At 40.6% G+C, this 143,057-nt stretch overlaps 4 protein-coding genes across 12 annotated transcripts; 3 read left to right on the top strand and 1 right to left on the bottom strand.

Annotated features, from left to right (window-relative positions):
* Window positions 1-11,339: 11,339 nt before the first annotated feature.
* Window positions 11,340-36,501, bottom strand: TRA2A (transformer 2 alpha homolog). 3 transcript variants are annotated; one of them, XM_072033546.1, is made up of 9 exons: window positions 36,239-36,497; window positions 27,480-27,792; window positions 27,065-27,198; window positions 25,230-25,401; window positions 21,409-21,597; window positions 13,871-13,986; window positions 13,236-13,343; window positions 12,459-12,526; window positions 11,340-12,290 (listed from the first exon to the last, which is right to left on the bottom strand). In XM_072033546.1, exons 4-9 carry the CDS (start codon window positions 25,260-25,262, stop codon window positions 12,280-12,282), a joined length of 525 nt encoding a protein of 174 aa, XP_071889647.1. In that variant the 5' UTR covers window positions 25,263-25,401; window positions 27,065-27,198; window positions 27,480-27,792; window positions 36,239-36,497; the 3' UTR covers window positions 11,340-12,279. The 3 variants fall into 3 exon arrangements, with proteins under 3 accessions (XP_071889647.1, XP_038031638.1, XP_027306736.1); XM_038175710.2 differs by lacking the exon at window positions 27,480-27,792 and having other exon boundaries at window positions 25,230-25,329; window positions 36,239-36,501; XM_027450935.3 differs by lacking the exon at window positions 27,480-27,792 and having other exon boundaries at window positions 36,239-36,498.
* Window positions 36,502-40,556: 4,055 nt separating this feature from the next.
* CCDC126 (coiled-coil domain containing 126) lies at window positions 40,557-54,046 on the top strand. 4 transcript variants are annotated; one of them, XM_072033547.1, is made up of 5 exons: window positions 40,630-40,664; window positions 41,421-41,482; window positions 50,375-50,504; window positions 51,158-51,558; window positions 52,491-54,046. In XM_072033547.1, the coding sequence occupies exons 4-5, from the start codon at window positions 51,321-51,323 to the stop codon at window positions 52,670-52,672; spliced, it is 420 nt and encodes a 139-aa protein (XP_071889648.1). In that variant the 5' UTR covers window positions 40,630-40,664; window positions 41,421-41,482; window positions 50,375-50,504; window positions 51,158-51,320; the 3' UTR covers window positions 52,673-54,046. The 4 variants fall into 4 exon arrangements, with proteins under 4 accessions (XP_027306739.2, XP_027306740.2, XP_071889648.1 ...); XM_027450938.3 differs by lacking the exon at window positions 41,421-41,482 and having other exon boundaries at window positions 40,557-40,664; XM_027450939.3 differs by lacking the exon at window positions 41,421-41,482 and having other exon boundaries at window positions 40,624-40,709.
* Window positions 54,047-60,074: 6,028 nt separating this feature from the next.
* FAM221A (family with sequence similarity 221 member A) lies at window positions 60,075-69,874 on the top strand. Of its 3 annotated transcripts, none has more exons than XM_013100528.5 (7): window positions 60,075-60,556; window positions 62,033-62,206; window positions 62,674-62,864; window positions 65,090-65,296; window positions 66,060-66,170; window positions 66,860-66,948; window positions 68,238-69,874. In XM_013100528.5, exons 1-7 carry the CDS (start codon window positions 60,426-60,428, stop codon window positions 68,298-68,300), a joined length of 966 nt encoding a protein of 321 aa, XP_012955982.4. In that variant the 5' UTR covers window positions 60,075-60,425; the 3' UTR covers window positions 68,301-69,874. The 3 variants fall into 3 exon arrangements, with proteins under 3 accessions (XP_012955982.4, XP_027306742.1, XP_071889646.1); XM_027450941.3 differs by lacking the exon at window positions 60,075-60,556 and adding an exon at window positions 60,612-60,854; XM_072033545.1 differs by lacking the exon at window positions 60,075-60,556 and adding an exon at window positions 61,458-61,609.
* A 1,506-nt stretch (window positions 69,875-71,380) lies between these two features.
* Window positions 71,381-107,204, top strand: STK31 (serine/threonine kinase 31). 2 transcript variants are annotated; one of them, XM_038175395.2, is made up of 24 exons: window positions 71,381-71,576; window positions 71,782-71,873; window positions 71,983-72,035; window positions 73,264-73,362; window positions 74,356-74,430; window positions 75,114-75,272; window positions 76,672-77,027; window positions 78,526-78,715; window positions 80,532-80,647; window positions 81,454-81,613; window positions 86,279-86,401; window positions 88,986-89,165; window positions 90,739-90,855; window positions 91,871-91,990; window positions 92,462-92,593; window positions 93,920-94,021; window positions 94,964-95,044; window positions 95,342-95,467; window positions 96,161-96,286; window positions 96,594-96,680; window positions 97,528-97,677; window positions 98,829-98,954; window positions 100,941-101,009; window positions 105,582-107,204. In XM_038175395.2, the coding sequence occupies exons 1-24, from the start codon at window positions 71,503-71,505 to the stop codon at window positions 105,840-105,842; spliced, it is 3,174 nt and encodes a 1,057-aa protein (XP_038031323.2). In that variant the 5' UTR covers window positions 71,381-71,502; the 3' UTR covers window positions 105,843-107,204. The 2 variants fall into 2 exon arrangements, with proteins under 2 accessions (XP_038031323.2, XP_038031324.2); XM_038175396.2 differs by having other exon boundaries at window positions 71,414-71,556.
* Window positions 107,205-143,057: the final 35,853 nt, after the last annotated feature.

Below are 143,057 nucleotides of genomic sequence, written 5' to 3'. Positions count from 1 at the left end.
ACGGAGCTTTGCTGGCCACTGCGTCTTGCCGGCATGCCAGGGGTGATGCTGCCTCTCCTCTGACACAACCGAAAGTGGAATCCACAGGGAAAGGTTCTTTAGGAATGGGGAATTTATCCTTCTTCTCTTCATCATATGTTTTTTTAAAATAGTAATAATAATAATAAAAAAATAAAAGTGCTCCAACGGTGCACCCATGGGGGCAAACCTACACTGTTACAGCGGGTGGTAGGTGCCTTCCAAGGTACCATCTTAACTCCAAAATGCACATTTTTTATATTCCAGTTTGACTTTGGAAGTCCCTCAGTAGGGGCTGGATAGGAATGAGTGCTAACAGTCAAAACCCTGGAGATTTAATGACCTTTACAAGCCCGCAGGGTGGGTCCCACAGACACATGGCCAAGCCCACCGATAGCGTGGGGGCAGCGGAGAAGCTTGCTGTGACGAACACCCCATCCCCACACAGCTGGGGTTACTAATAGAAAACTTTTGGGGGGGAGTTGGGTTAATCTACCTCCAGCTGAGTAAGAGGAGCATTTACTGCAATGACCCTACAAAAAAAAAAAAAAAAAAAAAAGACAAAAATAATAATAAAAAAAAATAATAATAATGGGGAAGCTTTTAAAAGGGTTAGGTGATGCTTCCCACTCCTTGGTTTTTGCCTTGGAGCGCAGCAGGTGCAGGTGACAATTGATGAAGGAGGCTGCTGGAGCATCACCAAGCCAAGGGGAAAGACACCTTTCTGTCTTGGTAAGGACAGGGAGGGAAGCAGCGCTACCCCAGCAGGTGCGTGGGGTTCAGGGGGTCCCTGACCCCTGGGGAAGGTGGCAGCAGCAGCTGGGGGGCAGAAGCTGGTGCCCAGGGCAGCCGGGTGGCTTCAGAGCTGCTGGGCACTTCGTGTCCTCCCCTCTGGGCTCCCTTCCCTCCAAAAAGCACTTTGTGTGGTTGCTCTGTGGGGCTTTCCTGCACTAGGATGGTCCCTGGGGTTCAGCCCTTCCCCAAAACTCCCCAGCTCCATCCCCCAGGGCCGGGGGGGGCTCGGGATGAGGCAGCCACCAGAGGTACACCCAGAGCCCTCTGGCCAGAGCTCCTCCACGGGAGCTGCAGAAGACCAGGAGTAAAAACAGCAGCCATCATCGGTTCAGTGCAGCAGCAGAAGGGAAGACACCAATATTTTCCTTTGTGTTGACCTCACGGAAGGCGCCCCAACCTCTCTGCAAACCACCCCAAAAGGCTTTAGCGTGTGCGTGCTTTACATTAGCAATGGGGTCTATACATATTTAAATAGGGACATCATTAAGCTTGTGCCTGTTCAGACATATGCCCCTAGCAGGGGTGCTGGCTTCTCTTGTTTTCTTTGGCTGTGGTCTCACACAGGAGATAGCAGAGCCAGAGAAAGAGTGTGCACATGTGTGGATCCCCCCCAAAAAGTGTGTTTTACATCCCCACGTCGGTAAAACACAACATCCTTCCCAAGCGCTATAGGTGAATCTGATCCTGGAGAAAATGAGAAACTGGGCAATGATTTTCAGAGCAGTTCCTTTTCCTCCAGCAAAAGCCAAAGGGAAAAGGGCAGCAGCCATTGAAACAGAGCAACTCACCCTGTGGGGGCTGTGCCCCCAGACGGGCTGCATTTGGCACACCCAGGTTTCTGCCACCCCCCAGATTTTTCTTTTTTTCCCTGAAATGCAGCTCTGCCCTCTCCGGTGTCTGCACAGCCAAGTTTTCAGAGCAGCAGCCTCCTCCCTGTCCAGCACCAGTGCCTGGTCCTGAACTTTGCTGCCTATTTGCCCAGAAGCACCATGACAGCCCCCTGACGATGACAATTTTCAGCCCCAGCCCCTGCTTTCCTCTGCCCAGCTCACAGGCGCTGCTTTTCTGTATCATCCACTTTTCCTTCCCACCCCACTTCCCTGTCCAGCTGCTGACCCTAAGCTCCCTGCCACTTGCCCTCCTCCAGCTCTAGCACCCTGTGCCCCTGCTCCCCACCTGCCTTCCTCCCCACTCCTCTTCATCAAGCTGTACCAAATGCCTTCAGCCCCCCACACCTGGCTTCTGCTTCACATCCACACCCATGGCCGCAGTTACATCTCCTGCTGTCCCAGCTGTGCCACGAACCAGGAGCTGAAGCCTTTTACCAGGGCTCCTACAAACCAGCCACGTCTCGGGGGCACCCCAGCTGCAGGCTTCCCCCTGCACTAGCTGGTGCCACGCTTGTCCTGACCAGCCCTAATATAACTGTGCTTTAGGCGATAAACCACGGGGAAGGGGCTCTCCTGGTGCAGGTCTCCTCGCCAGGGAGGGTTTTGGAGAGGGCAGAGAAGCCACCGGGGGTCTGCAGGAGGATGTGGTGGTGGGGACCCCTGGGCCAGGCTCGCCGCCGAGAAGCCGGCTGGGTGCTGGGGGAGAACAGCACGGAGCCTGGGCTGAGAGGAGGAAGTTAAAAGCAGACGAGATCTTTGTGGGTTTGCAGTAACTGGTGTCTGACAGGAAGAGCGAATTCATGCCGGCATAAAGGGAAGAAACAAGGAGGAGGGCAGCAGTGAAAAATCCATATTGTTCACTCAGAAACTTAACAGCCGCCTGACTCCAGAAGAAAAACAATGAGTTGGTTGCAAGGAGAAAAATCGGGCAGTTTCTGTAGCTCTCCCCAACTTAAGGTTGGTTCCTTATTTGCTGTTGTCAACACTTCGAGGTAGTGAGCATCACCCTATGTTCCCTGCAGATCTCTGCTCTTCTGAAACTTTACAGGTTCCATGGGTATTAATTCAAACCTTACCAGGTTGTGCTCTCAGAACAGCGTACAGAGGGACTCATCCCACAACAACTCTCTGCGAGGAGAAACCTCACTGCGGCAGGAGGCGAGAGGAGGTGGCAGTGGGACCGAGGGGCTCTGAGAGGGCTTGGCGGGATGGGTGGTGGGAATTGCTGTGATCAAGCAGAGAACTCCAGGAAAATCCACAGTCAGGTCACTGCTTGTGCAGGCACAGCACCTTCTGCACCTTCATCCTGCTCAGACCCACCTTCCTCCACAGGCAGGGCTCTCAGCAGGTTGTTTCCTGCTGTGCCCAGGGCTTTCCTCATACTGCTTCTCCAATAACTTCAAAGCTAACCCTGAGCTTCCCTCCTCTCCCTGATGCCTTCAGCCTTGCAGTGTTTTCCCCTCTCCCTGCTGGTCCAGCACCGTTCAGCGGGGCAGCAAGCCCCTACACCTCCTTCCTTCCTCTGCTGGTGGGGCATTGCTGTTTTACTGGTCACAGGAGCTGATGGATAACACTCGGCTTTTGCCACACACCCAGCAACCCCTGCCTTTCTAATCCCCCCCTTGTAAATGTCTCGTTTTCTCTCATCTTCGTCAAGGAGGACCTGGATTTGAGCACAAAGGCAGTGCCAATTTCGGCAGCGCTCCCTCTCGCTGTCTCCCCAACGAGGGAAGGAGATGAGAGCAGAGCTCTCATTAGCTCTGATCTGTTGCACCTGGCGAAATTTGGGAACTTCTCAGGCAGCTCTTCCCATTTCCCCTCACATTCCTCGTGATTAGTAGGAGATCTTCCATGGGTATCATCACCCAGAGAGCAGGCTGGCAGCGTCCCTCAGCGAGCGCCCGCGCTGATATTCCAGCGGCCAACTCATAAAATTATCGCTGTGGCCGGCGCTAGCTCATCTCCCTCACCCAGGGAGAAGGCTATGACCAAAGGACCCCGGAACGGAGCTGGAGGAGGTTTGGGGCCACTTCTTGCTGGGGGTGGCCACGCAGTGCACCCTGCACTGATGCATGCAGCATTAGCAGCACAGCGAGCGGGATGGGACGGGACGGGACGGGACGGGATGGAGGCACAGCTGCTGCAGCTCAGTCAGCCCCTCCTGACGTGCCCGCCGTGAAAGGCAGCGGGGCCGCGGGGCAGCGCTGGTGGAACTAATGAGCTAAAAGTGGAACACAGGAGGGGACGGCAGCAGGTGGCTTCGGCAGGCGGGAAAAACGAAGGTTTCCATTTCCACATGCCGCGGAGGACGGCGCTAGCTATGCGGGTAGGTATTTGAGTGGAAAGCCTCCCTGCCGCTTGCCGGGCTGGGGACGAGCAGGGGCTGCTCTCGGGCGCCGGGAGCCTCCCCGTGTCCCCCTCAGAGGCCCCGAGTGGGTGGCCAGTGACGCCTGGAGCTGCCCTGGCCCCGCCGGGGGAGCTGCTGGGACGAGAGCAGCCCTCTCGCTTTTTCCTGCTAAGCGCTGCGACCGGAGGCTGTCTCAGCGACAGCGGCAGCAGCTGGGAGTTGTGTTTCTCCTTCAAAGCCCACGGAAGGGAGTGGGTTTCACAAAGGGACACAAAGCCCTGCAGGGACACCGCGGGGGCCGCAGCGATCCTGCAGAGGGGTGTGCGGACGGTGCCGCGGCGTTACCTGGGGAAATCACCTGCGAGCGGCAAGCGCGGTTCCAGGCTTGTAAAAGCACACACGCAGAGCTCTGTGTGGAAACTTTCCTCCTCCCTCTCACTTCTGCTCCCAGAAACAACACAGAGGAAGTTTTTCACTTCTGTAAACACATGTGCCTTACAGAGGGGATATCTGAAATGCTCGGGGTTTTGGCAACTTTGCCTTGCTCCCCGTAACGCAGTGGCTGTGACCAGAGGAGCACCTCAGCGGGTGAGGGAAGAGCAGCAGTGGGCAGCCACCAGCCTGGCCCTGCTCAGGGTAGTGCAGAAGATTTGGATGGAGAAACAGAGAGTGGAGCTGTCTTGAAGGGTATATTCATCAGTTGGGATTGCTTTTTTAATGAGGGTTGTGCCTACCACACCTCGGAAGGGCCGTGTGTGTTTCTCAGGGCAGGGAAGGGGCAGGCAGAGGGGAGGGGAGCTCTGGGAAGGATTCCTGTGGGGCTGGGCCCACGTGCTGCCATGCCGGGCATCTCTGCACTTTATGGGGTCCCAACCCCTCTGGTTATGATGGCCAAACCCACCCAGTTGTGTTTAGGAGCCTGAATAAATAAATGCTGCACCCTGTTCTGCCACATGTCGCTCTGGTGGGGCAGGAGAAGCTGCAGGGGCCTCCCGGCAGAGCAGCAGGACGGGCTCCTGTCCTCGGCCTCCTCCTCTCCACCCTCCCTGCACCTCTGCCCCAGCAGGCTGCCGGGTTCTGCAGGGGTTTACAGAAACTGCACATATTGCAGCAGAAAGGGAGTCCCCGGGAACATGCCCTTAAAGGACGGGTATCGCCCGGCCAAGAAAAAGCCGTGGGGCAAGGCCCTGCCTGCCGCATGGAGCTCATTTACAACCCAGGCATGTCTTTCATAGGCCTGGCAATTTCCAGCTACCTGCCTCCATCAGTTAATTAAACTGATTAATGATATTCGTCGTCAGAGAAGACTTTGTCCAGGGCTGTGCCTTTGGATGAAGCCAGGGCCAGCTGCCTCCCTGCAGAGGAGGTCCCCAGTTTCTCTGGCCTCAGAGAGCTCAGCTGCTTGTGGTGAGACCAAAGATGCCTTAAAAATCAGAAGCTTAAGGACAGATTAACAGATAAACGTGGATTCTGCAATACTTTTTCTTTGTTAAAGCAGTGGTATGGGAGTGTTTTGGTGTGCACCTCCAACTGCTCTGCAACGTGCAGCAGGCAGGCACTGGAAAAGTGCTCAGTGAGGAGAAGGCGAGGGCTGGGAAATGGGGTTCAGCCTCTCCCCCTGACTGAAGCAAGCTGTGTTTTCCTTCATTGCCTGCATCCATGGAAGGAAGAAACCTGTTGGTGTTGTGGTTCCAGAGCCAGATCCTTGAAAGCACAGCCTGTCCTGTGACATCTGCTTGGGACCAAATGGGTCCTTTAGGACATCCCCATGAAGGTGCAGCCACTCCTGTGCCTTCTGAGTCTGTCAGGGCTGCTTTAGCCTCTATAAACTTGTTTGTAGATGTACATACTGTTTTTAAATTATGTTTTATGGATCCTCCCCCAAATTGCCCATTGTCTTCCAAATAAAAAACTGATGGAAGGAGGGTAATTATCCCCATCTTTATACCCAGAACACCAACATGAAACTCTCTGCCCACACTTACCCACCGAGGCTGAGGCAGGAACTGAACCCAGAGCTTCTACAATCCCAGCACACCAGGCGACTTTACCCCAGCAGAAACTTCCCCCTCCAGGGCATACTCTCAGCTGTATCAGCGTCTGGTCCAGTTGTCAGCTCCACTAAGGTTTTGTCTTTTTGTGTTTGAATACCTGTTTTTCTCGTCTCCTAAGACCCCTCAGCCGGCTTGTTGCATGGGCTTGTTCCAGCCTCAAGTTACACACACTGCATTTAACGCTGACTGAAAATCCAGATTTTGAAAGTTTTATGTTAAAACGGGAGATAATCCCTGCACTTTATGTTCTGCTCTGAGTGAGAGACCAGGGTTGGGTGCTTGTTTTTAGCGAAGCTTTGTGCTCACCCCCTTTTCCCTCGAGCATCAGCAGCTAATGCAGCAGGGCCAGCAGCCCCTGCCCTGCTCTGGCAGAAGAGTCTGTGTCAGCCATTTTAATTATTACTTACACTCATCTTAAACTTGTGAAGGACACAAGGCAGCTTGCCTCTATCTTAGCCAATAACTCTTTTCTACCTGCTCTAAAGAGCCCGCAGGCCTGCCGTGTCCACCCCTCTGTCCTGATGCAGTCCACCAGGAAGAGGTTCAGACATACAAGGTGGAAAGGCCTTGGTGGAAATGTGGATTATAACCTGTTTTCTCTGCTCTCCTTCTCTCTTTTCTGGCCAACAAGCAAGCATTCAGTGCATTGTGCTTGTGCAGCAGAGGTAGAAGAAAAAGACAGTGAGAGCAGGGGTGCAGAGCAGCTACCTTGGACCTGGCTGCTAATGGGAAGCTCCATTACCTGTTCGTTACCTGTAATTAACCTTCCGCTAAGGTGAATGCCTCGCTCAAAGGAAGAAAAACTGTTAGAGGTGTTCATGCCCTCTAGAATTACATACATAGTTCAGTAGAACTGAAGATGTACTTGATGGACAGTTATAGTCTTGGGGTGTTTATTTTCGTCTGTTTTTAAGAGACCAGCTTCTGAACGTTTACTACACTATGCTGTTAAAACCACAACCTGAAAACCCAACCTGGCAGTTCCTCACAGAAGAGAGGATCCTCAGCCAGGAGGAATTCAACTGTAGAGTGACCATGGGATTTCACAGCTGGGATTTTTCAGTGCAATACAAATCAGCTTTTTGTTCTCAAGATTTTAGGCTGTGAAAGTTACCAAGCAGGAGAGAGTGGCTGCCGAAAAAATTCTCCATTCTGCTGCCATTCTGCTACAGTCTGCTTTGTGCCAACATATTCCAGCAGCGCATGTGCGATAGCCATCAAACCAGTTGAATTTTCCCTGATGAAGGCATTTTGTGTATTTGTTGTGAGATTAGATGCTGCACAATATTCATAAAGATCCGCCTTGCCAGTGTAGTGGAATCGCATATCTCCAACCATGCTTCAGTGAGCAACAGGCAGTGGCTTTTTTTTTTCCTGTGTGAATTGCTGCTGTGAGAGCTGGGTGTTTATTTCCACTGAGCCTATGAAAGAGAGCTGAGCTTTTGCAAATTATTAAAGCCTAAGAGCATATAAGGTGTAAATATCAGTAATATTTAACTGTCCTTCAGGTCCTTTTTATCTCTGTGAATTTATAAGGTTTCACCATGAAAGAGAGATGGCTGGCTTACAGTTATTAAAGTACAGTAAATAAGCATCTTTTTCATCACCGTGGATCTACAGACCAAACCAGCAAGAGTGGCTCATCATCATCATGCTGTGAACATGAACAAAAGAGGAGCAATGCAACAGATGGGGCCAAACAGCCCATGTGATACTGGCAATAGTACATCCCATGTATAGTACATCCCATCCCATGTAAGGAACCAGGTTTGCAAGAGAAAAGTTCAGCCTGGAAGTTCTGACAGATCGTAAACTACTGAATTTGAGATGTGTAGAGTGTGAATCCTGGCCCTATGGCAGTGGTCAAAGGAAGATGAGATGGCAATCTCGGATTGGATGTGAGTAACAGTTGTAATCAATGTTGATCCTTGATGACCCCAAGTCTTCTCTATTTTTTTATCCCTAATTTATCAGGCAGCTTTGGTAGGAAAACTACAAAAAAGGGGGGAAGGGAGGAATAATTAGGAAATAATTCCTTAACCTTTAAACTATTCTTACACAGGAAGCACTGCTAGCCTTTTTTTCACATGGGAAAACATATCTCCACTGTAGCCACCCATTTTTTCCAAGAAATGATTTTAATAAAGGTTTACATATTTTAGTTAATTACCTTCTTTAATGTTTAGACAAACACCTTTTCAAAATTTGAATATGAAAAGATAGCTGCTATTAGACATCAAAGATGTAGCCCCTCGTTAATACTAGAAGGGTTAAGAAATCAGGCTGTGTAAGGCGATCGTTCACCTCTCATCAGGAGATTCTACAATGGACCTGCTTAAGTGGCTTACAGCCTCTTCTAGGATACTAGAAATATGCAATTTTAAAAAAATGAACGTTTAACATCTTTTATCACATCTCATATCTAAAGCAGAGAAGGATTAGTCTTATCCGTTACAGTTTAATAAGTTTGACCCAAATTGAGGAAGCGTGATGATGGTCTTTTCTGCGCTGCCTAGACGTACTGCTGATCTAACTGCAGGGAAATTGCACTTTCCACCTAAACTTCATCTAAGTGCTGTATTTACAGCTCTGTATGAGACAGAGAAAAGCACCCCTCTGCTGAAACTGGCCGTCCCTTCCTGGCTGTAGGCAGAGGCAGTGCCACCTGAAACACTCCATGGAGAAGTACAACATACGCAGCCTGAGAAATGCCTAGCTACCGCAGATGGCGTGGCTTGAAAATTTTGCACTCTCCATCACACTTCTGTTTAGAAGACAAGGAGGTTGACTACGGGCACAAGGGATGTCTGTTCCAATTGGTTGCCCAACACCACCACCGAAGTTATTTTCAGAGGAAGCAGAACTATCCCAGACTGCTCCTTTCTCTAGCCCTGAGAGTTCACGTTAGCTGTGAGGGACTGCAGCATCTAAACAGAGCGGGCAGCTTGGTAAGAGCTGGAGCCTCCTCAAAAGGAACATAACGCACTGCTGTACTTTGCTCGTTTGGATTCTGTCTGTCCCTACCTATCAAAAATAAATTACAAATAAGAAAAAGATGGTGTAAGTATACATAACTCTTCTTTCTTTGTGAAGCCATGCCGAAGGTGCTTGTTTCTGTTTGTTTGTTTGTTTTTCCAAAAAGCATTACTCAGCTGACTAGGTCACAGCTCTTTCCTCTCAACGCAGTCAAATGCTTCAGTAAGTACTGCAGGACAGAATGCTTGATGTCACCACAGACTTGAAGGGTAGTTATATAGGACAAACGACATAAAACGATAGCCTTAATAAACGTATTTCACCTTCTGCTTATGCACATCATCTTAAGTACACAGACACGGACTCAGAAGTTATTTTGACTGAACGTGTAAATCAGTATTTCTCTAACTGTTCTTATCAGTTGCGAATTTTCCATTACATACAGTCTTGGGCTAGCCTGCATAGCAGCTATAGCAGCTGTCGTGCGTATTATCTTGCATTCTATATGCTAAGCCTAGAATTAAGGCTAGAGAAAAAACAAGACGAACTGTTGAGCTTTTTCCTGAAGTCAGTATTTAAATATTCTCTGCAATTCAACTGCAAACTTAGTATTATGGTGTAGTAGCACAAAGTAAGCTTTTCTCTGTTTTGTTACTTAAGGTTGACTTAATTTTACTTTGTTGCAAAACTTTTGTATCTGATTAAGAGTCGTAGCACTAAATACAAATGACTAGAGGAAGTACTTACCTGTTTAATTAGCTGTGATTAGAGACACAGTATGTACAAACTACCCAGGCTGTTTTCTTTCATGAACACAAATATCAACATAAACATATCAAAAGCATGAAAGTATCAACAGCTTATATGAATGATGTTCCTAAACACATTTAAAACCAACTTGAAAGAACTACTCCCATCCTCTGGGAAAATGCAGGCTGTCCAAGCTACAGAAACCTGCTAACACAGATCCCTGCTCAGTTCCAAGAAGCATTACATAAAGGAGGAAACAGCTACAAATTGTCCTTCCAATTTCAGAACCCATAGTTTTCCACCTGTCCTTCAGATGATCTGTATCACATCAGCCAACACGTACCACAAAATAAAATGCTGTTTCCACTTACAGCTTTGTATAGACAAACAGATTCGTTAGGTTAAGTCTAACTGTTGGAAAAAGCCATCTTCAAACTTAAGTTTTCAGATGCTCCTGTATCTGGCTTGAGCTTCCAGCCAGCAGAACTGACGGACTGCTGCCCAGCTAGTTGAACATCTCAACCCTTTGGTCAGAGACCAGAAACACTGTAACCTGGCACGCTGCAGCCAGCTCTGTCTCTCCATCCCCCAATTATCACAAAAACCCTGAGCTTGAACGTGCCTCCCCCAACCAGCCCTGCGGCCATCTCCCTGTGCATTTGCTTCATGTTGCCTCACTATTTCTGCACAGTACTCCCTGTCTCCCTGTTATTTTGAAATTAAAGAAATACATTTTCTCTTTGGCAATTTGGTTTACTGAGGACGATTTTCTTAGCTTTTATGAAACTACCTGGTTCATCAATAAATACCTGTAAACCAGAGCCCATGGGTTATTTGTTGAACCTCAGTGTTTCAGATTGTTTTCATTTTACTACGAGCATTCAATCACAAATAATGGATAAAATGTAGACGAGTAATATGAGCAAGAATCAGTAAGACAGAACTTGTTTTGTCACCAGTTTCTCCTGGCATGTTGTATCAAACCTTTAGAAGAGTTGGGTACGTGTTTGTTTCTTGTAATTACTTCTGAATAGTTCCCAGCATTGGCATTCAGAAATAGTTAACAAAATTGTTTCATATGCTTACTCTGTTAAAATTATGACGAACACTTTTGGTGGCATTCCTTGACAGTCAGGATGAAATTATTTTTGCTGTGAGAGCTTGGTAGTCTTATTCCTTTTGCTGTGCCAACATCAACATTCAACCAGCCACATGGTGAGTTATTTCTGAGGGCAAATCTTGCCAGAAATCTAAACAAAGTCAACAGTGTTTCTTCTCCTTAAACCATCTCACCATGACTCCAGCAAGTGCCAAAGATAGTCCAAGAAAAATCTGGACTACCCACTCTGCTTAGCCATCTCATATAACTGCATGCCAATTCCCAGGGAAGACAAAGCTCCTAAGGAAACAGATAAATGCTGACTTTATTACTCATACAGCAATATCATGTCCTGCTTAACCTGTATTCCAAGGTGACATGAGATGTAGGACAGAAAACAAGAAGACGCATTTCAGTGGAATTAACTTTTATTGAGGGGGGAAAAAAAAAGGTTTACATGTAGTCACAGGTCTTTCCATCCATACTTTCGAACTCCAAAAAGGACTGGAAACAAAACTTGCTTAAATCATTATTGCAATACCAAAAAGTTTTTGTTGTTGTTGTTTAAATGAACAGCAAATTATATAACTAATTGCTATGTTCAATAAATATTTTTCTCCTGCACTGACTGGGGGGAAATATTCAACCAAGTACAATAAAAAAAAAATATGTTTTTTACTGTAGATGTTATCCACTGTGTAGCAATCCAAAAACTTATTTATAAAATACAGTCTTAATTTTCAGTGTACAAGGATCTATTTTCCTGGTCAGCCAAATACCAAATTTTGCTCTAGCTCAAATATTCTACACTCAAAGCAACTACCTGACAAAAAAGAAATCCTCTGGTTCATGACTATCTAAATAAATTTGTCATTACAGGAAAGGCTCAAAGTCGTTATTTGTTTATCAAAGTAATAGGTAAACATTTTAACAGAAAGATTAACGAGTTACTTGGAAATGCAGGTTTATGTTAAAGTATCTGAGTGTATTACATATGACATGCAAGCTTTAAAAATATCATTGCTGTCTTGTAATTAGCTAGGAGTCCAATTGGTTTAAAAACAAAATAGGAATGACTTCCAAAATGTATCAACACTTTGGGTTTTCTATTTCATTTTGCTCAAGATGTTTTACTACACAAAAACTACAACAATTACAATATTTAAGAGTATTACAATAAGAAGGGATGGAAAACAGGAATACTTCAACTGAAGATATGTATACTCTAAATGAACCAAAGTTTTGTAAAATAGCTGGATGGAGAACAAGGGAGGGAGGGAAGCAGTAGGGAAGCTAAGATCTGAACCTTGTATTTAAAAATCATGTCCTCAACTGTAACTCCTCTCATCTTCAATAGCGCCCTGGAAAAAAAAAAAACAGACATCATTACTGTGAACAAACAGTACACATGAACACAAACACTGGAAGTGCCCAGGTTTTTTGTTTTCAGAACTCCCACTGATCGATTATTAGACTAGTAACAAGCCTTATGCTGGCCTGATTCTATTTTTTCCTGTGTATTTACTTACTTGGACTATAGGAACGGGATCTTGATCGTGATCGGTACCGGCTATAGTAAGGCGATGGTGATCGTCTCCTTTAAGGAAAATTAAAAAAGAAAACAAACATCATCATAATGAAAGAAGCCTCATTCACATTTCTTCTACAGAACAAAACCATTTCCTTAGCACTGACAGATTTGGCCAGCATGAAAGAGTTCAGCTTTATTTGGCTGTGGCTTATAGCTGTTTAACAAATGCTTTCACATTTCTCTATCTGATGGGTTTAAAACTATGTGGGTATTTCTACAGAACATTTAATAAACTCTCACTAGCCCTGCAAACACCTAAGTGCTTTTACAGATGCCTACAATTCTTGTTGTACAACATTCTCTGAAACTAGATAACTTTCAAAACAGTCAGATAGCTATGAAATGTCAAGCATTAAAAACCCCCATCTACAAATAACCTCTTCTTTAACAGCACTGTTTGTCAGCTGTTCCTGATTCTATATCCAGTATGGAAAAAGTCCTCTTCCTGTCTGTCCACTACGTTTGCAGAATATATGCTCTACCTTCTCCAGGTAGCAAAATTAACCTCTCACTTAATTATTTAGTATGTAGCTGAATTACCGAGGCACTGAAGATGACAACTAATCTTACCCAAACTATCGTAACAAGACTCTCGAACAAAGCAAGCACATATATCGAATCTTGGTACAAAGAGTCACTTTTTTTTTTGCCACTTAACTTCTCAATTTCCCCCCAAACCCACTTTTCCTACAGAGATAAAATTAAAGTTATGCACCTGTATCTGTAGTCATATTCTTCGTATCTGTCATAACCTCTGTCATACCCTCTATCATAGTAAGAGTCACGGCGACGACCTGCTCCGCCACCACCACCTCCTCCACTGCTATTAGGGAAAAAAAGAGCAGGAAGTACTTCAGATTCTACTCTTCATCAAATTAAATAATTCAGAAACTTTTTCCAGTGTTCTTGTAAATGAGACACTTAAGATGAAGCAATTAATCTAATGATTAAACGTTCAAAGAAAAACATTTAAAATAACACAACAAAACAGATAAAATCAACATCAAGGTTTTCAGGCTAATTCACATCAAAATCAAAGGCAAATGGACAGCCTAATATTTAAGTAAGCTAAAGGTGCCTTAACTGGTTGTGCTGGATGTTTTTTTTTTTAATAACATATTCAATCTTTTAAATAAATAAAAATACAGGAAACTACAGTAGGACTTAATAGTATATTAAGCATATACTGAATCACAGTAACACAATTATATTAATACCTTTGTGAGAAGATACAATTGGCGTAACTCTAAAATTAAAAAAAGAAGTCTGCAGTTCAGTTTTTCAACCAGACTTCAATCGTTCAGTTGAAATTAATTTAATCCCACTGAAGGAAATGAGCAAACTCCTTACTGTGTTGGCCTGCCCATGTAGATGCCTGGAGTGGGTGTATGTGCTCTCTTGGTGATTGAGTAATCCACCCGAATCCTCCTGCCATCCAGCTCCATACCGTTTGCATGCTCCATTGCCTGCAGGAAAGAGAAGGGACGGTGGACGTGAAACCTACAACCCACTAAGGAAAACTGTGTGCAAAACACACTATTTTCTGTTAGAGAAACAAGCCCCGACCTTGTTTTATTTAGCCTGGTTACTAGTGCCCCACTGTGGCGAATGGCTGGTCTCTGTCCCCCGGCCCGTCCGCCAGCAGTGCTACAGGGCTGCACTGGGGCGCGGGAGCAGCGTGCCACGCAATCCCTTTCTAAGAAAGCACAGGGCTACCCACTAACACAGTCAATTTCTTTGTAGGGGACTTCGCCTACCAGCCCATCAGAAAGGTAAACAAAGTCCAAGCAGCTTTTCCTGAAAACTGCATCTTTCCTAGCGCCGTCCCTGACCCAGAGGGGATGGGCGGATTCAAAAGCTGTGCAAAACAGTGGCTTCCTGTAGGGTGCATATGGCCGGATTACTGCTAGTCGGCTGCCATTTCATGCTCTCCCAGCCTCCTGCCATCTCCCTTACAAGGACCTACTCCAGCAGAGCTTAGTAAAATGGCGGGTTCAGCCTACATGGATACCTAATTACAACCTTCCTCCCCACTCACTCTCACAATAGCAGCCAGCTAAAGCGATACGCAGGAGGGTCTGCGCTTGAGAAGCCTCTGCCTTCAGACCCGCTCGCAGCTCGTGCACACGCTCGCTGGGTGTTCTAGCCCCTGCTTCTTTGCTCTTTCAATCAATACAGTGGTCTTTCTCAAACTCTTAATCAGTAAAGTAGTTTTTCAGAGGACCACAGCGTACTTTTGAGATTTACATTCAGGTGATAGCAATTAAAAAATAAAAGAATAACCACATTTTACAATTAATGCTGGACTTCATAGTTATTAAAATTTTCAAAGCCAAATTTTTTTTGATCCTTCCTCACCACTACTCTTGGATCTCCTAAATACTACTTTACAACCCAGTTCATCCAACACATGGTATTTTTTTTTTTTTGTGATAAATATACTGTTTTAATCTCAAGTTAAACAACAGCAAAAAGACAAATCTTGAGTTTAACCGTGAGGCACAATGCACAAGCCTCAAATCATGGTAGAGAAGAGCATTTTCTTTTTTTTTTTTAATTTTTAAAAATGAAATTAGCAACTGTTTAGAAATGTAACCTTTTTTTTTTTTTTGTGGTTCTATAAAAAAGATTCTACTGAATGAACACAAGCTATAGAGGAGAACACAAAAACCTGACACCCACAAGATCAAACTGTCTCCAAACTGGAAGTGACTGAGTTATCACTATCATATTTATCTGCACTTAGTTTGTGCTTTAATAATTCTGTTTATATCTATGCTATATCGCCACCTAGTGAGCTCTGCTCCCACACAGCAATCTAACAACTAGAGTTGGCTAACTGCAAGGCTGAGCCCAAGAGCATGTCAAGTTTCTCAACATATCCTGAAATATGTTTTGTGAATTAAACATGACCATTAGCTTTAGTTTCCTAGCTTTGAAATGTCTTTAAAGATCTTGCTCCACAAGGATGAAAGAACTAAAAATAAATCTGTGCATTCATGTTATGAGCGTATATGCACATATCAATAAAACTGAATGCTGCTCAAAAGCTGGCTGAAAAATCAGCATCTTGATGAAAAGCATTTTTCTGGAAAAGTGGCGACACGCAATGAGTCTTGGAAGGAAAGGAACTTTCCGCTTCATGGCACTTTTATGTCTGATCAACAACTTGCAGCCAAAAACTTAGCTGATAACCAGCCACCTGAACTCCAGAACACCTGGCACCTGTTTTGTTTAGTTAAAAGAACCAGAACCTCTTTTAAGAGGAAGGAGGAAGAGTTCTTCAGTGCAGGGAGCAGTACAGAGAAAAGCAGGATACCAGCAGGGTAGCTGATGAATTAATTGAGACTTGATAGTTTGTCTTGGAAATACCAGGAAATGCCTTGTATTTCAGCGGATAAAGTGAAAACATAAAGTAAACCACCATAAATACAGAAATAATTTTGGTGGTATCACTCACATTCAGTCCTTTGCAAATGGAAAATTCTTAACTCTTTGAAACAAAGTACTTCAGAGGACTTCATTAACTAATGATTGCTTTGGTATGAAAAAAAGTCTATTTTAAAACATACTTCAGACAAGTGATACCACAGTATTTATGTTGTACAAAGACTGTCAAAACATATTCATGACCCTACTTACTTTTAAGATTTTTCCTTCAATTAAGAACACCTTATATTCAAATTTAAGATTTTACTTTTTTTTTTTTTTTTTTTTTTTTTTTTTTAAGAGTAGCATGTTGCATTCAAAACAAATTTCAGTTTGCTTCTCCTGCTACTTTGGGCATACATGAACACTAAGAATATTCAAATTTCAAAGGTAAAAGAAGTTGCATACTTGCTTTAACAACGAAGAAAACATTTTCCAACACTATCTCAAAGATAGAAATATATTTTCCAGATCAAACAAAACACGTTTAAGGAAAAAATCAAATTACACTGGGGTTGAAAAGACAAGTAATACCTTCTTATGAGCCTTTAACTGTCAGTTTATTTTTATTTCAACCTGGATTTTCTTCCAAATATCTGAGCATTCTCAAAAGACTGGCACGGCTTTTGCAAGATGACAGTAAGCAAGCAAGCAACCAGGATTCCCATAAACGTACACTATTAGTTTGGGTTGCAAACTCTGAAGAAAAACTGACTTTGTAGGCCAGCATATACATCTCTATGTTGGCAGTCAGAAGACACAGAATAAGACTTGTGTACAAAACGTATAATAATCTTAGATTACAGTTCTACACCTAGAATAGTCATTGCATATATGATATTCTAAAGGTATTAGAATTTAGGTATAGTAGATTGATTATACTTAAAGAGTCAAACAAGCAATTTATGGTGGGACTCATTTTTAAAAATATTTTCAGGGTAAGAGACTTTTTTCTTCCCCCTTTTTTTTTCCCAGCCTGTGTCTTTCCCTAGTTATAATTAAGGCCACCAATAAAAAGATCATTTCCCTTGTGGACACAACATGGGATGAACAGACAATCGATTAATTTCCCACCCCCCCCCAGTACACTGGTATCAGTAGTTTAGCCCTGAATTTTATGAGGATGTCTGAAAGGATGTTCTGGGGAAAAAAAGAAAAAAAAAAAGTGATGGGAAGAAGAAACAAATGAGGAAACCCAGCTTTCTATACTTACTGCAGCATGCCGAGTTGAATTCAAGTGTCTATTTCACCTCTGAGCAAGAGTTGTTTACATTCTCTGCTTTGAGGTTGCTTTTTATTTAAATATAATAATAGCAAATATTTTTTTTTTCTTTCTGGGCTCAAACATCTATTGATTATTTAGATTCTTTTTAAAGCATACCTTGAAGAGTTGTATATAGTCAAGAAATACAGGATTTTAGAGAACCAGAATGAGTAACTGGGTATGTTTCTGTACGAGCAATTTCATGGTATTTCATGGTCTCCAGAAATCTGAAACTTGTAATTCAAAATATCTAAAACCTTCTCATGTTCTTTTCTGGTACATCAAGGGTTCTTTTGATACTACAAACACCACTTAAACATTTCTTCAATAAGCTTTAGGAGAAGCTTTAGTCAGTAACAGTGCTTCTAAAACTGGTCTGCTTGCACCACAGATTAAATGTCTTGCAAATTAAAATGAAAAACAAGACCAAAGCACCTGTAATCATTCTAGTCTTTGGCAACTGAGTTAACAGCTCAGTCTGTCTGCATAAAGTTTGCCTTGATTGCTAAAAAAACTACTTCAGAAAATTGTTCCGAAAGATGGTCAAAACTGTAAATAGCATGTAAGTCGCATTAGGAACTAAGAATTCCCTACTGCCAACAGCTGTTGTAGTTAATGCTTCTCAGATGAGTTCTCGCTACAGACACACAATACTTTCACAGTAGCCTCAGCTTTAACAGCTAAGGGTTGATAGTATGAATTACTGAGAAGTTGGATAGTTGCATATGAAATCCCTGCCTGCCACACTAAGAATCACCTCCCTAGAACACCCAATGCTTTTTACTCACGATTCTCTTACTGCTAACCCTGAGATAATCATTCTGCCTCCCAACTTTTTTTTTTTTTTTAATCCTGCTACATGGGTCTGTATTTTTTCTGTAAACCCTGGAAGAAATGCTAATAATAATGTAATGAGCAGGTGAACATCCTTTAATACTTAGCTAAACTATTTCAAAATGGACACCTCAGTGCCAGTGTTGCAAATGCTGAGAACTATAAAAGAAAATATCTTCAGAAACAGGTCTGCAACAGAAATGTATGGATCTCGTTCTCCACATAAGGGTACTGTGCTCCTCACACGGAGTTCTGAAGACTTAGAGTAGCAATACAATGTAAGACAAGCCATTGCAACAGACAAGGCCAAAAAGGAGTACCAAATACTAATCTTCTAACTTTATGTAAACAAAGATGTAGCTTCATAAAAAAAATCAGAACACATATCAACCTTTTAACCAGCTCAGTAACTGACACAATTTGTAAGAATGGTTACTCATGATGACAAAGCTTCCCAACAAGATCTGCGCTGCAACACAATCCACACTGGGCTGGGACTGACCTACCTTAAACCAAGTACAAAAGCTTAAACACGCTCACAACCCACTTCGTGTCACTGAGTATCAACAGTGTTTGAGAGTGCATCAGCCAAGATGCTTCCCAGTGTACCCCTCTTGGAAGAACAACAGTAAAGATGCTTTGAAATCGTTGTTGTCCATTCCCCTGTACTCCCCAGGAACAGGGTTCTACATCTATTTAGTCCATCTATGACTGCTGAACTGAACTGCAGCCTTTTAAAGCATCTCATGTAATGAGTTTCACATTCCCATTATTCAGAGGCTTTTTTTTGTTTGTTTGTTTTTCTATTAAGACAAAATGTATTTACTTGGAACAAAAGTAGCACAAGTAACATTGCTATTACCCATACCGAACTTTTCAGATTTGATCCATCTTCCACAAGGGATTAGTTTATGTCCTTCAGTCCTCCTACAGGGCCTGCCACAGATTTTCACACCTATAGCTAGATTCTCTTTTCCTGCTTATTGCTACTTCAAATCTGTATTCAGAGCCCGTGAAATCAAGTCAAATAAAGTCTTCTTTTTCCCCCGCAATGGGCTGGTGTGGGAAGAGGGAGGAGTGTAAAACCTCTCAACACTTGGAATTTATATAACTGAAATAATTTAGCAAAGAGGACAGGAGAAAAATTTGTTTACATTCCCAATGACTTCAGTTCCCACTTACAGTGCTCATCTTTACTTCTGTATTTCTGATGCTGCATGTAATATCCTTTTTTTTTTCCCCCTTTGCATTCCAGTTTTGTAGTTTCTGCCAAAGCAGCTTCATACTAAACGAATTGCTTTATGGTATTTACACGGAACATTTTAAGAAATGCATGGTGTCATGCATGACCACTGCCAATGACAACTAGAAAAAAAGTGTACTTCTAAAGACATATAAAGTTTTAAAACAGACAAGACTAGTATATGAATGTGCCAAGATACTGTGCAGGTATTTTAGATACTAACTGTGCTACAGAATGGTCACAGTTTCAAAATCCCACCTGTGAGAGAAATCAAGTCGTGTTTTTGCAGTGGAAAATTCTACCAACCTTGTATATTCAAAAGTGATTGTGCAGGCCTACAGTGGGAAGTATGTTAAGCAGATAAGGGCAAGGTCCCACTGTCCCAAAATAAGCAGAATAGCTAAGAAAAACAAGATGAGCAGTGCGAAATCAGTAAAAACAACAACAACAAAAAAAATCACAGGCCCTCTAGTCATGAGAGAAGTAGAAAAAAAAAAGGAGAAATTAATGGTTGGTCAAATAAAATTGTATATACCTGGTATAGCAATAAGTGTTGAGTAGTTTGTGGACCTGTAGTACTCAACCAATGAGGAAACGGAAGGAATTAAGCATTGGGTAATAGGGAATAAAAGGTTATGATATGCTTTTGCTGGATGCTCCTGCTTGCAGGATGCTCTCCGTTGCAAAATAAAAATAGTACTTCACTGAGATCCTCATGTGAGCCCGTGTTATTGGCTGCAGGCTGTTTCTCACACACCCCAGTGCAAAGAAATACTAGGCTAAAAGGTCAGAACCAGAAAGGCCAGGAAATGTGAACCCTACCCATCCTAACTCCTCTCTCAACCCATCAAAGCAACAGTGGGAAAATTAAGTGAAGCTGAAGGAAGTTTCCTGTTCTTAACTCCTCTTCTAGCCTGCAACAACCACACACATGCAACTTCCATTCTCATTATAAACCAGTTCTCTGTACAACACTTCACCATCTTTTACAGCTGCTTGCCATATCACAATTGCTTGTAGAATCGTACCAGAAATCAGTCAAAGCTCAAAACTGAGTCTAGTTCAACCAAGCCATCCATGAAACATTTTGTATTAAATTATCATCACCTAGCATCAGCAATTTTCATTTTTAAGTTACTGATACTAGGCCCACAGCTGTCACCCTCCCTTCCTGCAGTGCTAGGTGAGAAGAGTCAGACCCAACCGTTATGAATATACTTATCTAACGTAAACAGAATCAAACGGCAAATCTGAAACATCTGCCCATGACTACTCATCCATAAACATGATGCTTGAAGTCTGTAACTCATTTTGCAAATAAGGAAGAAGGAGAATTCACAATGAAAGCTTACATGCTAAGTTAGTATTTGTACTTTACTTGTCTTAAAGAATGTCTGACTCAAATAGTTCTTTAAAGAACGGATACATCTACAACAACTTTTAACAACAATTTTGCATCTACAAATTTTATCAGATTTAGTAAAGCTCACAGTATCCATATGCAGGTTAAAATATTTATTACTGCAGTGAATCTTAATACTGTTCAGATCTTAATACTGTTCAGATTCTTTGATTCTTTCCTTACACATCAGTCACACTACTGACCACTTAGTCCAGCTGCTAACAGCTATTTGTGTAACTAGCCAAGTCACTAACTGAGGCTTAATTGAGGACAGAACACATACTCCCTCAAATGCATGGTGACATACTTTAAAAGAAAACAGTAAAGAGAACCTTCAGAATTCTGATAGAGAGAATTAGTTTGAAGAGTTAACTTTGAAAAATTTGGAAAAATCCTAGATGTCTATGTCTGCCTGAAGATTTATTTTCATTTTGGAGTAACAGATTAACAAATCAAAGTACTATGTTCCTTAGTAATTCAATACAGACAGCCCAGGCTCAAAATTTGCCCAAACATCCGAACATTGAACTAATGTGTTTGATCTGTCTAAAAGTGCCACATGATTTGAACAAGTATTTTAAATGAATCTCACTCAGAACTTTCTAGCGAATATGCACACAAAAATGTTTTTTTTTTTTTTTTTTTTTTTACAAAGATATTTGTAAAGACAACACACAAAGAGCACACCTGTTTAAAGTAGTAAAGCATGAATTTACCTCTTTAGAATCATCAATCCTCTCAAAATAAACAAAAGCAAATCCTCTTGATCGTCCAGTCCGCTGATCATAAACCACATTGACACCAGTCAAAGGTCCGTAACGGGAGAAGACTTCACGCAAATCTCTCTCAGTGGTATACAAACTGAGACCAAACACTCCGAGACATGTATTAGGATCTGGATTGGCCTGGTAAGACAAGCATTCAACTCCAATTAAGTTAATAAAATACAAGTTATACATTCTTACATTGAAATTTCTCAATTATTTTTAAATTAAAAAAAAAAATAAGCATAGTTTATTACAAATCTTAATATTTCAAGCATTAACATTTCAATCTTAAAGTATAGCTCATTTTCTGGTTTTTATTTTATATATTAAAAAAAAGTAAACTTCCATGTTGGTGAAAAATTCCGACTGTACACTTGAGAGAAATGAAGCACTATGGTTACAGAAGAGATACAGGTAACGAGAACCTGTTTTATTAGTATTTCTCACTCAAATCATCAACAAGCTGAAGGCAGGATGTCCAAGTGTGTGCTGAAAACTGGTCAGCCAGCCTCAACTCCTATCCTCAGCCATTCCGCAAGGTCACCACCAACGGTTCTGAATACTGCAGGCTGCCTTCAGTTTCATACACTAAAAGCATCTGAGATCCTAAGCATGGACAGCTGAACTTGCCTTCTACCAAAGGTGTGTTCTTCCCAACCCCTCCTCCCTCCAACATTTCCTATTCAACAATAATGAAAGTTAATATTTAAATTTGAAAGTTTCTTTCTGTTCAATAAGCTGGATCAAAACCAGCAGCTTCTCTCAACTACATACTGAAGGCTGGTTCCATGAAACTGTAACCCAAACGTGCGCTCACTTTTCTAGAGCAAGACTCTCAATTCTTTAAAGTAACGTGGAAAATGGAAATACTCATACACTTTACTTCAACTAAAGGAAGTCAAATAAGAAATCATACAATTGTTCAAGATACTGCAATTCATTTTCCTATCAGGCTCAAAATTTCTCTATATGCCCCAGAATTCATACAATGCCAATTTCATTTTAAGAATTACCTTGATCAAAGTAAGTTGTTGTTGTTTTAGTTTTGTTGTGATTTTTTTTTCCTAGCTAAGTTCCTGGCACCTGTTATACTAGACTCAGGAATTTAAAATTGGAGCAACAGGCATTTTTTCTGCTGAAATAGTAACTACAAGTCAACACAGATGAAATTTATATTTCAGCTTCAGGTTTTCAAAGCACAGTGCTGTACTGTACTGATGCACAGTAATTTATGTCTCAGAGCCTGCCTTTCATCCTGACTTGAAGAATGAACAAATTGAGATCTCCTGTCATGTTCTCTTATGAACCCCTCTGTAGTCCTGGATACCAAGGTGACAATTTTTAGATGACAATTTAAAGTATAGTCTTGGATTTCAAAGCTTACTTCCATAAGGAAAAGGAAAATTCTACTTCCAAATACATAGTCATGAAACAAACTAAGACTAAAAGCTGAGTAAAAGTATTCCATGGTCTCTAGCTGAAACTCTACACCTTTAAACAAATTAAGTAACTACACTAAGCCAAGTAACAGGCACGGAAGATTAGAACATGCACGTTAGTTACCGGGACTTAAACTTCAACATGCAGATTTTCAGACAGAGAGCCATGAGAATCAGAATGCAAAATATAAACCAAGAAAAACATTTCTGTGTGCAGTTGGCTTAAGTTTACCCTACTGCGTTCTCCATCTGCAGAAAAATGTTTAGAACTTCAACTCTTGTTTTCTGGAGAACCATAACATTAGATAGTGACTGTGACCAAGTTAAGCACATCTTTTTTACTACACAAGAAAAAAAGTATTTGGATAGTATTTTTCCACGTAGGAAGTAGCGACTTAATAAGCACTTCTTTTCACAAGAATGTTTAAAAACATTACAGCTTTGTTTACTTGCTTCTGCCTGAGCAGGTTCAGTGAAAGCATCAGTTTCTCATCTGCAACCTACCCTAGCTCCAGTTAAAAAATTACAGCTTGCTGATACAACAAATTCCCCTATCTTCTACCAACACACGGAAGAGATGAAGTACACGATTCACCCGTGCTCTCATACTATCTTTCCTTATTTTTATAACGGTATGTTTCAAATTGTGTTGTTCTTTTTTTTTTCCTCATAACTTTTTTTCAGGAGTTTTCATTGTGAAAATATGATGCCCAAAAATACCTGTGTATTTGTTTCTCTGCATTTGCCAAATTTCAAACATCAGTTTTAAGTAATGAACCCTATTATCTATGCTAAGGCAAGCTAAGTACAGAGAACCACTCTGTGCGCTCTAAGCAACAAGTGACCACTGGAAAGATTGTTCAGTGTCAGCCATCACCACTGGAAAGATTTTGACTGTGCAGAATTAAAAGACAGCTTTAATACTAAATTTTTTTTTGTACTGCCTCCCATTGGCACAGTATGCCAAGGTCAGCAGAAGTGGCAAAACTGCTACCAATTTTCCTAGTGTCCTTAGACCTTGCAGCTTAGAGAATTCTAATCTGGTTTATTTTTGTTTTGACACTATTAGAACTACTCCTTAGAATGAACATGGAATTCACTCTGTGAAGGACTTTCTCATGTTTCACAGAGTCATTTCCAAGGCAAAAAAGACTTCACAGCAAAATATTCTAATACTTCCTAAAGTAGTAAAGTGGATTCATTTGTCTTTCACCAGGAAATCTGCTAAGCCTTTTGAAGTTGTTATTCCTGCCAACTTTTTAAGACATTAGATTCGTATTTACAACAGTATGACTACACACTGGCAACAATCCACAAATAGCTTAAGTACAAATGTTGCTTCACAACAGCTTAAGCTGCTGTACATTAGCACTGCTGTAGTCTTGCCTTCTTCCACATAATCATCTTCTCTCTCACATTAGTATTAATTGGTTGTGGTAAGCTGCTTCACTAAGGTAAGCATGTAAAAAAAACTATATTCTTTTTGACAGGATTAATAATAAATAAAGAAAAACTAAAAAAGATGAATACTAAAAAGATCATTCATGGTCCTCACCAAGGAAGAGGCAGGCCCGTGTGTAGCAGATTCACTTAGATCAGCATCAAGTGATGCAAAACCAGAATCTAAGACACTGAACCAGGAAGGACACGACACTGGGGGAAATTTCTCTGAATGACACAGAAGTAGTATCTTATGTCTTTGTTGGTTTACCTACACTTTCTATCCCTGTCTGTACAGAAACTAAGTTATTTCATTTGAATTCTGAGAAGACTATCGATCCTTTTCATAGCTCTCTGTTTTTCTAGTTTAAGATTTGCAAATGAGTTCATTTCTTCAAGTTAAACCAAAATCATTACTTGGAAATAAAAAAATCACAAGCAATCTTCAACATAACACACTATATGTTATAAAGAGCCTTTTTTTTTCCCCTTACTCCTATAGTTGTCTTGGAATTATTTTCACTTTTTTTTTTTGTTTAAAGGCATGCACAGTTGCCTTTTTTTGTGAAGTGTACGTATGCTTGGAACAGAATAAAAATAGAAAAAGTCTAACTTCTAGAGCAGAGGGAAACAGATGCAACCTATCTACCCATACTCACCTGGGACAGTACGACTTACGGTAAAATTCTACGACTACTCTGCCAATGGCTGGCACAAGACATTAGCGCCTAGTTGTTAAGGAAAGACTTTGTCCCCCCAACCCAAAAACAATTCCTGTACAATTCCCAATAACAAGACAGCAAGTCAAATTCAGCCTGCAGTTATCTTAGACTACACTGATGTAAGCAGGGACTGTTCTGTTGATACTCAGCCTTGGGGAACATGACATACTCTGCTGCCTGTGTGCCTTCTCCTGTTGGACATTGGAGAGTGACTACGGCTCCTTCGACGGCGGTATTCTGGCGTGTACGATCTGCTTCGAGAACGTCTCCTATGGGAATGAGAATGGGAATGGGATCTGGAGCGAGTGTAACGTCTGTGCGAATGTCTTCTGGACCTGGATCTTCAACAAAGAGAAAGCTTTTAGTTAGGTCATATGCACCCAATGTGAAATGTAATGAAATGAAATGTAAGCCTTACATTTCCCAGAGAAAAATTTTAAATTCATTTTTCAGAGGCTCACTACAATAAAAACAGTTAAGTTTCTTCTACTTTGTGCATCTTAAGATTGCAGATCTTAAATAACTTGCTCAGTAGCACAAGTTTCAATGTGGTCAGAGTGCTTCTGGCATCAAACACAGGTTATATTCACAACAGTCTTCAGACAGTTCAGAGCTTAGACTTTTATTAGCTTGGCTCCACATGTAACACTTGTATATTGATACAGACACCAAGTATACCACACTGTAAAATACTGTCTTAGCTGATAAACTGAAAGATCTAGCAGTACAACAGTGCTAGGGCATCTACAGATGAAGTTTGAAAAATCAGTTGAGACCAAAAAAGCTGTTTGACTCCTCAAGCATTTCTCTGCAGATATCCAGTCAATGATGAACACAGTTTTGAACTTGCATAATTCTATCAAAGCTGCATGATTTCATACAGTTGTTGTATCCTAATAACAGGCAGATATCTGGCTACACACTGCAAGAGAAGAAGCAGTAACATCGGGCTGAACTTTGCAATTTCAGAGCACAGTAACTCTTCTAGACTTCCCTGGTAAAGTAAACAGATAGAGAAGACACTGATCTCTCCCAGGAACTGGTAAAGAAGAAAAATGTAGTGCTGTGCGAATCCCCCTCCCTCTCCAGGGGCACAAATGTTTTGTTTTCTGGTTTTTTGCTCCACCGATAAAAGGATTCAGTAGCTCTACCAGTTTCAACAGTATGAAGGTGCACAGCAAGATAGAAGAAGAGAAGTGGCATGAGCTGGGTATTTTATGACATACTTAGAGGAAAAAAAGGTAGACATTCCTCCTGTACACCAAGTTCTCTCAGAACTGAGAACTGTAAAACTTTGCCTGTGCAGACACAAGCAGGGAGAGAAAGGCATACGCAGCTTCCAAAAACAAGCTTAAATACTAAAGCTGCCATAAATTAAGAAGCTATCCATGCCCAACTTTAATCACATTTTTTTCAGATTTTTTTTTTTAAAGAAAAAAAAAAAAAGATTCTGGTGCAGGACTGTTAAGAACTGGCCCAAGTAGTGTCTTCCAACATTTCCAACAGCTATGGAGCTTACTCTTTTATCCAACCCAGACTACTTTTGCTGTAGTTCTCCCTTCAGTTTTCCTTCTTTCCTAAAGGAGGGGTCTACACAAGAAAGAGTTCCCCTGAAAAAGGTTCTGGGGGAAGGGGACATAAGCTTTTACAGAACTGAGCTGTACTCTCTTCTCTCTCTTCTGGAGTAGTTTGATCTTCTCATTTTAGTAATGATTTCTACTCCACTACTTCTATTATATTACCTCTCTATAAATCCACACACACTATTACTTACGGAATCCTCCCCCAGCTTTGTTCAACTATACGTCCACCAACACACAAATTAACAGCCTTCTTAATACATTTCCAAAAGGTTTATAATTTTTATAACAAATTAACAGCCATCTTAATACATTTCCAAAAGGTTTATAATTTTTATAAGGGGAAAAAAATCTCAGCATTGTAACAAAAGAACAGGCATAAGCACTAATAGTGAGTATCAATTCAAACTATTTCCAGACATACCTCGATTTTGATCTCGACCTAGAGTGCGATTCAGAATGTTTGGAAGCTCTCGATGGACTGCGAGATCCTGACCTGCTCTCCGATTTTACACGAGCAGGACTCCCAGCTGGAGATTTTGACTGGGAGCGAGACTCCTAACGAAAAAGATAGTATTACAAATGGTATTGGTTGTACAAATGCCTAACTCCTAACATTTAAAGTACAGTAATTCTATTATATTGATTGCTCCTGAAAAAACAAATGGTTAGGCAATACCCTCCAGAACAAATTTTCATTTTGCTAGCCCACTGTTAATATTGTATGCTTTCCTCAAATAGATCCCTGCTTGAACCAGATCACCAATTCTCTATTAACTAAGTAATCATGCAAATTCATCTACAACTTGATCATACAGACACTGGAACATAAACCATACATTTACTTAACCTAGGACCCATTCATTCTTCCAGATTCTTTTAATTCTACTTCACTCTTGCTTTCTACTTCTCTTCATTCTTCATTGAGTTTTTCATTTTTCATACTTCGTGTATTCTTCCCCAATTCAAACAATTCATTAAAGCCTTAAAAAAAACATTCAAGTGCTTCTATCTGACCAATCTTCTGTTCAATTTTTTCCCCCATTCAATTTTAATTTTCTGATCTTTAATACTTTTCATTAGCCTTCTTTTATCTTGATTTATCTTCCACATTCTTGGAAAAAACTCTTCAATTTCTTCACGAACATTAACCTTAATGGAAAAAGAACATTTAGTATATTTAAGCACGTGGGGATTATAAAACTCTGCTGGAGTTCAGATGTTATCTACCAAATTGAAAAGCCAGCAGGTAAAGTGCAAGAAACTACTTTATAAAACAACCTTTTTTAAAAAAAGCTTTAAAACTGTATAAGTGTCTACGGTCTAACAATGAGCTTACTGAGTTCTCAGTGTTTTACTGTATTTTCAAAGCTACCCTCCTCCCCTTTCAGATTTTTATTCTCTGTACGATACATAGATGAACTAAAAAGCTAATTAGCACAAATATATATTAAAAATATTGATATCGATAACTGATTTTCCCCCTAGCAACAACTATGTACTTCGCAGTATTAAATATCCCAAATTCCACTCCTACACATTATTACTAAGACACTCAGTTCAACAGCACGGCCAAAGACTTCCAGTCAAAATCTATCTATGCACATACTTACTCGCATAATACATGCACATAGATATATGCAAGACAAATTTTTCTTCCTACTTTCTCTTCCTCATTGTTATCCTGTTTTCCTTGCACACAACTTAATCCACAAAAAACAAGACGTATAATACTGCAGTTCAAAGCAATCCAATAACAGACAGGAGGTTTTTTTTTGTTTTCTTGTATGATAATGCACACAAGAGAAAAACTAGGAAAACAAGCAAACAAAGAGCAGGTTAGGATTTCCTCACATTTTAGTGTACAGCATTCCTAGGGAGCTCAGCTATATAAAAACAAAAAAAGCTGTGGAAATGTGTGCTATATACCTCTATAATGTCACAAAAAAACGTGCAAAACTTGTAATGGAAAAATCGCACAGCAAGTTCCCCTCCCACAAGCGTTACATTTCATTTTCATTTTCATCATTTATTCTCCTGCCTGTCCTTAAAATACTTTCCCCAACTTATCTATTTTTTCCATGTAAGTCCAGATTTGCATTTTCTTTTGTAGTTGAATTCTTCAGCATTCTGAAGTCCTTTCCAAAGGACTCCTTCCTCATATTCAAAGACAATAAATCGACCAAAAATGAAACATGGGAGACCCCTTATTTCTTACAGCAGTATTACAGCTATGCTGCCTTTCCCCCTTTACCTCAATGAAAAGGACACAGGATACGTGGAGGGCATCACCTTCTAATTTGACAGGCACACTAAACTGATCAATGAAGGCCAAATTCAAAGCTGGGCTGTGACGTGGACCCCAGTAGGTCTACGTTACAGGTTATCCTATTGAGCCAGCTATCTGCTGGTCTAGCTACAAGACTGTCGCAGAAAGAGAAGGAAGAACGGGCACTTAAGTAATACCAGATTTTATTCTGTGTTCTTACTGTTTTATTTGAAATTCACTGTTCATTATTTAAAAAACAAAACAAACAAAAAAAAACTTTTAGAGCCACTAACATGCTTTTTCATTACCTCTCCTCTAATTTTGTACTCTTTATTGTTTGATAGCTCTCTTTAATCCTTACATTTATACTTCATATCCTGCAATACTTCCCAGTTTCTCCTGGAGTTATTTCCACTCCCCTCCTCAGTGAAAGTGACCAATAATATAGAAAAGCACTTCATGTGACACCCTTCAGATTTAGAATAGATCCTTCAATGAAAAGACAAAGAATTCACTCTCCTCAGTCACTCTTTAATGAGGATACTGTACTGTCCATTCTCTTTTTACATTTGAGAGATCACTTCTTAAACAATAAGGTTGGAAAAAAAAAAAGAAAGAAAAAACAAGAACAAAAAAAAACAGATACCACACAATCTAGAAGTGTTGGGAGGTTCCAAAAATATTAAGAAGCCAGTTAACTCCCATACAATGACAAAATTAGCTTAGCATCCTTATCTATTCAACTGAAGCATCTTCTGATGCTGCCCCCAGTTTTCTAAGAGTATCAGTTCTGACAAGGGCTCTGTATGAAGTTGCCAAAAGCAAGCAGTGCAGCATTTCATGGAGGTGAAGTCCTTTTCCAAGCTGGTTGCTCCAGCCCTTTAAGGGCTGCACTCACAAACACATAACTTTAGAAGCAGAGGGACAGAGGTGACAGCAGGAGTTCTTACACATTTCAAACTTCCTCAAACCAAGTACCTGTAGATGTAAACTGCAGCTGAAGAGAGATTACCTGTTAGCAGTTGCATACCGTGTCTGTCACTGGCAGGCAATTACATCTCATCTTCTGATGCAACATAGATCACCTAGTTATATCTCCTACAGTGCTTCAAAAGGAGACACTAAGGGAATCGCAATAACCTGGAAGAGTTTAAGGACTTAAGGAGGACACTGGAAAAGTACCTAATAAGATTTACATCAGCAAGACTACAGGTAGGGATTAAGAGATTCAGAGCTTCAAGGTGTCACAGAGAGCAATTTTAAAGAATTTTCCTCCTCTATTTCCTGATGAGAAAATAATTAGCAAGATTTGCCTTAGTCTATGTCACAGACAGACCCCACTGTTCTTCATAACCAATTTATACATCCATTCTGCAATATCAACAAGAACATTATAGTCAACGTGTGTCATCTGTACGTCATTTTTAACAACAGCAAATAGACACCTCTATCATCCAAAGCATTCAAATCCTTAAGTCCTGTACTAGTCTTCAAGTAATTAGATACCCTGATCTTAGCTCCATGTTTACTCCAGAAATTAATTAAACTACTATTTAAGAAAGAATGAACTACAATTTCTCTCTGTATCCCCAATATTTACTTATCTTTCTGTTCTAAAGATCCTCAGTCACTTGAGGGCCACAGATCAGACTGCATTTTGTTAAAGTCAGCTCCTCACCCCACAACAGCCTCACACTTGACAGTGCACACCTTCATGTCTTCTGCTTTGTTACGCAACTCTCAAGGCACCGCTCTCACCCTTACAACCTCACAGGCAGGCAGACGCTCACTGGGACCATTTCAAACCATCTACATTTGCTCTCAGTACAGTCTGTCGTAAAGAGACAGCCAGCGAGCTACCTAATAGTCTTCAGATCAATCTTCCCATTCAAAAGACATATATTTGTCAATAACACTTTTCCCATGGTAAAAATGGAAAAAAATCTTCACTGTGCTTCCTCAGAGCAAGATACGGTGACTTCCTCAAGCACATACTGGGAAATGGGATTAACGATTCACTAGGAAGTCAAACTTGGAGGCAAACAAATTATTGTAGGTGAACACAACCTAAAGACTGCTGCTTCAGCTACTGATCCTCTGGTTAAGAACCACAGAGCTAGAAGCATTTATAGAGAGCACTGAAGAATATTTTCCATCATTCCTACCTTGTTTATTCCAGAAAGAACAACACTGAAAAAAGTAATATGGACAGGATGCCCCTTCCTACCACCACCTCATGCTCACATAGACCTAGGCACTGAATAACTGATCAACAGCTTTAGCTAAGCGAGATGTTAGTCATGTCACTGCATTTCACCCATATCGGTACAACTGTTTCAACCATAAGCGATGCAAGTTACAGCTGCCATTTATCTTCCTCATATCCTTCAAGAGAAATGCTACTTTCCAAAACAGTTACTTTAAAAAAAAAAAAATCACATTCCAAACAGTTCTATGTAGAGCAGAATTGCAAAAGTCTTTAGGAAGTATTTTTAGATTTCCACCCATCATCAGAGGGCACGATAAAGACAGCAAGAAAAGACAAAAATAGTTTTTACATGACTCTTCTGTCCTCGTTTTTGTCACGTTTTACCATGCCTCAGGCCTCACCGTTTCAGAGCATATCATAAAGGGTTTGCTACAAAGCTATCGAAATTTAAAGAGAGATTAAGTAAAAAGAGACAATTAGGCTTACACTAGGCTTCCTATAGCAAAGCATGGGAAGTGAAATGGGAAGAAAAAAAAACAACATGTAATCACCAAGAAATTTCAGTTGGCCTCCACCCTAAGACGTACCACCTGCATGGGGGGGCAGAACAGGACAGCAAGTATTAGAGCAACACCGTTAAGGTAGCAGAAGATAGCTTAAGGCTTTACAAAAATCTTGCCAAAAAAAAAATCCTGCCCTAACTCCAAAAATAAACAAAGTCCAACTTCATAAGGGAACAGAAAAGTGAAAGCAGTCAAAAAAGAAACTGAAATTTGGTAGCAGCCTACATTTGCTGGATTAAGCTGTCAATTTAGCAGCATCTCTTCCTGAGATGAGACCAGATTACTTTTTAACCACTGCTTTGACAGGAACTCACCAACTTTCCTCTGAACTCATCAGAAAAGTTACACTTTTGCTTAACACTGTGATCTGTCACTCCATACTAAAAATAATACTAATCTCTTAATTAGCTATTTTTCCATAAATAATTTAATACATATGTAAACCTACATTTCTTTTCATACAGAAACTTATATGCATATTTAACTATTTTAAAAATGCATCAGCAAGATTTATACATTGTTAAAAATGACACTGCTCCAATAAATATAAATAAATAAAAAGAAGTAGCTTCAGCAATAAACCTTTTGAGATACATAAGTTTATCTTTTCACTGAGGCTTGAATATATACACCTGTCCACGGAAGGGTGCTGTGGTCACTCTTTTGCCCAGGTAACAATCTAAAATTTATTAAGTTTATTAAACAAAACAAGCAAACAAAAAAAAAATCAACTTCTGTAAAAAGTTTCCTTTCCCATGTTTGCCATTAGAAACCACAGCACGATCACAGCCTACCCAAGCTAATGCAGAACTGCAGAGCATTAGCAGCCTGTCACGCCTGTACTTGAAGAGGTAGGAAAGCAGCGTGCCTTCCTTGCCCCTGAGCTGGCAGGTTGCTGATACAGGTGTCTGAACCAAAGAAATCATCTCAAGGTTGATCAGGTTTAGGTAGCGTTGGAACATATATAAATTTAAGTATTTTCTTCATGAAGCTTGCATGCAAAAAAAAACCACAAGACACGTTCAGAGTTTAGCTGACCCAAAAGCCACCTGCATGCACACAAACTACACATCCTTCCTTCAACAAAATGGCTCGCACATGAAATGATCTAGGGTTCAAGTGCTTTATTAGACTGAAATCACTGAGATTCTGGCGAGAGTAGGAAGAGGCCTCTCATTACAGCCACAGGAGATGATCAATCTGGAGTTCTAAGATGGAGTTCTGCCTTCACTCTGATATAAAGTTTTGTCTATTTAGACAAAGAACCCATTAATATTTGTAGACAACTAGTAAACTTTTAAGATTGCAGAAGTCAAACGCTATCAGAAGCTCAAAAAAAATTGATCAAAACTGCAAGCGGAGTTTCCGTTCGCGTCTGTTCAGACTGCAACTTTTCCATTGCTCTAGGGAAGCTTTTAATGAAGCTGCATCACAGAACGTGCACCAGATGAACAATCTGTTGTTACAAATAACTGGGCAAATATGAAAGGAACTGAGATCTAAATCCTTACAAAGCTATCATCTATCAACAATAAGAGATAAAAAGTCTCATCTGTCTAACCTGCTCAAAATGAACACTTAAAGGTGATAAAATCCTGTACCTTCTGCAAAACTCACATCATTGGACAGAAACATGACTTAAAATCTGTTTCCTTCTTCAAGTCCATAAACTTACACCTAGTACACCCATTGTATTTCTAATTATTCTGTCAATTTCTTTCCCCCAACCATACTTGGGGGCAGGATTTCTTCTCTTCCACCAGCCACATCCTTAATACAGAACTTGCTGAAGCAAAATTGATGTAAAAACAAAGCAAACGTTAATTAGTCTGAACATATCTGATTAACATTTGCTTTGGAAAAAAAATGATCAGTAAAGAAGTGAGTGAGATCGAGAATAATAGTTTAAATCCCTGCAATTTTAACCAACACTTCATAAATGCAAGTTTTCGAGTAGTACAGATTATGCAACCTCACTGCAAAGTTATTTCCAAGATTATCCTCAATTTCCTCTTCACATGAAGTGACAGCATGATTTTAAAACTGCAAATTGGAGGCAAGATGCATGGACATCTTAACACTGCTAAAACACACTTTACAGAATAATTCCTGACATCATTTATTTTTGTTAAAACTATTTTTTTTTCTTTACAAGTAAAAAGAAGAACAGGGAAAGATTTTCTAACTAATCTTCCATGTAAAGATTTATTTTTTTATAATTTTTTGGTTACTGCTGACTCAATATGCACCTTCATCCTATCAGACTTTATTGCTATTCCACTACTTTGAGGAACTTTACTGGAAGTGTTTTTGGGGATGATATGCATCTGTATGGACAGAAAGGGACTTAGACTAAACTTACCCCCCCCCCCTTTGAACATCACACTTGTTAGTAGCTAAGCCGAATGCTAAGGAAGGTGGGGAGGACTAAAAGTTAGGTACTCGGAAATCTCTTTTGTGTCAATTTGGAGGAAAGCAGGTTCTCCACCCTCTCCCTGGTCTCTTTGTGGTTCCTTCTCCCACTGAACTCTTCTGCCATACTCTCTCCATCCCATGTGCCTGCACATAACTGAGGCACTAGGACATTCAGCTTGGCACAGGTCTGTCCGTTTGGGAACAGGAGATTGAAACACTGAATACCCCCAACACTTACATGCTTATTTTATGAAATATATATATATTAGGCTGCAATATTTTATAATTTCAAATATTTCAACAGCATCATTGTCAACAAAAAGATGTATTAGTGAAAGAAAAAAAGAACCGCTTAGGAATGTTCCTAATTACAACTTTTTTGTTGTTGTTTTTAAGTGAATCCTGTTCTGTTCAGTTATGTTTAAAAAAAGAGCATTAAGCAAGAGAGTGCCACTTGCTAGACTGATTCAGAAATTCCAGTATTACGGAAAGAACACAAGTTTTCCAAGTGAAAACTCAATGGGGTCAGCAGTTCTGTCCAACAGGTAAATTTTCCACCTCAAAAAAAAAAAAAAAAAAAAGCATAAGCCAACTGAGAAGTAACAGTCAGAGAAATGGCTATGCAGGACCTCTCATACTTCAAATACTGTCAAAACATTAATTTTATTTCTACATTTGGCAGAAGAAGGTATGCAGAAATACTGAAACTAAACAGCTGTATCATTTTTTTTAACACTAACATTAGATCCATCACAGAAGCTAATATAAACATTCTCTGGAGGAATCTAATGTAAATAGTTATAAGAAAATAATAAAAAAGCATAAATTTTGCTATAAACTGGGAGGCTGAAGTAACAAATTTAAAAAAAAATGAACAACGAAGATTACTTATGCTCAACCTTCTCTGAGTTGGCTGGTTTTCCTTTCAGAGACTAGTTCATTTATCTGAAACGAGCATAGGTAGACAGCCGCCTTTGTCCAGCAACTAACACAAGAACAGATTTTGTTTACCTCACCTGAGGAACCAGCAGCAGTCACTGCGCAGCCAGGTACAACACAGTCAGCCTGGGGACTGGGTTTTTTTTTTTGGTTTTCTTTATGTTTTCTTTTTTAAAGACTAGTGTTACAAAAAGGCTACAGCATTTCTGTAAGAATTATTATTGGAATGTGACTCTGGTCCTTTAAAAATTCATTGCTCGGTTCTCCAGGCAACAACCTTATGTAACCGTATTACTGAAAAGCTGCTACCGCTGGTTCGTCAGAAAAAGTCACCAAAAGGATGCTCAGGTGTTCTTCTAAAGCAACTCTCTAGGAGAGAACATAAAAAAATATATATCTCTGAAAAATTAACAAAAAAAAAGTAAATGGTGATGGAGAGAGAACAACGCACGTTTAATTTCTGTTTCAAGCAGCTCCTAATTCCTGCCTGCCCTGCTCATCACTAGGGGAAAACACACACAAAAAAAAAAAAAAAAGAAAAAAGAAAAAACACAAAGAAAACGGAAGGGACCAGTCGGAGGCCTAGAGAAAAACCGCAGCCATGGGAGGGCAGAGAGAGAAGGAACAGGCCTGACAGGGATCCCAAACCGCAGCGGCTCCTGGAGAGAAAGTCTTCGGCTCCTGGCGCTCGCTGCGTGCCGGGGGTTTAACAGCGGGGGCTGCACCTCCCTCCCCTCCCCTCCCTGGGGCCTTGCGAGGCTCGGGGCACAGCGGGCAGCAGGAGCGCTCACAAAAGGGCCCGATCCCTCCTCGGGGAGCAGGAGCGTGAAGGGGGCCGGGGCTGGGCCCTGCTGCCGGGGGTTGGGGGGGCAGGATGGAGGCACCCCCCCCCCCCACCCCAGGAAGGGGGATGGCGGCGTGAGGGGGAAGGAAGACTGGGGGGGGGGGGGCAGCGGGCTCAGCCCCCAGCCGGGCCGGTTCCCTCGGGTCGTTAAAAGCAAATAAAATAATAATAAAAATAAATAAATAAATAAAGGGGTGTTGGGGGGGACACAGGGCGAGGAGGGGGACGTGAGCGGCTCACGGCTCGGCCAAGCCTCGGGCTCCCGGAGGAGCCATTTTAGGAGCCCCCCCCGCCCCTCATCCCCATCCCCCGTCAGGGCGCCCCCTCACAGCACGGCCCCGCCAGGGCCGGCCACTCACCCTCCCCTCGAAGTTGTTCTCCTCCACGTCGCTCATGTCGGCAGGGTCCCGGCCACGGGGTTGGGCTGGGCTGGGCGAGGTTAGGCTAGGCTGGGTTAAGGATTAAGGATTAGGGCGAACGGGGACGCTCAGTGCCGAGCAGCGACCGCAGCCGCCGCCACTGCCACCACCTCCCTCCCGCCGCGGCCGCCCCGCGCCGAGTCCCGCCGCAGCGCAAAATGGCGCCGCCGCCGCTCCGGCTGCGCCCGGCACGGCGCGGGGGGGCGGGGCGCGGCCTGCCTGCCACAAAGGAGGCGCCGAGCGCGGCCTCGCTGTGAGGGGAGGTGGTGGCGGCTCCGTGTGGGACGGGGGACGCCTCATCCTCCTCCCCGTGAGGTGAAGGCAGCGCCTTCGCGGCTCCTCGTTTCATCTCATTTCCACAAAGATGCCGCCCCGTGCCCACACACCGACGGGGGGCATCTGGAGGCGCTCGGTTCCCCTGTAACTGCCCAGGCTTCTGTCCCCAGCCCAACTTGGCTTCTCATCTTCTGTTACCATCACACGCCCGCTCCTTTCTGGCAAATTCCACTGAGAAGAGTTTTAAACCTTGATTTAGCCCCCCCCTCACCAGTGTTGTTTTGGTATGACAAATGGCTGCTTCGCGCATAGGGCTGGAAGATGGCTTTCAATGTAAGACTGTGGAAATAAAGCCATGAGATCCATCTTGAGTGCTTCTAAGAAAGACAGGCCTACACATTCACTAGTAGTCTTGAGGATTTTCTTTTAAACAGAACATTACTGAAAAGCCTTTCCTTTCACATCACCTTGTTCCTCCCTGTCCCATGTGGTTTGGGCATCTCTTCCTCCAGCACACACAAATAATGCAGCTAACCCCTTGCAGGCACCAGAAGCTCAGCAGCAAGGCCAAACAGTTCCTTAGGTGAGAAAATTGCCAAAGTTGACCAAATAGTGAGGCTTGCTTTGCCTCTGCTAAGAGCTGCCTGGTTGTGGTTGTGCTGTCATGTCCACATTGGCTGACGATGGACATCTTCAGCTCACCATTGCCATAGCCAAGGGCTGACCAGTGCTCATAAAAATGAGTATTCCCAAAGAGGAGTGGGGAGCTCAGAGGGTGATCAGCAGGCAAGGGATGTTTCCCTTGAAACCAAATGCCTTTGCTCTGTGAAGCACACTCCTGGGGCTTCAAATGGGAGCGCCATCCGCTCCACCTGCTTCTCCCTCCTCAGCCCATGACAGGATTTCCAGTGGTGTCTGTAGTAGCACAGCCACACCAGCAAATTCACAGTGGAGAGGCCAAAATATTGCTGCTCATCCATACACAGCTCAGTGCAGAGGTTCCAACAAAGCCCTGACATTATATACGTCTATATGAAAATGGTTTTCACGGACCCATAAATTAAGTTAGTTATTCCTTGTGTCTGTTGTAAATGAAAGGCTGGAACGGTACGTGCTAGCCCTTCCTCATCTTGCCTGGTAAATCAGAAGCAAATATTTAAAAATTAAATTATGCCATAATGGTAAAAAGAAGGCAGTATTTCAGGAAGATCTTCCTCTAGGTTTTGTGAAATGTTTCATTTTGGCTGAAAGCTTCTTGCAGGTCATTTATTTCAAAAGTTTTAGTCAGCTCCTTAGCCAGTTCTTGTTTAATTGCAATTAAATTTTCCTTCCTAAAAGTCTAGACTATGTTTTAGCCTCAGCTGATGTCCTACTTTCCAAAAGACATTCTCAATCCATATCTTTTTATTTATTTATTTATTTTACCAGCTCTACACCATTCAGCTCCAGTAGATAGCTTTTCTCATCTCCCCTTCAAGTGTAACTTATTAATAAATATTTATCCTACTGCAAGATCACACACTGTTCTGGCATAATCTGATGCTTATCCGAGCTGATGCTGCCTATAACCTAACTACAGGAACAAAAGGGAAAGGACGCATACTTAAATCCTAGCACAAAAATGCTTACTAGTCTTCTGCCACCAGGTGGGTCACTGAAAGAAAACGCAACCAAGGGTCTATTGAAAATAAGTAACAGTCACACTTGAAAAATGAGCTGGAGCAGGAGGAAAGGGCAGAACATAGGACAGGAAGACACTTTTTCTAACATGTACATGTCTAAGTCCTAGCCCTTGTATCTGCATCTTCTAAGCACTATTAGTATACCCATTCATGTTCCAGCAGCAAATTATTCTAAAATGTTCTGGCACTTAAACCTAACATAAAGATGGCAGAAACTGATAGAAAGACCTGTTTGTAAAAAGTCCAATCAAGTTTACATTTTAAATTGAAAACTACAAGCTCTCTTTACTATGTTTTCCATAACGACTCTGTCTACATTGTTCCCTACAATAACTTTACCACAGTTTCCCAGAGTATAAAACCAATAATTTTATGAAATTACTTATATTTTCAGGTTCAACTTTCATAGTCTGTAAGGTGGTAAAGATAAGGAGAAAGAGTATATTGTGAAATGCACATTCATGAAAGATGACCAAATACATGAGGCCTTCAGGCAGTAAGAATTAAGGATGTTATAAAGTCAAGAGTTCCTGTCAACAGAGAATACGTTTATAATGGAGATAGATATCTTAATACAATTCTGTGACCTCCACCAGCAAATCTTTCTGTGATTACACCATGGACAGATTTCCCTTTCTCCCCCTAGTAAACTCTAAATATCATATAATTTATTTGCAAAGATATTACAGCTGTTCACTGCATGTCTGTGAAAATAAAGGATTAATCACTGAGCAAATAGTGCAGTAATAAATGGCAGTAAATAGCTGCAGTACATTTGTCATGTGAAGTCCATTTCAGACCATCTGTTTTTGATCTTTTCTTGATATTAGAAGAGGATATCTTAATGAGAAAATACAGAAACTGATGAGATGATTTGGCTTTAGGAAATAATTCTAGCAACACATTTATTGGTGCTGCACAATATATAGCCAATCTGTTCACTGAAAAGCTTACTTATCAAATATTTCAATTTCTAATTTTTGCCTCTCCTCCCTCAGTGTTGTATAATGTTAGCAAAAGACTTTCCATGGGATGGATTGTATAGTTAAAAATATATCATTCCTTTAATGCAGCTTCTTATTAATTCTCTGTGGAAATATAGCCTCCATCCAATTCAACAATTGCATAATTTTCTCATATTGAAATGAGCTCTCGGGTGAATGCCAATATTTCCGTACCAATATATGTCCTGAAAAACTCCAAAATAAGGCACTGTAGACTAGGCAACATAACATTAGAAGTCACAGAAGCAAATATTTTGATATGCACCTGATCCACTGGCTGCCGTGATACTACCTGCCAGCAGTTTCTTCTCTTTTCTTTGGTCCAGGCCACAAACCTCTCTGATATATTAATATCCATTTTGCTAATGTAGGAGATGATTTAAATGTCGTTTTTTTTTTCTTTGCATCTAATCCATGCTGAAAACAAACAAAAAAGAGTTGAAAAATACAGAGGAGGAAGGTAGCTTCTGACAAGCACTGGAAAGGAGAGAAAGGAAGAAATGTGCACCCATAGGGAGATGGAGTGGAGCGGCGGTGTGACCAGCAAACTAAGAACACTACTTTTTGTGTATGTTACACGTGATGGCACTAATGCAGACAGAACCACGTTGCAAGCAAAACCTTCAAATACTTGCACCACTTTATTGGTAACTGGTATGTCAGCTTGTCTAGCATCTTCACCAACCTCCACTGGTAAACTGATACCAACTTCTCACATACCACATTGTAGGAAGAGCATAACGTAACTCGCTAGCACAGTTCTGTGCCCACAGTTGATTTATGTGAATATTATGGTGGAGATTTAAGTACTGTCAAGCCGTCAACAGCTCCTGCAGCTGATTACAGGAACTGGACTGCAGGTAACAGCCGACCATCCGTGTATCTAACCAGAGGGACCAGGCTCACTTGAGACTACTGACAACATTAACGTACACCATTAGAGGGCAGAAGTGGCACCTTTCCCTTTTTTTATAGGCTCTGTAACCTCCGGGGGTAATTTTTACTTGTAGATGTCAACGGGAATTTATAGTCGCAGCCACATAAATACACAATGGGCTTCCCACTTGGGGTCTTATAATAAATGTTTTCGGGAATAACTACGAGACTTCAGAGAAGGGCTTGGGCTGGAAGGGGCCCTTAAGACCATCCAGTCCCAGCCCCAACCGCAGAGGCGCCCCGGCCCCCGCAGCGCCCCCTCCACCCCCCTGGTCCTGGCACGAAGCCCCCCGCCCCAACATGGCGGCGTGGTGCAGGGGCACAGCCCCCTCCCTGCGCATGCGCCGCCCTGGGGCGGGGCAGCACGGGGGCTGCGGGGCAGTGAGGGGGGGTGAGGGGAGGCGGGGCCGTGCGCCGTGACGCAACGCGTCGCTGGGCGGGCGGAAGCGGCGCGAGCGGCTCCGTCAGGTGGGCGCGGGGGGGAGCAGAGGGAGCGCGCGCGGCGGCCGTTAGGTGACCGTTGGGCGGCCGTTGGGCTGAGGGGGGTCCTGTCGCCGCCACAGTGAGGCGGCGGGGCCCTGTGCTCGGGGAAAGGGGCGCGGGGAGGCCTCGTCCCGCTCGCTCTGGGGAGGTGGGAGGCCGGGGGGCTGCAGCCGGGCTGCGGCGGGCAGCGGAGCCCCGGCTGTCACCGCGCCTCGGCCCCCTCGCTTCGTCCGTGGTTCGTGCAGGTGCCTCGGGGCGGGGGGCTCTGCTGGCAGCTGGCTGAGCGCTGCCGTCCGCTGGGCAGCCCCGCTGCACGGTGCCCTTGGGTGGGGAAGGAGCAGCGAAAGAAAAAGGGGGTTTCTCGGGTGTTGTGCACCGGTAAATGCACGCACGTGATTAAATTCTTCTCTAAAGACCACTTTGTTTTACGAAGATGATTTTTAAGCTCTTAATCGTCTTGACTGTGGTACCGTAGAGGTTTGTAACCTTTAATGTATTCTTATGTAGCAGCATACAACATTCAGCAAGGTAGAAATGTGTCGTTCCCGTTGCTTGGGTAGATGTAACTACTGATGCTAATTTCTGACAACGACTATTGAATCTTATTTTTTTATTTTCCAAGTGATCTGTTTTGAAATACCAAAGGAGGAATTGAAACATGTCGACCTAATATAACTTAAACAAATCTAGAACTCACTCAGGACTTCCAAAAATATTTTGTGGTTTCCTTCCTCTTTCCAGTGGCTCTTTTGTCATAACCTGTGACTGCAGTGACGCTGCAAGATTTATGTCTTTCTTGTATGGTAAGGACCTAACTTTCAAAGAGGATAAGTGTACTTACAATGATGTGATAGAACACGGAAGAAAAATAGCTTGCTTAATCCATATTCAAGCAAAACCGGATTCATTAGGAATGGTAGTTTTTTATTTCTATAAACATTTGTAATGCATTAGCACATCTCTTACTTCTGTAGTCTCATTAATCATTTATTATTAATAAGCTTTCTTTTCAGTTTCCTAACCCCCTGTGCTAGTATCCCATAAATTCTCTTTTATGTATCTTGTCATCTGAAAGATACTGACAGCTTGAGCGCAGTGTATTTTCTGGGTTTGTGTGCCACAAAGCAATGCAGAGAGGAATTCCTGTTGTTTCTTGTGATGTGATGCAGAGTTTCTTCAGTGCAGTCTAGAGCAGGGTAACAAATGTTTGGGATTTTGATACCCAACGTGGGTAGATTATGGAGAGGGGGGCAGTTTTTCACTTCAAAAAATGAGCTTTGTAGGAGTTGTGACTTATTTTTTTCACAGAGCCTTCAGGATATGGATACATTGAATGTGAGCACACATGTGATTTGTTCTAACTAATTGGGATGTAGTGTTATTTTGGTGCAGGTGTCATGAATTGCTGTTTCATGAGAATATCAAAGACAAAATGCAGATAACTATGCAGTAAGCAGCATATTGCTTTAGTGTTACAAGTGGAGAGATTGCAGTTTCTGGTCACATGAAAATTTATTGCTACCTTTGTTCTCATTTTGAGGGCTGGAAATACCCATGTGTATAAAGCTTAAATTATTGTGGCCTCTTTTTGTTATTTTGTGTGTTATATGTGCTTAATAATTCATTTCAGGTACTTGAGAGCTCCAGAGGTTTGAGGAATTATGATGTAATACATTCGGTCTAGTAAATAGGTCTTGTTTCTAAAGCTTTCACAGGTAAAAATAAAACTATTTCTTCTAGATTTTTTTTGGTCTTCTTTTAGAGGCCTCTTGTGGCTTTTAGCTTTTTGCAGGAGGCATTGGTATTGCTAATCCCATGTTGTTCAGCTTGAGGATTGGGTGGCACTTAACAGCTACAAGTAAAATATTTCCTGTGGAGTTCGTGACCGCTTTTCTGAGAATAGTTAAGGGCACTAGTTTTTGCATCTTGCCCACACTGTGAGTAGGATAAATGCATGCTGTCAGCTTAAATTGTCATCTGTGTAGACAACATTATCTACAGACTAGTCAGTGTCAAAAATACCCATTAAGTTGTTTCCAGTAGCTGTCAAAAATCTGCTGTGGAACTCAGTCATTCAGATGAATGTGTTTTGTCCTGGTACATGTTTATTGCTAAAACGTACTTTATATGGTATCGGTTATTTGAAAAGCTCTTTCAACTGTGACTGAAATCTTGCACAGTTAGGTGGGCTGCGTTTCCTCAACTGAGCATTATTAACAGTCTCCTAACTTTTCTTGCATGACTGTCAGATTTACAGAAATTATTTCTTTTACCATTTGCCTATGTCATTTACAAGATGACTTTTGAACTAAATGGGTAGTTCCTCTGTTTAAAAGAGGGTCTAGCCTAATACTAGACTCGAGAACTTCAAACTTAATCCACTAAAATCATTTTTTTGTGTGGTGATAACAAAGAAAAAAGAGGCTACCTTGATATAAATACCCAAGTAATGTTTCTGGGCGTCTTCTCCTTCATTTGAACAATGACATGTTTTGCCATGCCCACTGCTCTGGTACTGTGGTTATCTACTGCCTGTCACAACTGTTAACGATGCTAAGATAAAACGACAGGCCAATCTAGAAATAATAAAAAGAAGGAAATAAACTGTTTAACTTTATCGCTTCCTGCATTTTTATTTTTCTGAAGTCTTCAAATGGATCAGCCTCCTTGGAGGGAGCATCAGTCTGAGGCAGTCTATATTGGAGCTCTGCCACTGAAACATGCTTTTGGTGGATGAGTCTTGCACATGCCCATACTCAGAGTCCTGCAGGTTTTTAGAAATAAAACCAGGCAAGTTAAATTTTTCTACCCTTTCCCAGTGGTATAAGCGCTCTTGTGTTGCTTTTCTACAGGAATAGCGTTAGTGTGGATGCTGTGTGCACGTATAACCAGATCTACAGCGGCAGTCTTTCCGCCATTGCAGCAATCACTTTGCTGCAATGCAAAGTGATTAAGAACCAGCTAGCACTTTGCTAGCTGGTTCTTAATCTCTCCAAACCCTCTTGTTTTAGGTCTTTTTAAAATGTTCAGTGAAAATCCCTTTCCTCTCCGAAGCCTACACTAATGGCTTTGCAAGTATGGCTCCTTGTAAAACTAGCTAAAATTAGCAGAATGTTACTGTTTCAGAAGGAAATTTTGGAATGCCAGAGGCTTTGAAAAAGTGTTGCAAATGCGGATTTGTCATATCCCAGTGTTAATTGCTATGAAAAAATTGTGTCAATGCTATGGGGAGATAAGAAGCCAAGGAGGTAGCTCGTGCCTTGCCATAACTGAGCAGGGCTCCTACCAGAATGGCCTAAACATCAGTGATAAAGCATAGGGAAAAGTGTCCCAGATGGATTGAAGCTGAGATTTTTTTATTTTTGATGTGAAGATACGGAGTTGTAGGAATGTTTCAAAATCCAGATGGACCTAGGGGGGAGAAAGGGAAGATCAGCAAGTATAGTATACTGTTCCCATTGATACTCGCTTGCTTTAACTTTCTTCACAACACTTGGCAAGTCATTTCCCCACTCAAAGTCTTGGCTGACTGCCTGCAGGCGAGGAACAATGAATTTCTGTTGGTGGATTTTAGAAGCATTCACTGACAGTAGCAAGCAGAACAAAGTGGGGGGAGGGAGGGGGGGGGGAGGAAAGCATGCCAGGATACTTTAAGAAACCAAAAGTAAAAGCAATCATTGGAATTAATACTCTTTTCTATTGACTGATCTATGATGTGGTCTGAAAAGACCTGCAAGCCTTAGCCGCACACAAACATAGCATTTCGAGGGGTTCTATGGGGTCAGCATGACTGAGATTTTTGACTGTCTCTTTTCCTTCCTTACTGGTGATGTTTTTCTGTTGACCAGAGTTTACACCACCAATAATAGGAATACTTAATGTGCTGAGAGTTGGTCTCATCATAAAAACTGCTCAAATATGGCTTAGTTTGTCTAGGGACACATTTTGCTGTTAATTGTTTGCTGCTTGGTAGTATATTGAGCTCTCCCATAGAGCTGTGCAGCTGTCGGTGTGAACCTGGGAGCCAAGGGGCAGTGGTGGTCTGCAAAAGTCACTGGTGCAACTGGTCCAGTATAGGAATGTGGTTTTACTCTGTTTTTCAAGAGCTTATATCCTCTTTTTAAAATATGAGGAATGTGATTTTTTTTTTCTTGGGCACCAGCTTTAAATGTGAATGGTGCATGCAGGATGATATGTTAAGGGAGCTTTTGGTGCGTGTAGGAAGGCACTCTTAAAGGGAGGGAATTAGAAGATGTCCTTTCAAGTAGGATGGGATAATAGAAAACTACATGAATTAAATAACAGATGGGGAAATAGTGTTTTTTTTTTTTTTCTTCTGTATCTTGCCAGGAGTCATGGTCCTGTGTAACTGAATATACTTAATATCTTTGGGCACCTGTTTGTCAGCTGCGCTCTGTGCAGATTTTTCTCCTACTGCCAAGCAGCCAGCCAGCGAAGACTGCAAATGACCAGAATGCAAACATCATTTTTGGTCTTCCTGTTCTGGGAAAGATTCAGCATGTAGCTCCTGGCCTTCTGCATGCTTACTTCGTTGTCCCTATCTGCACAGATCAGCATGATGTCTGTCAGTTGAGGGACTGCGATTCTGGAAGTTTTCTGTTGGAAAATTGGCCAAACAAAAGATTTTGGAGGTCACAGAAGTAAATGGAAGGGGTGGACTGCAAATACACGTGTAAAACAAAACAAATAAGATATTGCCGATAGGGCTGTGGAAATGTTTCCAGGTGTTCTGTAATACCCTGTGATTTTGCTTTCCTGGGAGGTACATTGGCTGTTGCAACACGAGTATTGTCACGTCTGTTTACAGCTCATTGTCTGTTAATATAATATCCCCGCTAAGCTGAGAAACATGCTGCCATAGAGCTAAGGAAATGTGTACTACAGATAATTTTAATATGCTGATTTTAAAATCCCTTATGTTTCATAAGCTTATGACACTTTACGGATACTGTAGTAAATCCCAATTTTGTCCTGTACAATTATTTTATAGTAGTTATTAGTGACAGCTTTTATTTGTACTGCCCTAGTTTTTGTCTGCTGTCTGTTCTTTTTCAGTGTTTTTCCCCCTTCATATGTCTGTAGCTGGATACACTGTCCTATGGCTGTATTTGGCATTTCTTTTTTTATCTCTGTCTTGGTAAATCACTCTCTGTGTTTATACAGTTAAGAATGATAATTAGTCACAAAGCCAGACTTGCTTTTGAATTCACTCAGTCGTGTTGGTGTTGGTCATAATTTGGCAGTGAGACACCAATAAGTATTATGGTAGTAATACGTGGAGTAAAAATCCCATTTACTGAGGTTACTTTCTTAATATATTAGTTTGTTACAGACCTACCTCTATAGGTCTCTATGGTATCACTGAGGAACTGCTGCTTCAGCGTTTGGCATGCTGTCATCCAAAATACATAACCAAGAGGGGACTTTATTGGACTAATAATAATTAATAATAGTTAATAATAATATTTTCAGGGTGTTTTTCTTAGCTTCATCCTTAAACTGTTTTGAATCCTGGAATGGAATGGGTTCTTCAGTTTTCTCTATTTTTCCCCTGTAGTTGACACTTTGTTCACATTTTTGCTAAAGTTGATTTTTAATAGCTACCACAAATACCTGGTTGCTTGCTGCTTTATTTTGCTCTTACAAATAGTCATCTTTATCTGTCCTGTACGTTTTTCAAAGCTAGGAGGTACACACCACCTCTGCAGCACAACTTTGAATTTGCTGTCCTGATGCCATGAACTATTTCTAGCAGTTTAGGAAGGGTGAAATCTCTTGGACAGACTAGAAAATTGATCATGAATTTGTACTCGTCTTTTGTTAGCTGGCTGACTAGCAGAACTGACAGCGCTGTTAAGGTGCGCTGTGACCTTTGACGGATTGAGTATGCCTTGTTTTCATGATACCCTTACATTGTTCCAGAGGATGCATGAGGCATTCTTTTGCCTTACAAACTGTCGTGCTTTCGGTGAAGTATATGAATGTAATCTCTGGGTTTTGCTAGGAATAAGAAAACCTGATTCTAAGGAAAGCTTTGCAGCACAATTCAGCTAGCGTGTTTTTATGTATGGCTTGGTTTCCATGGAGTAGAGTCAGTATTCAAACCTAGGTCTGATGCTATTAACAGTAGCACCAGAGAGACTGGAACTTTGCTTTATTACAGAACATAAAATGGATTTTCTGTTGCTTTTTCTTTGGTACTTGTTACTTTTGTTTCATATACTTATGATGCAATTTATATATGACTTCAGCGTTGGAACGCAGCTGAGAGGACAGATGTGATTTTATTTTGGAGAGGCTGAGTTCCTTTGCTCGTTGCTTTCATTGCCAGATGTGTCACTGTTTGTTGTGGTATCCCTGGACAGTGTCAAATCCACATTGGCAGGCTCTGGCAATACATTTCTTACACGACAAGCAGTGGCAACAATAAACAAAAGCAAACTCTTTCAGTGTCTGTGAAAGACAAACCTAGCCTCATATCCTCTGTTCTGGAAATTGCCTTTAGTTCCAAGTTCTAATGTTGCCCCTGTCTTGGGTTTATAATTTTCAGAATAATTTAGGCGTGCGTGTTGGATTCAGAGAACTTTGTTTAATCACCACTTGAATCACTCACCTTGCCTGCTTATTTAAAGGGTTATCTGAAAGATGCTCACCTCTTCATGGATTCTGGAATTGCCATTTTGCCTGCACAGTTGCCTATTTCTTGTTTGTTTTGTCCTTTTTCCTCAGATTTTCAGGTTTTGTCTTGTCTGTACTCCACTATCTTCATGGTCTTTTTCCTTTTGTCTTAGATTTGGGATAATAGGAACTGTAACAATCTGTAGCTCTCATGCATCTTTTTTTTTTGTTGTTGCTCTTTGCAATTACTTCCTTGGCCATAAAAGCACTTCGGGTGAGGCTGGGAGATTGGTAAGCCTGGATTTCCACATGGACTAAGTCAGTGTGGAGAAGGAAGTCTCTCTCTTTTTTTCTTTATTTCCCTGATCCGCAGGTAGTAGGTGAGGAGGGAAGAAAAGATCACAAAACTGTTAGTTCCTTCTTACAAGTGTACTTTTATCTCATGCTGCATTGCCTCTGCATTATTGAAAACCAAGGTCCATTCTGAAGACAAATTTTGTTTAAACCGTAACGTTCGTGTACAGAAATACTGACCCTTTAGGGCAACAAGAAGTAAAAGATTATTCCCGTCCATCCGTCTTATTTATTGTGCTGTTTTCCTCCTAGTGTGTATACCTGCTACTCTGCTGCCCTTTTTTTCCTGCTAGAAAATACTTGGGTGTAAGCTCGCATTTCTTTCTTTTTTTTTTTTTTTTTTTTCCTCTCAGCACTGTGTAATCCTGAAAAGATGTGTAGCAGCATTTGTTTTTCCCTTTCTTAAATACGGTCTCAGAGGCACAAACAACATTGCTTACTGGCTTGGCTCTGGCCAGCAACAGGGCCCTTACCTAACATGGGGCAGCTTCTAGATTCTTCTCACAGAAGTCACCTGTATGGTGACCCCCTGCTACCAAAACCTTGTCACGTAAACCCACTACAAGAGTATGATGTGAGTCACTGGAAGTGCATGCTTCAGGAAGAAAGAGGAGACCAGATCTTGAGAACTTTGAAATTACACTGCCAATCATTTAAGGAGGGATGGCCCCTTAAAATGCCTTTGCAGGATAGGAAAAGTGCCATCTGCAAATCGTTACCTTCATTTTGGTACGCCTTACTCCCCATTTCTTTGAGCAGAGTGAATATTTGGGTGTTACGCTGTTTGCCCAGCAGGTGAAGTCCTTGATTTCCGTTAGTTTCAGTGGTCAGCATGTGTGCTGTGAATCAAATTTATGTGGCAGTGACCCAGTCTGTAGTCCCTGCTGTTCCTTGGTGGGAGTTCATTCAATCTGTTCAGCTTGGCTACAACTCTTGTCCTGGCTTGTGGTCTTATTTACAGCGTGATAGCAGCGTTATTGCTACTCCAGAGCTCTACAGTGATACTGTCTACTAAAGTGGTTTGGGATGAGAACTGAGTGGAGTTCTGTGGAGAGACGAATTTCATTTAAATTCGGCAAGAACTATGTGTTATCTTCAAACAAGCATACGTGTGTGTGTGTGTGTATGTGTATATATACAGATATATATATATATTTATAGTAGGCTTTTGGGAAGGGTGGTTGAAACTTCTGGTCTTCTTTCTTTGAGAGCTATTGTTTGTTCTTTTGTGCTATCACATGAATACCTTACACCAGTACCTCATGTGTATTTGATACTGTCCATTATGTATCTAATGATGTAGGTGCAGTTGATACTTTAAAGTGTGAGTCCAGAGCCATGGATTTGGCAAAGAGCTAGGGAAAATAAATTTCGGTTAGTTTGTGTTTAGGGAAGCTCTGTTTCAGAAAATCTTTAATCATACAATTCCAAATATTTGTGCTGATACCACAGATTTTATTTTTTTTTATGGTTGTCTCTATTTTATATACTTAAGAAAAAATTATCTGAAAAAGCAGATTTGGGGGTGATTAGCGTGCTCTTTGAACAAAGTATATGCCACTGAATTTACAGTTGTATGTCAAATTATTACACGTAGGCTATCTGCCTGTGTGCACGGTCATATCCTACAGTTAAGGAGAAGGAACCAATTCCTCATTCGCTGACTTGTGTTTGCCTCTTGTATTAGTGCACCCTACATTAAAAGTAAGATTTTGTGTACTGGTGATTCCTGTCGGCGTTTTAGACACAACACCTTTCACTTTACAGCAACTTTGTTGTCCAAGTCCTGCTACTGCCCCTCGTTTGGGTTTAGAATCTCCAGAATAACTTAGATCTGCATGTTGATAGAGTATCTGAAGCATGAAGGTTAAGAGGAAGCAAGAAGCACAGCTCTGAGCGCTGCTGCTGTTGACATTAGAATTTACAGTAGTCTGTGGTGTGTCCGTATAAGGCCAGTTCAAGTGGTCAGCAGAGACGATGAAAAATACCATGGAGATTAAGTTTAGATGAGTGCTTAGCAGGATGAAAAATAATGGTGTCAGTATTTTGAACTAACGTTGCATTTTAAAAACAGCGGCCTAAGTATCATTGTAGAAAGTCCAGTCATGAACTCCATTATACATGTAACTGCAGTCTAAAAACTACTCGTGTCAGACTATACGTGGGAGAAAATGGAGAGTAACGTGGAAAAGTACTGTTACGTCGAACAAGTGGTTTTATCCAAACTATGTGAAATAATAGAAATCTCCTCTCAAAAAAAGTATTGAGTAGTTGAAGAACTTTCAGGGGTATCTGAAAAAAGAGAAATAGAAGATATGACCATTTAAAGGGACTTTCAGAATATATTCATTTGAAGGGAAAAACTGAGTACGAAGGACACATGTAAATGTGTTTATGCATGTGATGAATCGGGTTTTCACTGTCTTATAGTGAGATATTTTGGTGAGGTTCTTACTAAGTTGTTCTTTTCTAAAGTAAATTGTCAAAATGAATGTTAGGGCATTTACATATGTGCATTTATAATAAAAAGGGAACTGGATTCTGTGTTTTTTTCTGAACAGTTGCTTCAAAACAAAAAATGTATTTTGGTTTCAAAAACACGTGGCTTGAAGAGATCAACTTCAGCTGGTACATGTGAAAATTAAGGGTGTTTTTTAGTCCTGCATTTCATCTTGTTTGAGTAATTTTGTCTTCCATTACAGAGCTCCCTGAAGATGTCTGGCTTGTATTACTTCAAACTGTCTGGACCTTTACTGTTAAACTGCTGAAGCTTTGCTACCATTTGTTCTTCTGAAGCCTTTGGCTATCCATGTGTCAGAATTGGCTGCTATGGTAAGACTTTTTTTTATAGTAGTAGCAAAGTGCTAGAAGTGGGTGCAGTGTGCATCTTCGTTTTGGTCTTATTTCTTTGTTTATTGTTAAGACACCAAAAAGGACAAAGAATGAATACTGTACAAAACCAGAAGAGGATGACACCCAACTTTGAACTAACAAAACAGCTAAGAGACCTTGCTTTTTGTTTTATCGGTTTATACGTGCCCAATGGTTCTACATGAAGAACAAGAATCAAGTGAATGATTTCACAAACTTTTATTTTTATTTTCTTGGTATAGATGTGTCTGTATTGTTTATCAAGATGTTGAGTATAAATGGAAAATACTTGTAAAACACTTTCCTATATAAGTCTCTTCTAGATACTGCTTTTGGGTTTAATCATTTGAAGTATGACACTTAAAGTAGTTCAGATGATTTGTAAAAAGACAGTTCTGATTTTTGGAGAACAAAAGTATTTTTGTTTTTTTAAAAAAAAAAGAAAAACCTTGTTACAACAGGTGAGATAGAAAGATGACTGTACCTCTAAGCAAATACACATCTACAACTCTTCTTTAGGTTATGCAATAATATTACATTTGTAAAAAATTCTGTCCTTGATCTCAACAACTGTAACAATTTTCAATAACCAAGTGATATTTTACATGTTTCAGGAATCAAGACCAACTAAACTGAGAAGATGTGTTCAAGATGATCCGGCTAGAAGACTTTTCACTTTGTAGATATCCTGGTTTTGTTCTAATATGTAATACAATTTGACTAAGTCAAGTTCAGTTACTTTTCTTGAAGTTAAGACACCCGTGGCCTTCATCAGAGATGTTTCTATCATTTTCAAGAAAAAATATGTCCCAGAAACTGAGTATGTTTTTACTGGTTTTTGGAATCATTTGGGGTTTAATGTTGCTACGCTACACTTTTCAGTATCCAAGACGTCAAAGTAGTGCTGAGTTGCGTGGTCAGATATTAGACCTAAGTAAAAGATACGTCAAAGCACTGGCAGAAGAAAATAAAAATTTAATGAACGGCGGCAGTGGAGCCTCTATGGCAGGTTATGGTAAGAGGAAAAAACATTCTATTTGTTCTAGTATTTTTTTAAATGAAAACTGTAAAGCTTTACTTCTTCTTAAAGCAATATGTAATAATCTTTCAGAGGAAAACAACTCTGTATTGATTGATTCAACTTTAGTTTATTAAACAAAGTTGAAATTTAAGATGCAGTACACCCAGTAAGTTTAAATATTTTTTTTTTCCAAATATGAGAGAAGATAGTGGTGTGAACATGGACAGCAGTATACTTAGATTTTTTAGAAAATTCTGTTACTGATACTGTTTTCTGTGTTCCAGAAAATAGTTTTACAACACTCGAGATCCTTTTGTCATTGTTCGTAAGCATGTGGGTTGTTTTTTATTTTCATTTCTTATGTTTTTTCAATTTAGGTTTAACATATAGAAGTTTTAAACTAGGAAAAAAAGTACTCTTTTCTTTCCTGCTTTGTAGATTGTGCAGAAAATAATATGATACTTTCCACAACAATTTTTCTGTGGAATAGATCTGTTATTTAGAGGAAAGTGATTAAGAACTATCCTTTTATGTTGGAAAGTATCTATCTATATTTTATTGCTGTCCAAGGCTAAAAGGTGTCATAGCTGGGTGTTGTCTGGATGAAACCTGAAATACTGCCTTGAAATACTCACTATACTTCTCTAGCTAGAGGTTGTGTTCTTATGCTCTAATGTTTACTTGGCTGGGTTCACAGTTTACTATAATGGTGGTATCTTTCTTTCTTAAAATATCAAGGAAATGGTATTTAAATAAAAATAAACTAGGAGTCACTTAATTTCCCTTTCTTCCTGGTCTGTATGCTTTCCCAGAATTAATAGTAGCAAAGATGGCAGGCCTTAAGATGTGAATATGTTGAAATTGAAGTTATTTTCCATACACAAGCTAATAATAGACCAAAATTTTCTTTTTCTCGCTATCTTCAGCTGATCTTAAGAGAACAATTGCTGTTCTTCTGGATGACATCTTGCAACGCCTTGTGAAATTGGAAAACAAAGTTGATTACATCATTGTGAATGGCTCAGCTACAAATACCACTAATGGAACTAACAATCAAGCACCAGTAAATTCAATTAAACGTGCAAAAGCAGCAGGCAACATTAGATAGCAAAGCGGGTCACTTTGTCTTGCTACATTTATGATAGGTCATAATTAAGACAAGCTTTTTATCTCTGGCTTGGGCAAAGTAGTAGCTGCCTCTAAAAGAAGCGTACACTATTCTGTTATAGAATGCGCTGGATATATGTAGGCCTAACTTATGTGCATAAGGTTCTCAAAGCACTATTTCATTGCCTTTGAGCAGTGCTTCTAAAGTGATCTTTGTTGTCTTTAGAATATTTTGATATCATGATTTGATGTCGTATGCCATTGGATAATAACAATAAATGGAAAGGAATGGGGAACTTGTAGGTAGGGTTATAAATGTATTTATTTAAGTATAAATATAGCATATCTTTTGGATAGGTGAGCAGCGTTGTAGCTTATTCATTTCTGTGATCTGCTTTAAACAGAGGTAACTGAGGAAAACATTGTTAAACAGATGCTAGAAAATGTGTATACTTACAGTATTTTGTTACTCATTTACTGAAAAATTATTAAAACGATGATAGCATTGGGGGGTAATGTTTTAGAATTGTGACCCAAAGAATGTCTTTATTTGCACTATCAGTCAGAATAGCTAGAGAATTTACTGTATATTTAAGAAAATCCAGTATAATAGGAAAACATTATAGGTAGTAACACTGTCCAGGTATGTACTTATGCCGGAATTAGGGCAGTTAGATTATCAAAAGCAAAGCATAATCTGAGATACCTTATATGATGATTTCTTAAAAGATATTTAAGTGTATGTATTTTGTAACTGCAGATGAAACTATTTAAGTGACGGAAATAAGTTTGAGATATGTGAATACTGTTTATTTTTATTCACTACTGTTTCTTTTTAACTTCTTAGTACCTTGCAGTTTGTGATGAGAATAGCACACCATCTCCCTGAAATGCTTTCTTGATCAGGAGGGAGAGTGATGAAGGGAGGCAAGGCATCTCTGCGTTTAACAGAGATCTATGTACTAAGGGTGTCTTATCATGGAATATTTCAGAGCTAAGGTAATATTTGCCTTATGTTGAAGTTAGCCTTACAGCAAAGTGAATTGCAGTGTGGATGCACTGCATTTCAAAATGTTACTGAAGTCATATTAAAGAGAAAGTGCCACTGAGCCTGTTTTTTAAAACATAGTGAATGTTTTGTGGGGAGGGAGGGTATGTTCAGGGACTTTAGCCAAAAGTGTGCTCGTTGTATTTTTTCCTGTTATGTGTGTGTGTTTGTTTTTTTCCAAAGCTATGTGGGTTTTCTTTTCTTTTTTCCCTGCTGGTATTCTGGATTCGCTTAGAACAGTAGTATCCAGATGATTTTTTCTTCTTGTCACACTGTGCGTAAACTTGTACTTCCTTGCAGAAAGAGAACAATAAATTTTTAATTGTATTTGTAAAGGCTCCAGTTCTCTCTTTTAACGATCTTGTGATTCCTACTACATGAGGTCTAGGTGTTTCAGGATTGGAAAATTATACATCTCTGAGGTTTAGGAGTAGTGTATCCTCTTTCACTTTAAAACCATTAAGAGTATCACAACATTTGTTGGTTGTGTTGCCAAACATTGATTTATTTATTTTTCAAGGAAGATCTCAGTAGTATTTCTCCATTATGTGTTTTTTTTTTTTTTTTTTTTTTATGATGCAACTATATTTCACATTATGAATGACACCACAAATTTTCCCGAAGTGACCTGCTTCAAATTTTATGAAACATGGAATCTCCTCAAGGTTGGTTGGTTCTTGGTCTGGGTTAAATTTTTTATTTTTTATTTTTTTGGAGGGTAGGGGGACCCATAGCCTTCCTTATAAACAACTTATTGGGTGGTAGTATTGGGGGGAATGTCTGGATTTTCTGCTTTTGTTCTTTAAATCCTTTGGCATATGATGAGACTTGAATTTCCCCATCTGTAATTTGCATTGTGAGTGTTTGCCACCTGATTTCACTAAGTGGTTGTTAGTACTTCTGTGACTTTGAATGTTTGTTTAATATAGGCAGCAAAAGTGTTCAAGATCCACTTCTCAAAGTTCTAATGAAGAAAAACTGAAAGAAAAGATTATATTGATTGTTACCTAAGCAGCTAGAAGCACCATGAGTTTCAACAGAGTCAAGTTCCACAGCCAAATAACTGGCAGGTTAAATTGTCTTGATTTTCTAGTTTTTTTCTGTTTGTTGCTTTCCTAGTCTAACAAAACTATTTCTGGATCTCAGTATATTAACATTAATGTAATTAAGCCGTCTGAGCATTGTCTTAAAATTTTGCATAAAGAAAAGCAGTGGAGTCATCCCACGCATTGGGTTGGACGGATAGATAATAGATACTCCAGTGAGACCACTCATAACAATCTGCTCCTCCACTGTTAGGATCACAGAGGTTTGCTGATCTGTTTTTAACTAAATAATTTTCAAAGAAAAAGTACAGAAATGTAGCACAAGGATGTAGAGGTCCTTCTAGTCAGTGTGGTGAAAACATCAGTATCCTTGGCGTCCAGTAATACACTTAACACGTTGTACAGTTGTCTGTTTCTACAAGTAACTGCTCAACACTTGTTTTTCATTAATACAGTCATTTAAAGGGTCTGGCTAGATAGAACTAAATTCTACTCAAAAATATTTGCTATTGCAGAGGTTTCCAAACAGCATTATCAGTCTATTGTTGTGGGCAAGGTGCCTAAGTGACCAAAGTGCCTCCTGTGCAGATATGTATTCTGGGAGTAACCACTACAGTTGCGGTCTTTTTCCACAGGAATGCAGAAGCAGAGTAAGTTTGGGAGCCTCTATAAGAAGATGATTTGGAAAAATTATTACATAACTTTGACATTCCAGTTTATTATGTTTTCTTAAATCTCTTTAGAAACTACTTCCTCCAAATACTCGAATGGAATGAACTAAATTTCTAAACCACTCTTAATTGGTGTGGTACTTTCTAAAGGTGATGTGGAGTGTCAATCAACATCTATAACAATTAAATATGACCACCCTACCCAGGACTTGTGTCCTTTCATTGGTCTGTGCTTCATAAAACAACACAGGCTGCTATTGGTGGAGTTTAGCTAATATATTTGATAGTATATATACTTTTTTAAGAGGCAGGAGTTAAATGGGAGACTTCTTTTGATGTCAGCTAAAAAGGTGAATCAGACTTCTGTAGCGTGTCTCATACACAACAGACTGTCACTGAATTGGTATTTCACTAAATCTCAGCTTGTCTGGGCTGACGTACATGTGCATTTCTATCCGTTTAAAAATATGAAGGTTATTAAACTGTGGCCCAATTTAAAGTGAAAGAAAACTTCATATGACATACATATATGTAATCACACCACCTAAATGCCAGTGGCATTGTATGCTGCAGAATAATTAGTAAATGATATGATTTACTAGCAAGTTCCCAAGTATGTTTCTTAGTACCTCCAGTAAAAACCTATCATTATTAATGGACCCTTGACTTGCAGTTGAGCTTACACTTTCCCTGTGGCTCTCAGTAGATGTCCAATCACATTCCGTTTTTCTGACAGCAAAACCAAAGAGAAATGGTGACATTTTTAAATGCTTGTGAAGCAGGGTGAATAAAACACATTATTTTTTTTAAATTATAGCATATTATATGGTTGTGGTTAGAAGCTTACAGTGAATATTGCCTGCATTTGTTTTTAAGTATATCAGAATATTGATAAATGTGAATGTTACTTATGTCACTCATTTTCAGAACAGTTAATTAGAGATAGTCAATGAGCAAATCTATAGAAATAGAATAAGTACTAATTCAAAATGATGACTCACCTAAAACATTAAAACGGTTATATCTAACTCATTTATCCTTGCATTAATAAAGCAGCTAACTTCTATTTACACAGGTATTCTACTGAATTTTAAAGCACTTGTCAAACTTGTAAGAATTTTTAAAGATTTAATGGGTCACACATTTTATTGTTAACAGAGGGTGTTGAGGGAGACTGTCAACACCCCATGCAGCATTAAGCTGTTGCCTTCGATGTGTAGGTGGCACCTTAGGTCTCACAGAGCTGTCCTGTAAGTGAGCGTCCATATGTTCAACCCACTTTGATATGTTCAGAGATCTTGGGCCAGCAGCATCCGTATGCTCCATCACAGACATAGGAGGTAAAACTTGCCATCTGGATTTCTGTTCTGTTCACTTACCTTGTAAACAGCGAGTGCCACAGTGGCGAAAAGCCTTCTTCCCCCTCACCCTGCTGTTCAAAATTATTCAGTGGTTTACCATGGATTATCGTTTGACTCAGGCTTTAATGAACTTTATTTCAAATGTCCACCAACAGTTTCTTAGAATAGATGGGAGACAGGCTAGGGTTTTCTGAATCAAATATGTATTCTGATATGCTACGACAGTGAAGCAGCAGGTGCTTGAAATGCCTGTGTCATAATTAAGAAATGGGTCGTTTTGCTGAAGTCCTTCACTTTTTATGTCTGTTCCCAAATAAGTCTATGAGCACAAATTTGGATCCAAGCAGATGCTGGGGTACTAATGAGCTGAACAGAGGTTCTTTAAAACAGAGATCACTTGCTGTGACCAAACCCAATAATAAACGCTTTTTAAGGTATAAGACAGGTAATTCATAGGACAGGTGACCCACAAAAAAACTTTATTTCTTACTCTCAACAGCTTCATACTGACTGCTCACAGATAATCTGATACTGAAATACGACACAGCTGAACATTTGTTTCCCTCACCTTCTGCTTTACTCAGAAACACAGCTCTGTTCTTCAAAGCCAAACTATTTAAAGCACAGTTTTTAACAAAGATTGCTTGGATGAGGTATGTCAACCCATGACAGAGGAGCTCCACCGATTCTGTGTGAACCAGGTTTGTCAGGGGGCACTTCCCATTGTACTGGTGGTGCTGGAATCCCTGGCACCAGTGAAACGTGCATACAGATGAAGTATTCCAAAGATCTTCAGTTTTACTGCAGCTCCTGTACAGTACTGTGTTCCTCATTACATTCTAGTTTTCTTTTTGCAGAGCTGCTCATCCTGCTTTTCAACTGCTCTTTCCACCACCTGTTTCAAAACTTTGGTCACTGGAGGAACTTTCTTTTCCTTGGAGAAACAATCCTGACATCTTTGTGTGGGTTTATTTTCCTCAGCTAGCTTCCCCGATAAGGTATTGACTGCAGTGATGACTTGCTCCCACTCTCTCTTCTGCATTTAAGAAGGACCTGCTCTGAGTTCAGAGCAGGGACAAAACATCCACGCTGTATGTCAGTGCTAGCTGTTCCACTGAAGTTTCCTATATGTGTGGCATAGCCACAGGACAAATGGCCAAACCATATGCTCTGTCACCTTATTTAGATACTGCTGGAAACCTGACAGTCTCCCTGTTGTTTCATCTCTCTCTGGGGAAAGCATTGGCAAAACACTGCCTTGGTCCATGTGACATCTCTCTTCACCTTCTGTTTTGTTGCTGGTGGCTTGCCCAGTGCAAAACAATCTGGAGATTTCATTGAATGGCTGTACATTTTTCAACAGGCACGTATCATTTTACTGTATTAAAAAAGCTTACCCTCTCGGGTCTTATTCTGACAGCCTGAGTAAGAGCTCATAGCTTATGCTAATGTACAATTAAGCTCAATTAAGTATACATTTTCTGCTCTCATATTCAGATGCTATGTTTAAAGCATGGTGATCGACATATTTTTATCAAGAGGAAGCAGTTGGTTTACAGATAGTGCGGTAAGTATCAGAAATAGCAGCCTGTGGTCTACGCACAGCAGCCTTTAAGCACGTTGGAGGAATGGTGGCATAAGTGGTTGTTTGTGGTACATCAAGAGCAAGTGGGAATTGCAGGTTGCCCACCTAAGACCATCTTTGGTTTTGATAGTTTTCCTAAGTTGGCCTCCTTTTGTCTTGGACTATGAACAAAATTTTATAAAGGACAAGCTTCCAAAGAACATCAGTGAGTTAAAGGTAAGATTTATGATTTCAAGAGGCAGCTTTCATGTTCTGCATTAAATAAATCTTTGAAGACTTTTTGTGTAAATGGAAATAGTACATTTATTTATTTATAACAACAGCTCTGGATTCTGTCACAAAGATAGGGACTGTCTCTGCTCCGAAGAATTTTATAGCTGAGTTCCTTGATGACTCTGTTGCAACAGAGTCCTGTTCTTTGCAACCTCTCTAGATTCCTTCATTCACAAGAATGAAATTTCCTAGGTATAAGTTCACCTGCTGAGATTCTAGAATCAAAATGTATAAAAACATGTGAAGGGTTTGTAGGTTGTGTTGAGAAATCCAGGGCAGGAGGTTTCTTTGTTAAATGTGGTGTTTTTACCCTGTTGGGCAGCTGAACTCTACCACAACTGCGTTTTCCATCAAATGGAAAAGAAGAAAAACGGTGGACAAGCCTCAAGGGTTGAGATAAGGCGGCCCAGATCTCCTGCTGCTGCATGGGTTCCTCTCCACGGGCTGCAGCTCCGGCCCAGGGCCTGCTCCTGCGGGGGCTCTCCATGGGCCGCAGCCTCCTCCAGGCCACATCCACCTGCTCCACCAGGGGCTCCTCCACCCATGGGGGGGCTGCAGCGTGGAGATCTGCTCCATGTGGGACCCATGGGCTGCAGGGGGACAGCCAGCTCCACCAGGGGCCTCTCTATTAAATATTTTAGAATGGATTTGTTTACAAAATTACCTCCTTTTACTCAAACTATAAATTAAAAAACTTGGAATAGTGGAAAAGCACGGAGAAATGGTCACACATGTTAAAACCATATTTTCAGAAATCTCCTTTCAGTAATCATTACACAAAGTCTGTAACTTCTTTGGTGTATAATTTTTGTCTAATAAACTGAAGACAAGAATTTTAAGTCAGGAAGAGAATTTAACATTTGAGATGGTACATATTTTTTTTTGCTAGCGTCTTTACCATCCATCCACTCATAAGGCTGTAAAAGCAAAGAACCCTTCTTACACAGTAGGACATTGAATGTCAAAGCGAAACCTGAAGAAAGATTTGTTTGTCCTTGAGCTTCTCTATTTAAAGCCAATTTTTCCCATTGTATCAGTCAATCAAATAAAATACCTCCTCTTCATAAACTTTGCAAAACCAAACAGATATTCCACAGCAAGGCTCGTCACCTGGCAATATTCAACTTGGCTGTAGCTAATCATTGCAGTTAGAATCCACACCCTGTACTTCTACCCCTCATAACCTGAGTAATGCTATTGACTTTTATTATATTGTTTGAATATGGACTGAAAGACAAGTCATGCATGGATTTGTTAGCATTTCTTTCACACCACACAGTACGTTTCCAGGATCTTCTATTTGTTCACAGTGCATAACACCAGAATCAGAAGCCGACAGGGATGTATTTTGGCTGGAGCATGCAACTGGTTAAAATTGGTAACTCATGGTTGGTTAGTTTAGCTTGAGTGGGAATAGAAAGGTTAAATAACACTGACTGCTACTGGAGCCTGACCAACACCCACAAATTTCTCTGTTCCTCATGGGACTGATGTGATAGCAGTGGATTCTCCCCTGCTAGGAAGATGATGGCTGATGGTAGTAGGAGAGACTTGATGTTCATTTACAGGAAAAATGTGTAACTAAAATTGGAAATCCACACTATTACTAGAGTCAAACAATTGCTGGTGATCACGTTATTATGGTTAATATTACTGTTGTTAAAAATTTGTGCCTCTGAGCCAACGTGTATAAACTGACATATACCGCCTTGCACTGCGGGGAGAAGCAGTGATCATGGAAACCATCTTGTGTGGCAGCACTGGCGGGTTATGTGGGCCCCAGGCAACCAACATCCCTCAGTGCAGATGTGTCTGCAAGCAAGCGGAGATCACCAGGACGATGCTTCCCGACATCAGCGGGGATTTTGGTGCCAGCAGGGCAGCCACAGGGCGGTTGTGAGGTACGTGTGAGGGGACCCAAGGCGGGTTCCCTTCACTGGGGGTCCTGTGCTCGCCATCTTGAGCCTCGCCAAGGCTCTGTCACCGCCACCAACGACAACACCGGCGCTGAGGGGGCCGCAGGTGCCTCGGCCAGCAGGGCTGCGGGTGTCAGGCGCCCGCTGGTTCGTGCTGGGTGGCTGCGGGGGGCGGGAGAGCGGCGGAGCGCGCCCCGCCCGCGGGCGGCCCAACGGCGGCCCCGGCCATGGAGCGGCTGCGGGCGGAGGCGGCGGCGCTGGACGAGTACGCGGAGTACCGCAGGTGGGCGGCCGGGGGGAGCCGCGGCAGAGCCCGGCTGCTGAGGAGAGGGGGCCGGGTAGGCTCTGGCGGCCTCGCCGGCTGGAACTGGGCAGGGCAGTAATAACTCCGTGTCTCGCCGTGGTGTGGAGCGGGGCCAGGGGTGAGCTGCCGGCTGCCCGACCCGTGCCGGGGCTGCAGCGAGCCCTGAGGCTCCCCAGGGGCTGTGCTAACCCAACCGCCTGGGCACGCCTCCTGACGGCTTCAGCAGCAATAAACACAAACTCGTTACGCTGAAACGCGGCTGTTTAGCTGGAGAAAGCGTGCAATAAAGCATCGGAGCGGTGTTTCTTAGCTACGCAGCTACACGCCGAGTCAGGCAGGTGCCCACTTCCCTGACACGCAGGTGAGAGCGGTGTGCTGACACATCGCCCTGCTGTGCTGCCGTGATGTGCAAATCCTCACAGCACGGCCAAAGGATCGCTTGTTTCATACGCTCGAGTGCACCCAGCACATGGTAACTGAAATATTTACAGACATCAGTAAACTATGCTGCAGCGTAGCTAGGTGTTGCAGTCAAGTATAGTTTGCATTTTACAGGTTTTCCTTGTCTTCAGTAGTCTACGGAAATGCAGGGTTTGGATGTTGGTCCAGAGTCCCAGCTATTCGGGGACTGAATTGGGAAGCAGTGGTCATGCAAACAAATGGGCTTGGCAGAGGTGTGGGTGCAGCTCCAATTCCTTTGCAGAAACTCACGTGGTTTTCTTGCAAGCTAGAAGGTAGCTTAGGTGTATTGTTTGCTTCCTTGGTGCTGGCGTTTCCCAAATTACAGTTAAACATTCTTGCTCAGGCTCAGTGAAGATTAGATAATTAATACAAGTCTGCAATACAGACCTGGGTGTAGATGGGTGAAGGGGCTTGCCAGAGACCACTCAAGAAGTTGCTCAAGCAGAGCAGGCTGATTACACAACCCTTGGTGCTGACTGCTTTTTCTGCAGGATAAAAAGCAGCTTCATAGTTTCATAGTTTATTATTTTTTCCATGTATTTTCCTTCTTTTGTTATATTACTAGAATAGTACTATGAAAGACACGATTTTTTGCATTTACGTTAAAAGTACTATTATGTATTATTTGAAAAAAAAAACACTTGAGAAACCTCTTTTTATTTCCTCTTTTTTTTCTTTTTTTAACATGCTTACAGAATTGTAGGTGATGATGATGGAGGAAAAATCTTTACTCCTGAGGAATATGAGGAGTACAAAAGAAAAGTGTTACCCATTCGGTTACAAAACAGGTTGTATGTGAGCTGGAGATCACCAACTGGCATGGACTGTAAGCTTGTTGGACCAGAGACACTGTGCTTTTGTACTCACCGGTAAGCTTCTTGTCTTTTTCTGCACTGATGTGTTTTTCTTAAATTAGGGAAATATAAAAATATTCCAGATTCAATGAAGTACAGCATAGACAAGTTATTTTAAGGTATAAAGGTTCAGAAAATCAGGTTTTAGGTAATAAGATTTTTTAAAAAAATCTAAATCTAAATAACCTTTTTCTGAAATCAGAACAATTTTGTAGTCTTCAATAAATTAATCTTTAAGGCATGAATTATTGTAGATCAGCTTGGTTCTGATAGTGTTATCAAAATGAAACATAAGGATCTGTAATCTTCATACAATGGATGTAAAAGCATCTGATATTCTGTATCTAAATAAAAATTAGTAAGTAGCAGTAATTAAGATAATTACAGATACTTCATCCCAGAACTTGTAAGCTAAGCCCTTCAGTTAGTTTTGTGATAAATACTAACAAGGTTATACAAGTTACTACTTTTGCCTGTTTTAGGTATAAACAACACAAAACGGACTACGAAGTGATTCCCAAGGACCGTCCTATTTGTGTGCCGTGTCGAGTGAGCCGCTGTCAGTGCCAGTCCTATCACTACGTTCCTCTAAACGGCACACAGCCCATCCGCTGTAGATGCAAACACTTTGCTGATCAGCACAGTGCAGCACCTGGATTTTCATGTAATTCTTGTAAGTTACACATCTTTACTGGTAAACTTAACCAGGAGCTGTATTCTCCCCAGAGTACTAGGTCTGCCCTCCGCTGTTAACTGATGCACGTTCCGATTTTTGCAGAAGGATGGGAGATAGGAAGGGTCTTTTCCTGCACAACCTTTTGCACAGGAAGATCTAGAACATCCTTAGTTCTCCAATTTCTGTGAGGGACTGTAAACTTCCTCAATGATTAGGTTAAATACATGGGGAGTCTAACCACCTAAAATCAGGCAGTATGAAAACATCCCATTTGCATTGTGTCCCTTCCACTGCTGCATGCATCTGACTTTTTTGCCTGAATTTGGTAGTTCGAAAGAGAGAAATGCTCATCTCTATTCCTCTTATTGCCTGGTTGAATGTAACATTAGGGTATTTTTTTCTCAACTCAGTAGGAAGTAGGGCACTGTTCCTAAATAGTACTATTGCTAACAGTCTAAGAAAGCAGTTCCCAAAAATGGTGATTGTGGGTCCAGAAATGCAAATGGCAATGAAATTTTAAGCAAAATGTTTGGTAGGCAGTAAGAGGGAGCTTTTTGCTTCACTTGATCGAGAGGCAGCAGTAATTATTAACCACTGAGATTAAATAATTCATAAAGATGTTTTTCTGTGAAACTTCAAATTATGCAAGCTGAAGATTTTTTGTTATAATTCTATAATATTAGTACATTTCTCTCATGAAGTCTGTTTAATGGGCACTGTAAAATAATAATAATCAGCTTTTGCTGGATGAGATGAGAATCATATCCCACAGAATAAACATAAAATATTTATATGACAGCCTTTCAAGAATTTTCTCTAAGTAATGCGTAAGGCTTAAATGCACCATTGGATGATTCAAACGGAACCCTCAGAACAAAACGTTTTTAATGATCATTTACATTATGCACTTTTTGTGGTGTTCCTCAAAAACACCAGGCACTTCTGAGAGCTTCAAAGATTATGCAAAGAAATGCCAAGACTTGCTTCAGTTTTGGACTTGTGTTGTTTTATTGTACTGGCACTAGTCTAGCCCAGTTGTCTAAATGTAATGTGGTAAATAAATTAGAGATGTAATATCAGTAACATTGAAAAAACACTGCTGTTGCACTTTATCTTATCTACTGTGTTCTGTATCAGAGTAAGAACTCAATTGCTAAGGAATGCCCCAAATGAAGTAAACAAACCTTTAACAATTTTAAGAATGTGATTCTTAAGCATATTATACAGGTCTTTCTAAAAAAAAACAAAAAACAAACCTTCCTTGGTGCTCTGCAAAATGAGCTGTAACTGGGGTTGGTTAGAGGCACGTTGTAAATAGATTTGTAATGTAGACCAATATGAACAATGAAACACTTGCAACTCTGCAATTTCTTTTTCCCATCACTGCTCCAGCAGGGCTTTAGTAACGTTTAGTCTTAGCCATAGTTGGGGCAGATCTATTTCTGTACCATGTCTTTCTGAATGTCACTTGCCATTTGTATAACCATTGCAGTTTTATCTAATGGCTATGTAAAACTTTAAAAACAAACAAACAAACAGAGAGAGACAGTCTAATGGTACTCCTGTGTAGCACCTCCTTTGCTGTTACCATAGGTTCTGTTTCATACTGGGATAATTTTGCTAATCTTAAAATTCGTTTAAATTTGATGATTTTTATCATACATTATGATGAGAAGTTTTCTGGCCATGCAGCATTGACACCTGCTGTGCCCAGTTGGAGATAATGCCACCAAAATGCTGGCAGCTTGTCTTTTCTACCCAGTGACAGATTTTTTTTGTTTTTATTTTTCATCAGAGGAGGGAAAGAGAAGGGTGTTACTAATGGCAGTGGACACAGGTTGCAACATAAAAAGTCCAAATAAATATTAGGAAAGAAAAGTTCACTGCAAGGGTAGCCCAGCACTGGCCCATGCTGCCCAGAGAGGCTGTGAAATCTCCATCGCAATTGGAGATTCTCAAAGCTTGACTGGATGAGACCCTGAGACTGCATGACCCTGTGATCTAATCCCCACATTCACGCCTTCTGTTTTATAATGCGTTTTTGTACTGGGATGAAATGAGGCTGTGAAAGGCTTCAGCAAAGAAAGCTGATTACTTTGCCCCAGATCTTGTACAAGCCTCCAGTTTTTGACAATATCAGTTTTGGGAAATACTGTTTTGTCTGCTATGAGGTACAAATTCCATTATCGTCTCACTCATAACATTTATTATTTGTTAATTAGGTTCCAAGTGTTCTGGATTTCACAGTTGCTTTACCTGTGGATGTGGTCAGCCAACATATGCACATGAAACCGTTGTGGAAACTAAACAGGAGCGTTTAGCCCAAGGAAAGCCTGTGGGGCAGGACGTTCCTTACGCTGCTATGGGAGGACTGACTGGTTTTAGCTCACTAGCAGAGGGCTACATGAGGCTTGATGACAGCGGAATAGGTAAGTGCAGCTGACCTGAGATGAAATTTGATTTCTACAACTAGGTATTTTTGAAAAGTAGGCATTCAACATAGACTTTCAGAGTCTGAAGGTGAACTGGATCAATAAGAGTAAGACTTAAAGACAGATTTTTTTTTCTTTTCCAGCAGACCACTGTGACCATCCTGTCCAGTTTCCTGTAGTGAATTATAAAAAATAAAAAAAAATAATAAAAAAATCCATAATTTTGGTGTTCAGCACAGTAGCTTCTCATTGAACTGGAGCATATCTTTTAGAAAGAACTCCGTAACTACTGTTTTCTCTTAATATTTTAATTTTTATTTACATTAATCCTTTAGCCTAATACTGCCGAAGTCTTCCTCAATAAAGTCATAGATTAATAGCTGTTCAGGACAAAAACAAAATAAAAAAAGGACCCTGAAATCTCTCCTGCTCTAAGTTTTTGTGTCATGTAGTAATGAACTCATTTTATCCTGACTGTTTTATTTATTATTTCCTTACACACACCATTTCTTTCTCAAGTTCTGATCTGCTTTCATGGGTTTGAAGTTTAGAAACTATAGCATAGCAGTAGAAAGTAAAGAACCAAAGTTTTTAATTTCTTTTGAAGCAATTTTCTGTAGCATTTTTCTTAACTCATGTTTATTTGGTCTGCACAGAGTGTTCATAGGAATCTGTACCTTTGTTTTGACACCATCATGTATATTTTCAATGCACCTTGCAAAGTGATTTTTTTTTTTTCATTCAACTCATTATTTAACAGGGGCTCCTTCTGCTGAACTTCTAGAATCCCCTGTAACCAGCATGGATCATCCATTTCTAAAAGCATTTGAGGGACCTTCTAGTTCTGCTCAAACCATCTCACAGATAGCAGGTGATAAATTAGTAGGATAATACTTCTTTCACCATAAGTATATCATATAAAATTATTTGGTTCTATTAATGACTTTTAATATGTTTAGGGATAAAAATTAAAGGTAAATATTAAAATGAGTGTTGAAGCCTAATTTAAAGATAGTATAATTCTCCTGTCCTAGAAGTGCTTAGAATAACTATGTTTTTACTGCTTGTTATTTTGGTCACGATGTGCTTTTTAAGTAAAATATATATGTATTTAGTATTTTGTGTCTTCCCTATTAATGGTGTCACTTATTTGTTGGATACATTTTTTGTTTGTTTGTTTGTTTTAATTTTGATTCCTACTAGAAGCTCATATCTGAGTAGTACAGATTCAGTTCAATCCTGAGAAACTGCCTTCTGCTAGAAAGTCTTATGCATGGAATTAGGGATCGGTTATGCTTACTTTATGTCTCTTATTTAGTGTAAATATTAAGCAATTAATATCACTGTTGAACTCCTTCAAGTCTGCTTATCACAGCTGCAGTTCTTAGAGTAAAGGGGATGGATGCTCTTTAGTTGCAGTTGCCACGGTTTGTTACTTGTCTATAAAGGTGTTTTACTACATTACTACATCGATTCTGACTTCTCATTTTTAAATGTTTTCCAAAGTGTTTTCCAAATGTTAAAAATAGCTATTGGAATATAGGGCTTTTTCCACTTCAGGTTGTTCTACTGCTACAATGCAAGTTTCTCATGAAGGGCGTTCAGAAGAAGATGACATGGCTTATTTTGAAAAACGTTACCAGGAACGGGCAAGTTACCACATTTACTGCTTAATTTAAATATATTTTCACAAAAAGATGGGCAACAAAGATGAACATATGATTTAAGTGGCATATAAATGCATTATATCATCTGTTCTCATCCTGAGAAAAACAAGCGCATTAAATGGAGATTTGAAATACAGTTATGTGCTATTTATTGTAGGTTTTTAGACGTCAGTTACTTTCTGGGATGGTATTTACCTTAACTGGGCATATTTTTATTTCCTTAACTCTCTGTTACGTAAAAACAAAGTATTTTACTGTGTGAGAAAAACAAACAACAAAACAGACTCACTGTAAGTCCCATGTAACATTTAGGGATGTGTGTTTACTATGTCACTTAAAAACTTTCTCATGCTTTTTTCCTTACTGTAGGAATGTCTGGGTAGTTGTGCTAAATCGGGTGTAGATGACCTGAATCACCCCCTCAGAGGTGCCTCTTCCAATGCACCGACTGTATTTTAACTTCAAATGCCCTGCACTTTTACCTAGATGCTTAAATACCTATTTGTTCCCTACATTAGCTTCTTAGCTCCACCATCTTAGCTGGAAGCACGTTTTTACTGTTTATGAATTCGTTTGTAAAGAGATGTTGCAGAACTAACTATCTAACTCTTAAAAGCTTAATTACTGTTACTCTTGCTCCTTGCAAAAAGGTGTGTTTGTTAATGAGAAAGCTGTGCTAATTTGTGAAATTTTAAATAATTTGATTTATTTTGGAAATCATCTCAGAATGTGGTAAATTGTTGTAAATATAGAAAAAAAGGTATCATTTCATAGGAGAAAACGTTACTGTTAAATCTAAATTACTAGAATTTTTCTCCCCCTAGGATTTTGGACACTGAGACATTGAGATAAAGGTTTAGCATCTAGCTCAGCTTCAAACTTTCTTTGTGATTTTGTGCATGCTGGTTGGTCTTACTGTGTCTGTTACACATCTAGAATAAAACACCTTTAACTTTCATTGAGATAAAGATTAAACCATGAACATTTGTGAGGCACTTTGGCCTTGAGGGATACATAAATACCTTCACTGCCATTATCAGAGATAAAGGCAGCCTTGGTATGAAGAGGGGAGTAGCTGCAGGGCTATAGAAGTGCTCCTTTGTCACATGATGCAAAAGTGAGCAGTTCTGGGTTGGGCTAATAATAATCTGTAGCTCTCTCTATCTCATAAATTACTCTGGTAAATTTTTGACTGACTGTAGAGGTTTAATATCGCATTGTTAGTCTACCTGCAAATTAACTTGAACCACTGTTGTCTTTCTTTGTTACAGCTGAAAAAGGAGAAGGCTGCTAAACAAACAGAAAAAAGTCCAGTGAGATCAAAGAAGCCATGAGATTAATGAAGAAATACTGATTAGGTGCAACAGTGTCAATTACTGTATTGAAGAGTATTTTTCTCTGCACCTGCTTTTACTTCATTTCTTTATTTGGCTTTGTTCTATTGCTGAAATTGATTTTTAATTAACTTCTAATAAAATTGGCACTTTGATTAAAGAGTTTCTAGTCTCTGGAATTGTTATGTAGATACTCCTTTGAAAATGGAAAATCATATTTCCAGGTTTACTGAACTGTTATTTAAGTACTGAGAGCATAAGAACGTTTTAAAGTATTACATTGTAATAGGGTAAAGAAAATATATGTCCATTCTTAGACTTTTATGACGCCATTTATTTATAGAATCCTTATATCTTTTTTTCATGGATTTTTAATGGTTGGGTTTGTTCTGTTAATATTGGCATTTTAATCTTAATATATTTTTTTTTCCATTTCTGTTGGTTTAATTTCTTTTGCATAAAATTCAAACGTACCTTTTGTCTGTCACACTTCTCTAGGCTCTGTTCTTGCCAATGTATAAGTAGTTGTTACACATGAAATTCTGTATGTCTGTGAAACTATTGTCACACGTACTTACTAGGTACTTTAAAGGGTTTTGCTGCCTGCTTTATCCCAGATTTCTATAGTGATTCTGTACCATTCTGGTGATTCTGTTTGTCTGATACTATTGTAACAGTGACTTCATTACAATGAACTTTTGAAAACATTACATGGAAATTTACATGCTATTTACTGCACATAAGCAAACAGTTATACATTATTTGATATAAACTTCCTTAGCCAACAGATTTTCTTTCATCATGTCTGATCCAATACAGAGTCCCTCAAGATGGGAGACGTCCTTTTATTTTCTTTGTACACGTTCACAGCTCTGGCAGCAAATATTGTATTAAAGGTTGTGGGCATTTGTGTGAAAATGTAAAATTTGGCAACTTTGTGTGATGTTTTAAATCTGTGAAGCAGCATAGAACAGAGTGAGTGCCTGGCTGAGCCTGGCTTGGAATTAGGAGGCAAAAACAGTGCCTGAGTCCATTTTGCTAGGCTCCCTTGAAAACAGGAAAGTGTAAGTCAGTTTGTCCTTAAAAGTACTTGAAGATGTCTCTTGAAGACTTTCTAGGTGGTATGTGTGTACTGAGACTTTATAGCATGGGTTGGGAGAAACTTTAAAAGGTTTGATTCCTGTCAGAGAACTGATGCCACTGTGATGCCTCTGTGTGCCTTATTGGCAGAGGAAATGAGGTGAGTTGAATGCATTTAGGTAACTTGCTTTTTTTGTTCAAATAGCAGCTGTGGGAAAGAAGGCAGGCTCTTCTTTCACGTGGCTGATGGGAGTGTGAAGGGAATAAGGATTGCCCAAATTCAATCAGGAGCAGCAGTCATTTACCTTCACTTAACTCTGAACTATGCAGCCATTCACTACCAGTGATGCCAATCAGAGAGATTGGTCTGTAATCTTAATTTAGATAAACAATACATCGAAGTGTATACTGAATGTTTAAAAAAAGTACCTTTACTGTTAAATTCAACACGGTTACATACTGCTTTATCTTAATAAATAAAAATACTAATTTGAGCTCCCTCTTCTGGTTTTAATAAGCAATTGTTTCTGTAGATGTATTTAGTCTCAAGCAAATGGGAATTTCACGGTAGAATTACAAGAAACCGAAAAACGGAGATTAAAATTTATAAAAAAAAAAAAAAAAAGTAAATATAGAAAAAATATTTTGATTTCAGTCCTCCAAGAGATTATTGCAAAGTAAACAGAGGACGTTTATTCCAATAATTTCATACTTATCCCCTATTTATTTCCACTTTTAGGAAATAACTTGTACTTTTATTAACTTTTAAAATTAAAAATACTTGCCAGTTTTAAATGCTTGCTTTCCCCAAATCCAGTCACACTAAACTATACTTCAGTCACCATGAACTGTTTTTTATTAAAGTTAATCTTTTAAAACCTTACTCAGTGCTTAAACATATTTAATGTTTCCATCTAAATGACACTACAAAATTACTACATTTATTTCATAATAACTCTTTGTAGCTGGAAAACGATTGAGAAAATATCATCTGCAATAAATATTGCTTAGGTGTTCGGATCACTTTTTACCCATATTGATGACTTCTAAGTAAAAAAAAAAATATGGTTTGTTTTTAGAAGGCTTACTTTTGACTTCTTGGTACTACTTGTGTAGAACTTTTTGCAGGATTTGTATTACTTATACATGAAAAAATCAGTAGAATATATTTTAAAACATTGTTGGCTGTGAAAACTGGAGACAGAAGTCATGTCCTGAGTGTAATTTGCAGACTTAACCAGAACTTCTCTTATTTAAAGTAACCAAACAAAAATTATCCTGAAAAATATCATTTTGAAGGATTGAAATTGTAACCTCCAATTCCACTGAAAAATCTCTCCGTACTTCTATTAAAACAATATTTATATATATATTTATATATACATTTTGGTAAAAGAGACCAGATGCCAAAGTGTTTGCCATTGCCATTGATCATTATATAAAAAGTTGTTTAACATGTAGTTGTTGGTGATCTGTTTTCTTGAGAGCAGCCATGAACTTTGAACATAACATCCTGGGATGGCTAAATTATCAGTTCATCTGTACAATTTGTGGGCAATATCTGCTGTTCAGCCAGACACATTAACCATTCCTGACTCTAATCAAGAAATGTGGCACGAGAAAAATGTTTTTGGGGTTTTGTCACAGAGTGCTCTAAAATATTAAAGGGTAATTGCATGGGTCTTAGGCAACATTTATGCACTTTCCATGTTTTAAATAGTTGGCTTTCAGAGGAATTATTTGCCATTATAACATTCAAGAGTAGAGACCACATATTCATCTTCTGAAAAGACTTAGGCGTAAGATGGCTATTCGTAGAAGTAAACACTGATCAGTGATCCCAGGGAAGGAGCTCCACCTGATGCTGCGCTCCCGATACTAGTTATAAAATGTGTGTCTTTCTCAGGTCTGGGAGGAAGGGCAGCGCGTAAATTGACAGCCAATTAACAGCACCAGCACAGAACCGCTTTGTCAAGCTGCCACACCTCTGATCAGCCCGGCCACCACAGCCCTTTAGGGCCCCCAAACGCCCCCGGGGGTGGACGAGGCACCCGGGCACCGCCCTACGCCCCCTCAGCGGGCCGGGGCCGCCATTTCACGGCCCGGGGCTGGCGGCGGGCGCATGCGCGGTGGCGGCGGAGGCACGTGTGGCCTCGGCAGGGCCCGGCCACCTCGGGTAGCGCCGGGCTGGGGGAGGTGGGGCTCTGCTCTGTGGCGCTTCCTCGCGGATTAAAAACCGCGTTTTTAGCAAAGAAAAGGGGCTCTGACGCGTTGGTGGCGCTGGTGGGGAGTTGGGGCAAGTGGTGGGAGAGCAGGAAGGGGTGGGGGGCGTGGTGGGGAGCGCTGGAGCAGGGTTTGGGGTTGCTGTGGGGTGCGGAGTCTCATTTTTGACCTGTGAAAGGCTCCGGGGCAGGGTCTGCGAGGAGCATCCCAAGGGGTGTGGTGGTGTCTCAGGACCTGCTGTCATGGATGGAGATGCAGAGTGCAGCAAAGGTAATGCGAGGTTTCTTTTAAAAACAAACAAACAAAAAACACCAACAGCATAATCTTACATTCAGGAGTAACTTAAATCTTCCTTACCGTGTCTTTTTTCTCCCTCAAGTTGAAGATGTTGTGGGCTGCCACGTTGAAGATGCCATAACGTTTTGGGCACAGGTGAATTTCAAGAGCTGCTTGGTTTTAATCAAGTGCTTCATCTTACTTGTCCCCTATGGCGAGTTTCTGTGGAAGTGAGAACTGGTAGTGTTTGTCTTAAAAAAAAAACATTAATTTAGATCTCAGAATCCAAGTACTGTACTACTTTAAACTGAATTTGGCTACTTCATCTTTCCTAAAGCATGAAAGGGAATTGCTTATCCATCCATTTGAGTTGTAGCTGGATTTTCACATGTACTTTGGGGTAGTGTGTGGGGGAAGAGTAGTTTTCATTAATTGATGTGGCAGAGAGAAGGGGAAATCTAGAAGGAGCCCCTAGGGTTGTCTTTTCTGTTTGGTCTGCTGGCTGTAGAGCTGTAACTGGTGTATGTTTTGTGGCGCTGCCTAGCTTGGAGCCAGTCACAGGAGGTGCTGCTGTTTACCTTATTGATAATACGGATTAGGGCAGAGAGACCAAGCTTTGCTTGCTCTGCCTATGTAACACCTCCTTTTTTATTAAAAAAAAAAAAGTTGATTTTTTAAATTGAAATATAATAATGATGGTTCATTTTCCTTTGGGTTCATACCCTAGGATTCTGAGACTCAGTTATGGTGTCTTATTTAGCATTGTAAGGTGTGAAAGTTAAGAGTGGGCTTTTGAGGACAACAGAATATTTACTTGCATTAATGCTTTGTTTCCTGCTCTGAGCTCTGGATTCTTTGCTTTGAATTGCAAGTAGGATGACATCTAATAAATGTCATGTTACTGGAACTGACAGTCTTACAGTGAGTAGTTCAGATAACAAGTTGTAATGGGAAAGAATCTGTTGCTTTTTAGCTGAACCAAGCCCAAGTTTTGCAAATCAGGAAAATGAGGGGTATGCCAAAGCTGATGTCTTCTAGTATTATGAAGGAAAAGAACACCAAACACATACTAAAATTTGCGAGGCAGGATTGATAAATAAGATCTGCATACTTCCTGCGAATCAGGTCATTAAACTGTTAAAAATGTTCCTGTGAACTATTTCTCTGGGTATGTTACCTGCCTCTCATTCATTTATTTTTGGAAGAAAATGAGAGCAGGCTTGCAAATTCAACTAAAATCACGAAGATCGAAAGCTTAAGGTGGGGCGTTACTTGTCTCAACAGCAGTGCAACTGTTTTGATTTAATTTTTGGCTGTTGTAAGCCATCAAGCAGCTATTAAAAGTGACAGTTAATAACTCAAGCCCTCTCTCCACACTTCTTAGGGTATCAGTAGATGTAATGACCTCTTGAAATTAAGTTGTGCGCTGGCAGAAGCTTGTCCTCGGGCTAATGCAATTTTTGGCAAGCCTGATTTTAGCAAGGTACGTAGGCTGAGTGTGTGCAGAGTTTGTTTTCTGCCTGAATGTAAAAGCTTTAATTTTGTGCAGCTATTTTCTCTGGTATTTTCTTAATCTTTAATTATGTTGTGGGTCATATTCTCTCAAATATTTAAGAACTGCTGGCTTTCCTAAAGAAAATGCTTGGTTTGTATGAGCAAGTCTTATTTCTTTCTGCTCTCCAGACTTCAATTAAATTATGGACACATATATAATTAAATATAACATTTCTTGTAGTATTTTGTGAGTGGTTTTATATAAAATGTTGAATTCTTGTGTTATCTAGTGTATGTTACGGGTTATCTTTAACTAGAGAGCACTACTTTTTCAGATACATGATTTGTTGTTCCATCTCAGAATTGTGGGAGATCCTATGAAAACCTGTAGTATTTAGCAGGCTAAGCAAAGTGCTCTTAAGAAGACCTCATATAACTGCTACTAAATATGTTAAGCCTGCAAAGAGTGGTAGTAACTTCCGTATTTGTGTGAACTTCTGATGGCCTACTGCAAAATACGGTTTAAATAAAAGACTTTATCTTTGAACTGTTTGTGTGCAGGTAGATGACCTGCATTCCTCTTGAAAAGGAAGAAAACGCATCAACAGTAAACTCAGCACATTTGTGGGGTTCCTGACATGTTCCTTTGTTTGGCTTACTAAGCTGGCAATGCCAGTAAAATTTTGTAGCTATACATTTGTAGAAAAATGCATACATGAACATGCTGTGCAAAATATTGATATTTTTCAAGTTATAAGGTATTCTTCACATTATTGTTTGTGGAGTAGAGGAGTATATTTTTGAAGCAGCTAGCATATGCTGTTGTGAGAGATAGGTTACCATGCATTACTTTGTTTTCATGCTGCTGTTCGGGGAATTTTAGAAGTGTGAAAACGAGATTTGTAATGTATTATGAATATCATCTTGAGGTATGCTTATGTTTTCAGAATGCAATTCCTGATCTTTTTTTCCTAATTTTCAGATTTATGGTGGGTGTTTTTCTGAAGACAGATGTTGGTACAGATGTATGGTACAGCAAGTGATCAACAATGAAAAGGCAGGAAATATATTTTTACTGTTGTTACTTGTTTATCAGCTCTCCATGCAGGAGGATGGAAATAAATGCAACTCATCCCTCTTTGTTTTAACCTTGCTGTCTGAGTAAATTTTAAAAACAGTGAATATGCACGTATGACGCAGATTAAAGTGACCTGTGGTTTTGGAAGTTGCTGATAGGAGTACTGAAAAAAACTGATATAGTTGCAAAGTGCCATTTGTATGTCTTGAAAAAGATTCACAAGTGATAGTTAATTTTGTTAAGCAATGCTCTTTAATTTCAGACTTCTGAGATGTGAAAATAGCAGTCTTTGTGTGACATGTTAGCACTGATGCAAATGCACTGAAAGGGTTGCTCATCAGTTTCAGGTGACTGACACAGACGGCTAATAGTTCCTATTTAAAATGATAATTCCTGAACACGCTGGTTGGTTTGCAAACATTAGATTGCCTGAAAGATTTTGTTTTTAGGCAGATGCCAAGTTGTGTGTTCTTTCTGACTTCGTTCCCTTTCTCTGAAGGGTATGCTAGGCTTAGTATAGAGGGTTCTGGTCTCTGCCTCAAATGTAGTACTTGCATTGTGCACGTTTGTTAAGATGCTTACATTTTAGCTTTCACCACACGTTTCTGTAGGAGGTTCATGTTGTAGCCTCTGCTTATTTACATTTTATATTGTTGTTGCAGTGTCAGGTATTATACATTGACTATGGAAATTCAGAGGTTCTTAATAGATCAGAAATAGTTGAAATCCCAGCAAACTTACAATGTCCGAGCGTTGCCAAGAAGTACAGGCTGTGGGGACTGCGGATACCAGCTGACCAGAACTTAAACACATTTGACCAGGTGAGTGACAGATTTTGAAGCATTGAGACGATGTGCCTTGTAATAGATGATGCCAGATACCAGCATGCTGTCACCAGGAGGAGTTCTTGAAGAGATGGGGGTTTAACCATGATAACAGGGCATGCTGTGAAGCGCTGCCTGATCTCTTGCCCTGATCGTATTCCAAAAACAAAAAGCGTTTTGTTAAAAATCAGTTCAGAATGTGCTGGGAGGTGACCTTAGAATATGCTTCTACAGTTTTGCAGGCTCAGGAGCTGATGCCAACAGAACTGATAAAAGCTCAACACCCTTGGTCTAGTTTTACTAGTGATGGTCTCCTTTTCCTGGTCACCACTCATTTTCCAGTGTTGAAGTTACGCTTCTTCAGGCTTGTTGCTGGTACTGCCCACGCTTCACCAGCTGGTGACTTGAGAGCAGCAGTTGCCAGAAGAGCTGGACCGGCTGGCCTGCTTGCCTTGTCATATCCCCGTGCCATTCAGAGGACATCCCAAGTCCCAGTGTGTATCGTTTCCTCCCCTGTGGTGCCGTTGGCTTTGCTTAACATGCTTACGACAGGTGGAAATCTGTTATTGCTTCCCTGTTTTTCACCAGTTCTTGTTACCTGAGATAAAGCTTTCTTTGCTAGCTCAGTGTTGTTTGAAATTATACCCCTTTCCTGCCTCCAGCCTCTTCCCTTCTTAATTTTAAGCAAAACCAGCAGGTGTTCAGAAGTAGTTGAGCAGAAGGGAAAAACCCTCTTGGTAAAAAGCTAACTTTCTGCCAGATGCTGTTTGAAGGTCTTGAGTGTATTCCCCAGTCTTTCAAAGCTGCTGTGCTTTGTTATTACTGATGAAAATGACAGCTTCAATTCTGGCATTTCCTGATCTCTGAATGAGTGGTTTCAGTAAGGTAGATTTCAAGAAGGTAGGTGCACATAGTAATTTACTTGTTGCTTTCTTCTCTTCCAGCCTCTGGACCGTGTATTGAAAGGCTGTTAAACAATGTAATTCAAATATCTTTCCACATTATTTTTATGCTGCTGTTCAATAGTTGGTCTTGTATCCTTTAAAAGACTTGAATAACCCTATGTTGCCAGCTTCCTTTGAGAGTTGGTGGGTCTTTGGACTCGTCACCTATAAATGACGCTGAATTCTTTGGAGTTGAGTGTTGAGGGAGTTTTGCTGTTGATGTCCAGTCTGACATTGGCAGAAATTAGATCAGAGGCAGTCGTTGTAGGGATGCACCATTGTTTCAGAATAAACGTGTTAAGCATAGGAAGCTTTATTTTGTTCTGCTCTTTGGGCTTTGGTCTTTAACATGCCTCTTTTTTTTTTTTTCTTTCATAGAAGAAATATTGTTGATTTCAACTACAAGTATTTAGAATGATGTGTACACAACATCAACATACTCTATTTTACAGGGGAAGAAGTTCTTGGGCAGCCTAGTTTTCGAAAAAGAAATAAAAGTACGAGAGAAGGTCAAGCAGAAGGATGGTATCATCATTGTACAGGCAGAATGTGAGAAAATAGACATTGGAGAAGAAGTGGCCAAGGCAGGGTTTGCTGAAAGATGCAGATCTCCAGGAAATGCTGAAGATGAGGAACGGAGAGAAGTCGATGCTATGCAAAACCAACATCAGAAGATAAAAGTCCCAGTTCCCCTGTGGGTGAACAGGCCTGGTCGTGCGCAGAGCAGCCGTCCAAGTGGGCTCTTTGACCCGGTGTCTGCCAGCACAAGGAGTGAGAATGCTGCTGGGAACCGTATGGTTGTCACAAAGTAAGGCCGTGGGGTTTGTGTGAGTGTCCTGATGAGCTTTATTGCTGGATGTGTGTAGATGTGAAGACGGAGGGGAAAATGAGCATCTAACGTGCAAGGTTCATTTTCTGTCACTCCAGCATCCACTAATAGTGGTACTGAGTGGAAGGGAAGTACACGCGAGTCTGTGTGGTGGCTGTAATTAGGGCATCAGTCCATAGAAAAGCTGTTTGTGTTGCGTGTTGGATAGCTTGTTCTTCCTTATTTGTTTTCCAGGGAGATTTCTCTAGTATATCTTAACATGGGATTTTGAGAAAGAAGGAAGGGGTAGCAGCTATTAAACAGAGAAGGAGATGCAGTGAACCTCAGTTGGAAGTGAAGGTTGCAAGATATCAGGCCTCAGTTACAGGCAGTGATGTTTGTTTATGCATCTGTGTAATTTCCATGCGCTTGTCCTTGAGACTCCTGGTAGCTATTCCCTGTTTACTTACTCATATTAAAAACTCATTTTACATAAATGTGTAACGTAAAAGTACATTCACCTAGCAGGACAAACATATTTTGGTTATTTATTTGTGTAGGAATGTAACTGTGTGTGCTTATGAGAAATAAAGCCAGCAATTGCAGTCCGAAGTAAGCGTTAGGGGATAGTGATGTCTCTGCAACTTGTAATTACGTTGACAAGAGGTAGTGGTAAGTTGGCAGTTCAGTTGTCGGAAATCTTTTAAAATAAACTTGTCCTACAGTTGCTAGGATTGTCATGGCAACAGGCTGCTGAGGAAGACGTTTGTGGGTGGAAAAGATGGTGCTTGGCATTCAGAGAGGTGCGATGATGTAAGAAGTAATGTTCTTCCAAAAAACCACCCCACAGCATTCCCCCTCCAGCCACCTCCCCCTAAAAAAAAAAAAAAAAAAAGGGGGTTATGTTCTATAATCTGAGCTTCTCAGACATTTTAATGAAGCTCCCGAGGGCATGCCCTTCCACATACTAGCATAGTATTCCAATTTGTGTTACAATTACATGACTTAGGCAAGTCTGTGCCATTAACAAATATAAAACGAGGTGCTCTTCCAAAAAGTCCGAGTCCATTGTAAAATGCCTCATTATGAATGCTTGGATACTCTAATCTGGCCTGAGCTAGGTGTTCTCCAAATCCTTTTATTAAAAAGAGGCAAAAGTAGGGAGAAGACTTGAATTATGATGGACACTGGCTTTTCTGGGTCTGCAGTGTGGTACCATAAGACGTTTTTTGGATGGGAAAGAGATCTGATTTAGTGATATGAAAATGTAAGAAGTATTGTCTTCAAATGATGTGTGCATGGTGTTAGTTCTTAACAGTCTCTAGTCTTAGAATAAGTGGAGAATTGGTAAAGAATTAAAGAGTAACTGTGTAGATGCTTTTGTAGTCTTTTTGTGGTGTTCTGTAGTTACTGAAACTACTGTAGCATGAAAGAATGCACATCATGGTGGGTTATTTTTAATTTCTCTTATTTTTAATTTCTCTTAATTTCTTTAAAGGGAAAAAATGCTAGCTTCAGCCCCAGCGCTCAACAGAAGTTTGGCACAAGTAAGACCAGATCAGAAGCTGGCTGAAGAGATTGCAAAGCTTCAAGTGGATAAAGAAGCTCTCAGAAAGGAGAATGTAAATCTCTTGAGGAGGCAGAAGGAACTAGAGCTGAAAGTTGAGCTGCTGAAAGGTGAACTTCAGGTATGTGGAATTGCAAAGAAGGCGCTTCTTTCCTGGTTGCAGATGTGGTTTCTTCATACTGCTTTGTGGAATCCAACAGGACTGACTGGTTGACCAGAGGCTTAGCTCCTGCTGGTGCAGGGAGATGCTGGCGATGTGTTACCACCTGTGTGGCAGTCCAGGCTACCCTGCCTTGGTGTGTGAACCAGCTTGCTGCTGAACTTGCTGCTTTGGATCTGGGTGTTCAATTTGAGCTTGGGGTTTTGCACTTTGTGATGAAAAACATGCTTTGTTTATAATGTTGTCCACACCTTTTTTCATCACTTAAAGGCTAAAACAACTTTCTGGATGTTGGGCTGAAAATTCCAAAGCATCACAGAATCATTGCAGCTGTTGAATTTTAGGACTGGATAAAAATGTTTGTTTCCTTCGTTGCTGCTGAATAGAAAAGATGCAGATACCACATAATTATGTTTCTTCCAGGGGAAGTTCCTGCTTAATACTATGTGAGAAGCCCAGTACTTAGTTACCAGGAGGCTTAAAAATTCTGCGTGTGATAAAAGGCAGTAGAGAGAAGAGATTGTGTGAAAAGATGTTGCTCTTGTTTGAGTTGAGAAAAATCTCCAAATTCTTAACCTGTACAGATAAGAGAGGAGAATCTGCCATTTCACCAATATATTTGACAACCCCAAACCTGAGATTGCTCATAGCTCTTTCCTATTTTTTCTTGGGGTAATAAAACTACTCAAAATCAGCTTTGCTACTCAGTTACCTCTGCCTAGAATACCCGTGTTTCTCCATACACTGCCTGACCTATTACAGTGCAGATTCATCAACTAAAGTTCCTGTGCTTGTGTATTCCTCTTAACACTAAATTTACAAACAACAGAATATGGGTCTGCAGCGAAGAAAAGTTACTTGAATTCAATGGATTCTTAAAAGCATTTACTTTATATATCCTGATTATTTTTTTAAAGTTGCTTCCTACACAGTTTAGTTACTTTTTGGTGCTGACTGCAGGTGAGCTGATTTGAAATGAAAAGTTGTGTATGTTCTGACAATCTTTGGTCCCTGATAAAAACACTGAAGTAGGCAATAATGTGTTTTAGAAGAGATAGTCGCTACTTTGAGGGGTACTTCAAAAATGCCCTACTGTCATGAGACTTCAAATGCTCATCAGTAAATACAAAACTATTTAAATCTTTCTGTGTGGGGGTGGTCATGTGTTTTTTTTTGTCTTTATTTTTAAAGATTATTTCATTACTTAAAATGGGGTTTATAAGAGCTTTTTGGTAGTATGAGAGCAAGCACTTTTAACTTCAGGCAGTCCTTTGGGGAATACAGCCTAGTGGGGTTTTTCTTGCTTTTACCTTTTTGTTCTGAGAAAATTCTTTATAGGAAGGTCACAGTGGTTGTACATACAGCAACAGTTATTTCTGCACTGTTTTGAGGTGTGATTATGACAGTAAGGAGTTGAATGTGGTCCTGAACTTGACTTCCCTAAACTTGTCTTGCTGAAAAATACCTCTGCGTTCAAAACAATTCCTTACTGTCTGAAAAGTTGCTAGCAAATGGGGAGCAATTGAAGAAATACACTTAAACACATCACTACTAAAACAAAAGGAAGAAAATGAACCATCAGCCTGTAAGAAGCTATTCAAAAAAAATAAAGTCTGACTCGTTTGTGTCTTTCTAGTGATTTTGTTAGTGTTTCAAAAATGTCTGTGTCTTTGTTTTTAAACTTTTTTTTTGAAGTCTAAATTATTGTCTGCATATTAGTAACCTCAGCTGACTCTCTTTTTCTGAAACATTGCTCCAAAATCAATGAATGATTCAGGGGGAGAAGGAAGCATCCAGGCGAACTGCTGAACATTTTGAGGAAACCTTCCGTAATTACATTGGAACAAAAATGAGAAATTTGGCTGCTAATGTGAAAGTATTGAAAGAAATTAGGTATGTATTTGTTTCTAAAATAGTACATTTTGTCACTGCCCTGTTTATCTCTTGAAAGCATAATTTTAGTTTCCCAGGTACATTTTTTTTAAAAAAAAAAAAAGCCATGTTTTATACAGAGCTTGGGAAAAACCCTTTCCCGACACCAAGGCTGAAACCTAAGATTTTTGTCACATTGAGATTTGTGTTGCCTGCTTCTGACTGCTCATCAGATAACTTAGTTAACTTCTCTTTCTTTGCCATGGCTGGTAGATCTTTCTATTCTGTCTTAAAGGAAAATGCTCATTAGTAAATGCAGCTAATTGTTAAAAGTACCTGGGCAGTCACAAGTCCCTTTAGGTTTCTGTCCTGCTGATAGAGGTGTCTCACTGGGTAGCCAAAATTGCCCGTCAAGCTGCAAAAGAAGGGACAAAACTTTTAAGAAGGTTTAAGAAGTCCTTTAAGAAGGACTATATGTAATATACATTGGTTTATATGTTTGTGACAGATGAATGAAGAAATTACTAGGGGAAGAAATGAGACAGAAGAGAAATTAAGAGCAAGAGAGAATTTCCATATACAGTCACGTTAATACTGAGATATAATGAATATGTTCTTGATACTTCCTCCTTCCTCAGAAAGGGATTTAACAGCTGAGTGAGTCAACTTGCTGCTACTGCCTTGTGGAAGAAACTAGGTTAACATGGCAGGTGCTATCTCAAGATCCTTATGTTGAAGAGGTCTAAATAGTATTGATTTTTAAAATGCTTGAGTTCTGGGGAAAGAGTATTCTCTGGGTATGATACTGTTTCTTCCTTACTATTTAGGCATGCAAAAAAGAATGCTGGTTTCGGGGAGCAGCTTTCACAAGCCATAAAAGTGGTTACAGAAGGATGTCTCACTGTTCCGTGTTCCCTGGAAAAACTGCAGAAGCTTTGGACAGAGTATGACTTGGCTCAAGAGATGATTCAGTTCTGCCAAAACGTGGTAGGTTGGAATTATTTTTTTGTCACAAGCACAGTAGTTTAATAGCTGTTTACAGAGTGTTTTAGTCTTGTAAGTGTAGCTTGGTATGAGCACAGAATGGAAACCTCTGCCAGGTAACATCAGAGCTTTGCTACCTTTGTCATAGCTGCTATGTTTATCGAATGTTATTTTTCTGTTAAATGCAGACTTTTTGGCACTCATGATTTTTATAAGGACATCAGAGCATGGTGGCTAAAGGGTTTATTTTCTGTAATAGTTAAAGAAGCACTTTAGCTGTGCAGCTGGTGTGTATCCTTAAAACCTTTCGTAAAGCAGCGTGCCACTACACTAGTATATGCTTCCCTCCCATGGAGATGTGCAGGGAGAGCAGTATGCAAACGGCAGTTGTATTGGCTTGCACAGGGGAAAGATGCCATCTAGCGTAGCTTTGCAGCAGCAGCAGTCACCACAAGCCTGCCTGGGTACGTAAAAATAGCTGTGATGATTTAAAAAAAAAAAAAAAAAAAAAGCTTATGTACTGTGTCTTGTCATGTAAGGAGGTGCTGCTTTTGAGAACAGGAGGGTCGCCTGCATTGTGGTAAGGCAGGGAGGGGAAGGTAGCTGTGCAGAGGGAAGATGACAGCAAATACCTACAAGTATTTTCACCTATAACCTAAATCCTTTTAAACATCTCTGCTTAAGAGGAATTGCTACATTGCGCTGAATTTAATAGCTTATGAAATAGACTAAAAAATAATAAGCCACGTGGAGATCTGAAATAAGTTCTGTTTTTGTTGTTTTTGCAGGGAAATGTATTAAAAACATGGGTAGCATGACATGTTCAGTTGCTGTAGGTGAAAACTGGTTATTTTATTTACTAAAACCTAAGATATAAAACATGACAATGTTAAGCTGTTAATACACACGTGACATTTTGGCCTTGCCTTGTATAGCCCAGTCATGTATAGAAGAATAACCATTTTTTTCCTTATTTCTTCTTTGAGTTGACAGCCCTGGCAAATAGTGTTCTTCTATGAGAAACATGAAAAGAGATCTAATTCTTGAAGAGTGCTTGAGGTTTTTCTGATGGACGAATTTGTTGGAGCACGTTAGACTATCTTGATACCGCCATCCCTTTTAGTTGTGAGTGGTGGCTAACAGTGAAGTTATGTCTGTAGGATGCATGATAGTGTGTTACAGTGTTAAAATAGTTGAAATACTATGGAAAGGCAGCACTATGCTTTTCCACGTGTTTCTTCAGCCATGCATTTGTGTTGGTGAGGTGTGACCTCATATGGCCTGATTTTGTTAAGAAATGAACCCCTTCCTCCACTTCTGACATTGTTCTTGCTTGCCTAAACTAAAGCGTAAATGAATGGCAGCGCAAAATCTTACCTCTTTTAAAGAGCATGCCATGGTTTTTGAAAATTCATGCTGTCTGAAGAGGGAAAGTTGTGACACTACCATGACAACTACTTTAAATTGGGAAATGTAGAGAAGACAGGAATTCTACTAAGTGTCAGGTATCCCCCAGAGTGCCCAAGAACCGTAAAGTATTTGCAAATGGGAAAGTGTGCTTAAGTGCAGATCTCCCTGAAGAGTTAATTTATTTTTTAAAGATGGATTGGTAGTAGCTGGAAGCAGGATGTTTCAAGGGTCTTGCAGAACTTGTCTCAGGTATTCTGAAGGTTTTGGGAGGTAAAGTGTGCATAACATGAGCTTTGGTGGCATCCTGCTAAAGCTAGGGTAATGAGTCTGAAATAAAAGAGTATCTTGTGCTACCAATGTTGTGCTGTTTTTATCATACACTCTAGGAGGTGTTTTTTTTTCCCCATGAGAATCATTTCTAGTTTAACATCTATTTTATGTGCTGTAACGTGCTAGAGTCTTCGTTGCAGTATTTTCAAATACAAGAAATGTCCAAGATGCACATGGTAAAACGGTGTGCTTGCTATTCTGCTTGTCATCCCTTCTTAAATTATGTTGGCTAGAGGTAGGATAACATATTTTTGATTATGATATCAACGTATTTGGTTGTGCTAACTTTGTTTCCTGCTTAGTTGAAATGAGATACCCTGTGTACAGGAAGCCCAGTGAACCCAAACAGATAGGTGAAATAGCTGCCTATTAAACTATAACAGTCTGTTTTAACTCTGTTTAATCTGTCAATTTATCTGTCAAAATTGACTTTGCAAAGTTAAATCTTGCTCTTCAGTGCATAAGCATTGTGCTGTTCCTTAAACCTCCCTCTCTCCTTATCCCAAGTCTCATTTGTTTGTAAGCTCTTAAGAGTAAATGTTGTGCTTTAGGAGAAATGTAATACATCTTAAACGATACTGCAGGGGAGTAAACCCAACAGAATTTGAATGTAGAGAAAATGGCATTTCAATATTCATTTTCTGGGGTTTCATAGTTTGTTAGTGCTGTTTTAACTTGATTACTACTCACGTTTGTTTTTTTTTTAATCATTGAAATGTGTAGTAGTGGTATTCTTGTGTTTTATTCTTTTTTTATATTTTTATTCATTTCTTTAATGAAGAATTTTTTTGAATTAATTTAATTAATTTCATGTCTGGATGCTACCCCCAACTGAAGATGGGTGATTGAATGGTTCCTTCCTGAATAAGGTGTTTATGTAATGAATGGATGCCTTGGAAACATAAAAAAGATAATCAGTGAGCTGAGGTGGTCCTTGCGCATGGTTTGTGTAAAAATAACGAAGGTAGTTCTTCTGGAGAGAAAATACTTTAAAATGTTTCCAAAAATAATCATAGAATTTGATGTTAATTCTGTGCTCAGTGTAGGAAGGATACGTACTCAAATGGGAGGGGTATTGGTGCTGATCACTTAACCAGCTCTCTTACAAAATTTTACTGGCAGGATGGCAGCTTTACAGATGAAGAAACACAAATGATTAAAGTTGCCCTGATTGCAATGTAGGCAGATAACTCAGTGTGTTGGTGTGTATATATGTAACACAAATACTGTATATTCAGAATTGCAAGAATTGCAGTATTTTATGGAGTGTTGCTTAATTTATGGTTTAGAACTAGAAGCTGATTCAAGATTTGCTTTATTGAAGACTGTAGTATACATATAATAATATATTTATTATTTAGTTGTTACATTAAAAAGAAAATGTTGGGGAGCAATTAATGAGGTTGCTGATGCCAGAGCTAGTTTTAACTATTTCATATACTGCAAAGTAGTAATTTGCACTAAAGAAAGCCAAAAACAGAGGTCAAAAGAAGAAATAGGCTCAAAAAGCATGTAAGACAGTATCTGTGGAAGGGGGTGTATCTTTATCTTGAGGTCATTAAAGCAAGAAAGCATTGATGAGGTGACTGCACTATGCATATCCTCCTTTTACAGTCTTTTGTAAAAACCCCATTGCTGGAGCTCTCTGAAACGAAATGGAAAGGTAGATGGGCATTTGGCATGACTGGGTCTGGTGGTTGGGTGGTGGTGGTTTGTTGTTGCTCGTTTGTTGAGGGGTATGAGACTGATTGAGACACGAGTAAAGTTTCCAGGTGTAGTTTGAGAAATCTTCATCCTTCTAAAGGAGTTTTAATTCTGTCTACCATTGCCGTGAGCTTAAGTCTTTGCAAAATACTTTTATAAATATAAAATGCTTTTAAAATACTTACTGCTTTCTGAAGTTATCTAGCAGGTGTTCCCTGAGGCATCAACTGTTGTGTGTACCCACTTAAATGGCAGGCTGAGGAAGGAGACTTTTCCTGTGGCTTTTGAATTGTGTCCTGGCTTCATGGAGTGTCATTCTCTCCTTTGTAGACTGTTGAATTTACTTGGTGTTGGACTAGTATTACCTGGAATTTGGTTGGTTGGTTAAGTCTTTTACTGCACTTAAGTCTTCATTGCTATAGTTTTTGAAGCAATATTTTGCAGAAATTTGTCTTGGAAAGTGTTCTTTTTGGCAGGCGTCCTTATATGTTTTTTTATGCAGTGTGTTAAATATTCTTTCTCAAGCTGGCTCATGTTTTACATACGTAAAATAGCAAGAAGTCTGTAAAAACTGTGTGCTTTTGGTTACCAGAGATGTCCAGAAAACGCAGAAGTACCTATTTAATAATTATTGTTGTTCTGCCTTTTTAATCTTTGCTTTTCTTTCTTTTTTTTTTTTTTTTTTTTAACTGCAGAAGCAATGCTTTGTGTTTAACTTATATGGTAGAACTTAATTCACTGATTTTTGTTATTTAGTCTGTTACTGTCTGGCTGAATAATATCTGCTCAATTGCTAGTCTGGGTTTTGTGTTTTAAAACGGTGTATGCTGCAACCTGAGTTTTTATTCATAGCTGTTCACTGTCTTTCTCTAATGTCTATCTTTCATTTACCAACCATTGGATCTAATTCAGTTGTCTGTTACTGACAAAAATGTTTCTAGTCTCTTCTTTGGATACTTACAAACTCTTGATTTAGTCATCTTCTAAGCTTTCATGGGATAAAATAAATTCAAAAACTGAACCTGTTTGTGTATATTTACTTATGTTACAGATGCATTATATTTATATTATATATTTTGTTAGAGTAGATGTCAAAATTATTTTTTTCATTCATTCTCATCAGTTGTGTATTACATATGTTTTGCAGGGTTACCACTTTTTTCTGTCACTCTGTGTAGGGGGAATTTGGGTGTGAGTTGCTCATTCTCTTTTCCTTCTGCATAGGATGAAAGAGATGAATTGATTATCAAGAGAAATGAGGTGCAACAGAAGCTGTATTCTGCAGTTAATGAATTTATTTCAGAAGTGGATCAGCTGTTCCTCTCTGAGCGCTCAAGAATGTTGCAGGTAGGGCAGGAGCTTTTTACTGATTCCAAAACACTGGGAACCTTTGGAGATGTTTCTTAAATGTTAAAGGCTTTGTAGTTAGGGACCTCAACAGCAGGAGATGAAGCTTTAGGTTACGCTTCTGAGGTAAGTTGTACATCTGACACCTGTCGTTCTCAGTATTATTTGTGATCGTGGTCTTTGGGATGTTTTGTTTCTGAAGCAAATTATCTTGGGTTTGAGCAAGAGTTTTCTCTTACTGTACTGTATTTGGTGACTAACAAATTCACAAGGAACAGAAAACTTCGAAGGCGAGCACTAGAGAGAACCTACAATTAACAAGTCAATGCCTTTCATGGTTGGATTATATGCTATCCTAGATCTTTCAGTTAAGTTGGCTGTGTAGTTTGGGCTAGTATGGCAAAGTGCAGAGTGGTTAAAGCATTTTTGTCCATGAGGCTTGCTAAGCAGTACAGAATGTCACGTCAATACTGGGAGTCTTCTTATCTCTCCCTCTCTTCTCTCCTCCTCCCCTTTTCTCTACAAGTGAACCCAACAACAGAAAGAGGGGGAGTAAATGAGGAGATAGGCTCTGTAGATGCAGTAGGAACTCTTCAAAATGAGTCTTACCAACGGTAGGATTATCAAACCGGTGTTTCTGGGCTTTTTTGTTAGAAATACATTGTTTTCTTCTTTTAAACTTCAGAAATACTGCTTGCTTTTATTTTGATTGTGCAAGCGCTTTTGGAGAGGGAAAAAGGTTAGCAATGGTTTCAACAGCTTGTCTGTACAAATTCTGGAGGCTTACTCTCCTACGCCTGTACAAGATTGGGTTCCTATGAAAAACACCCCAGTTACAGGCAGCATGCAGAGTTGTGTAAGGTTGGAGCAGTATTAATAGAAGTAAAGTGTGGAATTATTTTTAAACACCATTCAAATATGTTTTGATGCATTTATTTTTGGTGCTAGTCTGATATGCAGATGAGCATCTAATTAGAGTTTAGATGAGTAGCATTTCATGGCTTTCTGTCACTGGAGACCCTGCGTAGATCCTGCTTCTCCAAACAGGAAAACTGGTTTGTGTTTAGTGTGTGTTTAAAGGTTATGCTGTGCTAATCCACTAGGTGGTAGACATTAAACATTGTCTGGATAGTTGTACTGCAGTGAAATTGTAATATAATACATATTTTTTAAATACTTGAAGGAGTACTGAAATGTGTCTGTGTGTGTTAAATGAGCTTTGTGCTTTAGCTTAAAGGTCTTCCCCTGTATTGGAAGCTAGATGATCAGAACAGCTTTCCCAAACAAAACGGAAATAACCTCTTTGACAAAAATCAGTGAGAACCTCGGTTGCTGTGTTTCAGAGCTGAAGAGGTCACACTTGCACTGTCCTGGAGAAAAGAGTATTTTTCAGTGCATCTGAGAACAACAGGAGCTTGGGAACTAACGCCTGCCTCACTGAGGTTGTGCACTGCAAACGCAGCCCATCACACATTTCTTCTGACTTAGGTTTTATGCTTTCCAGTAAGAGCCATTACTGGCCTGAACTACAGACAAACTCCGAAAGCTTCAGTCCCAGCTGAGTCCAACTGACTGGGGCTGAAACAAGCAGTTGGGTTTAGCTGCCTGCTTTCCAACTTGTAATATTATGTTGGTTAAGAGGAAGGTTGAGGGTACGGATATGTATGTAAGTTATTCCAAAACAGGCTGGGGTGTGAGCTGAACAGTTGTCAGCTGTCCCATGTTAGCTGCCTGCGAGCATGTGTTTCCTCTGCTGCACAGTAAGCCTACTGTAGCTTGTTCCTCCTATTTCGAGTTGTCACACTTAGCAGGCTGGTTTGTGTACTTGTGGACCATGGAGCAGTCTTTGTATGGTAACTTGTTATCTTACTGATAAAGGTACTAATGCTTTAGGGAAGTATGTTTATGTGGAAGATAAATGGGAGGAAATGGGACTATTTTCCTTGAGGACAGTATGATGGAATACTTGCAGGTGCTCTTCTGGTGTGACTAATTTTTGTAAATCTGGAGGACATGGCATATTATTTAAAAAAAAAAAAGTTGGTCCAGTCAAATCCCTTTTTGTAGGAAGAATTTTGCCTCTTGAGCTATAGCAAGTTGTATGCAAGCATATTGCAGCTCAAATATTTTTGAGCATGAGACTGCATGAGACTTTCTACCCAGTTGCATGGAAGGCTGCTTTCTGGTGCATTATAAACTGAACCCCTTCTTGCTCTTTGCAAGGAGCATAACTTCACAGTCCAGCCCGTAAGGGAGAAGAGACTAGAAGACGAATGACATGATATGATCTGCTAAGCTTTTTGTGGTGTTTTTCCTTTCTGTGTTTTGGATGGAGAATCAGAGTGTAGTGTGAGATCCTTTTCTGCATTATGTTTTCTGAATAGAGGTGCTGCCACTGGATATGAAAGGAAAGTGGAATATAAAAAACACTTCACTTAATGCAGGAAGAGGATTTTGTAATATAGTTAGTGTCAGGAGGTGGTACCAAGTCTTTCTGCATTAAATGTCTTGATTTTTATTTATAGAATACTGCCACAAAATTATTTTGTTTTGCAAACCTGCTGTTTTCGTTTGCTTTGCACAGGAATTGTCTGGTTCTCTAGAGATGGTTTATGGTCAAGTTTCTGAAGTGAATGACTCTGAGGAGGTGTTTCAACAGTTCTTTAAATGGAAGCGTGCTGAAATGGAGGAGTTTGTTCACATCAGAAATGATACAGATGCTGCTTTGAAAATTCTCATTAACGTGTTCAGTGGTATCTTAAAGGTAAGTCAAGTAAGTCCACTTCTCCTGTCACGGAAAAAGATGAAGCATGATGTTGTATCTAACTAAGCTTGTGTGCAATAGTCCTTAGTAGGGACAGCTGCCTTTGGCAGGGAGCTTGTGCATATGAGCAGTGGAACTGAATGTCAGCACCATGTTGCAGGGGGAGAAGGTGTGTGTTGAGGAACAGAGTGCGACTTTATCTCTGTGCTTAGCATACCTTTGCGGTGAGCTGGTACCAAGTGAGGGTTTATGCTTGCCTGTGAAAGGATGTCTTTTGACTAAAGATCAGTGCTTTTATGCAACTATAACTTTAATATATCTTATACTCTATCTAATCCTTATGTGACTGGAACACTTTCATTAGTCCCTTCAAGTAGCCTTTGGATAGAAATAATTAAGATTTTAAAAGGTGCTAGTTCATAAATGTTGCTAAAAGAGATGAAAGAGCACTGTAAACGAGGACTTAACGTTATTGGAGAAGCCAATCTGTCTCAAAATAGTTTAGATACAGGTTGCGGGCAAATATATAATTTTTTTCTCATTTGGAATACTGAATGTGGAGAACTTATGCAAATAAATTACCCACTTTTAATTGCATTTCCTATGATGTTTGATGCTGAAATACCACATGGATGATGGAGCTCTTTTGATCTGAACTATAGAAAGTTGGGGGCATTAGAGCAAGTATGTCTACTCCTGGTATTTGTCTTAAAAGGTGGTAAACTGTGGAAGTGGGTTATCGCTGAGCCCTGTTTGTGAAGAAGGTGCAAAGTTGGGAAGTAACTTTCTCGCTGTTCTGCTTCTGTGCTTAATACCTGTGTTCTTGCTGAGTTTTGAACTCTTAATCTTACTGAGAAGACTGTAAGTTGCTCTTTCTTTATTCCTGCAGACCCAGCTTCATTGATTGTATTTTCTGCTGCACTGTTATGTGTAAACATCCTCAGACAGTATCAATGTAACCTTCCTGCCAGTGTCAACTGTGCATAATCCATCAGTGTTTTACCATTTTGTAGTGAATAGATATTTGCATTTTGTTGTACCCAGACCATTTACAGTGGCCAGATGTTGTTATGAGTAACAGTGTGCCTTAACCTCATGGTAAATACTGTTCAGTAGCAGCATAGACTTGGTGCATGTTGTGTGCAGCATAATGTTTATGAATTACTTGCAGATTTTTATAACCATGTCAGTTATTAGACTGGGAGAAGGTACTTACGTGCAGGTGGGTTTGTGTGATTGCTGTGTGCAATTCAAAGTGCTGCTTTGCATGTATGCAAGTGACTGAAGTACAAAAGTGACTAAAGTTTGTTAATGTCATGATGAACTCATTTACCTGTTTCAAACCTGAACTTTTCCATGAACAATTCACCTCGTTGCTTGGTGAGTCATGGCTACATTAGTTCTAGAAATTGCTGTATCACTCAAGTGTCAGGCAGTTAAAGGTGATATTTGACAGAAATTCTGATTTGGTTTCCAGTAGTGCTCGTTCTTTATATCTTCTTTTTGCCTGCTCTTGCTGTCTTCTTGCTAAGTTCTAACTTTCAATTACATGGCTGTTTTTTTTTCTTTGAAGTGTTTTGACCTGTCATCAGAAGCATCTTCAGATTTCGAGGAAGTAGCTGTCAATGTGGATGAAGTTCTCAAAGAGGCTGAGTTGAATATTTGCAAAGAACTGAAGACTGACTTAACAGTAGGTTCTAAGCATTTCTGTATGTTTTATACATCTTTGATTTCAGTTTCAGGCTTCACTTAACGTACAAGACAAGTTTGTTCACTACAGAACAGCATTTTTGTTCTTTGTGGAAGTATGATTAAAAAGTCGCTGAGGTTTCTCCTTACAGAGAAAATAATGTTTTCTAGGCAACAGGCAGAGGACAGCTTGGGGTTACAGGAACTCAACTCTGTAACTTTGTTAACTAAGAGATACTGAGAAAACTGATGCTTCCCTCTGTATGCACAGAGAAGCTCACATTTCTTTGAGCTGCTCTGAGTTTTGGTGCTTGCCCTGACAGTATATGTAAGTAAGTTTCTGTTGCATCTATTGGATGCTTATGGATAAACTTTGTTTCCAGTCTTAGTGACAAAATGCTATACATCTTTTTGCATGGAGCAAGTGTTTTTGCCTCATTGGGAATCTTTTTCTGATGCTTGTGGTAACTTTTTCTCCAGTTCTGTACCTTTCCTGTTCAGTGTTTCCACGGTTGTCTTTTGCTGACTCTTCGAGGTACTTGCGTTGTCTCCGCAGTGAGCCCTTTGTGTGCCAGAGAATGATCAGCAAATGTTGAATTTGTGCTCTAACTACAGAACAGCACACCAACAGTTTATCCTGCTTCCGACTACTATATGCAACAGAACCATCGACTCCTTTGCAAGAATGGTTGCTTACTTTGATGCTTCATTTCTATTAAACCGTTCTATCTTCAGGAACATTAAATGAAAAAAACCTCCTTCATAGTATGTGGAATATGAAATGGATCCTCTGCATGGAAGTGCTGATGAATTTTATTTTCCTGAAACTATTGGATGAACTCATAGACTTGCTAATTTCTCCTTTAGTCGTCTTTAAGAAGAGGAAAAACTGATAGACAAGTTTTTCTAGTAACAGTGGAATTTCTCAGTAAAGGTTTTACAAATGGAACATTGATGGTATGAATGGAGAATGACTCAATCTTTAATATCACTCTTGTGTCTATAATTCAATCCAGGAACATGGTGAGGCAGAGAAGGGAATAATTATGAGTGCATACAGTAAAGTTGTGCATAAAGTTCATCAAGAGCAGCATCTGATCGCTGTCATACAGAACAGATACTTGGCCAGTGTTGAGGTTAGTTTATGCCTTATTTATTTCATGCTGACCTGTATTAGTAGCACTTTCTGACACTTAAAAATTTTGTTTTTTCTCTTTAATTTTATAATGGAAATTCTAGGTGTAAGTTGGTGATGAGAGATTGGTTGGGTTAAAGTTTGAGAATAGTGGTTGTTTCTTACCTCAGACAAGGTTTTGTTTCAGCTAAATGCAAAGCGTGGTGTGTTTGTGTGGTTTCCTTTTCTTTTTTCTTAATGATGAAAGCTGGAATCTTTAGATTCACTGCAAATCTGTAGTATGTAACTTAAGGGAACTCAGGTTAAGTAGAATGTCTTCCAGGAGGTTGTTAATGTCAGTAAAATGAAACACTATTTTGTGGGGAAAAACCCTGAAAACTGAATTCAGATAGGCTTAGGGCAGTTTCTCTAATGTATTGGATTAAAGCATATTAAAACAGAATGCTTGAATGTTTTCCTGTTTTCTTCCTAGTTCAAAAAACAAGCTGAGGAATGGCTGAATAAAAGTCCTAATATTGACAACTTACTATCAATTAAGAAAACTGTGAAAAGCTTGAAGGCCAATTTAAGATGGAAACTGGCTGAAAAGAACAACCTTGAGGAAGTATGAAAACATTACAGGTTTTGTTATTTCAGATTCATTTAGGAATGTAAACCAAATCAGTGGTAACTACATTGAACAGTTTGTACCTTCTGTACTTCAAAGATATGTTTTTCGTGTCCCTTCAGTCAAGACTTAGTTGCTTGACCTGAATTTGTTTTTAACTTTATGTAGACGTTTTTTCAGTCCCTAGCCACACCACCGATGCTTTTAACTAGCTGTGTGAGGAGCTAAATACCTGCATTTCCTTCATGTCAAGCTGGGAACTGCAGTTAGGTAACACTATCTTAAAAATCATGGGAAATCCTTCACAAAATGCAGCTGCTGTGCAGTCTGAGGCAGCTCTGGAAGGAGCCCTTCTGGGAAGGAAAAGGAAGGGGTCCCTCTGGTGGCTGTCACTGCTCAGTACTGCATAGTCTGGTCCTGCTGTTTTCACCCTGCTGGTTGTGTGATTTACTTTTTCTGCAATGCCTCTTACACTGATCAGTCTGAAGGGTGATATTTGTGTGCATAGTGCTTGCTTTGCTGGAGTTGGTCTGTCTTACCTCTTCTGTTCAAGTGTGTAACAGCAAGGAAATTAGACTTCTACATTAACATGCAAAGCTTTCACTATGAGCCATATCCACTTTGTTCATAATGTGTGTACTTCCCTTTTGGAGGCAGAAGTCAATGTCTGTTCCAATTTTTAGGGTTCCCCCTTGCACCTCAAAAAAGTTGAAAGAATGTAAAAGTTGCCTCTAAATCAAATAAACAGCACTGATGCTGGCACAGGTGCATAGATCACATATTAATCACTCTGGAGATGCTTAAGGAAAGAAAACCTGCTTGTGTGTCTTTGTAAGCATTGTAAAGGGACAGTGAGCTCCCAAGAGGGATTTAAAATGAGGGACATTGATGAAAGACACTGGCAAAAGGGTTCCTGATAAATGAGGTGGCATGAGGTGAATGCCCACTTCCATAAGAAAAAAGTGAATGAATTAAGGAACCTTGCTTTGCTGGTAGATGAACAATAGTTCTGTTATGATTATGTGGGGTCAGGTAATTTTTTTTAAACAAAAAAAAAAGCTCAAGCTCTTTGACTTAAGAAATGACTAGGCAAAGGGCTGGAACATTTTGTCTGTTATGTAAATAAATGGTGCACCCTTCCCTGTGGTCAGGTTATAAGGGAATCTCTTAGGTTTCCAGGATGGAGACTGAACCTTCAGAATGCATTTGACTCCAGAACTGTGATACTGAAACTGCTTTATAATCCTGATATAGTAGATAATTGTTGTTTGGTATAATAGCAGAATGGGAATTGTATGCTAACTTTGGTTATTCCTAACGCAGTCTGATGATTGCAGTGAGCTTGAAATGACAAGAATAAAAGAGGAAATTGCTGCTCTGCGAAATGGGGTTCTTCAGGAAATATACAAGGAACGTGAAGAATATGTAAGTATTAAATTATTTAGACAGCTAAAATAAAGCTCTGCGAGGCACATCTGCATTTCAGTTGCTTTTAACGTATGATGTGGATACAAAAATCACATTTTTTAAAGTTCAGTGTTGAATGTTAAGGTGGCCCTATTTTGGCAAAATCTCTGGGAGACGGAAGGGAGGCTGATCAATTCTTTTTTTGTTTCTGTTTGGATGTTGTCTCTTCAGGCACTTCTTTGCATCCCCTTCCCTTCCCCCAAATGGGGTGAAGTGAGAATAAATGAGCTGCAGTTCTGATCCAGAGAGCTGCAGGTTAAAGTGTAAGCTCAGTAGCTGAAGACAGACTGTTCTGTGTAAGTAAGGCAAATGTTTACTTAGGAGTGGACTAAAACAGGGTTTTATCCTGAAGTGGAGGAGATCACCCTTTCTCTAAGTCCTTTCTATGGAGGGAAGAATTGAAACCATCACCTTTTAGGAAGTAGAAGAGCACCAGGGATTGCGATGATGATGTCTTACCTCTGAAGACATAGCATTTGTGCAAAATAGTTACCTTGCATTGTGGTTGTGTGAGATCTGTAGATGCTTGAGTGTTTTGATCTATGTTACTGCTTTGTTCCTGTTTTCTTTGGTTTCATTCTAGTGAAGCTGTGCCCTTTGTTTAGGCCTACTAAAGTGTATTGTAGAAAAAAGGGGGATGTCTTTCCTTCATAGCACAAGAGTTCTTCAAGGCCTTAACTTTATTCACCCTTAGAGCTTTCCAAAATTTATCTGTGCGTATTGAAATGCTGTATTAGTGTGTGGGGTGGGGTGTTGTCACTTCCCTGTCTTACTTTGCATGGTGCTACTGAAAGTGGAACAGACATGGATATCCATTTGAATGTCCTGGTCCTAAGATTGCAACCATTAGTGTATATGGTGTCAGAAGCTAATGACCTGAAGCTTGTTTCCTTCATCCAGGAGAAACTTTCCATCTTGGTACAGAAATGGTTCCCTGAGTTGCCACTTCTTTATCCAGAAGCAGGAATTCTAAGCTATATGGTAAGCCGAGGTTGTGATTTAATCTGTCAGCTATTGTTTAAGGCACTCTCATGGCTGTGTGTCCCACTCCCTGCCCTTCTGGGTGGTGATCAGTATTTTGTTAGCTGCCTTACAATGGCATTTTGTGTGCAGCCAGCCTCTTGCTGACAGATGTGGTAACTTCATTTTTAACAAGCCCCCACTGTGTTTGTGCTTTACGTTGATTGAGGAAGAGAAGAGAGAGTCAGAGCTTGTGAGTGTTGCTGGCTGTTCATACTGCACTCTTATTCTGGCTATCTCTGTGTATGTGTGCTTCAGAATTCAGGTGGGCTTCTGTCGCACAGCCTGGAGCGAGACCTTTTAGATGCTGAGCCCATGAAGGAGCTGAGCACAAAGCGGCCGTTAGTGTGTTCAGAAATGCAGGATCAGAAGGTTCTTCTAAAGGTAATGTTGGTCCTGGCTTTCAGTTAGCGCTGCAGGTGAGATCCTGACCCAGGAATGTGCTGATTCTGAATGAACTCTGCTTTTCCTTTTGTATTCCTGCATTTAACAACCCTTTTCTGATATGTGTTTTCTTTTGTCAGGGCCTGTAGAACACAAGACCTTGTTCTCTGTCTGGATTGCTTTCCTGTTGCTTACTGATTTTTCACTTCTTTTGAGGGCAGCTGTAGTGAGCAGTGCTTCCCCTCTGCTGTCTGTTCTTTCTCGTATTTGGTGAACCCTTTAACTTGTTTGTTACTCTTTGTTTCCAAAAATGCAAATGCTGTTTTGTCTTTCAGTTGATTCATCACTGTGAAACTTCAGGAACTGCTGTGTTCCCCTTGTCCTTTTTCTTCTCCATTGTGCTAGCAATTGAGAACCAAGGGTTATAGTATCAGGGGAGGCATAGTTGGATTTTTCTTTTTTTTTTTTTTTTACTTCTTAAATGGGAGACTTGCTTCTTGTTTCGTTGTTACAGACTTTCTAAGCGTTAATGAATATGAGAGCAATTTATGACAGTTGTTACTGAGTTTTGTGATAAATAGAAGAGTTATTTGATGGAACCTAATGGTATGCCTTTCTTTAATTCAAAAAGTGTCATGCAGTAATGTTACAGACATTAGGAGTTAGAGCTTGGGTATTTGTTTTGTTTTTCAGGGATACTCTGTAGATGTGAGCTCAGAAGGCAAAGTGATTGAAAGAGTTGCCAAGTATCACAGGGCCTGGAATCAACAAAAGGAGAAATCTGGCTTATTACAACTGTTGTTTCTTCTTTTCTGCAAGGCAAGATTCAGACTGATAATGTTGCTTGTTTTTTTCTGTTGTTGTTGTTGCTTGGTTGTGTTTTTTGTTCTTTTTTTTTTAATTTTAAGCAGAAAAACTTTTAAGTTGGAATTTAAGGCTTTAATATTTTTTTGAGTTGGAATATTGAATCAGAAAAATATTTCCTTTGGGACTTCAGTTTAGGTGAACTATTTTCTTAGTAAATATCAATTGATACATCACACATCTAATGCATGTTAAATTTTCCAGTGTTCCTGATATTGGAAACAATGTGTTCTTAAACTTTTGTTTGTTTTTGTTGTTAAAGTCTGATCCTCTGGTGTATTTAATGGTCCCATACTACCCAGGGGCAAGTCTGCGAGCTTTACAGGCTGATACACCTTTAACTTTACAAGTAAGTGTAACAGATTACCAGCATTTTCCTTTTTATGTGTTTGGTGTGAACTCTTAACATTGTGCTGTATATTATGCTGCTGGAGGTGTGTGAGCAGTTGTCTTTGGTGGCTGTCAATGACTATACAGAGTTGCACAACGTGGCTTGACTAGCATTTGGTCAAGCAGTAGGCTATGGTTTTCTATAAGAGATTTTGCTTGGTTACACCTTCTTCTTTTATTAAAATGAGTGCCTCAGCAGTACTGCTAGTACACTTCAAAAATACAAGAGTGAATATGTTAAATTTGTAAGCAGAGGCATTCTTGTACCGAAGTTTAGAGGATTTATGGTGCGTGGAGGCTTTGGGGTGTGTTTGTGTGTGCAGGAGTTGTTCTTCTCTCTCCTCCCTTTCCTTCCCTCCTCTCCACACAGTTTATTGGCATTTTGGCTAGCCAGCCTTTCTCAAAGAAACAGTAGCCAGAAGCCAATACAGTCTTTTCCCTAGTTATGTTTGATGACTTAAAAGCTTCTGTCTGTGATCTTGGAGGCACTTGTAAATGTATGTATCCCAAAATATATTACAGGGTTTTAAAATTGTTTATTTTTGTTTAATGTTAGTGAATTGTTAACCGGTGGTTACCTTTTGTTTGTGAAACGAAACAATCAGTTGACTGGCTCTGCAAGTTAACACAGTCTTACTGGGAAGTAATCCATACTTTATAAAACAATTGTCAGGAACTTTGAATGTGTGCAATCTTTAAATAATTAGAGTGTTAGTTTTGGAATAGAAACATTAGATACTGTGGTTTTTTTTTTTTTGGTTCTTCCATATCTATTTTTGTAATGAACACCAAAATTAAATCATTAGGAGACATTAAAAGTGATGAAAGGAGTTGCCCAAGGTCTGCAAACGTTGCATGGAGCTAATATAGTACATGGATCTCTGCATGGAAACAACATTTTTGCTGTGAATCGAAAACAAGGAATCGTTGGAGACTTTGATTTCACTAAACCAGAGGTAAAACAAAACCAAAAACCAGCTAAAAAACAACCTAGTGATTTTTAGTCAGTTATGTATCAAAATAGATGAAGTATATAAGATCTATTGATAACTGTTGTGCTCTGCAGTAGGATTCCTGTGAATGGGGTTGGGTGGTTTGAGTCTTGCTGAGATTTTTGTAAACACAATCTGATTTTGGATGGGGAAGAAAAGAATTATCGAGCATGAGCCTTTATTAAGGAAAACAGTGAAACAGAATAATTCAGAAGTTGCAGTACTTGCTGGTTGGCTCTTTTCTATGTTTACTGGTAATCAGCATTAGCAGAGGTGAGAGTAGGAACTTGTTTGAGGAAAGAATAATCTAGCTCTTGCATGCAGTTTTTGCATGTTTATGTGATAGGTAATGAGGCTCTACGATGTGTTTTAATCTGTCTCAGTCAACTAACAAGGTTATACATGCTACCTGTATAAACATACCTGTATTTATATGTATTTTTCTTTAGTCCTCAGTTTCTGTAGTAAAGAATTTCATAACCATTTTTGGGGAAAGCCTAATGTTATTTAAGAATACAATCTACTCCCTTAGTGTTTTACTTCATTTACATGGCAAAGTCTCTCCACTACTGGTGTATGTTTTTGGTGTCACATTTTGACTTTCTAAACTGAAGTTGATTTGAGCACATTTGTGTGCTAGAGGTCTTCATGTTTATTTAATTTTTATAACAGTGTGTTACGTTATTATATATATTTTTACCATATTAATATAATATAATAAAAATAATTTTTATTGAGAATATCTGTTTTCAGTGCATTCTCTGTTAATCTTAATGAGTCTTGGCATGTCTTTAACCATTTTCTATGTTTTTTTCTTCTAATTTGAAAAGTTTTGTAACTTGTATTCCTTATTACCTTATGACCGTTAATAGTTCCAGTGTGGAGTAAAATCTGCCAGCACTATTTTTCTATTACAGTTAGATGATAGATTTGTGACTATTTCCTTTCTCCTTTACACTCCATATTTTCCACCAGTGAAGAAGGACTTCACATTTCATTCAGGGTCAGCACAGAATGCTATGATGAAGTTGTCTGATGCATTAAATTAGAGAGGGAGATACCTCTCCTTCAATCTGCTATCGATCTCACTAAGGAGTACACTTTTTTCCCTGTAGGAACAACGTGCTGTTGCAAGCACGATGGTTGTCAGTTCCCTGAGCTTAGTTTCTCCTGAACTGAAGATGGGACAGCCGGCTTCTCCAGCCTCTGACATGTATGCTTACGGCTGCCTTCTCTTCTGGGTAAGTTATGGCTTATGAGAGAGTTTCTAGTAAAATTGGGGAACAGTAGCAGGCTTCATAAACAGCAATATGAATGTGTTATTTTAAAATTCTACTTTGAATATTTTGGAGAAGTGTGCGTATTTTAAACTGAGTGGTACGAATGGGCGTTTATGGGCATAAGGCAGTGCGTTTTTCTGTAAGGTATACAATGTAATTTGTAGTTAAGTGACTAAAAACTATGTGTTTGTTCCTAATTCTGGGGATTGTAAGTTCTTACTGTACTTATCATTCATTCTTGTAACCCTTTTTGATTCTTTTCTTGTGCCCTTGCCTGTGGGGCAGTGTGTTCATCATCCCTATCTTTTGATTTGGGTAAGGATAGGACTTTATCCCTGGTGAAGGATATCCTTCAGGACATCCCACCTATCCTTAGGTGTGTGTTCTGTCCCTTAGGGTGTGCTGTGTCAGAGAGGAGAAAGCAGTCTGCTTTTCTGTGTTAGGTTGCATATTACACAGCATCTCCTTTTCCTGCTCTTTTTTGTCTTCTCTTAGTGTTTTGCTGCCTCCTCAGCTCAGGGTACCAGTGTCACGTGTTCCAAATGGAAAACTTCAAAATTGCTTGGATTTTTTTTTTTTTAAAAGTCATGAGCTACCAAACAAGTGTTGCTGTTCCCACGCAGTGATTTTTGTACCTGGTCCATTGGAGCTGGTTCGCTGAGTACCAGTTGGGGTTCAGATAAATGACATTGGCAGTTCCATCAGCTGCACAATGATCTTGTGGCACAGAAGGGATGACTGAAGCTATCTTTAAACACTTTGTGATAGAGACATAAGCTGCAAGTTGATCAGTAGCCGTTATCAGTTACCTGTGCTGAGAAGATGAAGCTGGTTCTTAGAAAAGTCATTCTTCATTATGTTTTTGTCCCAATTTAGAGCAGATGCTTAAAACTAAGTAATTTTTCTACTGAAAGAGATGGATTAAAGTGTGGATTAATATCATGGATGCTTATAACTTATTTATGTGGTATGGTTTTGTTGGAACATTTGCAGTGCCACTGTTCAGATCTTCTGTTCAAAAAAACCTTTTTTTACAAGCAGAAGTGAATAAAGTGAGCGTAAAGCAAAGAAGAAAAAAAAACAACAAACAAACAAAAAAAGCCTAAACCACCATAACAAATGGAGGTCTGGCAATGGCTGGCTCTGCTCAAAGAGAATATCTGGGATGCAGCAAGATCTGCAGTCTTCTGAAAACCTATCTCCAAGCTTTCCAGCTGAATTTCAGGTTAATCCACGTGTAACAAATCTCCAGCTCAGTCTTGGTGTTGTATTGATTTGATAGAAAATTTTAGTTCATATTCTGGCCTGATGTTCAGCAATTGCCAGTTTGATGGCAGACACCTGAATTGTGTTCTCCCTCGCTGAGCAGCCCTACTGCTTCTAAGATGGAAAACGGAGGTTTTGTGAGTTCTCAGCTGCTCTGTGTCACAGGAGCCCAGTCCTGACAAAATGCACGCTTCTTCCCATTTTTCTTGTAGAGAATAGAGGCATTTTCAGTTCAACTTGCAATCAGGGTTTTGAAAAATGCTGTGTACAGGCATGGTTCTAGGCGTTAATAAGGGCTGGGGAAATTTCAGTTTGCTTATGGATGGTGGGTTCATGTTTGTCTATTACAGCACACTTCATCTTCTTTAAGAAATGCCATGGGTTATATAATTAAATGTACAGCTTAGGCATGGACTTCGAGTCATGTTTTTAAAAGTCTATTTCGTTTGACTCCCAGAAGTTTCTTCTCTGATACTATTTTTATTGCTCTTTTTTTTTCCTGTGTAAGGCAAATGTGAGCCACTTACGTATTTTACGCTTTTGTGAAACTACAAAAAAGCTCTTCTCTGCCTATTTTTCACAACAGTCAATTTTCACTTGAAACATGGAATCTCCTTGGCCGATATTTGTTAAACTAAAGGGTAAAACAATGTTACATAGTATGTATCTTTTAATTTACAGCTTTGCATTCAAAACCAGGAGTTTGGCATAAAAGAAGATGGCACACCTGAGGTGGATGCGGTTGGCATGGTATGTTGATTGTCAGATGAGGTAGATTAAAATGGTCTTGTTTAGAGATGATTAACTGATGCATTTTTTTTAAATGAAAAAGAGAAATTGATTGTAAGTGCTGGGTTGAGAAAACGTTCTAAACTGGATATTCTAAATAGCAAGTAAAAAAAATTTGAGAAGGTATAAAACCCCAGGATTTTCTTACCACTGAAGTCCACCCTCACAAGGAACAACTTAATAGATAACTTGGTGTCACTCAATTAACAGTTACAGACTTGGGGAGAAAGTCACTGATCCTCATGCCTTGAAGGAGGTATTGGAATTAGAAACCTGTCTTTTCTGAAGTCAGGGAAGTTGGCTTTGTTCATCTGTCTTCTACATAATAATTGCACAATTCTTGAGCATTAATAAAACAGCCAATTTCCATTTTAGTCACTAAACGCAGTTGTAAAGTCATAGTGTACCCTTTATCTTCTGCTCTTTTGTGTGTGTGAAATGTAAGCTTTCTTAAATGCCTCAAGCAAGTGCAGAGATGTAAGAGGGCCTCAAGTGATGAGATCTAATGTTGCTGCTTTCACTATTTTCTGTCAGCCACTGTTCTATGCCTGCCCTATGCTAGCAACTGTTGCCACCTTGAACTGTATTTTCAGTCTGTTTTTTGAAACTTACCCAAGACCTTGCCCGATGTCTTGATGACTCTTGAAACTGAGAGTAGACCTGTGTGCCTTTGTATTTCCCAACTTAGATTTCCAACTTTGATAACTTTATAGCCTTCTCTATGCCTTGGAAGAAAATAAACCGAAGGAAAGAGATACTCAGGTTGACGAAGGTGTAGGCTATAAAGTTATCTACTCATTGATTCCCATCCAAGAGATGGGATGCTACCTATCAGAAAGCAAAGGATCATCTTCAGAGTTAGAGACTTAAGTTTGGAAATATGAAAGCACACAGGTTAACTTACCCATAAGCTTTCAGTCCTCAGGCCAGGACTCTTCTCTTGCCTGCTTTCAACTTCTATGTTTGCTACAGGTGATCCATTCTTCTTTTTATCTCTTACGTGTTTCCAACTTTTATGCCACCATATATAGCTGAAAGAAATTCTCTGGGAGACTTACGGGCCTTTTTCAGATAACTAACTTGCTTAGACTAGTTTCTACCTCAGATTTCTGCTGGACTCTTTTAGTCACCTGTTCTTGCGCTTCCCACCTCCTCTGAGTGGGTTACCCTTGTGATTTTTAATTACTGGGATATACTTCTCACATTGTGCTTTTTCTTTTGACCTCACTTTAAGTGATAACTTTGCCTTTGAATTTTTTTTTTTTTATGGCTTTGCTTTTGGATTTGAGAAGGCTGTGAGACTCTTTAAATCATGTCTTACACTATTATAAAATCCCTGCAAGCTGTTTAGTTTCTAAGTGAAGTGTTAATAAATAGAATTCTCTACAGAATATAGGAAGGAGTTAGAGGTAAGTCTCCATATTGCCCAGAAAAGTAGAGAAATACTTGAAGTGGAAAGTGTAGAATGAAACAGTAGAGTTGCTGTTTGCCAGGTAAGTTTTGGTTGTTTTAGCAAGGGAAAACAAAAGCCTAATAAATCCCTCTTTTTATTGGTTGTACTACTGTATTAATGATGTGAGTGCTTTGCAAAGCTATCTAGGATAACATGATGCAAAAATTGGTCTGCATTTACTGGAGTTGTGTTCATTCTGAGCTTAGTGTGTCCTCTTCACTTTAAGCTTAGATACTGTCACGATACAGTATTAGACTAACACAGCTGTAGCACTTCCAGTGTCCAGGCCAGGTAGCTTGTGTATCACTGCGTAGCACAGTGCTGTAAATACTTTTGTTCTGTTAGATCCCTGATCTCCTCTGCAGTGTCTTCTTAATAGCTTTCAGCCATGTTCTCCAGTGTTGAAATCACTACTATTAAAGCACAGGACTATCTACCAAATCCATCTGGAAAATTGATTCCAGTGTGAAACTATCGTGAAAAATAAAGGAATAAAAAATGTAGCATTTGAGTAGTGAGGTGTTCATGTAAATAGCATTTCTTGTTTCTCATTATAGTTGCTCAGTTTTTATTAAAAATTAAATGAGTCTCATGAAATGTGTAGTGCTGTAGAAAAGAAGATCTCAGTACTTAACAATTCATTGTGATTCTGTGATCATTAGTACAAGCTGTAGGGTTTTAAAAATATTCCACAAAACTTACGCAGAGCCATCTGTCCAGTGCGTCATTTAGGGTTGTGCATAATAATCCTTAGATTCTGAAAGAAACTAGCTTTCTCTCTCACATGAGGGAAACTTGTTTGAGGAAATAGAAAAGAGTTACTTGAGACATGAAAATAGGAATTGGCTCACTTTGGTTTCTCTAAGATTTCTGCATAAGTGGTTGGTTTCAGCTTCCCTTACTTTTTTGGTTCTTTTCTTATAGATATCTTCTGTGGTGCAACATCTGCTTTTATCTGAAGGACTAATGTTCTTCGTTATTGGCCTTAGCAGGGATTCATTCATTTTACAGTTCAGTAAGAACAAGCTCCTTCATAATTTTTCACTGATAAAAAGAAGCAGCTTTTTTCTTTTTGAAGAACTTTGCCAGGTGTTACCATCCTAATCAATGCATCTTTGTTGGTAGTTTAAGGATTTGTCCTGGGTACGTGTGCGTGCATGTGCACAAACTGTCAAAGTACTGCAAAGCAACTTGTTCTTCCTGCAGCTCACAGGAAAATCCGTGAGGGTTCTGCTAAGAAATGTAATACTAATAAATATATTTCAACAGTTTCTTGGGGTATCTCAAAGAACTCTGGCTGTTAATCCTTGTCCCAGTTCTTGGGGAAAATCTATTTTGCTTTTAAGGACTTTATCTTTAATCAGCTTATTCAGAATTAATCTCAGTGCCCATCTGCAGGCCCTTGACAGGCTGGTAATTTCCCTTCCATCTCAGTCTCATGCCTAGAGGAATTGTACACTTGCAACCATTAAATTTTTTTTGTTTGTTTTCAGGAAATGTAAAATTAACGCAGGAAAGTAACATTAAGTTTCAACGAGGGGATATTAATTTTATGTAGCTGTTGAGGAGAAGCAGTGATTAGAGACATGATCTTGTACCTTCCGTTTTGCCATGCTGAGCTTCAGTATTCAGCATACTTCAGCATTCAGTTTTGTGTATTTATTAAAAGGAGTAAATAAGATCTAATCAGCTGGAGTAAACACAGTGAAACCTTGTCTTACAGCAGTATTGCGTAAGGGATCAGTTTTAGATTTCCTTAGTGTGAGAAAATGGTGAAAAGGGGAAACTTGCTGAAGGATATATGACTTTTTTTGAAGTGGAAATATGTAAGTGCAAAACTTTTCAAGCTCTTTAAATGCCTGGGCTTTCTTCATTTTTAATTCTACCAAGGAAGCGTGTAGGCATGATTTACCTGTGCATTTCTGTACATCAAATGTTTGAATGTTTTTAACTAGAGATTCTCTTTTAATACGTTTTGAATGTTTTGTAACCATTTAACAATCCTTTATGCCTGCAAGTTCAACAGTTTTCAGATTTCATTTTTCCACCCAGATTTCAGATTATCTGGAGAGAGAGGCTGATTCTCTTGAATCGCTGCTGGTCAGTGGGGAAGTTGGAAATTGTTTCTGTTTCCAGGTTTTTGACAATTTGTGTACATTCCTTTGCATCATAGATTTTTGTCTGGATGAAACAGAGCTAGGTGAGGGGTGATGCACAGCTATCTGGTGCTTTCCTGTTCTATTGACCCAGGTCAGAGGCGATGCTGGCTTGCAGAGGCTACAGACAATCTTGTGGGAAGATTCTTTTTACGTTGGTTTTTATTAATCTATGTCTCTAGATCATCATCTGAGATTTTCTTGCAGTTCCCTTATTCAAATCCAGTGTGTGCCCTTCCTTCCTCAACAGCTGACGTGTATGCATGTGTGTAGCAGTTGTGTTCTTGTGTTTTGTGCATGGAGTCTAGCGCTGTTAATATGCTGAGCATTTAGGCACGTAATCCTTTCTGAAAAATCCAAACAGCTTAAGTGTAAGTGATGGCCTAATAGCAAAACAGCTGCTGTTGATTTAGAGTCCATTACTCCCATTACTTCATTTTTTTTTCCTCTACTTTATTGCTCTGCAAGAAATCAATAGGACAGAGTTAAAAGTTGATGTTGTAGAAGGTGAATGGCACCCATTCTGTTCTTTCTCAGTAGAAAAGCAGACTTAAAAAGCCTGTGGCAGGGTGTGGGGGAGTGGAATTAGTTGATATTTAAGGTCCCTTTCAACCCAAACCATTCTATGATTCTGTAGTTCTCTAAAACACTGGGAGGCTAGTGTTTTAAGACATAACTTATGCTCTTCCGTGAAGCCTGCTGGCACCGAGTTGGCAGACCTGGTGCCAAAAGCTTTCTTTTATTCTGATGTTAATGAGCACCATGTCTATTAAGAGTGCAGGCCATGGAGAGTGCTGTGGTACAAACTTTTGTGAGGGCTCTGGGCTGCAAGCATTTATGAGACCTGTTCAACAAATACTTGGTTGTTATTTGGAATCGTGTTTGTTTCATTTGCTGATGAAATTCTCCTCCCTCTGTTTGTAGGATGATAAAGTTAAATCCCTTCTTCAGAATTTGTTCTGCTCTAACCGACTGACAGCTGAGCAGGTGCTGGGAGATGATTGCTTCCTCTTAGTTGATGCGATTCCAGATTCATCACAACCAGGTGAAGAGCATGTGCCACACAAGGAGCATGATTCTGAGAAGATGGATAAAATGGAAGATGCAATTAAAATTAACTATGAGGAGAATGGGATAAACCCTACTCCAGTAGATAATGAACTTGTCCATGATGTGTTTGATTGAAACTTCTGTTTTTATTTTTGAAATCAGTTGTCCTGATTTGGAATCTCAGAATATAGAAAGTTGGGTAGGTGCAGTCATGTTTTGGGGTTACATAACCTTAGTTGCATTTTCGTCAGAGTACATTTGATTCTAAATACGAGTTCAAAGATACAAGTGTGGTGTTCCCGACTGTGGTCTTAATTTGTCAGTCTTTTTGTCTGTTACGTAGGCTTTAAATTTACAGGATGTAGTCATGTTAGATGCCAGAAGTATTTAAGATGAAGCTGTAGTGACTTGCTTTTGTATCCAGTCTTCTATTCCCCTTCTTGCTGCAATTGTAGGTTAGATGTTCCTGTTAGAGACGCTCTAGGGCAATGCCTTTTAGTTGCAGGTTATTCAATACTCAAGGTATTTCCACAGCAACTGCCTTCAAGGTTTAAGAAGAAAAACCTTTGACAACTGGTCAAGGAAATGGGGAGTAGGCTGCTGCTCTTCTGTTTTTCTGCATGTGCAGAAAGCAATTAACTTCCAGGAGAGCATCATTTTAGTTGATCGTTTGCAGTGCTGCTGTGCTAACCAGGATGCTATACGCATGCATGTTGCAAAAATTACTTTTTATCTGTCTGCTCTACATAAGTGTGTGTCTGTAAATCTGTTCTCATTGTTCACAGTAGCTATAAAAATGCCATTTTGAGTGGGCTTGCCTACTTACTTTTCTGTTAACATTACCATTGAAAGAGTTTTGTCAGGTCTTTATTTCTACAGGAAATTGTTGCTTATCTTTATGAAGCTTTTCTTTTCTTGGAAAAAAAAAAGTTAAAATGTTCAGAGTTTCTGTAGCAATATATTTAGCCTCTGGGTGTTGCTCTTGGACAGTGCTGTTGGCAGACTAGGATTTTGTAGGGGAATTACTAAAGCTGCACGTTGTTAGTTGAAGAATGTAGAAATCCAGTATGTAACGGGCAAGACACAGCAGTAGGGAAACCAGGAAGCCCTCAGGTACAACAGTAATTGACAGTGGGTAGATGATGTCACCTTGGCAGTTTCATCTCTGAAAATAGACTTGTTTTTCCATCCTTAAATCACTTTTTTTTTTAAACACAGAGTAGCATGTAAGATGCTTTGTCCTTTTTCATTAAATTATAATTTTGTGATTTTTGTATTGTATATATAATCAGTGATATCAAAACCTTTGTTAAAAATGTTTTGGACTTAGAGTTTTTGGTTAGTGTGTTTAAATGTATTTTCATTACTGAAGTCACAGAAGAATAACGTCTTGTTTTTTGTCAGTGAAAACAACTGGTAGCAGTTCTGTGAGATACTTTCCAAATCTGATTGTAGCCTTTCACTGTTAATAAAAGGCTAACTTTAATTAATGTTAAACACTGAACTGAGTTCTGTTTGGTTTGTGTCTTGTTGTATATTGGAATAAATTTTTGCTCTTTTTTTTTTTGCATGTGTCCATGCAACCTAAAGTGTACTTCTTAAATCCCATAACTACTAACCTTTGTTTTCTGAAACTAGAAGTCTCTGTTTATGCTTGATTCAAAACTGCAGTCTTTTCCAAATCTCTTCAACTGTAAGTAATCTGATTTTTACATGTGAAACCTAACATGAGGGGTGAAATTATTTATAAAACGTGCAATTAAGCTTTTGAAAGCTTCTGGTACATACAAGTGTCAGGGTATGGGACAGCCTTTCTGTTTGAATTAAGTCTTGATTACAGTTTTTCAGTGTCATCAGTTTTGTTTATTTCTATTTTGACCTTTTCTATGGTAATTTTGTAGCTCTGGCTTTCTTGTCCTTCCTTATTTGCTAGAGGCATTAAGAAAACAGGTTGGTTCAGGGTCACATTGCACAGCTATCCTGCTGAATTTGCATATTAATCCATTGTAATGGACTGTCTTCTGTTTAGTTTGTGACAGACCTTTCTAAGCTGCATCTCTTGTTTCTGGAAGATGGGAACTTGGAGGACAGAGAGCTTGAAGTAATGCTGTAGGATTACTGTCTCCACTCACTGGCTTTTCCTATGAAGAAGCTCAGAGAAAACTTACCTCACTCTTCTTTGGGACCAGTGTTGTGCAGTTTTGAGCAGTGTCCTTGCGCAGACCATATAGATGGGGGACTTTCAGAGGCTAGCCGTTGCTTCACTTGGACACATGACAAACTCTGCTTACTTCAAAGATGTTCATATCTTCTGCTGGCCTCTAATGATAGATCTACAGTCTTTGTGCTGATACATACATATTTTTCCTTTTATGAGGACATTAACCCTTCTACTTGTTCACTTCTGTTTTCTCTCTGCACTCCTGGCCTTGGTGCCCACCTGTCAGATAGATGTCTGTATCAGTCTCAGCTTCTCCACAGGACATCATACCCAAGTCAGCTACTACAGTCACCTTCCCGTCTCTGGCTCTGGTAACAAAGTCATGTAGGAGGAAATGCTCTCTTCAGGCACCTGCAGACAACCACTTGCAATGACTTTACCTAACATCGCCTGCAGGCCTGTGATAGGGTTGTTTCACTGTGGGAAGAGGACTTCTTTCAGCAGATTTGGAGAAAGAGAAGACTTATCTCCATAGTTTGGGTGAAGAATTACTCCTCTCTGAATGCTCACATGTTGTCACTTCCTGAGACTCCAGCTGTTCTGTTGGCTGCCACTTAATCTGCATGTTCCTTCCAACATCCATAACAACTTTACTGCATCTTTCCATGTAGTTTGTTGGTCACTCCATTAGTATTTAACATTTCTGCCTGTGCAGTTTTGAGAAGTCTTTTTGTACTCCAGAATAGGCTTTATCTTGGCATTTACTGGTGTTCTAACTTTTTTTTCCTGATAAATGCAGGTTTGTATAGGCTGTGGGTTAAATTCTTTCATAGCAGCTACCTCAGGGGCTTTCCTAGATGAGATTTTTCATCTGCAGTCTGTTCATTTTCCCAGCTTGCAAGGGAATACATCAAGATCGCACTATGTAGGTGCATCTTCAGAAGTAAAACTGAGATCATTTCTTTCCATTCTGCCTGGTGTGTGTGTTACTGCTGTAAAGCATGTCACCAGTAAGGGGAGAGAAAAACTACTTGCTGTGCGAAGAAGTGAAGTCCATTTTTATTTGTTTTACTGTAGTAGGTAGCTGCAAAGGGCCTGCAGGTAGAAACTTGCTGAGCAGAGCTGGGAAAGCTTGCTGGAACTCCTTGATGTGTTTCTTTCGTTTCTTTGTTTGTGGACTTACACCTATTCAGCTTTTTCTTTGCAATCCTTATGACTGGTACAGTGGTCAAGCAGAGAGGATCTGGACTGTCTCATCTCGACAGTGTCAGGGTAGACCAGAAGGTTTTGGTATTCCGAGTATGCTATTAGGAGACATCTGGCAATCTGAGAGCCCTCTGGCTTCTTTGTGATCTCCTTTTTCAGCGCAGCAGCCTGCTGTTTCAGCAAGACCAACAAGTTTACCACCTGGTGTCACGACGTGGGATAGGGGCAGATTTGGCAGCTCTGAAGAGTCCTTGTTTGAAGTGGAAGAGCATGGTGCTTGTAAGCCTTGGGGCCTTGAGATACCAAGTGTCAGTCCTATAGATACTCAACAGGATGTGTGTCTCTTACCTACTGTGACTTTGATTGTCTCTTCTCTCAAGTGTAGTCCAGAGTACCTGTCCTGTTGAGCGTGTTAGAGCCTTTCTAGCAATATAGAGCTGCATGGCATTAGTTCCAGGGGCTGAGGGAACAGTTATCATGTCCTTGCCATCGCTTGCTAAATCTGCACATTTTTGAAACTTCTGCTTCTAGACAAGCTCCCCATTGTTTCTTCTGTTTCCTGACTTCAGCCTGGTACGATGGTTTCTCTGTTGCTCTCAAAGGTAGTCCATGATGGTGATAACCAGAACCTGAAAATCTGTGAAATGAAAGTTCTTAATAACATTGCCACATGTACCCTGTGCTGGGTTAAATCATTCCTCACAAAGACAGGAGTAGACCAGGCACGTGGGCAACTCTTGAAGGAGAATATAAGTGTTACATATCCCCTGGAAGGTCTTTTGGGTGTCTCGAGGTTTGGTAGAGGGAATTGAAGTGATAAACAGCACACTAAAAATTCTCACGCTCTGTTTGTGTGAGCCATGCAGAGTGCCCTCATGCTGTGCAAGTCCTACTGGCTGCAAGTCGGTACAAACATTTAAGGAGTGTTGATCAGTGTAAAAGTCACATACAGTGTAAGTTTGTGTATAACCAGGAGAATTCCTTCGGAGAAAATAGATTGAAGTTGCATCAGTCCAACTTCTGAGATGAAAGCTGGATGAGCACTCAAAAGTAAATGCCTGCTGAGAAGATGCGTGTGGAGGCTGCTAGAACTGGAATTGGTTTTTATTTGAAAGCTTTTTTTTTTTTTTCCTGGTAGGATTTTGTTTAAAGTTGAAGGGCACTGTTGGGAACTGCAGATCTATTCAAAAGTAACTTCTCTTAATTTAGGATAACTGTCAAAACAATGATTCCACAAAAGCAATGCTAGCCACTTGTCGAAGGCTGGTTATTGATAGCGTTCGTGTTACAGGTGTGTAGTTGTCATAGGATCATCAGTCATGGATTTCTGCCTGAAATTTTTATCCTCTGTCCTTGCCAGCAAGAGGTGGAGCTGTTGTTCATGTGTTCTTCTGGCTGTCGCTTTTCCTAGATAATTTTTTTTCCCTGCCCCTGTTTTAGTGAGTGTTTGTGGGCTTTTTTGTTTTGTTTGTTTAAACCTAGTTGGAACCTTTCGTTTGCATGTTTTTAACTCATCTGTTGGCCTAAGGATGCTTCAGGGTATGCTCAGAGGAACACTACTACTTCAAGCATCCAGTCTAACAGATTAGACTTCCATTTTGTCATTTGTTCATGTACGTATGTATTTTGAGCCTTCTGTCCTTTTTACTCTGTGCTGTATCTCACTACTCAGGGACTGCTCAGACTAATCTGTTTATTGGCAGTCTCTGTTCTCTACCTCTCTCCTTCCCTGTGGTTGCTTCCTCTGGTTCAGGTTTTCCATTTCCTGTTTTCTATTAGGGAGTGAGATTCTCTAGTACGTGACGGTACACTTGATTACAGCACCAACCATTATTCATGGAAGCTACTTCTCGATAGCAGTAACTTCTACCAAGGGAGTAGTGGGGGAGAGGCAAACCTCTGACAGATAGGATTGTGTACAAGAACTATTTTTCCAGGTAGCTTCACATGGAACATTAGACCATTCTAGTTAAAAAATGGTGTATGAAACTCTCTTATGGGAAGGATGTGCATAGTCATTACCTTCCCAGAGGCCCCTCCTCCTCCTTTTAATACCGAAGAGCACTGGAGAGTTGAGGCTTACCTGGGCAGTGCCTGCCATTTGCACCTGTTAATGTAGGATGTTCAGGGAGCAGGGGAAAATGTTCCTGAATTGCAGGTACAGCAAGGGCCACAGTTTCCAACACATCATGAAAAAATATTGCCAAGTTGTTACTGGTGGATGACAGCATGTTCGCATTAATAGCCTGTTTCTTATGCTCTTCTGAAATATTTTGTTAAACAGAGTTTGATGGTGATGTATTATTGTCTGATACATGCAAAATTGTTAACATTCTTTGGACATCTTTTGCTGTAAGGGTCTCGTAGTGTGGTAACTGACTCAACAGCCTTTGTATTTCAGTATTTAATTCTTTATGTTGTCTCTCTAAATATGACTATCTTAAAGGATGAGAATGGTTTGGTGCTTGTGTTTGCTTGGAGACACTGTTGTTTATTTCATGATGCTGTTTGCAAGTAATGTGACTGCTAATGTGCATAAGCTGAGACTGATCATTTGGGTATGCTGTAGTGATTCTCACAGAGCAGCCTTTTTCCACTTCAGCTTTATAGTAGGCCTCCAGCCACATCTGAATTTGTTCTGTGTGTTGTCCCCCTGTTTTACTAGGGAGCGGCTAATCTTTAAAGATCAGGTTCAGAAACCTCACTCTTACTTGTAGTCATCTGCTGCCTCTGCTGGAAAACTGAAGAATGCTGGATACCCGTGACTTGGTCTTTGAACACCACTTTTTTTTTTCCCCCTTCCTGGGTATTTCTCTTCAGTGAAAGCTACTTTAAAAGAAGATGGGTTTTGATAGGAAGCTTAGGAAATATGCACTGAAACTGAGCAGTATGGCTGAAGAGTACTTGGCAGTGTCTATACTTACCACCCATACGCTATTTCAAAGCATAAGAGGTGGTATCATTTCCTGTCAGTCCTAACTCTACAAGAAGTTACCACTTTTCTCCCTTGCAAGAACACAGTGGCAGGAAATTACCTGTTATTGCTGTTGGAAGGGCCAAAATGCTGAACCTGGTTTACTGAAAATGTAAAACATCTACTAGCTGAAGAGTACTGACAGACCAACATGTTGTTGTGTTAATATCTTTATAAATGCCCTGAGGCATAATACTAAGTTAATCTTTTGACATTTTTATTTGCTTTTTAACATCACGATTCATTTTTGAAAATCTTTTAAAACTCCATTTATTACTGTCATTTAATTGATGGTAACTACAAATTATACTAGCTGCAAAGGAATACATAAAAGACATGCAAGTAGTATAATTTGGAACACGGTAATCTTAGTAGCCTGAGTCATGAATTTCATCATCCGCTGCAGTTAGTATCATTTTATGATTCATAAGTCTATTCGTTTCTTTTTTTAGTGTGTCATCAGATAAATGGCTTAACAGTAAGGTGGCAGGATTGTCTTGTCTCACCCCAGTCGTAGGAGAGCACGCAGGTTTGATTGTTCCTACATACGTGTAGTAAATCTCCCTCCAACCTCTTAAATCTGTGAAATAACTTCCTGCGGTGCAGTGGAACACTTGCTGATTAAGACATTCAGATCATCAAATAACCACTATCTTAACCTAAAATTTAGAGTTCATTGAAATTGTTTTAAAATGCTTTTGTTCATTTGCTGAAGGTGACCTGTGCACAGACACTTAGAGTGATCCTGGGTTGACTTAAGTGGGAAGCAATCAGCATGTGCTTAATGTTAAATCAGCACTACTACAGAAGTACTTTCAGGTTTTTGAATAGTTCGTGTCTCTAATTTAATTAGAGAAAACTTAATCTTTTCGTTACCCTCTCTGGGTTTACTTTCAGTTTAAAATCCTGAAGTAGCATGATTTGTTTTGGTGTGCCCCCTCTGTTTAAGTGTTGTACCAGCTGTGCCACCTGTTAACTTCTTTTTAAAGTTTGAAAAGGTACACAGACATCCCACGTAGATAGGTAGAAATAGATTTCTAAATCAGTACTTGCAACGTTCACGGGAATTAATTTGCTCTAATAATGCTTATTGCTTTTTCAGGCACTGGTGGGGTGACGAGAAACAAGTTACAGACATATGAACCCAACTGCCATCTTTGTTAACTGCAGTAGTAAAATAAAATCACTATTCTCCCTTATTATACAAGAGTACATCACATAAGCATGAAATCATAGAATCATTAAGGTTGGAAGAGACCTCCAAGATCATCTGGTCCAACCATCACCCTAATACCCAAGTCACCCCCTCAACCATCACCCAAAACACTACGTCCAACCTTTCCTTGAATACCCCCAGGGATGGTGACTCCACCACCTCCCTGGGCAACCTGTCCCAGTGCCTGACTGCTCTTTCTGAGCAGAAATGTCTCCTCAGTTCCAACCTGAACTTCCCCTGGCACAACTGAGGCTGTTCCCTCTAGTCCTGTCACTGGTTACCTGTGAAAAGAGGCCGACCCCCAGCTCCCCACACCTTCCTTTCAGGTAGCTGTAGAGAGCAGTAAGGTCTCCCGAGCCTCCTCTTCTCCAGACCAAACACCCCTTGCTCCCTCAGCTGCTCATCACAGGCCTCGTGCTCCAGGCCCTTCACCAGCTTCATAGCCCTGCTCTGGGCACACTCCAGGGCCTCGATGCCCTTCTTGTAGTGAGGGGCCCAAAACTGAACACAGTACTCAAGGTGTGGCCTCACCAGAGCAGAGTACAGGGGTACGATCACCTCCCTGGTCCTGCTGATAATCTGCTGTGCAAGACTGGGTCAATTTTAAAGAATATGCAAAATCATGTATTTTGACCATTCACTAATCCTAGTACCTCAAAGTCAGGTTGAGTTAGCTTTAGCAAATTACATGCCAAGCAACTTTGGGGTTAATCAGTTGGGGATGACAGGATTTTTGGTCACTTAAAAAAACATCTCTAGTGACTTCAGTGCTACCGTATGTCTTCTCAATAAAATAAGGGGGATTCCTTGACAGACTTTTTCTTGGCTGAGATACTCTTTCCAGACTTGGGCATCACACATCAAGAAAGAGTAAAAAATCAGAGATGACTCAGAAAAGTGTATGAGGAAGACTGAGGTCTACAAACAAGGACATGGAAAAAAGACTTAAGTAAAGAAAGGGTGGGTTTTAAGTCCTCAGAAGAGGTTAAAGCCTCCTAGAACAGAGATGAACAGAAAGGAGTTATTGCTACTTCTGCCCCTTGGGGATTAATGGGTTGAATTCTAGAGCAAGGGAAATTAAGGGTGGACATTACGGAAAGAAACTTACTGATTCTGCATAGCTAGGCATTGTTTAAGGAGGCTTGAAGCCTCTAGTACTGTGCTGAGACACCCATCTGGCAGGAAGGTGGACTGGATAACTCTTCTGTTCTACTTGCCTATGTCTTTTGTAGTACATTATTTTTAAATATATCACTTTGCCTTGCTCACTATTGGGTAAGTTGGTTTCCTCAATAAAAATAGTATGTGAACGTGGAGTAATGTCTTGAATTTGTGCCAGTTAAGATGTAGAAACCCGGGTCAGTATGCCTTTTGCAGGTCATAGGGAGAGGAGACAGGTTAACTGCATGCAATCCACATCCACCTGCAGTTCTAGCCCTAGAAAGCTTAAATGGTACCTAGCCTTTTCTCTTCATTGGAAGCTGCATGCATGACTTGCGCTGTGCCAAAAGTTTAGCTTGACATTTGCAGAGACCTGCAGCCCTCAAAATAATAGACTTGGCCTGCAAAGATGACTTAAACAAAAGCTTTATCAATTGTAAAGTCTTGTTGAGTAGAACTGCAAATCAATTTTAAATTGGTTTATTTTATACGGAGGCCTGTTGTCCTTAGCTAGTTTTCAAAAGCACTGCTGCAAGCACCAACTGTCTTTTGTGGCCAGAATGTTACGGGTATATGATTAGTAATACATTGAGCTTTGTTTGGATACAAGGCTGAAAACACCCACGGATGTCTCATCCTGTGGGGAAACAAACGTTCTATTTGGAGCATCGTGCCTATACATCCAGTCTGCCACCACAGGGAAAGAATTGCCAGATAATGCACCACCTGCTGGTAACGTGTCATCGGACTGTGTAGGAAGATGCATTTATATCCACATTTACACGGAACCCCCCAAAAATCTTACTTTAAGTGGAACTTGCTTTACCCCTTGAGAGAGGTTACTAAATTCCTGTCTTCTGTTCTTTACAACTCTTTTTTTTTTTTCCCCAAAAGGTATCCACTGATGAAAACAGATTCTTTTCCTATAGCAGTTGTCATCTGCTGTCAGTTCCCCAGCTACTGTGCTTCCTTGGCATGTCTGCTGCGGAGATGGTTACGATGATCTAGTCACAGTTGCCTTCAGGCAGGGGAATATGCAGCAGCAGGAGATGAACTTCTGAGAAACACACCTGCTTTTGTTCAGCTGTCCTGGTAGGAGTAACATAAAAAAATAAGTACACGATGTGATGCAAGCTGACTTGTTTCGAAACGAAGTGATGCACCAAGTGTTCCAGAAGAGTCTCAAAACAGTTTTGGTCCATCAGCTCTGTACTGAATTGTTGCTATTGGTCTCTTTCTCAGGAAGCCTGAAAATCAGGGGGGAATCCTGAACCAGCAGAGGGTAAATAAGCTCACCTGGCCCTTTGCATGAATTGAACTGAGTAAACAGGAACTGAAGTGTTCCTTTCTCTCACAGGTCCGTTGTTGAGACGGTCATAGCAGAGTGTGTTCTGTGCGCTGTGTCCATGCAGTCAGGGTGGTGGTTCGCTTGGAAGACCTTTTAGTCATCTGATGGGACCCTAGAAATCGTACTGAATGTAGAATGTGCCACAGCTCTAAGTCCCCCAATGGCAGTGACCTCAAGGTACAGGCTAACAAAGTGCTTCAGTTTGTGCCTAAATGCCTGAGTGGAGGTGGATTAAAGCAGGTGCCTTGAGCAACTTTGTGAAATTGGACCAGTGATTTTGGTTTCTTCAGAGTTTTGTGTAGATGTATAGACCTGGATACAAAGAAACATTTTTCTTCAGTGTTTGGAGAAACTCACAAGAGTTGGTGTTCTTGCAACAGCATTGACAAAAAGCAGTTACCAAGATTTAACTTCTTGCCTTTTATTGGACTAAGCTTTATTACTGGTGAAGTATAATGGGTGAAGTATGGTGATCAGTGACTGTAAAGAGGTGCAAACTCCAGATCAGTACAATGCAAATGATGATTTCTGGAATCCAAAACTTTCCCTTCAGTGCAATTGAGCCTGTTGCTCGCGGAGATCCCACCCAAACCAGAAGCAGTTACTCAGAAGTTTTCCAGCAGAAACAAAAGGAATTCCCTATCGGAATTGTTAGCCATGGCACGACTTCTAACAGAACCTGAAACTGTGCAGTGTGCTGAAGGAGGAGCGCTCTTGTTGCCTCCTCCTATTGTGTCCTCTCCCTCTCTCCATCATTAGCACAATTTTTAGGGGCTTTCTGATGCCGGTTTGAAAGATAACCAGTTAGCTGTGTTTTCCGGGAACTCTTAATTATTCTGCAATGTCTAGGTATTTTTTCCTCTTGCCTTCCACTGAGGGAGGTTGAGTGAAGGATGCCTTCTGTGAAGCTAGCACTGACTTAGGATTATCTGTGACAAATCTGAGCTGTGCTGGAAGCAGGACATTGGTCTGAGAAATGGTTTCAAAAGATTTGCTTTCAGTGATGTTAAGGGAACCCTATTGTCAAAGCATAGCTATGACATACTTTGCTGTACAGAGCTCTGTATGTGGGCTTTTTCTGGTTTGTTTTTGTTCTGAGAATGTATATATTTAATGTGCATGTGAGTGTTGAAAGGAATTCTATACATCTTAATTAAGAATTTTTAAAACTTTAGGATGTAGGAGTGGCCTATTTAAATACAGATTTTTTAAAAAAACCAAGGTTATACTTGAGGGTTTTTGAGGATTTTTTCTAAGTTCACTGTTCATCCAATTACTCAAAACTACTTCCAAGTATTTAATATTCATCACTTTGCGCTTAAGGAAAGATCGGAATGAAATATCTAAGAATGCAGACTTCTGAGTTTATTATTATAAAATATGATGAAAAGCTGTCAGCTTTTCAAAAATGGTTTTATTTTTTAGTTGCAAAAGAAATAAAATGTTTTCTGTTAAATTTTTTGTACGTTCCATACAGTCCTTATGGTGATGTCTGGAACTGGAGCGACATCTCACCTTACAGTTCACACTTTATATACCAGATAATCATGAGAAGAAAAGAAAATTATTAAAAAATACCACTTTTAATCACTTAAAAATATGTAAAAAGTAGTTGATTTGTTGCCTTTTTTTTTTTTTTTTTTTTTTTTTTTTTTTAACACTTAAATTGTGCTTTTCCTAGGATAGTTTAAAATGTGGAAGTGAGGAAAAAAAAATCTGACTTTCAGAGTGAGATGCCAAGTTTCATACTTCAGTGCTGTACCAAATGCCCAAACACATTGGGAATGAGTTTGCTTGGAATGAGTTTCCATTGTCTGACTGTAGCTCTCATTTTGAGGTTTGTTTTTTTTTTTTCCCTTTGAAAATGCCCTGTATTGTTGTAGACAACAATATTGTTATAGACAATTAGTTTTGTCTATTTTTGTCTAACAATTGTATTGTTGTAGACAATTGTTGTCTACAACAATATTGTTGTAGACAACAACTATCTAGAGATCAATGTCAATATATATATATATATTTTTTTTTTCAGATTAGATTTAAATTTTTAACACCACTTAGATTTGATGTGTGCCTCTTGACCCGCAGTGTTGGCATGGATATATTTTGTATATGTTTGTGTCCTCTTGAGATGAAGTTAACATCTGTGCCATTTCCTCCATGCCAAGGAATGTGCTGCCCCATGCAGAAATGGGGTGGAAACCTGATTTTTCCAGTTCATTAATGAAATGATTTATCTTACATTGATTTATCAGCCTGCAAGCTGTGATCTTGTCTTTCTCTGCATTGAATCCCTGACTCTGCCACATTTGTTTTTTTACTTTGAGGGTAACTTTTGGGGGCTGCATCACTTCATAGCAAGGTAATAGTACACAAGGGTTCTCTGTTCACATGCAGGTGCCTACCCAAACCTTACATTAACAGGATACTTAAAGGATGCAGAACATCCTCATTACAGCCTCAGGCCTTTAGCTTTGGTCCATGGTTCACTTGCACCATTTTTCAGCCACAGTAGCTACTCAGTTTCTCCAGATGCTGACACCTTTTTAATTTTTTTCTATAAAAAGTGTATAAAATGCCTGTTGGAAACTGTATTTCTTTGTAGTTACTTTTTTCATGAAGGAAGAGGGGTTTGAATCCTTACACTTTTTTCAAAGTGTTGCTGTGTGAAAATAAGTGCAACCTCCTGGGGGTGATGATTAAAAAACACGTGTGTGTGTGTATATGTGCTCGTATTCATTTCTTTTTTTGAGCTGTGACTCAACTCAGTTACTTGTCTCCAGGAGTCAGTAAATGTTAGGGCAAAGCCTGTTTGCATCTGAGATCTTCAGAGATCTTCATCTCCGAACTCTGCTGATGACAATGATACAAAAAAGCACTCAAATGTATTGAATCTGAAAGCTGGCATTTTAATTTAATATTTCCCAGAACGAAGTGAACAACTCAGGGCATGCCAGAGCAGACCTCACAGCTGTTAGCAAGCGTGTGGGTAGACAGATGTGTAATGTACACATGCAATGTTAAAAAAAAGAAAAAATAAATCTTTGTGATGAGGTTTAGCAGGCCAAATACATTCGTCTGCTTTCTCTCTGGCTTAGGTGCTGCTGCTTGTTTGAATCAAGCTAACAAAAGACACTTAGAGCCAATGTACAGGGTCACAGATTGCTCAGGGTTGGGAGGTGCCTCTGGAGGTTGTTTAGTGCAACCCAGCTGGGTGTTGAACATCTCCAGCGATGGAGACTGCGAACCTCTCTGGGTAATATTATGTTTTTTGACCACCATCAGATTTAAAAAAAGGGTCTTTCTTATGTTTAAACAGAATTTCCTATATTTCAGGTTGTGCTCATTGTTTCTCGTCCTTTCACAGGGCACCACTGAGAAGAGTGTGGTTCAGTTATCTTTACACTCTCTCATCAGGTATTTGTACACTTTGATAAGCTCCCCCCTTAGCCTTCTGGTTTTCAGGCTGAGTTGTTTCTCCTCGTGTGCTGCGTGCTCTGGTCCATGTAGCTGTCTTTATGCCTTACTCCTGTACATCCGTGCCCCTTCAGTACTGGGGAATCCTGAACTGGGTCCAGTGCTCCAGCTGACTCACCGGTGCTGGGCGGGGGGAAGGGTCGCTTCCCTTGGCATGCTGGAGATGGTCCTTTCAGCTGACACGGGCAGGTTACTCTCCCCCTGCCCCAGAAAAGGAAAGAGCCCTTGCTGGATTAATTTTTATTTTTATTTTCTCACTTGTGTGAGAAAGGATGGTTTATTGGCACTTATGGCAATGTTTCAGTAGGAGGTTTGGATGCTTTTAATGAATCGGGATGCCGAGTAACACTTCTGTGATGCTGGTGAGAAATTAGGCTAGTGGCCAGACAGAGCAGCAGCTACAGATAATGGGTTTCATGTGTGTGTTTTAGCAGTCTGGAGCTGCTACTGGCTTATACACTGTAAGATGTTGTAGTCACATGTCATGTGTTTTCAGTCTTTCTCTTTCTTTCACTTCTTATTTGTTACCCATTTTTTTCACCAGATACAGAAAAAAAAATCAGAGCACAAGGTCTTCGGGTACGAACTTTCTCTATGGCTTAACAAGCCCACAGTCTTGAGAGGAACATCTGGATGCTGCTTCATCGCGGGCAGCCACTTGCCAGCTGCATGGATACTGAAAACCTCTGTGCAGCCGAATCAATAACTGTACGGCAGCTTTGCCTGCTGGCAGGAGGAGGCTATTCATTCTCAGTGTATTTCAGCATGTCACCTGTTGACTTCAACAACAGCGTTTGCTTTCATGCTAGTTTCTACCACCTGTGCGAGAAATGGAGATATGTTTTTCAGGATGTATCACTAACCTGGAACAAAAATTTCTAGCAAAGCAGTCTCTGCAAAGATATATATCATTTAATTGTATTTATTACTATTTTTTTTAATGGAACCAGCATGACATGGTCCTGCTTTTGTTGGATTTTCCTTTGATCTTTGAATGTTTCGGTGCAACAGTTTGCAAAGTATATTTTATATTCTTACATTACACCCTCAATGCAGTATTTGGTCACTTTGAACACCTCAGCACCTTAACTCTTTAAATGGCACTGCCATCTAATATGGAGAGCAGGAATATTTGTACTGATGTTTTTCTAAAGGAGATGGTTTATGACTCACATAGCTGTATCTTCAAGCTAACATGCTGAGGGCTGCTGCAAACTCACCAGTTGTCCTTAGTCATGACACTGCCTGATATCCACGGTTAATCTGAGTGGAAAGGCACTGGCACTGCTGGCCCTGGAGATGACTTGTTTTGTCAGTTCATTGCCACAGAGCCTGCTGACTTAGGATCTGGATGCTTTGCATCTAATAGAGCAAATGATTGTTTCTGAAATATTTTGAGAAGCAGGGTGCTTTTGCCAAAGGTACTGCTCTGAAGGCATATCTTATTTTTGTACAAAACCAATGGAAACACATTGGCTTCCAGCTGAGACATTCAAGTCTTGGGTGACAAGTCTTGGATCTAGAGTCCTGGTCTTAAAGGAAAGAGTGAAAAACAAACAAAAACACCAAGAAAGTCCTTACTGCCTGGTATCCTGGGCTGCATTAGGCAGACTATTGCCAGCAGGCTGAGGGAGGTGGTCCTTCCCCTTTCCTTTGCACTGGGGAGGCCACGTCTGGAGTGCTGTGTCCAGTGCTGGGCTCCCCAGTACAAGAGAGGCTGAGGTACAAAACTATGCCAGCCATGGAGCACCTGAGGAACGTGAGCGTGTTAGTGTATGGGTCTCAGGTAATCACACATGGATGGTAGCATTCTGTTCTGACCAGCGTATTTTTAGACTGTCAGCATCAAATAGAGGTTTTTGGAGAAGGATGTAGGAACTGGAAAACATATCTGGGAGCTGTTTAGAAAGGTACATTGCTGTGTGCTAAAAGCAAGCAAATAGGGAAGAAAAATGACAGATTAAAGGTGGTTAGAGAGCCTGAGCAAATAGCCATGCCATTGAAACCGAGGGCAGACCTGTTATATTAAAGGTAAATCTCTTCACAGTTTGAATGGGAAGGAGGCACTGTTTTCAGTTTCAACTGGGGGACTGGTGTGGAGTTTGCACAGAAGAATGGAAGAAACCTGATACGGCTGTTGGGAGGGAAATGTGAGCCATCCACTGGCAAGAGGCTTTAGGACACGCTTCAGTAAATCTCTAAGGGAGCGTAACGTGTGTCAGGAATAAGCCTACAGTGAACTATGTGAATGCTTTTCCACCTCTAAATAGTACAATACGTTGTAAGAATTCACTAGATGTGCTGTCTTATTCGTGTTGAGTCAGCCATGATGAAACATAGATCCAAAGTGAAATGAAAGTGGGAATTCGTCTGAGAAGTCTCTTCTTTTAGCCCAAGTAGACTATCGGTCACATTGCTCACTGTGGTCTGTACCGAGCATCAGTCTATTCCCGTGCTATAATGCTGTCTTCCATCCTGTAATTGATACTTTCTCATAAAGTACAGAACAAAGTGTCTTGCGTGCTGTATGACTAATCCTTGTTATTTCTAAGTATTGCTTTTGCAGTTTAAATACAGGCAGACACCCCTTCACCTATTGTGTGCACCTCTATTTTGAATAGTGTTGCGAGACCAGTACATTTGAGTGGTGAATTATTTCCTGTTGGTAAGGGGAAAGGTGTCCTTGCAGAAAGGGGTACTATGAATGGGACTCTAAACACCAGGAAGGTAATGAGTGTTTTTTTTATTATTATTATTATTTAAAGGGTTGCTTTTTCTGACACCCTTCCTTCACAAAAAAAAAAAAAAAAAAAAAAAAGAGCATTAATGAAAGAAAGCACTTAATGACATGAGTTGTCTTAAACAAAATTAAGGTGTTTATGTTCTCTCTTTTTTTTCTTTTTCTTTTTTTAATATGTAGCCTAGCTATCACAGGTCCCTTTGCAAACACAGCACCTGCTCTGCAGATGAACTCTTCATGGTCTTCTTTAGAAGGCACTTGCCTTCTCTAGTAATTTCCCTGGGTCAGACATTAAAGCAGTCCCAAACTCATTCAAGATGGGGTTACCAACCTGGCCTTCTTGCACTGAGAAATCCACAAATGGAACATAGTCCTCCTTGATTTTCCTTACTTCCCAGGGAACCTCCTTGTTGTCTTGCATCATTTTTTTTCATTTGTTTGTTCATTTGGGGGTCTGAAGCCTCGCTGTGTTGTGCAAGTTGTCTACCAGCCTTAGTCAATCCCACAGATCACCAGTTGCCTTCCTTTCTAGTGCAGGCTGGGTCCTGGCTGTTTAATTTCACCGTCTGACATGTTAACAAGGCCACGCGTGCTATTATATTCACTGGGGTCTGACATGTGAAAGCAAACAACCTTCTCCCATAACAGTGAAAGAGTAGTGCTCATGCTCTCCGCTCTTGTGCTGGGTGGTGAATAACAAGAACAGGGGCTGGCTCATACATCCGTGGGGTAGGATGAAGCGACCCAGGAGAATTGCTTTTGGACAAGGGCTCTTTCTGCCCGCTTTTCTTGCCAGTTTGGTCCCGCTGAGTATTCAGGTATAGTTTTGCCGAGGTCCAAGTGCTCCATTGTGGGAATGGGGCAGGCTTTGAGTGCTTCCATCCAGCTCGAATTCAACACTGGAGCTACTGCAAAGAGGAAACTGTGTGCTCCTGCTGTGATCACTGACAGGTAAAACTGAGTGCTCTTTGCTTTTTGCAGAGTCTCAGGATTTGTGGCTAGTGTGTGAGATGATGAACCAAAGCCCTGAGGTTCTTATTCTCTTTCGCATGCCAGCAATGGTGCAGGTATTTTTCATGGTGATCTCTGCTACTCGTCAGTCTTGGCTGGAAGGCCAACTTCAGACGTGATTTAGTGTTGGTACTTGGGCTGTGCTGAAATTATTTCAAAAGCAAGAAGGAGGCTCCTGTTACTGACACTGGCCTTGAAAAGAATTCATCTGAAATTCTGTATGTCTGTTGACCAAGAGCATACTCAAAGTACCTGATGTTTGTTCACCTTCCTACTGTGGCAAAGATACATATTTTGAATCCAAAATCTTACTGTTATCTTTTAGAAACTAGAAAATAATATTAAAAAAAAAAATCAGGAATACGCAGGTCAATCAAACTCGCTGACAGACCAATCATCTTATGACACTTTAATTGTTGCTATTTTATTATGAAAATAACTTTGTGCAAAGCCTCCTTCTATAAGGAAGGGCACATACATATAATTATAGGATGCTTTTGGTGTTAAAAAAAATAAAAAGAAAAATGAAATGACTAATACATTTTGCTGGTGGAACTGACAGCTGTAACAAACCTGCTTCTCTCATCAGCCATAAGCTTTTATCTATGCCTTGTACTAATGAATAAATCATCTTATTACATAAAATTGCATTCTAATTGCTCCCGTGTCAGTCTATTTCAGGGTAGGCCGAAGCAGTAAGGTTCCCTTGATGCCTGGGTTTTCCTGTTCTGTTTGACTGCTGAGCAGTCACATTTGCAAGTGCCTGCAAAAGGACTTGAAGGAGAGGAAAAAACGAGGAGGGGACTGGAGGAAAGCAGGAGATAAAGAGAGAAGGGCAAGAGTGCGTGTGAAGGGGATAGGGAATAAATGGGAGAGACACGGGAGTTGTTGAATGGAAAAAACAAATGAAAAGCATTCAGAAAAGCCAGTGGGAAGAGAGGGAAGATGAGTCAAAACTACGGCAAACCTTTTTTGTGTTAGGCCTTGTGCAGAGCAGCTCATGGGAGCTCGCGCCGTTCCCAGCAATGGAAGGTCTTGCTTCGGTGCTCACACCTTCCTGATTTGATTAGGGCCGTGCTGCTTCCTTTGTTGGGTTTTGGATGACACAAAACCATTGCTATTCATGCTGGCAGCTCATGGACGGCTGCAGGCAGTTAGAATTAAACTGCAATTTAGGATTTGTTGTCCTGGGCAAATTCGGAATAAAATTCATACCTTGGCAGCATCGGTCTCCATGCCTCATGAAGACCAGGGCTTTGTCTACAATGGCAGAATTAAATTCTGTAGTTTCTGATGTTTACATGTGTGTATGGATAAGACTGGCTCAGTGGGGCTGATTCTCAGGGGAATGTGAAGTTCTTTCTTGGTCCTCATGATATGGGCTGTGCTTCTGGACGCCTTGTACTTCACCTCCATTTCTGCTGCTGCTAAACAGCTGTGGCCCTTTTGTGTGACAGGAGACTTTCCTCAAGCTCTGACAAGTTGTTACAGTCTAAGCTCTCCTATTTGTCACTATTAAAACGTTACCTGGAAAATGTTAATTGATCATTTAATGCTGTAGAGTGACGAGATGTATCCCCCCACCCCTTCTTGTCATCAAGTCAGATGATTGATTCTCAGATAAGAGAAAATGGCAATTTGGTCAGGCTTTGTGTAGTAGAGAACGTTTTTCCAAATTAACTACAACTAAATGACTTGGAATTCATCCTTCAACTACCAGCAAGCTTTATTAACTCTCATATATTGATTTTATTTACGTTGATGAGAAAGAGGGTTGAACGCAAGTAAGACTCACACAGAACTGAGTGCGTCTATATAGAAATTGTGCAGCTTTAATTAATTTGGTTTAACAACTAATTTAATTGGAGCTTCCTGTTGTAGAGAAGGGATTTGGTGGAGCTCCTAAGTGATTGATTTAATCATTTGCAAAAGGGAAAAGGAGCCTGAGTACTCATTACTCTTCTAAGATGTACTAGAACTACATCCAGAATTTTTGCTGCTTGCTTTCGTGTTACAAGATCCTTATCTTACCTAACACTGTTTTTTTTTTTCTGAAAGAACAGTATTAGGATCATGCATTATTAGCTAATGAAACTGGTTAAGTGAGGCCACATGATTCAATGTTTAAGATTGTTTACAGTTCTCCTTTATATGTTGTATGTAAAGTAGATTTACCTTAAAAGGCTGGCAAATGGAAGAATAGCTGTTGATGTGAACACTTAGAAACCTTTTTCATACCTGGTATCCTCTGGATGGAACTCTGATTGGATGGAATTCTGATATCCCCAAATTTTGTTGACAGAAGTATTAAACAGAAAGAAAGAGCCACTTGCCGAGGCGATGGGCTCTGGGGCAGACGCGTTGTGCAGCGGAGCGGGGGATCGGCCAGGCAGGGCTCATTTGGTTGCCATCACGGAAATGTGGTGGGACCACTCTCATGACTGGAGTGCTGCAATGTCTGGCTATAGGCTCTTCAGAAGGGACAGGCAGCATGGGAGGGGTGGTGGTGTGGCTCGCTATATCAGAGAGAGTTTGGATGTCGTGGAACTTGAGGCTGGGAATGATAAGGTGGAGTCCCTGTGGGTTAGGATCAGCGGGAAGGCCAACAAGGGAAGCATCCTGGTGGGGGTCTGTTCTAGACCGCCGAACCAGGATGAGGAGACTCATGAGGAGTTCTACAGGCAGCTGACAAAAGTTGCAAAATCGTCAGCGCTTGTTCTTATGGAGGACTTCAACTTCCCAGATATACCCTGGAAGCACAACACAGCCCAGAGAAAGCAGTGTAGGAGGCTTCTGGAGAGCATGGAAGCAAACTTTCTGACACAGCTGGTTAGTGAGCCTACCAGGGGAGGTGCCCCGCTAGACCTTCTCTTCACAAACAGAGAAGGACTGGTGGGAGATGTGGTGGTTGGCAACTGTCTTGGGCAGAGTGCCCATGAAACAGTAGAGTTCTCCATTCTCGGAGAAGCCAGGAAGGGGACCAGTAAAACCACTGTACTGGACTTCCAGAGGGCCGACTTTGACCTGTTCAGGACACTGGTTGGCAGAGTCCCTTCGGGGGGCGGTTCTGAAGGGCAGAGGAGGCTGGGAGATGAGTGGTTGGAGAGCTGCCAGGCAGAGAATGACCTGGGAGTATTGGTGGATAGTTGGCTGAATATGAGCCAGCAGTGTGCTCAGGTGGCCAAGAAGGCTAGCAGCATCCTGGCTTGCATAAGAAGCAGTGTGGCCAGCAGGGCGAGGGAAGTGATCGTCCCCCTGTACTCGTCTCTGGTGAGGCCCCACCTCGAGTACTGTGTTCAGTTTTGGGCCCCTTGCTACAAGAAGGACATCGAGGTGCTTGAGCGGGTCCAGAGAAGGGCAACAAAGCTGGTGAGGGGCCTGGAGAACAAGTCCTACGAGGAGCAGCTGAGGGAGCTGGGCTTGTTCAGCCTGGAGAAAAGGAGGCTCAGGGGCAACCTTATCGCTCTCTACAGGTACCTCAAAGGAGGCTGTAGCGAGGTGAGGGTTGGTCTGTTCTCCCACGTGCCTGGTGACAGGACGAGGGGGAACAGGCTAAAGTTGCACCAGAGGAGTTTTAGGTTAGATGTTAGGAAGAACTTCTTTACTGAGGGGTTGTGAGGCATTGGAATGGGCTGCCCAGGGAAGTGGTGGAGTCACCATCCCTGGAGGTCTTTAAAAGACGTTTAGATGTAGAGCTTAGGGCTATGGTTTAGTGGAGGACTGTTAGTGTTAGGTCAGAGGTTGGACTCGATGATCTTGAGTTCTCTTCCAACCTAGATGATTCTGTGATTCTGTGGTTCTGTGAAGTCTTACAGTGAACAAAATACCTTTGGGCTGCCTTTTCAGGACATAAAAGAGAAAAGGATATCACAGCCATTTCTTTTTCGTTTGTTGAGTCTTTGCCTAAGAAAGTCCATGTTACTATAACCTGTTCCAAGAAAAAGAGTCACTGTGTAGAGGCTGCACAAGGAGTGCGTGGGATCCCATTTTGTATTTCAGCTTTGATTGTGGAAATAAAGTGGTAATCACTCGGTTTTGATGGAGAAAATGAATAGGAAGTTGAGCGTCTGTTCCAGCACTGTGAAGCAAGAATAACCCAAACAAATGAACTCCTTGATTGCTTTTTCCTGTATGAATGCAGGCAACCTTGGTTTAGCATAGGCCTAGATGAAAAGGTTTTCTGCAGCTCCAACCTCAAACTCTGTGTCAAGAATTTCCCGTCAGTCTAATTGGTCTAATTGTCACCCCTGGACTGTCCATTGAAGGAACTTTTGTGATTTGTGGGAGTTGCTTTTGAAGTTTCCTTTCAATTAGGAGTCTATCAGAATATACATATATATATATATATATGTATATATATATATTTTTGTTTTTATTTTTTTTGTGTTATTCTTCTTTGATGTAGTTTTCTCTCTTCCCTGCCTCTCTGCTGGTACTTGAGCCCATCCGTGTGATGTATTTAATGCCTGGTATCTGCTCTTCTGAGGCTGTGGGGCCTCCGAGGAGAGGTTTAAATTCAGCCTGGGAGATTGGGGTTGGATTGAAGCATTCATTCTCACTGACTTTACGCATGGTTCTCCTCATGTTTAAGTAGCAGAAATACTTGACAAGTGGCCGTTCATTAATGTGGCCGTGGGGAGTTGGGTTGGGTGCTGAAAGTTTGGTGGTGAGAAGGGCTGTTAACAAGATAGGAAAGAGGGGAAGAGCTATACAGCTACTGCATCATGCTGATTTGCACCTGTTGTTTGAGTCTTTGGTGAAAAGCAATGGGCAACAACATGTAATTAATCAAGAAAAAGATATTTAAAACCCTTAAAAGGAGGAGAAAAAAATAATTTGGATTGATAACACCCAGAGCCAGAAGGTAAAACCACTGAAATGGAATAAATGAGCTGTGAAAGACCAATATGTGCTGAGCAGTGAGAATTAGTGAGGGTGGATTTTATGCAGGGGGAACAGATCTGGTCAGGTGCCTTTGCAGGCAATACTAAGGAACTGGACAAAATGGGAGAAACATGTTCATGGCAGGCTGTAAGGAAAAAAAAAATGTAGAGGATGCTTGGTGAAAATTCAGATGGTTAAATGTGAGATGATGAGGTTAGGCAGCCGTGTTGAAAAAATATCTCTGAGAAGGCTGACAATTCCAGGCTCTGAAGGAGGAGAAAATCTGGGTGAGTGGGAGGGAGGCAGCCCTGGTGTGCTTGGGCTTGGGGGCAGCTGATGCATTGCACTGGTGCCAGTCCCAGCGGGTTCCCATGATGGAGCTTGCTCTGAAATTTAGTCTTTGGAGTATTTTGATAATTTGATGATAAAGTAGAGCTGTGACTGGACGCTAGGTGTGCAACCACATAACTGCTGGTGGATCTAAACTGCTCTGGTGGCTTTTGCCATGCCAAATGAAGCTGAGCTGAGCACAGAACAGAGCTGGGGTGAAAAATCTCGTAACGGAGAGTGTCTGTGTAAAGGCAGCCCTGTGAACAGCGTCTGTGTGTAAAAGCTTTGCTGTGAACACAGGAGGATAGGGTTTGCTCTTGGATGCTGAAGAAGCAACTAGTTAGAGGTAGAATCAAACACTCTTTTTATTTTCCAAGGGAAACACGTGAACCTTTTTTCCTTTCCTCTCAGGTTTCATGCTCCTGCCAGTTCTTTGAAGTGGGAAAAGCTTGAAAGGTCCAAGGAGCTGACTTACCACATGACATCCACAATCACAAAATCTGCTCTGCTGAGCTCGCAGCCTGGGCTTCTGGAGATGCCAAATACTTAGGTTAGGCCTGCACTCCACATCTTCTGGGGGGGTTTGGAACAGTGCCTGTTAGGTTTTTGGGATTTAGTAGTGCTGCTTGTTAGTAACCTTAGGGCTCTGCTTTTTGTTGCTGTTGTCCTGTGCTGCTTGATTAAAGGCCAGACCCGAGTGAGAGCTCTTACTGATTTCGGAAGTAGGTAAGCAAGTAGTGATGGTGGGCTCGGACCCTCTGCTCTGAGGCTTTTCCCAGTACAGGTCAGTGGTGGCACCCGTCTGGGCCTGGTGTGTGCTGGGCTGGGCCTGCGGGACTGAGCCAGCGCGGAGACCGGGCTGCTGATTGAGCAGGAGGTGGCGTGAGGTGGAAGAAAACTGCCGCGGCGATAACGTGCGTGGGGGGGAAAAACAGATCTAAGCAGTAAATGAAATGGAAAAAATAGCAGTGGGAACAGCGATGAATCGGTAGGACTTTGTTTGAGCACTTGTAAGAAACAAGCTGCTAGGTCCAGTGTCAGCGAGGCATGCATTAAGCGGACTGAGTGGGAAGTTAATAACAGAGGTGGCCGGTGTTGCTGAGAGGGAACCCGGTGTGCTTTTTGTGTTATGATTCATTGAAAGGACCAGGGGTCAATTTTTCTAGAGATATTTTTCTTAGAAAAGAAGCCGTAAAGCCCTGTGATTGTCAGATCAGGTATACCAACAGTTACTGCCATTAAGTATATGGTAATATGTAGTCAGATCACCATAGGGAGTTCTGATAACATAATCAACCAAAAAAGCAGCTTAACTAATGGTCCGTGCCTTTTAGTTGCTTATATCGAGAGCTATGATAAATACAAAATTTGTAAATTTACTTCTGCTAAGAGATCCCAGCTCATTAAATGTGCGGCACCCCAGGAGCTGCTTTTATTCAGTTCACCTGTGCTACAGGCGGGCACGCAGCGCAGCTGCTCTCACAGAGCGGTAGCTGGCGGTGGGTCAGACTCCTGGGAGGTAACAGTCTATGGCTGTAAATGGGAATTTGGGGTGAGAAACTAATAAATAAAGTTTTTTTGGGAGGAGGGAAGGGGAAGGTGGGTTGCATGGGGTGGTTACAGAGCTGATGGATGCGGTTGTTTTTGCCGCCTGTTTTGCTCTCGCTGGGTGCTGGGATGGTTGTGTTTTGTTTTCCAAAGCTGGAGACATCCAGTCTGCGTGTCAAAGATGAGCGTATAATGATTTTGCAGTACTTTGCTGTTTTACGATCTCCTGTTTTCCGATTGCTCCCTGCTCTCCTCTGATGTTTATGGATTTTCATATTCTCTCCAGTTGGCCGGTGAAGGCAAGTACTCACAAGGGCAGGAGCCTACATTAGCAATAGTGCTTGTGTGTGTTATTGCCTAACCCCAGGCAGCATCGTGCTCTTCCTGCTCTGGAGGCTTTTCACATGCAGTCAGCCTTGCATGCCACTAGAGCCAAGGTGAAGCAGCCTGCCACCCCGCAGAAGCTGCACAGTGGTCTCAAGAAGAGTCTGCACGGAGAGTCATAAGCACCAGTCATAGCTGGTGCAAATGTGCACGTCCTTTTGTGTTGTATTGGTTAAAGCCAGTGCTGATTTTTGTGTGTTGTAGTACTGTGCTCAGAGCAGCGGGGGTGAATACCTTTTGGGAGACCGTAGACTACCTACAGCCTCTACCAGTAGTCCTTAGTGATTTTATTTCATTACTTTTCTGCTGCTTGATGCATTTTGTGAGCCTGCTCTCTGGAGCCCTTTTACATCCTCTCCTGCTTAAGGATGCCTGCTGGAAAGTGAAAGAGGGAAGGACAAATGGGATGGAGGCAGTGGGGCGAGGTAGGACTAGGTGGGACAGTAGAGAGAGGAGAGAGTGGTGGACTGGATGCCAGGCAGCAGGTAAATGTCCTTCACTGCATTCACATCAGGTTTTCCTGGTTCCCTCTTGCTGCATCTAGGAGGGGCGATGCAGCTTTGGTTCAGGGCAGTAGCTGAACCAGCATTCCTAACTAATTGCCTAGGTTTAGAAGAAAGAAAGGAGAAAATAGAAGGAAAAAAAAAAAGCTGAGGCAGAATAATTGTTATCAAATCTATATTTGGGCCTGGAATCCCCATCCCTTGGTGAAGATGTCTGTTGTTAGACCAGCGGTGTTACCTGGAGAAGCCCCTGGGGTGGGATTTTACACACTGCTCTCACTAAGATAGTATGTAGAGGAGGATTTTAGTTCTGAAAGCCAAACTGACATCAGGGCCCTCCTTCCCCCTGCCCTGTGTGTGCATGCACATGGGCACACCTGTCCTACCTGCTTCATATCCATTGTCCCTCTTTGTGCCCTGACAGCCATTTCATAACAATAGCTCAGTTGAGTTTTGTTTCATCTCATCCTGTCATTTTTGAAAAAATTGGCACTCTTATTTATATAGCTTGCTGTGTGCCCTCTCTCTCTCTCTTTTTTTTTTTTTTTTTTTTAAACTTTGCTTTTGTAATTTTTTGTACCTCTTAAAACCCTATTCACATGTTGACACAGCATCCAAGAAAACATGCCCTACTGTTCCTTGGTAAGAGGCAGTGCAATTAATTCCGAAGACCTTCAGCTGAAAGAAACCTTGGCCTTCCTCTAACAGTGAGAGCTTTTCAATTACGCTGGAAAGCTGCGTGTGGGCCAGCCCGAGAGCCCCCTCCCCTGCCCTCCCAGCCCTTTCTGAAGGGCTGCTATATTGTAATCTGTCAGAGTCACTCATTTCCAGATAATTGGCTTTTTAAAGGGCATCTATAGGACCCAAATAACTCCTGGCATATTGTTTGTTACCATTGACCTGCCAGGTTAGCAAAGGTTAGACTTAATTGCCTCATTTATGGCTAATGCATTCCAGTTTTGCTGTTGCTTTTTCTCTGAGAATAATTGCTCGGACCTGGATTTTTGTTCTGCAATGTTGATGGAAAGAAAAAAAACAAGGGTCATGCTTGGTGGTTAGAGATTTCTGCTTTCATCAAGACAGAGATCACATAAAATTACTACGTTAAGAAAACGACCGCATACAAGGAGTAGAGGTGGTCTGGATGAGCCTTGCTTAGCTCATTGGTGGTTCAGGTGTCCCACTGTGCTCCGCTGGTAAATCTGTTAGCGTGGTGCAGGTTATCACAACAGAAGGCAATGTTCAGGCAGACTGTGTCCAACATCAGTTTTCTCAGTCCTGTCCACAGACAGCACGTGCCCTGTGGGTACAGGGTTGGTGTGAGGTCTTCTGCAAGTGCAGCTCCTCCAGCCACGGGCTGGCTGCTGGGACAGGAGACACAGCCCATTCTGGGTTGGTCCACGAATAAACCCAACGCTACTCTTCTGTGCTCTGCAGAATTGCTCCTGATGTTCTTACAAATGTCTTTAATGCACATCTGGTGTATGTCCATAGGCTTGGGTGGTGAAGACTGGGCAGCCCTGCAGCAACATATGATCCGTGCTCATGGGAGTAATCAGTCATGTGTGCCCTACCATTTCTAGCACCATGTGATTTTTCTGCTTGGCTAAGAATAAAACGAAAGCTGCAGCCCTGTGAGCTAGATGTGATACATCAGACTTTCCCATCTGATTTGATGCCTTCACCTGAGAGTGCAGGAATAGCTGTAAAACAGCTGAGTGCTTCCTACCATGCTGGTGCTGAGTGTAACTGTCTCTGTGCAGAAGGAGAGCACTGCTTCTGAAGGTGAGCAATCATCCTGTAGCAGTGAGGAGGCTGCTCCAGGGTATAACATCGTGTCAAGGTGCCATCTCTCTCAATGGATTTTTGGCAGTGTTTGTGATGCACACGATTAATAACGAAAGTAATCAAGAAGACAACTTACGGTTGGATCTGATGGATTTGCCATCATTTAAAGCAGGCCTATTGTCGTTGTATAATACGTGTTGTGCTTCTGATGGAAGTGATGGGTTCAGCACTGGAACTTCTGGTGTGAATGTCTTCAGGGAAATCCCAAGACTCCTGCTGGTCTTGGGAATAAAAATCTCTTAGGGAGCTCTCAGAAATTCACTTGGAGTCACTTGGCAGCATTTTAGAAGAGAGGGGAGTAGAGATGAGCCAAGTAAAGTGGGTGGTGGGAGGGATCACAGGTGGTACTGAACATTGGTTTTATTTGCAAAAATGTTTAAGATATTGGCTACTCCAATGTCCCAAATATAAACTTTTTTTTTTTTTTTTAAATCACCTGCTACGCAGAGAGAAAAGTAACTTTCAGCTGCCTGATTACACAATGACTTCCAGCAAATGCAGTGTAGGGCACTGGTTTGCCACATGTTTTTTGGATAAACCCGTTTGCACAATCTGTTTGTTCTCATTCGGACTCAGCTTGGGGTGCATGCATGCCTGTGACCATTTATATTTATTTAATTCTGCTTGCTTTGGATGGCTGAAATAAACCCTGAAGTTCAAAGGTGTGCTCTCTGAAGGGTACCATTACCATCAAGTCTGAATGCATGGTGCAATGCCACAGAAGGAGGCAGAAAAAAGTCTAATAAAAACCTGTAGCTAGTGAGACCTTGATAATTAAACACCTGTATGTGGTAACTAGAATTAATTGCTGTGATCAGAGCAGCCACTCAAATACAGATGTGTTCAATCCATGCCCTCAGTTGTAGCAGATGTGTAGCAGAAAACACCATGCTATTCAAAACCCTACCTTCAGCCACCCTTGGCTGTGTGCTGGAAAAACAAACAAACACACAAAAACCTTCAGCTTGTTTTGTCTTGATCTTTGTCTCCTTCTCTCCAGGGCCTAAGAGCAGAAATATTGTTTGACTTATGATGCCAGAACCCACATATCAAGCAATACATGTGTGTCAAAGAGATCCTGAAATTGTATCCAGTGCTCACTTGCTGAGCCCAAAGCTATGAAACTACTTGCTTATACTACTAATGATTTAAAAATGAAGAAAAATAGTATAAGCACTAACTTCCAGCCAGGTAGCGAAGGAAAAGTGTTTAGAAGCAAATGTTACAGTTCTGTGTGCTTATTCTTGAAACTGTACCTCAGGATTCAGTGCTGACAAAAATCAGTGATCCAAGTGTCAGGTGTCTCTGGCTCCCGTCAGGCTGTGTGGAGCTGGAAGAAGACACGTCTGTGTTTCTGTAAGCACTGGTCTGTATGGAGATCTGTATGGGCCTTCTCAGTTTTGACTGGGAAGCAGGAGTGTGATCTGAATTCTCTGTTGCAAGGCCACCACTATGCAAAGCTGTGAGGAATAAAGAAGTAAGAACAAAGAAGAACAAAAAAGAATGGTTGTGTGGTGTTTAGCTGTCTGCCAGGTTAAACCACGAAAATAATATCCAGAAACATGGTGAGCTTAAGCTTCTTGAGTCATCTATTAATAAGACTAAGAACATTCTGTGATCAAAGCTAAGTCTGGTCTAATTTTCTAGGATACAGAGAAGTCCTTCCATCCAGTCTCTTTCATCTTGAACTTGTTCCTCAGATCTGGAGATTTTTCCTTTGCTGTGATGCAGAGTATATGATCCTCTCAAGATAAGGGAGTTTCCTATCAAATCCATGATGTATATACGTTGTGGTTTAACCTGTCTGACACTGTTGTAACACCACACGCTCCCCACTCCCCACAGTCGGATGGGTGAGAAAATTGAAAAGAAAAATGCAAGAACTTGTGGGTTGAGATAAGGATGGTTTAATAAGAAAGGAAGGCAAAACAAAGCAAGCAAACAATAACCAAAACGCTATAACAACAAAAAGAATTAACATGGCAAGCGATGCACAATGCAATTGCTTACCACCAGCCAACCGATACCCAGCACACTCCTGGGCAGTGACAGCCTGTTCCCCAGCCGACTCTCCCAGTTTTGTTGTTCCCTGTGGCATCGTATGTTATGGGATATCCCCTTGGCCACTTTGGGCCAGCTATCCTGGCTGTGTCCCCTCCCAGCTCCTGGTGCACCCCCAGCCTGCTCACTGGCAGGGCTGCATGAGAAGTAGAAAAGTCCTTGGCTCTGTGTAAGCACTGCTCTGCAACAACTAAAACACCCCTGTGTTATCAGCATTATTTTTCCCCCAAATCCAAAACATGGCACCATACCAAATATGAGGAAGAAAACTATGTCCCAGCTGAAACCAGGGTAGTATAGTTGTACTGTTTACTGAATTTCATCTGATAAAGTGGTGATGCATTCAAAAGCCTCAATGGAGTTCAGATCCTTGTGACTGAAAGGGGATTGATTCCAGATTTTGGTAATAAACATAATATGCACAATTTTGTATCTGTTTTCAGCGTAGGGATGCGCATTCCTGGTGGCTCTGCCCTGTACCTCTTCAAAACCAGTAAAATGAAATCCTTGAGTGTTCTCTGTTGAAGTGCTAATTAATTTGGAAATACTTTATTAAACTTCTCTTATAATGCTTTGTATTTTTTAAAATGTGTCCTCCCCTTCCTGCCACAAACTGTCTTGTTCCCCTTCTTCCTATTTTCTCCCCTGCAAACAGGTGCTGTCATGGGGCCAGGGTGTGAACGAGTGGCTGGCTGGGTGCTTGGTGGTTAGCCAAGGCTAACCCACCACAGCTGTGTGTGAAGACTTCATCTCTGGAAAACCCGGAGTTTAAGTGGAGCTTGGGATCCACATTGAAGGATGTTACTTAGCCAGAGCCCTTAGCCCACTCCTAGTCTGGTCCGTGGCAAGAGTACTGTTGATTTCAGTGTATGTTCCCACCACAGTAAAGCAAAGACTGATTCTCCAGATGCATTTCTATGAAATAATTATGTCCATTAAGGTATTTGGACCCACAGCTATCTTAATGAAAATTCCACTTTATGGGGCACCCTGCCCTACTGAAGATGTTTATGCAGAAGTGTCCTAAAGATGTGATCCAGCTTTTGCCAACAAGCTGTATTCAGAACGTTGTTCCAGAAGATTAGGTGCTTGCAGTCGGGTAACAACAGGTCTGGGTTCGATTTGTGCAACTGGGGAGGGGCATGGGGAAGAAAAGGAGTTATAAAAATAGACTTTTAGTGTGGGCTTGAATGATTCTCTTCAAAGATGTAAGATCTCTTAATTTATAGCCATTTTCACAATCCATATATGTATATATGCAGTCACGCAGTTTTATGCGTGTGGGGTGCATATTTAACAGAAAGGGCTAATAGCTGTTGTGTCACACAGGAGCATGGGGATAGGATATAAAAACTGTAAATCAGGACAGGCCTCTGAAAGCAAGGAAGTGTCTGAGCAGGAATTTATGGGCTTTGATGCAGAAATTGCTTCGTCTGACAGTGGTGCTTCATAGCAGCCCAAACTATATGGTCATAATCATCCTGTCTGGAAGTAAAATCTATGGCCGCCTTCAGTAAATGTTACAACTACTTATAGAGCAGCATCTTTGTATTACCGTCCTCAAAAATAAATCTTGCCATCTTTATTAGCATGATCTTTTTTTTTATTGCCATTGCTAAGAGAGAGAAAAAAAGAACGTTTTATGGAATCAAGATTAAGTATATACGATCCATTATTAGTGACAAACTTGGGATTTGATACATTGGGGAGATTGTATTTTGCTTGCAATTAGGTAATTTTTAAATGTGTAGTTTATAAATGGCAAGATGTGCCATTACTTACCATCCTGTACTCTAGATACTTCTGGTAGGTTTACCTGTCTCACTTGGCAAATTCAGACAGTGACATATAGAAATGCTTGATTTCTCCAAAAGCATTGTAAATCTTGTTTGATTGTTCAAACCTTTGGCCCACAAATGTAGCTAATAATCTTATCTGTTGTATCTTTCCTCCTGATTTATTGCTGCAGAATCCCAAAGAGAGTGAGTTAATGATCTATCAGGTATTGCATAATTAATATTCTCCTGTATTACTATTGCTTATTTAATAATGGTCTGTTCTCACTTGTCTTTCCTAATTTATGTGTCTCTATCTGCAGTCACATTCTGGAGAACTACAAAAAGATTTATTCATTCAAGGTATAGCAAAATTAGGTGCCTATGTACTAAGAGACAAATTTCAGATGTTTCCAAACCTTCTTTGGTTATGTTATTGTATAAAGGTGGGAGTGGGAGGCTGGGGTTCAGGCAAGGTCTGAAATGGTTCCTGCTCTGCTTTGTAAATAATCAGATCTGCTATGATCCAGATCTCTAGAAGAGGCTATAAACCCTAGACTAATGCAGGTATTTAAGCCCTGGGAAAGACTGGGGTTGAAAAGAGAATTTTCTTATTGTCTATGTTAGATGGGTCCGTCAAATGTGCCATCTGCTGTACTGAAGTTAAATCTGTATAGGGGATCTGTAACTCATAAGTACAGATCTCTCTCCAGGTGCCTAAGAGGTTGCACATTACCTGTAGCTTTTCTGAAGAGAGCTCATTCTGCCCATGAGCAGTTAAATGGATGTGATTTTTTTAATAGTGCTGGAACAGACTAATGCAAAAATGGTAATAGCTGCAAGATGATCATCTGAGAAAGAACATGTTTTGTACCAAGGCTGAATTCTGACAAAACACACAGAGTAAATTGGACAAAAGGAGCAATGGGAGAGAGATATCCTTGTATGAGAGGGCACTTCTGTACTATGAGGGTGACAGAGCACTGGCGCAGGTTGCCCAGAGAGGCTGTGGAGTCTCCTTCTCTGTAGATATTCAAAACCCACCTGGATGCCGTCCTGCGCAATGTGCTCTAGGTGATCCTGCTTTGCAGGAGGGGTGGACTAGGTGATCTTCAGAGGTCCCTTCCAACCTTGGTCATTCTGTGATTGTATAACTGGGGTCAGGTTCCCAACCTTGAATGGTGCTGAACATGTCTGTTTCTCATTGACATGAGGCTTGCATGAGGAGGAAGGTGCATCTTCACTTTTGGAGGCTGGGTTCCAGGTCTGTTGTGTGCTGCCTGTCTCAAATTGGATGGTCTGGTAAAGTTGGATAAAAATGACCCCAAGTGTAGTATGTGGATCAGGATCAAAAGGGCTAGTTTTTCACTTTTCCTGCTTAACTGCAATTATGATAAACAGACTGTCAGTTCTGGGCTGATTTATGTCTTTTATGAGATGCTCTCTTACCCTTGATTCACTCCAAAGGACCTCCTTTCATTTTAACCTGTGAAAGGCCAGAGAGCAGATGCTGTCAGTTGTGAAGCCTGTTGTTCACTGCATGTGAACATAATTTGTAAAACTCTTGGCCAGGAGCTATTTTTTTTTTCGTGCTGACATTTTGTATAAATATATTTACGTTTTTCTTGTATTTTAGGTTTGTGTGGTGGCTGGTCTGATACTTAATAGCTATCTTCCCCTCCTAGCAAAGGTCTACAGTCAACTTCTGTCCATAGTTTAGTTGTCTGAAAGTGTTATTTCCATACAGGATATTGACAGTTATCAAAAATCTCCTTTACAGCTAAATCTGTATAGATGATATTAGTCCACTACATATCGCCATGGATGGCATAAACAAACAGGTTTAGATTACAAGCTGTTTTAATAAATGTCTGTAAATCATATTGTCAGGAACAAGGGCACTTCAGAAGTGGACTCTGACATTCAGATGTGCTGGTGACTGACAGCTTTCCTGCAAGTTGTAAGACCACGGTACTCAAAAAGAATCTTGACATATTGCTTTCCACAAGCAGCCATGTTATATCATCTCTTAGGAAAATTACCCTGATCCATTGCTAGAACAAGTTACTTTTCTTGTCTACTTTAGCGAAAACAAACTAAGCTGGTTGGCTTAAGTGACAGTGGCTCTTAATGCTCTTCAGCAAATGAGAACAAATCTGGTTCTGATAGTTGACTACTTGATGACTCAAGGAAAATTTGTTTATTGGACTATAATTCCTAACTTGGAAGAAAAAAAATGTAGAGTGGTGGCTTGTGTTAACCCACTCTCACTGATTCATCTGGAGAGTTGGGATTCAGTGACTTTTATGCCAGTAATCAAATCAGAAGCAAAACCGTCCATACTGGTTGGCTGGCAACTTCATGGCTTTTTTTGTGAAACTGTTTTAAATTCAGGTTTGCCTCCTCTGAGGCATGTTACAGACTGAATCATTCTTTTTTACAACTCAGTCATCAAGTCTCCCTTTGTTCTATTTTCCAAGGGAAAAAAAATAGTCCAGACTTTGATAATTGTTCTCTGATTATTTGTATTTTCAGAAAATGGTACATATATTATTTCTCTGGATGTTTGCATGAATTCTTTGCTGTGGACTTCATCATGTGGAGAACTTAAGCCATGAAGCATGGTAAGAATGCAATCTTAAATTTAATTTGCATCTTCTCTAGTAAGTTGCATTCACAACTGAACATGGCTGACCATGAGCCAGCAGCGTGCCCACATGGCCAAGAAGGCCAGTGGCATCCTGGCCGGCATCAGAAATAGTGTGGCCAGCAGGACTAAGGAAGTGATTGTCCCCTTATACACAGCACTGATGAGATTACACCTTGAATATTGTGTCTGGTTTTGGGCCCCTCACTGCTTGAAGGATACTGAGTTGCTTGAACATGTGCAGACAAGAGCAACAACACTGGTGAAGGGACTAGAAAAAAAGACTTATGAGGAGTGGCTGAGGGAGCAGTCCTGGCTATCGGGGGAGGTCCCAGTTGACTGGCAGCTAGCAAACGTGATGCCCATCTACAAGAAGGGCCGGAGGGCAGAGACGGGAAACTGTAGGCCTGTCAGTTTGACCTCAGTGCCAGGGAAACTCATGGAGCAGATTATCTTGAGAGTCATCATGCAGCACTTGCAGGGCAAGCAGGCGATCAGGCCCAGTCAGCATGGGTTTATGAAAGGCAGGTCCTGCTTGACGAACCTGATCTCCTTCTATGACCAAGTGACGCGCTGGGTGGATGAGGGAAAGGCTGTGGATGTGGTCTACCTTGACTTCAGCAAGGCTTTTGACACCATTTCCCACAGCATTCTCCTCAAGAAACTGTCTGCTCGTGGCTTGGACTGGCATATGCTTTGTTGGGTTAAAAACTGGCTGGATAGCTGGGCCCAAAGAGTCGTGGTGAATGGAGTCAAATCCAGCTGGAGGCCAGTCACTATTGGCATTCCCCAGGGCTCGGTTCTGTGGCTGATCCTCTTTAATATCTTCATCGATGATCTGGACGAGGGCATTGAGTGCACCCTCAGTAAGTTCGCAGATGACGCCAAGTTAGGTGCATGTGTCGATCTGCTCAAGGGTAGGAAGGCTCTGCAGGAGGATCTGGATAGGCTGCACCGATGGGCTGAAGTCAACTGCATGAAGTTCAACAAGGCCAAGTGCCAGGTCCTGCACCTGGGGCGCAATAACCCCAAGCAGAGCTACAGGCTGGGAGTTGAGTGGTTGGAAAGCTGCCAGGCGGAGAAGGACCTGGGTGTGATGGTTGATAGTCGGCTGAATATGAGCCAGCAGTGTGCTCAGGTGGCCAAGAAGGCCAACAGCATCCTGGCTTGTATAAGAAGCAGTGTGGCCAGCAGGGCTAGGGAAGTGACTGTCCCCCTGTACTCGGCTCTGGTGAGGCCGCACCTCGAGTACTGTGTTCAGTTTTGGGCCCCTCGCTACAAGAAGGACATCGAGGTGCTCGAGCGAGTCCAGAGAAGGGCGATGAAGCTGGTGAGGGGCCTGGAGAACAAGTCCTATGAGGAGCGGCTGAGGGAGCTGGGCTTGTTCAGCCTGGAGAAAAGGAGTGTCATGGGTGACCTTATCGCTCTCTACAGGTACCTCAAAGGAGGCTGTAGTGAGGTGGGGGTTGGTCTGTTCTCCCACGTGCCTGGTGACAGGACGAGGGGGAATGGGCTAAAGTTGCTCCAGGGGTGTTTTAGGTTGGATGTTAGGAAGAACTTCTTTACTGAAAGGGTTGTTAGGCATTGGAACAGGCTGCCCAGGGAAGTGGTGGAGTCACCATCCCTGGAGGTCTTTAAAAGACGTTTAGATGTTGAACTTAGAGATATGGTTTAGTGGAGGACTGTTAGTGTTAGGTCAGAGGTTGGACTCGATGATCTTGTGGTCTCTTCCAATCTAGAAATTCTGTGATTCTGTGTGATTCTGTGAGGCTGAGGGGAGAATGCATCGCTCTCTACAACTACATGAAAGGAGGCTACAGCAAGGAGGTGTCCTTCTCTTTTCTCAGGTGACAAGTGATAGGACAAGAAAATGGTCTCAAGTTGTGCCAGGGTTTGGATTTGATGTTAAGAAGAATTTCTTCATGGAGAGGGTGGTTAGGCATTGAAATGGGCTGCTCATGGACATGTGGAGTCCCCATCCCTTGATGTTTTTAGAAGATGTGGATGTGGCACTAAGAGACATGGCTAAGTGATGGGACTCAGTAGTCAGGTAAATAATTGGACTTAGTCATCTTGAAGGTCTTTTCCAGGCTAGATGATTCTATGATTCTCTGATTCACATAAGAACCAGTGCAAAGCTTATTCTCTTCAGGCCATCAAAATCATGCTAACATGGAACTTAAATGTCTTACAGAGTGCCTACATTGCTATAGCACCAAATTCTTGGACTGTCCCCTCCTTGGAGTGAACTTTATCCCATGTAACTCACTTCCAGGGTTGTTCCCCAAGCTTTGAGAAAGACCTTTGAAGGAAACAGTTTAGATAATCTGTGGTTTAGATGTCCCACTGTGACTAATAAGCCAGGTGGTTGAAGTGTCTGTGATTTGAACTACATTTTTTTTCTAAATTCTTCTATTTGTCATCTGTCTGTATCTTCAAGTTTTTAAAAAATTTTCTGCTAACTAAATGGGACCCCTGGTCTTCAGGTGGAACCTCAAGCCATTTTGGGGTGGAAGACAGTAATCATTAGTCAATGAGTTGATGCCCAAACACTAGTCTTTGCATCATGAAAATAACTCAGATAATATATATATATATTCACATTTCTTTTATCTTCTGACATTAACCTTAAATACTTGTATTTGTGTAACTTGTGCTAAATGGTCCAGCTACATCAAACCAGGCAAATCAGAGAAGGTAGGCTGTGTGAGGGCAAGGAGAAACATTGATTCATCCCACTGAATGTGGTCATAAGAGAAATGTTCTTAAGAAGATTTACACAAAAGGAAAGGGAGGACTTGTGCTTCTGTTTAGCCTGAGTAGTTTTACAACAGTGTTTTATCTGAAGTGCTAAACAAGAGGGATCCAGGTACCTTTAACTATCATTGCAAGGTATGGATGGGGCATAGGGCAGAGGAGATTGATTAAGGCTTCTCAAGGGGATAGTCAAGTGGAAAACGTAGCTCGGTCTCCCACTTTCCTGTGTTAGGTTGCCATTGGGTGTTCCAACACTGTTTTGAGGAAATACATATCACAAACCTGCATACCTGGAAGGTGGGACCTCACTAGCAGTGCAGGGACCCATTGCAGGGTGTAGTTTGGCACATTCAAGTCTCTGCCACCTCTGAAATGGCCTTTGCCTGCCTTCATGTTTCTGCTCCTTTCCCTGTGCCAGCACTGACTTACAGGCAGCTGTGCAGGTAGCCAGCAACCTTATTTTCCAGGTTTAATTTTCAGCTGTGTGTCAGCTTGTGGATCTGCCTGGCCAAATGTCTGCTGCACAAGGGCAGGAGCATGTGGCTGGAAGCAGCGCTACCCCTTGAGGTGACAATGTGGATTTAGATCATCCCCGTCCAACTGTGAAAGTGCACTAGGAGGGGATAGACCAATCGGCTGGACCGAAGGGCTCATCAGGTACCAAATGACAACTTTGCTTGGATCTGCCTTGTTACCTTCAGCAGGACTGCTTGTAGTGAGAACAATTGCTTTGTGTGGGAGAAAGAGAAAGAGACAGATAGCACCACTCAGATAGCCCCTTACATGTTAAGACTGTAAGCAGCATTTCCCCCCCTCAGAACAACACCCTTTTTTTTTTTTTTTTTTTTTTTTTTTTCTCCATTAGCTTTGCTATTGACTACTTTTTAACCATTTCTGCTGGTACTGTCATCAGGGAGAGATCCCACACCTGAACAACCCTAGTAACTAGCTTTACAGCTTTAAATATTATGTGTGAATTTAACCAAGTCATGGTTAAGTTTTGATTAATCTTATTATGTGCTATTTTTAATTAGGTTTTTCACTTCGTGCTTTAGCTTTATTTTTAACTTGATAACCTAAAGGGAGTAGGTTGCACCTGTAAATATTGGAATGTCTCCAGTATATTTGCCACACTCCTCTGCCAAAGCCTAGTGAATGAAGTTAACACAGTGAAAGTCTGGGCTTTTGTTACTTGTGTGTTTTGAAGTCCAAATGCTGTTTGCCAGGAAATGTCTCATCATCAGACCTTTGAATTAGGACCATTTTCTAAACACCTTTTCCCTGTCTTTTCATCTGTGCTTGTATGAACAAATAGAATA

Source organism: Anas platyrhynchos, chromosome 2 (assembly GCF_047663525.1).
Source record: "Anas platyrhynchos isolate ZD024472 breed Pekin duck chromosome 2, IASCAAS_PekinDuck_T2T, whole genome shotgun sequence".
Lineage (NCBI taxonomy): Eukaryota > Metazoa > Chordata > Aves > Anseriformes > Anatidae > Anas > Anas platyrhynchos.
The sequence above is the reverse complement of the archived record's forward strand: the minus strand, read 5'-3'. Positions and strand labels throughout refer to the sequence as shown.

Coding starts and splice junctions, on each gene's coding strand:
- TRA2A (XM_027450935.3), bottom strand. CDS start 36,274: ATGAGCGACGTGGAGGAGAACAACTTCGAGGGGAGG. Junction 25,402..27,064: donor AGGTCGAGATCAAAATCGAG/GTATGTCTGGAA, acceptor TCTTTGTTGAAG/ATCCAGGTCCAGAAGACATT. Junction 21,598..25,229: donor GAAGGCACACAGGCAGCAGA/GTATGTCATGTT, acceptor TTGTCTTACCAG/GCCAATCCAGATCCTAATAC.
- CCDC126 (XM_027450938.3), top strand. CDS start 51,321: ATGTTTCTATCATTTTCAAGAAAAAATATGTCCCAGAAACTGAGTATG. Junction 51,559..52,490: donor AGCCTCTATGGCAGGTTATG/GTAAGAGGAAAA, acceptor CGCTATCTTCAG/CTGATCTTAAGAGAACAATT.
- FAM221A (XM_072033545.1), top strand. CDS start 61,473: ATGTTGGTCCAGAGTCCCAGCTATTCGGGGACTGAATTGGGAAGCAGT. Junction 62,207..62,673: donor CTGTGCTTTTGTACTCACCG/GTAAGCTTCTTG, acceptor TGCCTGTTTTAG/GTATAAACAACACAAAACGG. Junction 66,949..68,237: donor AAAAACGTTACCAGGAACGG/GCAAGTTACCAC, acceptor TCTTTGTTACAG/CTGAAAAAGGAGAAGGCTGC.
- STK31 (XM_038175395.2), top strand. CDS start 71,503: ATGCGCGGTGGCGGCGGAGGCACGTGTGGCCTCGGCAGGGCCCGGCCA. Junction 74,431..75,113: donor AAGTGATCAACAATGAAAAG/GCAGGAAATATA, acceptor TTGTTGTTGCAG/TGTCAGGTATTATACATTGA. Junction 96,287..96,593: donor TGTTTCTTCTTTTCTGCAAG/GCAAGATTCAGA, acceptor TTGTTGTTAAAG/TCTGATCCTCTGGTGTATTT.